At 35.6% G+C, this 144,179-nt stretch overlaps 1 protein-coding gene across 1 annotated transcript; it reads left to right on the top strand.

Annotated features, from left to right (window-relative positions):
- The first annotated feature begins 64,143 nt into the window (after positions 1 to 64,143).
- On the top strand, positions 64,144 to 118,356 carry LOC149573190 (uridylate kinase PUMPKIN, chloroplastic-like). Its single transcript, XM_089814367.1, has 7 exons — positions 64,144 to 64,721; positions 98,518 to 98,644; positions 99,071 to 99,124; positions 99,316 to 99,407; positions 117,213 to 117,439; positions 117,553 to 117,729; positions 117,816 to 118,356. The coding sequence occupies exons 1-7, from the start codon at positions 64,534 to 64,536 to the stop codon at positions 117,902 to 117,904; spliced, it is 954 nt and encodes a 317-aa protein (XP_089670493.1). The 5' UTR covers positions 64,144 to 64,533; the 3' UTR covers positions 117,905 to 118,356.
- Positions 118,357 to 144,179: the final 25,823 nt, after the last annotated feature.

Here is a 144,179-nt window from a genome sequence, read left to right as displayed (position 1 = left end):
TATTGTATATTGTTGTAATTGTGTAAAGTACCTAACTGACCTCTACCTAGCCAACCTCCCTAGCCATAGTACCAAACATTTCCTATCCCCCACATGATCAGGCCTTGGGAAACATCCACTTCCTTCGAAATGACTAACCTAGGTAAATGAGCTTGTTTGGGTGGGGGGAAGAACATATTCTAGGAAAAAAAAAAATTTTTAATATATTTAGAGACCCCTTTTTGCATGGGGTAAGGCATCTAAGGAGGGCCATTTGGGGAAGGCGTCTCTCCTCCCAAGATTCATGTGAGTTGAGGGTAGGGACCACATCCTTAACACAAGGAGAAGTAAGCCAACAAAAAGATTAGTTAAAAAGATAAAAGGTGGGGGTGGGGGGGGATTAGGTTGTATATGTTAGTACTTAAGAATGTTGATAGGATTAGTAAGTAGGGTGGAGGTTAGGAACTAAAGACATATTAGTAAAGTGAAAGTTAGGAGTAAGATGTTTAGTTAGTGATGTAAGAATTTGCCTAAGGGAAAAATTCACCCAAGAACTAAGAACTCAAACACAAGCACAACTGTAGACCAAAAATGGAGAGAGTATGATCAGAATAACAATGTATTCAATAATTGATACCATAAGAGTACACTAGGAGTGCCTGATTATAAAGGCTACAAGAGAGCTTCTAGAATACATAGAAGTTAGCACCATGAAGTGTCATACAACCAAGCACATGTCCACCAGATATGGATTATCTTCCATTAAGCACGAAAGTAAGTGCGGTGATGAGAGGATAAGCTTAGAAGGGTGGGACATGCAAAACAGTGTTGTAGACACCATGTGCTCAAATAGAGGTGCGTACTCTTGTGTTGTCAACATGACAACTCACAAGGTTGCACAAACTCTTAAGTGTCTCATAAATAAAAATAATAAAATAATGCAATATAATTAAATAATGCATTAACCGAAGTAAACTTACGTAAGTGTAAATAGTAAAGTACTTATTTACACCAACACCCCCCCTTAAGTGTAACTTAGGGGAATGCCCTTAAGCTTACGAAACTAGGATGAAGATGCATAATGGGTCTCGACTACTAGGCCATGTTAGGTACCCATGTACATAATGAAAATGCAAATCTCCCATAGAGTGGGGAGAGAGGGAAAACCTCATGGGAAAAACCCTCCCCCAAAAAGAGAGATAGAAGAGGATGCATCGATGGGTGGAGTAATCAAGACCCCCCCATTACGACATACATCTAGTATATACAAAAGAGAATAAGAGAAGGAAGAGAGATAGGATAGGCTCCCCCCCCAAAAGAAGAATGCCAACAAGTGAAAGCTGCTCCAAGGAAGAAGCTGGTCCAAGAATGCAGAATGGTGTTCCTCCCCTTAGGAAGAAACAATGCCCAAGGTACTATCCTGAAGATGTGTGGTGGCCCTAAAACTTGCTCAAGTATCCCTGTAATGATGCTGAAGTTCACCCCTTCCAACTGTGCTGAAAAGAATGAATGCAGATTTGTCAAAGATGTCTGTTGAACCTGTTCCATTGAACCATCTGTCTCCTCTACTGACAAAGAGACCTCCACTAATTGATGTTCATAAGGATCCACAATCATGCCAACCTATGTAGATTGATCATGTAGAGAATGAACATGAGGGTCAGAGTGATCCCTCACAACAACTGTAGAAGAATCATCATCAATGGGAAGATATATGTCCTTAAGTCTGTCTCCCAAGTCAAATGAAGCTGGAGCTAGAAGATGAGATGTACCATGCTGAGATGGACCTTTCACTATGGCAATATAAGCACGTGGACTAAACTGATGTGACCTCTCACTGCAACTGTCGATAGAACTCCACGTGTTTGTAGCTATTGAAGCTCTATTGCTGGTGTCACTATCAGTTTCCACTATGTATGATGTGTAGAGAGGAGTAGAGGACAAGCTCGGTGAACTTTCCTCAAAGTGAACATCCATCTCCACAAAAATCTCATGAGTCTCTGGATCAAGAAGTCTGTATGCCTTCACACCATCTTCATAACCAATGAAGGTACAAGGTTGAGATGACTATGCCTTGCGACCCCTGGAAGATCTATTTGCCCAAGCAGGACAATCAAAGACTCTGAAGTGTGTCACAATAGGTTTTCTACCACACCATGCCTCAAAAGGAGTTTTTCCATCTAAGGTTGGATGAGGAGAACGATTAAGAATGTGAGTGGCACTGGAGATTGCTTCGACTTCTAATGATGGATCGAGAGACTTGGCATGAATCATGCAACTTTCCATAGACTTAAGAGTTCTATTCCTCAATGCTGCAACATCTGTCTTGTGCGGACTGAATGCTGAAGTAGTCTGAAGATCAATTCCCTCATGTTTGCAAAAGTCCTTAAGTCTTCTGTTCACATCCATGTTTCCATTGTCCATTTGGAGTACTTTGATGGCCTTTCTGGATTTTTGTTCTACATGAGCCTTGAAGTCTAGAAATGCATCCAAAACTTCATTCTTACTATGTAGAAAGTAGACCCAAGTGAACCTTGAAAAGTCATCAACAAAAGTGAGTATGTAGCGACCCTGGCTAAATGCAAAAGGACCTGCTAATACCATGTGAACCATTTGAAGAACACTGGTTGCTCTAGAAGACTTCCCTCTTTGTAACTTCCCTTTTGGATGCATATCCACTGAATCTGATGAACATTTTCCCTTAGAAAAGTTGATTTGAGGTAGACCTTTGACCATTTGGTATGTGCAAAGTTGCTGAAGATAGCGGTAGTCAAGGTGACCAAACCGCTCATGCCATAAGTTGATGTTTGAATGAGAGTGAGTTAACAAGGCTTGAGAAGAACTCTTAGGTACAAAATGGGAGAAGGAATAAAACCTCCTATCATCATTGACTTTCCCCACAACTACCAATGAATCATCTTTGAGACTTCGCACCATCACTAAATCGAGAAGGAACTCGATGTTATGACCATCTCCAAGGTGAGTGATTTGGTAAACTAATATTAGATTGGAACTTAGATTTGGAACATAGAGTACATCTTTGAATTCCCCATCTTCCATTTCTATATGTCCTTTCCCTTCAACTTCCATCTTAGTATCATCTCCCATGAAGATGTGTGGTACCTTTGACTGCTTCAATGAAGAAAAGTCTTCCTTTGAAGAACCCATGTGGTAGGAGGCACCTGAGTCAAGTATCCATTCTGAAGAAGAATTTGTGTTGGCCATAAGTGCTTGAGCTTTACCCTTCGAAGAGGTAGGAGTAGAATCCTTGGAAGTACCTGGCACTTGAATCTTGTTCTTCTTGAGTAGATTTTCTAACTCATCGATTCTTTTTGTCTTGCAATGATGCTCGTCATGATTTGGCTTTTTACAGTATGCACAAAAGAGTTTGTCCTTCTTGTCATTACTTCCTTTCTTGTTTGAAGAAGAACCGCCTTGTTGAGTGGAGTCATGTTGTATCTCAGATTGTGTTTTCTGCTTCCACTACTTCTTTTTGTTGTTTCTTTTTCCCCCTTGACTAGATTTGGAATCATCACTAGCCACCAAGGCTTTGGTCTTAGATAACTTGAGAAGTCAAAAATCCACCAAGTGAGATTGTTCAAAAATCAACATGTCTGCAAATCCATCAAAGGAAGTTTTTTGGTAAGAAGATCCCATGGTCAACTTGTGAGTATTAAAACTCGAAACAAAGTTGGCATACTCAATAGGTAGCTTCTTGAGGATGTGATGTATCAACCTATCATCCTTCATGGGATTTCCACAATCATTTAGAAGTGCCCTATACTCATTGACTTTGATGATATAATCCTGCATTGTGTCATAATTCTCAGGATCTAAGAGAAGTAGATCATCCTCAATCTGAAATCCCTTTTCTTCATCCACTTTACCATATAACTGTTCAAGTTTTTCCCAAGCTTCTTTAGAGTTAGAATAATTTTTAATGTGGAAGAGAAGATCGCTATGTACACAACTTTTGATTACACCTAAAGCTTGTTGGTCTTGTCTTTTCCAATCAATGAGTTCTTTAGCATCATTAGGTTTGGTGATAGTACCATCAACATACAAACTATATCCTTTTTCCATTAATCTACTCCATGCAATATCTTTCCAAGTAGAATAGTTGCTTGAAGTTAGAGGAGGACATTTAAAACCCATGATGCAGAAATGAAAGAGCACAAAATAGAGACACAAGAAACACAGTACACCCCCCCCCCTTTCACTCAATCAAAAGACCCCCCCAAAAAAAAAGCTGTTGGCACTTTATAAATAGTGCATTTACAATGGGCCACTTGTCAAAATGATCAAAGTGGTCTTTCTGATTTTGCTTTTATAACTACCTTATGAGGCTGAAATCTATCACTTAAGCATTGTAGCTTAGTTTTATAACAATTCTAAAAAAAGAATCAAAGCTTGACAATGCCAAAGAAGGCTTAATTCTGAAAGTGAAAAATTTGTCCATAGAACCCTAGAATCTGACTTCAGATCTGAAAAGTAAACAAAAAAACATGCACTTTCAAAAAAAATGAAACTTGAAAAAGTGAACAGACGTGCCTGTACGGAGCTTCTGAAGTTGCAAAATGCAAGATTATGCAGGTACAATCACCAAAAAATGCAAATTCTACAAAATTTGTACACCAAAACTAGAAAACAACTCCACCATTAAAAAATTCAAGAAATTTTACCCAATTTCAAAAAAATTGCACCTGATTTGGAGTCCGGATGTGCGAGCTATGGCCTCTTGAAGTTGGACTATCAAAACCAAAATCAATTTGGAGAGGGGTCTAAAGGAGAAACTGTGAAGCTAAATTTGACGGTCATATGGCTTTCGCAGTAGTTCAAAAATAGCCTAGAATGACATCCAGATGGGCGTCAAATTTAGGCTGGTGAATTGATGACATCAGCAAAAAAATCGGCCACTTGGATAATGTGGCAAGGCCATACCATACAGAAATGTACATATCTGTACGAATCATACAAAAAACTTTGACGTGGCTGGGGTACGGATGCTGATTGTGCTACTGATGTGGATGTTGCATCACTAGTGACGAGGCACTCGAGGTGGCCGATGATGCAGTGACTGCCTGGCAGACGTTTCAGTGCTGCGAGTTAAATCTCGTCACATTGAAGAGTCACGAGCACCAAATTTGGAGCAGCGGCACCGAAAATTGCCACAGAGGAGCTGGCGTGGTAATGCGTGTCACTAAAATGTCGTGGGTTTAATCCCACATTCGGCAAGAGCACAGTTTGCGGACTGTTTAAAATGAACAATCCGCGATTTGTAAACAAACGGCGAACTCGACGGAAGTCAGGTCGGTGCCGGTGTGATTCTGTCGTCGGTTGGAAATTGAATCGCCGGTAGGTACTTAAATCTGCATGCTAGAAATTTGTGTTGACTACATCGTTTGGTAAAGGTAGGAATGTATGTGGCCAGCCAATGGAGAAATGTTGGGCGATTTTCACAGGGCTTAGACGGGTACGGTCACAGGGTGTATGCCCAAAAAATTAAATGAAAAAACTTGTGAAAAATAATAATCCGCCAAATGTGCAGTATGGGATCTGACAACCCATACTGCAAAAAAAATTTCTCTGACAAATAGAGCGATTTTGAAAAAATAATTTCAAAAATAGCAGAGAGAAAATAAATTCAGATATGAGAAATAATCAAATAGATCCGAAAAAAGATCATACCCAATTGCAAATCGGTGCCTTCGAGTGCCGGTTTGCAAATTTTTTTTTCCTCTCGATCAACTTTCACCCAATATAGGTGAATTTATAGTCAATCTTCACCGATTCAGCGCTCTGGACACAACGGAGAGGTCAGATGTGGCTTTAGACACTCCCAATATCAGCAACACTCCAAATTCAGGCTGAGGTGATGAAGCAAACAAGAGGTCTCAAACGACTTGTGAAGAGAAAGTCTCCAAGCTCTGATACCATGTAAAAAATTTTCTAAGGGAAAAATTCACCCGAGAACTAAGAACTCAAACACAAGCACAATTGTAGACTAAAAATGGAGAGAGTATGATCAGAATAACAATGTATTCAATAATTGATACCATAAGAGTACACTAGGAGTGCCTGATTATAAAGGCTACAAGAGAGCTTCTAGAATGCATAGAAGTTAGCATCATGAAGTGTCAGACAACTAAGCACATGTCCACTAGATATGGATTATCCTCCATTAAGCACAAAAGTAAGTGCGGTGATGAGAGGATAAGCCTAGAAGGGTGGGGCACACAAAACAATGTTGTAGACACCATGTGCTCAAATAGAGGTGCGTACTCTTGTGTTGTCAACATGACAACTCACAAGGTTGCACAAACTCCTAAGTGTCTCATAAATAAAATAAATAAAATAATGCAATATAATTAAATAATGCGTTAACCTAAGTAAACTTAAGTAAGTGTAAATAGTAAAGTACTTATTTACACCAACAAGTGATTAGGTTATGATTAAAGTATAAGAGTCCCTTTTAGTGGGAAGATAGTTGGGAGTAGATAAGATAGTTGATAGGAAGGTATAGGGTAAACCTTATGATATTTAAAGATTAAATATTAGTAAGTTAGAGAATGAAAAGCTATGTAGATAGAAATTATGTGGATTTTTTTTTACATTTGATATATGTTAGCCAATTAGTATTCAATAATAGTATGAATTTAAGATATAATAAAATAAAATAACGATAATAATAATAATAAATATACTTTTTGATGATATTTAAATTTATAGACTTAAATAACCTTTTAGATAGCCCAAGGGTACCCCTAAATTAGTAAGTAGGAAGTTGCTGATAAAATTAAATATATCTAATGTGAACTAAACAAAGCTAGTGGAAATCTCTTGTTATTAAAGGCTAGTGGTCATATGTATGGTCATTAAATCTTAATAATGATCGATGATAGAAGGTTAATGAATGATAATATATTGTAGTGGTTTTGGGAAAAATAAACAATAAACAAATGATTTAAAAATCTAATTAATAGTACCTAGTTCATAAGACATCATTTTAGTTGAAGTTCATTAAGGATAAAATGTAAGAAGTTCATTAAAATAGTAATACCTATATAATAATACACCTGAATAGAAGTGGACATAGGATGTAGCAAGTTGAGATTATGTATATATATGGTTAGACAACCCAAAATTGGAACTTTTAGGACAATTATTAAACATCTTCACTTTCGCAAACTATTGAATCATTTTAACAATATTGGTGTAGAATTTGAAAGTCACCTTTACATACATAATGTCTTATTTCAAGAATAGGATGTGGATTCAAAATGATAACATCATCTGACTCCTACAATATAATTTAGGTTCCAAAAAATGTTAGAAAACTAATTTGTCTCCTTGGAAACTTGAAGTCCAAAGTTTCGAATGAAACATAATCCTCCCACATCAGCTAGAATTAATTAGATCCAACTCAATAATCGAATAAAGTAACAATCCTACATCCTCGAGTAACAGGAGTTGTTATATTCCAAACAACCCCTAGTTTGGTAGAATACCCATAACAAAGTATAGGTCTGTTTATGTGCTATCCTCTAGTTCACCTTTCAAAAAAAAAAGTTGGTTGTGTTTTTCCTTGTAAAATTCTGGGCATGACACCTCAGATCCAATAAAAGACACTTCTAAAAAATGAAGCCATATGAAAGAGAAAACTTAGATCTAAAAAATGATGCCAAATTTCTCACGAATAGAATAGGGGTATGAAGATCTGGAGCTCTGAGACCATGTTGAAGTTGATGAAAGATCAACCCCATAGCTCCTAAGAATCACCTGCATGCAAACACCTATCATAGAAAGAGAGAAGTAAAGGGTATGGAGGCTAGAATTGCCATATCCATAGATGAGACATTCTTGATGAGCAAAAAGATAAATTTCTATTATAAAAAATGAATTGGTTGATAATTACAAAGAGAGATCGTCCTTATAAAGGAGATCAAAACCCTAAAAAGGGTCTAACCTAGGTTGCATAATAATAATTAATAAAAGAATTAATTATTATATGCCTAAAGGTTAGCTTAAGCAACTAGAGTTAATTAGGAAATTTCTAATTACTCTAACATTTAATTTATTTTCATGTATTTAATATTTGTAGCCAAGCCAACTTGTGGCTTGAGGGTGTATTTAATGTGAGTGTTTATTTAATGTAATGGTTGCTATGTTGATTTGTGGCTTGGTTTAGTATACGTAGAGGGTCTTGTGGAGTCTTGGATTATTATTTAGTTCAATATGGAGAAGGAGTAGTTGAGAGGACCAAAGTTGAGTAGAGCTAGTAGTTGTGACTTGGGAAACAAGGAGGTTTCTTGGTCGTTTGCAAGAACAAGTTTAGATTCTTCTTGGAGTTTTCTACTAGAGTGTGGATCTGGGATAGCTAAGGTTTAGATCTTGCGAGGTCTTGCAAAATTACTATTATAATTGCTTTGTATTTGGTTGTAACTAGGAAGGCCTTTAAACTAGGCATGTTGGATGAAAATCTTATGATTATATTATCAGAATTGGTGTTATTCTAGATCTAAATCCCTGTGTTATTGTGTATATTCCACTGTGTGGTTAATTGCTAGAGGTTAGGACATCTCCTTTGGGGAATCTCCTACCTTTCACTGCATTAAAAAGCTTATTTTTAGGAATATAAAAATACAATCTATTAAAGTGATTCTTGAAAATAACAAGAGCTCTTAAGGAGCTAGAGTCCCTACCTCTATATAAAGTAGAATATAGATTTGTTCATGGGCGAAAGTCTCCATCGATATAGTTGTGAATAAATTAGTTTTTCAAAATTTAAGAAACAATAAATTTTGAGAATGTACTATTTTAAATTTTTAAAAGAAAAGAAGAAGAATATAAAACAAAACAAAATTAATGAATGATTTTTCTTTTCACTATTCAATATTCTAGAAGAATTTTAATTTTTGACAAATAATATGATTATATTTTAATATAATTAGATTTTAATTATTAAGTAATTTTTAAATTGTACTATAATAAATACATAAACTTTAAATTTCAAAAAGAAAAGAAAAACTAAAATTTACTATTTTTAAACAAGATAGAATGAACTAATTTTTAAATCAATAAAACTATTTCTTGACAATGTAATTTTTTATTTAAAGAATAAGTTTTTTTATTGGAGTGTTTTACAGAATCTACAGAATCATTTAACTACCGATCCAAAATCCAACAATCACCTTCAATACAAAAAATACATCCTCGAAAAAAGTACTTATGTTATCATCAATATCACAAATAGGGTACCAAAGATTGAACTCACAATAGAGGTAGAGAGATTCGATCTAGGAAATGTTGTGGAAAAGCCCCAACAATCGACAAGGAAGCCCCAGTGTTGGAAAGACACCACTGCTTTCCTCATCCTTTCCATATGGCCACTAGGTGGGTCAACCTCTCCTGTGTGCTACTCATGGGAGAAGCACCAATTGGGGAGGTAGAACATAGCCTACTCAAGTTCTAGCTGGGATTTGATCCTTACATATATGGAAATCTCCTCGCTCTCCAGCACAAACACTAGTGACAAAGCCTGTAGCTTAGGGTACCAATGGAGGAAGGTGTTATAATGCATGTTGTGATAAAATTAATTCAGTTCTATCTTTCACTATTGATGTATAAAAAATGCAAGCATAACTAAAATCAACTTCATTTCTACATTGCCATGTCAAAACTTCCCAGGAAAATTGAGCAAGGTTTTCAAATATGAAAAATAGAGAGAACGTAATAAAGTTATATTTTCTAAAATATTCATGACTTTACAGAGAGAGATTCATATTTTAGATCTCTTAAACATCATCTAAAACAACCCCTAACCCACACATACTAATTATTCTTAACATGAATGCTATGTTTCATTAACAACCATTATTTAGGAAAAGTGGAAATAATTGATAGGAACTTACATTTGGAGAGGGTTGAATTTAGATCAAATTTTTTTGATACTTAGTCATCACTATATTCTTCAGCTCGGTAATTTTTGGGTAGCTCAATCATCACCAATCTATCTTGCTCAACTTTTATTGGCTCGCTCGACCTACTCAGTCATTACTTCAATTTTCCTTCATATCACTTGGTCATTACCACCACTTGGGTGATATTGGTTTTCTTGACTAATACCTAAGTTCCTGAATCTTCTGCTTCAACTTCTTCATTGAGCCAGTAACCTATCATTTAGCCAAGCTAGTGTTTTCACAAATTCTTGTCTTCCATCAATCAACTCTTCTACACTTCAAGTCATCTTTTCTTCTTCACTTAATGCAATGATCAGACAACATATTATCTTATCAAATACTAACTGATCAAGTGCCCTTTGTAGTTTCATAATACTTACTCCTCTTTGTTCAACCACTTAACTAGTTCATCTTGTTATCTTTCTTTTCAAATCCTTTTCATTAATCAAATAATATGACACTCCACACTCTTAGTAAATGTCTTACCAATATGGTTTGACATCAAGACAACATAAAAATTGTTCCAATCATAGTTCCAACAATCTCCCTCTTTGGCATTGATGAAAACACCTTAGTTACCATGCAATGGTAAAAGTGTTCTCTGGATTTTCACCATCATCCCCCTCTATGAGCTATATTAAATATTCATTCATATCCTTAGCTTCATTGTGGTTCTCATCCATGCAACTTCTAATATGATCCCTCTTTATACTTTTTTACACTTCTCCCTCAATGATACCAATTGAGATTGTTCATTTTGAAACCAACTATATTGGCTCCCTCTTTGACATATCTCTTATATTGGATGGTAACTGACACACATATATCTCCCTCTCTAAAAACAATGCCAAAGACATCATTTACAGATCTCCTTCTTTATATCTTATGTATTGACTGATCTTGAATTATCTCTCCCTCTATTATCTTTGTCCATGAATGTATCACCATGTGCCTGCTTGCAACTTTACCAACTTATACTTCTATCCTTCTTTTCACAACTTTAGGAAACTCCTAAAGTTTGATCTCCTGCATCAATCTGTAAGATATTCTAATTATAACAATTGATGCAATGTTGCATCTCTACTTAGTTTGATTCAAATAGGGGAATGAACACTAACTTACCACTTAGATATACATATGAATCCTTAGGTAATGTCTTAGTGAATATATTAGCTATTTGTTCCTTTATATTCACATATTCTAGTTGTACATGGTGGATTCACGTATTCATGAGACCTTAGAGCAGAGTGCAATCAAAGTAACAATGTGCTAACCTAGACCCAAGAAATCACTTTTAAACAAAGATTCCATGAACATCTCATGTTTCCCTAACTACAACCACCAAAATTCCTCTTAGACCAGCATCTTAATGATAGTTCTAGAATGGGAGTATGCTATGAATGCAGATCTATCAAAGTATATGCTAGATCTATATGAAAATGTAGATTATTTGAAGATAATAACAATAGAGTGCTAGAATCATGTGCATATGTAAGCCTAAATGATATTAAATGACATGAAATGAATGCTAAAATGGTATCAAAATGACATGAATTCTCTATAATAAAAATGATAAAAGAGATGATAACTCTAAATGTGCTTATAATGCAAATGCCTAAAAATTGGGTCCCTTTTCTCTTGAATTTACCTCCTATTTATAGGATTTCAGAAGGGGTTGGGGTAAGGATCGGGATTTAACTTTTGACTGGAGGGTAATGGTGAAAGTATAAATATCTCATAAGGCACCAAGAGGAAGATTCCAACAGACTTAGTTTGTGAGGATAAATGAGGATTTTTCAATTCTTTGAATTGTGAAAAGGAGGATTTTCACTTTTGTGAGGATAAATGACTTTTATTGATTTATTAATTGTTCCATTTATTTTCAACTTCTGTCTTTTCCTTTTTCCTTTTTTATTTCATTTTATGAATTGGTTTTCCTATTTTTAAAGTGATTTAGGTCCTTTTCTATTTGATAGGTGATTTGATTGATTAATGACTTGATGTTACTATTGATTTGAAAGTCCGTTGTTTTCCTCTGTTATCTAATTGTGCCCTTAATTTGCATCATTTGATTGAAATTTGCATTGTTTTAGGTATTTGCCAATTTTTGGGTGTCTACAAATGCCCTCTTTGAGCTAATATGTGAAGCATATTAGTTCAAAGATTGTCTCAATTTTCTGATGGTTAGCCTATTTTTCTATTTGAGTGTCTGATCAAAGATGTTTGCTCAATTTGAGGTTGCTGTAATGCTTGATTGTTGATGATTTGATGTCTGATTATTGATGGTTTGATGTTTGATCACTGATAATTTGATGTTTAAAAGCCTTTGAAATAGCTCACTTCGATGCCCTGGTTTGATTTGATGTTGAAATTTTGGCTGGGGTAGAACATTTTTTTATATTTATTAATTTTTTTGATGCCCCGGTATACTGCCCCCTCATAATGAAATAGGAAAAATTGACGTGAAAAAATAGGGACAATTATATTTATGAAAATATTGATGAGAATAATGATAGTAAAGTGGGGTAGATGTAGGGGATCAACTTGCTTTGGAGTGATACTAATTTCAAGAAAATGGGTTCAAAATAATAATGTGGGTGGATATGGTTAAAAATTTCATATAAATGCCCCAAAGAAGGGTAAAATAGGTCAAAAGACATTTTACCCTTGTCATGTTTACACTCTCCTTTTACTTTTTTTCATTTGGAGCTCTGAGCTAGTGAGGGTGGTTATCCCATTACGAGAGCATAGATTCGAGAGGGGTTGCAAATACAAATGTCCGACCAACTACGGTACCCTAGTGAGTTGTCAAGATCCTGTTGTTTAAGATTTTTGAATTTATGCATGGATTTTTCAATTTTTGGGCAAATTTGTTTTATGAATGAGTAAATTAGGCATTTTAACACATTTAATGCCTATTTCAGTGCATTTAAATTCTTTTAACACATTTGACCAAAACAATAGTGCATCTGCATAGCAAAATAGTGCATATGAAACCCTAGTTTGGTAGTGAATAGAGCATAACTATAAAGTGTAGTACATCCATAGGTTTTTATAGTGCTTTTAAAGATTGTAGCACATACGAGAAATATTATAGCACATATATCGCGTCAAGCAACACATTTGCAAAATAGGGTTCAATGAGTCAAAATAATGAGGGATGACCAGTTTGATGTATGTGTTATAACACATGCCAATTTTTGTAGCATTTTTACTTCTTGGAGCACATTTTTAGGGTTTGATAGCATAAATCATGAACTAAGAGGCATTTTTACATTTTGTAGCACATCAAATTAATTAGATAGTGCATATGTGGTGTCAAATAGTGCTAATGGCTTTGGTAGCACATCCAAGCTATGGAGGAGCACACGTGATGATTTCAATAGTACAATGTAATCACGTAGCACTTATGTCAATTTCAATAACACATACAATATTTTGAATAGTGCAAAGAACTTTTATAGCACATTTGGTGTCTTAGATAGTGTATATGGCTAGTTCAAGGTGGGTTGGATAGCAAGATGGTTGCATAACTAGGTGCAAATGCATACATCATTTTTCAAAGTATAGGATAGAATCCTAATTTGAAAGTAACAATTTTGAATTCATGTGACAAGTCAAAAAATAGGGATCTTTTGGTCACAGAGTGATGTGTAGGATCGATCAGGTGATGTTTGATAGATAGAAGACGGTACCCCCCTCAGGATACAGAGCAGGGAAAACTAACATGTCCATCTCAGGATATAGAGTAGGAAAAATAACTGGTCCAAGATAGAACCATTAGCTAAGTAGCTAAATGTTGATATTTGATTGATGTAGGATGATCACTTGTGATAAAAATTGACGTCGTTGTTTGGTTGTTTGATGGAACAGGTACATGGGTGCAAGCTCATGGTGTGGGGATTGTATCCCCGGCCCTTTGAGATGATAGGGAGATTATTGATAGCAGAGTGGTAGGTGATCAATAAATGCAACTTTACTTATTTATTATAGGTGCCTTAGTTCTGGGTGAACAAAGTTTTATTGACAGTTGTGGCCGAGCGGTGGCACTCAGACCCCAACACCTTCCATATGCCATTAGGGAGATAATATCTCCAAAGCATGTTTATAGGATTCTCAAGATCCCTACTATGGGGGATTTGGTTTATTATGATCAGGCTACCGATGGGACAACACTCAAAGATGTGTTTGGGGATGACAACATCGAGGATGATAGTGTGTCTTAGTTTTAGATGCTACAGTACGAGTGTTGAGAGATTGTTGGAAGCATGAATGTTGATGATATTCCTATGGGGGAGTATTGTAGATATGTCACTATGATGATATGTTACATTCATGTGTAATTTTTTCATTGATGTCAATATAGCAATTTTCTATGGTATCTGACATAAGAACAACAAAAAGATCAAGTTGGTACAGATGACTAGTTGAGTATGATCAATATCCAAGGTTATGGAACATACTTATGAGTATCTAGTATATGTAGTTAATGTCAGAAGAAGAAATGATAAGTTTGGAAGAATTCATGTAAGTTTTTCTGATGTCTGTTCTGAGATAGAGTTTACAGAGACACATTCTAGTAAACTTGTTATATCTCTTAGCAGAATTGTTATTCTGAGAATCAAGGTTGAGGATATGAAGAAGACATTTTGATGATGATGTGGATAAGTTTTCTCGTCATAATATTGTGTATATGGAAAGTTATTCAAGTTGCAAGGTGGAAGATTAATGTTATCACTAAGTGTAATGTGTTCTTAATGTGGTCCTATAATGATTAATTGAGAAGGTCTAATAGCTGACTCAAGGAATTGTTTTATGGACTTGGTATAAAGGAAGGGAATTTTCCTTTATTATGATCTATGTGTGGATGAGATGAAGAAGTGTTTGGAAGCAGCAGAGAGTGGAATGCAAAGTTGAGAAAAGTAGAGTGGAAGTGAAGGAAACTTCATTACTGAGGTTTTGCTGAGTGATTTGAGGTTTGATATTTGGATCCGAGGTTTGTGACTTGGTGTACAAAGTTGGACAATGATTGGTTCAATCAAAGGAAAGGACATAAAAATAAATTACATGTTTGAGTAGTGAGCTCTTCTTGTAGTTGAAATTGCATGTTTGGGCAGTGGGCTCTTCTTGCATACATTGTACTACAATTCCTATTAGGGTTGGCATGACCTAACAGTGACTCTATGTACTAAATGTTGTAATAGACTCCTAACAGGGTCCATCCTCTTACAAGGAATATTTATATTAGTACATCATCTTGTGGGCATCATTCTCACTAGGGTTTTCCCTCTGATCAAGGGTTTCCCTAATTAACATATCTGGTGTAATTGTCTGTGTGCATCTTATTATGGTTGTTGTTTACTTTGGTTGAATGGTTAAGTTTTTTTAAATAAAATAAATGTTTTAATTGTTGGATAACTAATTCAACCCCTCCCCCCGCCCCCATGCACCCCTCTTAGTTATCTTGGTGGACTATTGTTTCTAATACTTGGTATCAAAGCATTAGGTCCTTGAAGATAAATTTTAACAACTTTGGCAGATCCATGGCAAGCATGTTCAGGAAAGATAGTCCTACTTCTAGAAAAGGAAATTTTGACACCCGAATGGTGGAAATTCTTGGTGAGTTATCAAATTTATGCAAAGAACAAAGTATTGAGTTTTCAGATCCAAAATCCTTATATTGTATATAGAAGAATAGGAGCCCAAACAAAGATAGATCCAGATCTAAAGAAGACATAAAAATAGAGGAAGGTATTGATCTACTTACAAAGAGAGAACCATAAGGTATGCATTTTTTTTTCTTGTTGGATATGTAATGATTTTGGTCATTATGCATTTACATGTCCTAAGTGTGAGGCCTCACCCAATCTGTCATATTATAGATAACATATTTTCATTATAACACTTCTAATTTGATGTTTTGGTATACTTTGGAGACTATAGGGTTATGATATTTTAATATCTACATTTTGATGATCTACATTTATGTATGCACCTTAAGACCTAAATGATATAATTAACGATTTCATTCATGTTCTAACCCTTTTCAATTGCTGAATTTCAGAAATGCTTCTAATATGAAATTTTAATGTTTAAGTGGGGGTATGTCACTTGCATTTTGATATTCAAGATTTGGATTTTTGACATTATTCAAGACTTAGAAGGACAATGGCTTATTTTACCTATTGATTTTGACATTTACAATAGTGTTCTGCATCTACAATATGTACTATGAACCTGATATGGTGAATGGAATGATCAAACACATATGGATGCAACTTTATGACATGATAGAATTAGATTATGATATGATGATTATGATGATCTATGATTTAATGTGATAGGTAGATAGATGATTATGATGGTTTATGAATTAAGGTGACTTGTAAATAAATGTTAATATGATAATGATGATTTATGATTTAATGTGATATGTGGATAAATGTTAATTCGATTATGATGGTTATGATTTAATGTGATATGTAGATAAATGCTAATTTGATTATGATGATTTATGATTTAATGTGATATGTAGACTAATGTTGATTTGATTATGATGGTTTATGATATACAAACCTTGACATTTTAACATTTTGAATGATTATTTGAAATGATTAGGAAAGAAAATTTGATTGAATTAGGTTAATAAGATTACGTAACATTTGGAATTATATACATTTACAATATATCTATTTATATAACCTCCTTGGACTACTGATGCTCGAATTGAATGTGCAGGAAGTGGAACCATGGAAATTCTTGGGGGAACAAGTTCCAAACCTATGTGAACATAGTTTAACCAAGGCAAATCTTTGGAAGATTCAAAAGCCTTGTTGGGATGTATTTGATTTAGTAAATGTAAGGTCTCTTGTATGTGGAAATGTTTAATCATAAGGATGTATTAATGGCTTGTCATGGAGATGTGGAATGTACTTGTATGTGTCACTTGACACTTGTGGATTTTTTGTGCATTGGCATGTCATTTAGGGTTTTGATCATGTTGGCAATTTACCCTACAATTAAGTACCTTGTTAATAAGTGAGTAAACCCACTTGACAAGGGGTAGGATGAGTCATAATCAAAGGAAATTCGAATTTGAACTTGGCTACAATTTTGAGGGGTCATTATGTGGTCCCAAAGTATCTTTTAGGTGAAAATAAGTTACCCATATGGTAGTACATCATGTTAGGGATATAATTTTGACCATGTGAGTGCCTAGACAGCCTAGAGGTCCCCTTTACCCATGCATTCTTCCAACAATTCGAAATTGGAGTTTTCACATGTGTCCTCTTCCATGTTTCTACTAAGTCAAATATAGCAAATTTAGAGGGAGACAAGTTTGTAAGAGGGAGTGGTTTAGTGTCTTGGCTAAAAATAGATAGTGGGAAGGCCTTATTAAGGAGTCTTGGAAAAACTAATGGGGTGTTCACCCACTCTCTAAGTTTAAAGACAGTTAGGTTTTGGAGGGAGATTAAAGGAGCTCTACTACAACTATCATTGCCTCTAGCTTAGACCAAGGTTAGTGTTTTCAAAACATGATCATTTCCTTCTTTGGTGTTGCACAAAGAATCTGCAAGTATGGAGAAATTTGTTATGGGTTCATGCAATGTATTGTGAATATTTTATTGTGGATTTGGACATTGTGAAGTGGTGTTTGTGAATCTTGTATTTTAGATTTGGACATTGTGTTGTGATGTTTGTGAATCTTTTATGGTGGATGTGGGCATTGTGTTGTGTGGTTTTGTAAATGAGTATTGTGTTCATGTAGTTTCTTGATTTTCTTTCTTGATCTTGTTGTTTGATTTGAATGTCAAGTGTTGATATGGGTGTGAGGGCTTCACTCACCCTTTGGGAAGGGAAGAGAAGTCTAGAGTGAAGGGCTTAGTTGGGCTCGAAATATAGTTGAGAACCTTGGAGTATGGGCTTCATTGCATGCCATATACATTCATATCTTTCTTTGGGGGTGATAAGGGAAATTATGGTGTAGAAAGGAAGAATATGGAGTATGGGGGATTCAAGGATTCTATGTTTATTAGTAGTATGTTGGAGGATTTTTTTGAAAGCCCTGAAAGGGCATGCAAATTATTTATTGTAGATATGTGATGATATGGAAAACCTCCTTTTTGAAGCACACCTTCACCCTATGTTCAAGGTTCCACTAGTGAACCATTGTGAAATACCTTGCGATGGGATTGTTCAAGCTTGTAACCATGTATTTGTAAGATTGGAATGAAACCTAGTTTGGATCTTGATTCCCCTACTCAACAGGTGGCTTCATAGAAGCCTAGGATGGGAGGTGAGCCTCCATGGTTCTAGTTTTGTGTTGTGTTGCAAGTTTTTGTGAAGATGGAATCCTTGGAGATGCTAGGGTTTATTCTTGGGAATATTGGAAACTAGGTGTGTGTGGAGATACAAATCCTCCATGTCATTGTAAATGTGTTAGGATGTTAAGTCTCCATGTTCATTTCATTGCGATGTAAAGAGGAATATCCTCATTGTTTTATCTTGTTGAAAATGTGTAAGGAGAGATTGAAAAATATTAGATAGTTACCTGTAAGGAAACATTTATTGTGAGTTCTCACATTATGAAATTAGATGCAAAATAGAGAATTCATGTAAATGAAACATTTCTTCCTACAATTCAGTTAGTGAAAATACTTTATAGTGGTTACATCCTTTGATATAGTTGATTTAATTTCAATGCATAAATGGTTGTATCATAAATGTATATGTTTTGCATACAATTGAAGGAATAAAGTTAACATATTTTGATAGTTCATAGGTATGAAGAATTAGGTCACTTGGACTTCAAATTCTAATAAAAAATTCTAGATGAGACCATCTAATCACCAACTATATTCACTTCAATTCTATGGTAAGGTTAAATATTTTTCTTTTGGAAAGATACATAGCCCAAAAGCATAAGAACAATCCTATAGGTGCTCATTATGCCTCTAGAAAATGAATGGGGAAAGAAAATAATTCCCTCCCCAAGAATACAGACAATAAAATATTCATAATATTAACTCAAGCACTATGTCCTATCAACTAAATGGACACATCAAATAGGGATTTGAATATAAGATTTGATGGAATGTCATGACAATGTCAGTCGTGTGACTGCATGTCACAATCCTAACAAAAAATAATAATAATAATAATAAAATTAATGCTTAGGAATAGATGTATGTAATAACTATACTAATACATGGTATTTCCTAATTTAAAAATCTAAAATATATATAAATAATAATAATAAAATATAACCTAACCTAGCTGGGGAAGTACCCACATATCCCATCCTTTTAAACAAGCATGTATTTCGTTGGAAACCCATCGCAAGGTTGATTCCCCCTTGGAAACAGCCACATAACATCTCCATCTCCCACATGGGAGGGAGTCCCCACTAAAATTAACCCAGGCACATCCACCTAGCGCATGGATTTGGGTAGAAAACAAGATTAAGAAAAAAACCAAAAGAAAGACATAAAACTTAATTTTTAATACCACATCAAAAACTAGGCGCCAGTTTAAAAGGAAAAACAAAGTAATTGTTTAAGAAAATATACATGGGACAGTGGTCCCCACAAGATACCTTTCCCTTGGAATCCATCTTTGAAGGTAGAATATGTGCCTTTCTAGGTAGTTAGGAGATGTAGGAAGTGTAGTTTGTAAGGATTAGTGTTATAGATTGAGATTGGGAAATCTAACTTGTGCTTTATATGTTAAGGGAAGGGTTTAGTTAAAAAGATCAAAAAAAAAGAAAAAGCACCATAGTGAACAAAATGGGGTTAAGTATTTATTTATTGGAATGGGTAGTCTTAGGTGGTCAAGGTATGTGTTGTGGTAGTGGATCCCTTGGGATATTATAAATAAACATGCATAGAGTTAGAGTGCCCATCTAATGTAAGTTTATCCTATGAAAATTTATTAAGTAGATGGTGGTTGACATGTGTAGTGTCAAGGAAGTGGGGTAGTCATGTATTGAACCTAAACCAAAAAGGGGGGTGTGGTCATATGTACTAGTAGATTTGTGATGTTGAGGAGGATTATTACATGAGTCAAGGATTAGTGAAGGTATAAGCACTTTATGTATTATAGAACTAGGAGTAAAGTGCTAGTTAGCAAGTAGGTTAAGAGAATATGATTGGTTGTTAGATAGGATAGGTTAATAAGGTATATTATGGGGTGTTTAGAGTAATTTAGCTAAATCTAATTATTTCATGGTGTAACCATTATATTAATATTTAGTAAGTATTGTGAGATAACAGATTAGATAGAGGGTAGCATGAATGTATAGGAGATGTTAGTGCTTGGAAGATATAATATCATTTTGAAACCATGTGTTAGTAAGCCATAGATTAGCTTTGAAGTTATGATTGTTTCTTTCAATAAGTAACTATACGTAATCACTAAGTAAAATAATAAAGAAACAATAATGATAATAATAAAAAATTAATTATGTATTGAGTTAAATGGAGGTGTTAGGGAGTGCTTTTAAATCATGAACAAATGGGGTTAGGGGTGTGCTAGGAAGTTAGGATTTGAGTTGTATTTTAGAATAGTCTAATACACCAACATATTTAATTTTGTGGGAGTTAAGTAGTTAGTAGGTGATAAATATAGATTTGATTAAATATAAGAATTATGTAAGTTGTGGTAACTATTTTCATCACTCTACCTTGGAAAGTAGAAAGGTGATTAATTAAAGGGTTAATATTAAGATGATTATTAGTAGCCCTGTTGTATTAGGTAGGTTTATTTTGAAAGCACCTTAGTATTTGTGATCATATCAAAGTCAGCAAAACTAATAGTTTGTAGGAGGGAAATTAAAACTAGAATTATGAAATGTGATGCACGCACCCATATTTTATTTAATTACTTTATTGTCTTAGATATGTAAATATGCTTAATTCTAAGAGGTAATGTGAAATATTTATATATGTGTGTGTGTGTGTGTGTGTGTGTGTGTGTGTGTGTGTGTGTGTGTGTGTGTGTGTGTGTGTGTGTGTGTGTGTGTGTGTGTGTGTGTGTAAATATTAAATAATGTATATATTTATGTAAAATCATTCTGCTTAATCTTCCCATAAAGCTTAAACCATGAACGTATCACTATAGAGAAATATGGAGAGTAAATTGAAAATAAAAATAAAATTGTTGGTTATGTTTTGACCTATTAAAATTAGGGCATGACACTAAGAGAGTAAGAAAAACTAGAAAGAGTCTGATTTCTAATGAAGATAAAGAATTTAAAGCAAGTATGGAAATATTCTTGAAAGATTGTGATAATGAGCTCAAAATGGTTAAGGAAAAGGAAGTAGTAGAAGAGATAGCTTTGGTAACTTTTGTTGATCCAGAGCCTAACCATGAAAATGTAGAAGTTTTCATTAGAAATTATTTGTAGAATGGGAATCAGATTGAAGAATAGAGATATGATCTTAGAGCATAAGAAAGAGTTGAGTTGACAACCCCTGAACATAATGGTATAGTAGAGAGAAGAAACAAATCAACAACAAAAGTTGCAAGAGCTATGTTAGCTGAGAATGATGTATCCAAGATGTTTTCAAGAGAAGCTGTGAATACAATAGTATACACTCTAAACAGAGTGCAAGTTAGGAAAGATACAAACAAGACCCCTTATGAACTATGGTTTGGTCACTCGCCTATAGTTAAGTATTTTAGAATTTTTGGTAGTAGCTGTTATATCAAAAAAGATGATGATATTGGTAAGTTTTATGGTAGAAGTGATGAAGGCATGTTTCTTGGTTATTCATTGAAAAACAAGGCTTATAGATGTTATAATTAGAGAACTAAGACTATTATAGAAAGTGCAAATATGAGAATTGATGAGAAATTCAAAATACAAAAGAGAATAGTTGATTACAATTTAGATGATGATGTTGTTACTAAGCAAAGAATGATGAAGTATTTCTTGAGACTAACAATGATTTTCATAATGAAGGAGATTCGAGGCAATAACAAAGCTCGAAACCTTCAGTAGAGCCAAAAGTTGAGATAGCAACTCCTACTTTGAGAAATAATATGATAAGAAATCGCCCATCTGAGTAGATCATCAGAACCTAAGATAAAGGTGTGATGACAAGAAGCAAGGTCAATGAAGAACTATGTTTGATATCTCAAGTTGAACTTAAGAATGAAGATGAAGCATGTAAAGATGAATATTGGAAACAAGGTATGAAAGAGGAATTGAATCAGATACTAAAGAATGAGACATGGGAATTGGTCCCCAGAGCAATAGACAAGAATGTAATAAAAACTAAATGGGTATTTAGGAACAAGATGAATGAACAAGGCAAGATTCGTATAGAAAGGTTACTTACAACAAGAAGGAATAGACTATGATGAGACCTATGATCTAGTTGCTAGTATAGAAGCAGTGAGATTATTCTTAGCCTATGCAGTACAAAAGAAATTTAAAGTATATCAAATGGATGTCAAGTTAGCATTTCTGAATGGATAACTTGAAGAAGGGTATACATTAACCAACATGAAGGTTGTCCTTTAGCAGATGAAAAGGACATAGTATGTAGACTGAAGAAAGCATTGTATGGCTTGAAGTAAGCACCGAGAACTTGATATACAAGGTTGGACAAGCATTTGATAAAGCTTGGATGTAGCAAAGGTATGGTAGATAGTAATCTCTATTGGAAACAAATTGATGATGGTTTGATGATTTTGATAATATTTATTGATGATATCATATTTGGAGGAAATGCTGAGGAAAGTGAAAAAGAGATGAAGAAAGAATTTGAGATGAGTATGATAGGAGAAATGAAATATTTTCTAGGATTGTAGATTGTACAGAATAAAGAAGGAATCTTTATTTCTCAGACTAAGTTCTTGAAGGATTTACTTAAAAGGTTTGGTTTGGAAACATGTAAACCCGTTGGAACACCTATGGTAACTGGACACAAGTTATCTAAAAAGGATGCTACACCTACTATTGAGTATAAGAATTACAGATCTATGATTGGAGGGTTGCAATATCTAAATCACACAAGGCCGGATATAGAAAATGCAGTTGGAATTATTACAAGATTCCAAGTCGATCCTAGAGAAGCACATTATGCAATAGTCAAAAGGATATTTAGATATCTGAAAGGAAAATTGGAGTTTGGATTGTGGTATGACAGATCTAATGATTTTACTGTAAGTGCTTATATTGATGCTGATTGGGAAGGGAATATGGATGACAGAAAGAGCACCAGTGGTGGAGCCTTCTTTCTTGGAGGAAGATTAATTTCTTGGCTGAGCAAGAAGCAGGATTGTACATCACAAAGTACAACCAAAGTAGAATAGCAATTGCAATCAAGTTGTTTGGATGAAGTAGATGCTAAAGGATATAAGGATATAAATCAATGAACCTATTGTCATACATTGTGACAACACAAGCACAATAAATATGTCTAAGAATCCAGTGTTGCTTGTGAAGATTAAGCACATTTCTATTAAGTATCACATGTTGAGAGAGAAAGTTGCAGATAAGGAAATTAGATTGGAGTATGTGAGCACTAAAGAGTAGATTTCAAATATATTCACTAAGCCTCTTCCCAAAGAGAATTTTGAGTATTTGCGAGGTATGCTAGGGGTTATGCCCCTTTCTACATTGGAGTAGAAGATGCAAGAGTGCATCAATCCAGTGTAACATAGCACCATTGTCTGTCTGGACCAAATGTTGATGCTTCTTGTATGGGGGAGTATATGTGATGGACAGAGTCATCTAGGACTCTTGTTGGATGTTGTTTTTGACCAATGTCTTTGGGCACTTGAGCTAGTAACAATCAGTTGTTGCAGAGTTTGATGCAGTGAAGATGGTTGTTGAAACCTTTGACATTGATGTCAATTGGGGAGAAGTTTACCATGAAAAAAATGTTGAGGAGAAGTAATACATTATGAGAAGATCATGAGGAAGAACATCATGAGGGAGAAGCAAGCAAGAACAAGTACATCTTGTTTGGGAGAAGAAAATAGTTGGGGAGAATGATTGATGAAGAGGGTTTGAAAAGAAAGATGAACAATGTTTTGTTGGTATTCCTGGAACTAGGTGTTTTTCATCTATGTTGCCATCAATGCCAAAGGGGGATATTGTTGAGAGATTGTTCAAAGAATGAATGCTGATGATATTCCTATAGGGGAGTTTTATAGATATGTTACTATGATGATATGTTACATTCATGACTAAGTTTGTCATTGATGTCAACATAGAAGTTTGTTGTGGTATCTGATAGAAGAACAACGTAATGATCAAGTTAGTATAGATAGCTAGTTGAGTATTACCACTATAGGAGGTTATGGAAGATACTTTTGAGAATCTAGTATATGCAGATAATTTCAAAAGAAGAAATGATAAGTCTGGAAGAAGTTATGTAAGTTTTGGTGATGTCTATTCTGAGATAGAGTTTACAGAGGCATGTTCTAGTAAACTTGTTATATCTCTTAGAAAAAATTTTATTCTGAGAATCAAGGTTGAGGATATGAAGAAGACATGTTGGTGATGATGTGGCTAAGTTTTATTGTCATAATATTTTGTGTATGAAAATTTAATCAAGTTGCAAGGTAGAAGATTAATGTTATTGCTAAGTGTAATATGTTCTTAATGTGGTCCTATAATGATTAATTGAGAAGATCTAACAGTTGACTCACAGAATTGTTTTATGGACTCAGTAAAAAGGAAGGAAAATTTCCTTTATTATGATATATGTGTGGATGAGATAAAAAAATGTTTGGAAGCAACAAAGAGAGTGGAATGCAAAGTTGAGCAAAGCAGAGCAGAAGTGAAGGAAACTTCATTACCGAGGTTTTGCTGAGTGATCCGAGGTTTGATATTTAGATCCAAGGTTCATGACCTAGTCTACAAGGTTTGAGAGTGAATGGTTTGATCAAAGGAAAGAAGGACGTAATAGTAAATTGCATGTTTGAGTAGTGAGCTCTTCTTGTAGTTGAAATTGCATGTTTGGGTAGTGGGCTCTTCTTGCATACATTGTACTACAACTCCTAATAGGGTTGGCACAACTCCTAATAGGGTTGGCACAACTCCTTATAGGTTTGGAATCTCCTAATAGGGATTCAAAGTCTCCTAACATAAACTCTATGTACTAAATATTGTAATAGACTCCTAACAGGGTCTATCCTCTAACAAGGAATATTTATATTAGTAAATCATCTTGTGGACATCATTCACATTGGGGTTTTCCCTCAGATCAAGGGTTTCCCTAGTTAACATATCTAGTGCAATTGTCTATGTGCATCTTATTATGGTTGTTGTTTACTTTGGTTGAATGGTTAAGTTTTTTTAAAGAAGATAAATGTTTTAATTGTTGAATAACTGATTCACACCCCCCCCCCCCCCCCTCCTCAGTTATCTTGGTGGACTATTGTTTATAACAATGAGCCATTGCCTACTATGTTGGTTGGATTGATAATAGGATTCTACTACCCAATAGGTGAGGAAATAGATGACTTGTGGGATGGGGTTGTATTATCTAGGATATGATTGACAAGCTATAGATATTTTCATGGGGGAGCTGCATATTAGCTCACCTCTATCATGATTTGCATCAGGTGGTGTATTCAAATATGGTTTCATTGTCACTAGGGGTGATTTTATTGTAGATAAGGACATGGGAGCATCTTCCCGTTACTTGACTGATATGTGTTGAAAAATGGCCTCAAGAGATGTTGTGTATATATACCTATTCATTTGTGATCGTGCAACCCCATCTGAGTGAGACAAAGTATTGGTGATAGATGTTAGATGACCTCAATGAGGTTGTATGGAAGCCATACAAGTTTACTAAGACATGGGCTAAGGATGATGGTGAGTTGGTATACTTTTTTTATCAATGATTTTTTCTTGGTTGGATTCCCTCAATAGTAAAGAGATTTTTCTTCAGGAGGGTAGTGAGACAGTTTGGTCACCAACAAGGCATGGCACAGGGATCAACACACTATGCTTGAGTGCAGTCAGAGGCCAATATGGGAGCTGATATTGGAGCATGAGGCATGTCATGAGGCATTCCTATAGATGATAGAGACACCACATGTATGGGATTTGAGGGATGGAGAGGAAAATGTGGGGATGGAGGGACATTATTCACAATGGTTCAAAGAGCACCCATTCCCTATATACACAGATTCGATAGAGCTAGTACCTAGCATTGATGAGGATTAAAGTAGAGGTGATGATGATGATGATGGGGGCTAAGAGAGAGGCAGGGGTAGGCATTGAGTTGAAGGTAGAGCCAGAGGCAGAGCTAGGGTACATGGGAGATATGGAAGTTGAGTCAGGGTAGTAGTGTTGCTACATCAAAGGATTGTTGTACGGGGCCCAATACATAGACAAAGAGATGTTGTAGCAAAGATACCTAGAGAGATCTATGGCCAAGGTGGGGTGATGATGAGAGGAGGTACCGATAGTGGTGTAGGACCAAACCAACTTTTAGGTGAGATGGGTCATGGTAGGACCAAGCAACTTAGAGTTAGATTGATAGATGATGTTCAGTTTATCGAGTGATATAGGCCTCAGATACAGGTCCTAATCTAAGGTGCATGGGTTTTATAGCCATAGGTGTAGTAGCAGGGACCGCCACATGGGCAACAAGCACCAGAGATACCAGTTGGGTCATCAGATATAGAGGCACAAATGAGTTCCATGGAGGCACAAATTAGCGAGTTGATGAGTATGGTACATGCCTTTATAGCTTTGATGGCACAGAGGCCTCCACTACCACCACTACTAAGGATAGATGGGGCTATTATGATTCAAATGGCCATAGCCATTCCTATGACACTGGTGATAGATGCGACAGAGCAGGCACCTCAAGATGGGAGGAGTGCCCCCAGTGAGCAGGGACCTCAAGATAAAGCACATATAGATGATGCAGGTGGCGAGACACAGGGTTTATTTGTGTATCATTTGGTATTGTATTTTATGTCTTACAATGTATGTCATTTATGATGATGACCATTTGATGTCGATGTTGACAACCTTTTGACCTTTGGATGTTGATGATTCGATCTTTTGATATATGACTATTCAAGCTTTTTGATGTCTAGACTTGTGCACTTGTTATATCGTGGACTTTATCTATCTGATGTTATGGATGGGTGTATGTGATGTTATGATTTAATTTATATGATAGTTGTAGATGTTGATGTAATGTGGATGATTAATGTAGTGTACAGATGTTTAATGTAATAACATGATATGTGGATAATGAATGTAGAAATGTGGTAGATAAATGACATGTATGAATGAATGTGCTAATGATATGTGTGAATGAAATGTTATGTATTGAGATGCATAAAGGAAATATGATGTAATAACATGCATGAGTAAAATATGATGAAATGAAATGAACATATAAATGAAATGTACAAATGAAATATGATGAAACAAAATGTAATGTATAAATGGAATGTGATGAAAGGAAATGTAATATATGAATGAAATGTATAAATGAAATATGATGAGATGTGATGCATAAATGAAATATGATGTAATGACATGAGATGTATAAATGAAATGTGATGAAAGGAAATGAAAGAAAAATAGAATAATAGAATAGATGGTAATGAAAGTGGTTTAATAAAAAGATGAGATGTCAAATAAGGTAAATTGAAAATGATGACCAAAATGAATGAAATCGGTGATACAATAATAAGTGATGAAAGATGATTTAGGATATGAGAATGAATATGAAAATGAAAATGGCAATGATTAAGATGTGAAAATGTGATGGAAAAATGGATTAAATAGAGAACAATGATATGATGATAATAATGAAGCAGAATAAAAATGAAAGATAAAATAAATAGAAGATTGAAAATGGTTGTAGTGAAATGAAAGTGAAAAATGAAAGGAAATGATAAAAAGAAAGAGCAGACATTTAATGTATGATATGTGATAAATATGGAAACTGATGAAAATGAAAAATGAGAAATGAACTAATGAAGTGGATATGAAATAATATATAAAAAAAGAAATAAAGATTAAAATGAATAAGAATAAATATGAAATGCAAATGAGGAATTGGAATGGATGAAATGATGATGTAATGATAAATATCATAAAAATTATGCTAGGGGTGAAATGATATGAAGATAAGTAATTCAACTTTTGAGATTCGACAGCCACAAAAGAACCTTGAAGCCCTAGTGAGAAGGATGAAATAGTGGATACATATAATGTGATGAATAATGGGAGAAAAATAAGCATGGGAAGAGGGAATAGTGACCGAAATTGTTTGAGATTCTAAGGTCACATGATGCAATGGATGATATGAAGGACATGGTATAATGAGGGAATGAAATGTGATAAGATGAAATAGGGACCGAGATTATTTGACATTCAAAGGTCACATTGGTATGGATATTATGGGATAATGAAGTGTGATGCAATGGTGGTGGTGTTGTGATGAGACAAAGTCCACAATAGTTGAGTGTTAAAAGCTCACTTTGATGTTGATGATGTTGTCTTCCTTTTGATAGCTGGTCCTGAGTTGTGTTTTTGATGCATTGAATAACATTATGTAGGCTTGCTAGCGTAACCCTAAGTTCTTCAAAGAGTTCTAGCTGCTCTAAATGGGCCACTCTATGGTATTCATCTAATAGGATATCACAGAGGGGGATTCTCAAAGATGGGATCTCAACCTCTAAAGGAAGAATGGCCTCACTACCATAGACCAAGGAGAAAGGAGTAGCACCTGTAGGTGTTTGAACACTTCTCTTATAGGCCCATAAGGTAGGGTTTAGGTTTAATTACCAATCTCTACTAGTATCATTAATGGTTCTCTTGAGAATGTTGATGATGTTCTTGTTGGTGGCCTCTACTTGGCCATTACCTTGGGGATAATAGATTGATGATGAATGGTGTATAATATGAAACTTTTCGCATAACTCATCAACTATTTGATTTTTAAAATACAATAAATTATCTGTTAGGATGGCATGAGATATGCCAAACCAAAAAATGATATGGTTTAGTATGAATGAAGATATATGTTTTCTGGTGGAGTCTGTGAGCGGAGCTACTTTGACCCACTTGGTGAAATATTCAGTTGTGGTGATGATCCATTTATGTCTGCTAGAGGAAGGTGGGTGGATTGCACCAATCAAAACAAAACCCCATTGATAGAAATACCATGGTGTGGCCAATGGGTTGAGTTCTTGTATTTGTGTATGAATAAGATTTCCATGGATTTGACACTTTTTACAAGTTTTTACATAGTCAATAGAATTCTTTTCCATATTTGGCCAGAAATAGCCTATTCTTAATATTTTCTTTGCTAATGTGAACCCACTAGAATGTGACCCACAAACACCCACACGAACTTCTTGCAGGGAAACAATAGACTCATCCTTTTCAAGACATCTAAATAAAGTACCATTGAGAGCTTTCCTATATAATGTATCAACTACCAAAGTGTAATGTGAGGTCTTTTAGATGAAGTTACATTTTTGGTTTCATGAGAGTTTAGAAGGGATAATGTTATCACAGAGATAGATGGTAATAAAGTCATGCCAAGGGGAGTATAGGGCATCTAAATGAAAAATAATGTGGGATTCAGGTTGAGTAAAGGTGGGTTGAACTGTCTCTTCAACTAAGAACTCATATCGCTCATGTTGATCTAGTAGCTGAAGCAAGAAGGCCAGGGTGGCCATGGAATCTATTGCTCTATTCTTTTCTCTAAGAATTTGTTCAAAAGTGATATGAATGAAGAATGCCTTATGTTTATCAACCATATACTTGTAAGGTAACAATTTTTCATCTTTGGTTTGATACGTGTCTGTAACTTGATTGATGACCAATTGTGAATCCCAATAAACTTCAAGTGTTGTTAACTTCTATTCTAATGCTAGCTTGAGACCCAAAACTAATGCTTCATATTCTTCCATATTTTTTGTACACAAGAAGAGAAATTTGTAAGACTTAGGGATGGTGATGCCAAGATGTGTGATGATATGTCGACACCTAAACCATGATGTGTGTAGGAACCATCAAAGTAGAACTTCCATGCGACCAGTCCTATCCAGATAATGTGCATGTCTGGAAAGTTTGCTAAGATAGGGTTTGATCTCTCTATGGGTGCATCTGCCAATTGATCTGTAATGGCTTCTTCTTTTATAGTTTTCCTATCAATGTACTCAATGTCAAACTCACTCAGGATCATCACCCATCTGGCCAATCTGCCTATTAATGCTATCTTTCCTAGAGTATATTTGAGAGGGTCAATTTTGGATACAAGCTCAATGTTTTGTGTCAGAAGATAGTGATGTATCTTTTGTAAAGCAAAAACTATGACCAAGCAAGTTTTTTCAATAAAAGTGTAATTTAGCTCATAATTGACCAAGGTGCGATTGATCTAGTAGATAGCTCTTTCTTTGCCTTGATCTTTTTCTTATGCCAAGAGGGCTCCTATTGATTTGTCTGATAGGGAGATATAAAGCAATAGGGGTTTGTGGAGCATGGGAGACACCAAAATAGGTGGATTCATTAGATAGTTTTAAAGAAGATCAAACACCATCTAATATTGACCGTCCCATTTGAAAATTATATCCTTGTGAATGAGATGAGTGAAAGGCACACACTTTTCTGCTAGTTGGGATATGAAGTGATGAACTAACTGAAGTCTCCCCAAAAAGGAGCATAGTTGGCTAAGGTTCTTAGGAGGTTGCATGTTGATAATGGCTTGTACCTTTTTAGGATCAACCTTGATTCCTTTGGTAGAGACAATGCAACCTAGGAGTTTTCCAAATCGTACACCAAAAGCACATTTCTTATGGTCTAGCCTAAATTTGAAGGCTTCTAAACGAGTGAATATCTTATCTAAGGTAGGAAGATGGTCCTCTCAGGTATGGGATTTGGCAAGAAGGTCATCTATATAATATTCCATTAAAGTGTGCATCATGTCATGGAAAATGGTGGTCATGGCCCGTTGATAGGTAGCCCCTACATTCTTGAGTCCAAAGGGCATGTCATTCCAACAAAACGTGCCCCATGCACAACTAAAGACTATTCTTTTCTTGGTCCTCTAGTGCTATTCTAATTTGGTTATATCCTAAAAAACCATCCATAAGGAAGAACATGGAATGTCCTACCATTAAGTCCACAATTGTGTCAATGTTTGGAAGGGGGAAATCATCTTTAGGACATGCTTTATTGACATCAAAAAAGTCAATATCACATTTCTTTGAGATAGGTACAATATTCGATATCCATGATGCATAAGCCAATGGCCTGATGAAGTTGGTACTAAGCAATTTCTCCAATTCTATTTTGACCAATAATGCTACGTGAGGATACATTTTCTTGAGTTTCTATTTAACAAACTTGGCATCTAGAGAAATGTTGAGATGATGAAGGATTTTATTTGGATCCAACCTTGGCACGTCAATGTAGGACCATGCAAAATTTTTCTTTCTTTGCAGAAGCGAATGAATTTACTTCTATCCTCTATAGTTAAGGACTATGCCAAATGAATTATCCTAAGGTCTTGCTCTATTCCAATGTTAACTTTTTCTGTGGGTTCAATCAGAATAGATGACCTTTCCTTTGAATGTTTGGGTAAGGTATCAATCATCTCATACATGGGTGACACACTTGGGTTTTCACTGTTGGATGTGTTATTTTATTTGTTTCAATTTTTTTCTCAAGTTTGACCACAATGTGTTTTGGGTCATTAGTTCTTTGATGTGATTCAATCCTTTCTCATATGACTAAGATGATTGATATCAAACCCATCCATATGTATTTCTCTTGTTCTTTTCAAATGAGATGGTTCAATCGCAATAAGGTATACAAAAATATATTGGTCAGTATCAAAAGTTGGGATCTTGTGAGGCTCAATTATGTACCAGCTGATAATTTTGGGATGGACTAAGGATAGTGAATCATAGTACGGATTGGAGTCAGTGAGGTTCAAAGACATGACCTCATTTGGTGACTCATATGTTGTATCAGTTAGATCCATTACATGTGCTTCTTCTAAAGTGTTTGGGAAAGTAGAGCTTGTGAGTTGCTCATAATACTCATCTTCGACCTCTACTGGAAAGAAGTATGGAAATAAGGTCTGAAATTGGAACCCATCATCAGGTTTGTCATCCTTAGGTGATGTGATGTCAGGTGTCTATGTTGTGTCATCTTCTAAGCCATTATGATGTGTATTGACTCTTGGTGGTGAAGTAAGGTCTAAATGAGAAGTGGATCCTTATGTTGTGGAACTGTTGGGTGCCGAAATGTGAACAAAATTGCATTCTTTGTCATGAATAGATTATTTAGATAATGAGTCAAATTCCCACTTTGTGGAATCATCATCATATTCGTTATTAGGGGCATTAGTGGGTGGTTCTCTTACATGGGGTGAATCAAGGAAGGATAGATTCACATTCTTTGTATCAGCTATTTTCTGGTTGTTGACATCCTTGTCTTTTGGTACCCACACCAAGGTGGAGGAAGAGGAATCACTATGTTTAGAATGGGATCTATAAATGGACTTTTCATTTTCTTGTTCTAAATATCCTACCCCTATTTTTTATTTGTCAAATCTCAACTGCATTGTTAGGGGTTCAACAATACCTTTTCCTTTTCCTAAAGGACTGTTACCTGTGTAACCCATCTTCTTCATTAGATCAATTTTTTTTCCAAAGAGGTGAGGGGAAATGTCAATATTTTGTACTTCCTCTATAGAACTCAAAGATACACCACTTTGTTTGATGAAGTGTTCAATGATAAGGTGTAGCAGTTGGATATGGTTTGCCATGAGATCTTGGAGATAGCAGGGAATCAAACAATGAAACTGAATACTTGCCTACACGACTATGTTGTAACTTACACTTTTGATCAAATTCTCTCATCAAGTAATCATTTTATCATATTATGATTATTTAGTCTTTTGATGATGATGGTGAAGGAGTGGAAGAATTGGAACACCCCACTTTCTCTTTGCCCTTAGTCGATGTGGATAAGCCATGTTGTCTTGACATGTGGATGTTGAGGTGTTTGCTCATGTGGATTGGCTAATGACACTTATTAGAATGTTGATCTCTCCCTTGTTGTGAGGGAGTAGGGAATTATAGTACTACATGCATAGTTTTGATCCCCAACTATGGTCACCTCTTGGCTCATGTAAGGAAATTTTAGACATTGGTAGTAGGTAGAAGGGATGGCTTGCATGTCATGGATCCATGGTCTACTTAACAAGATGTTGTATGTCAACTTCAAGTCCAAGACTTGACGGATAATTTCTTTTAGTACATGGCCAACCCTTATCAGCATAATGACCATACCTTTAGAGGATCTCTCCTCATCATCATAGGCTTTAATCATGATATTCTTTTTGGGATCAACAACATTCTCTATGTACCCTAGGGCTTTTACCAAACTCAAAGTGTAAATGTTTAGGCCTTCTTTGCCTCAACCAAAGATCTTTTGAGTCTATTTTTGTAAATGAAGACCTCAATGTGTAATGGAGAGTTTTGTGGATGTACGATAGACATGTCCTCTTGGGCTAAGAAGGATACATAATGGGGGGTGAAAAGGTTACTTACCATATTTTGAAATCTGTTAACATCAAGGTCATTCGACACTAAAGCTATGGTAAGGATCTCTTTGTGCTCTGGTGATATTTGTAGCAATTCAAAGATGGAAATGTGAGCAGGATTTTTTAGTAACTAGTTGACTAAACTATAATTGGGTGCAGTGGAACTTGTAGTTGCATGGTCTAAACTAAAGGTTTCCCCTAATAGAACCACCTTAGAGGCTTGGCCTCACATAATAATATTTAATGGTTGCTTCTTGTTTTTATCTTTACCACTACCACATTTATGACATTTTTGAACCCCAAGATCATATTGATTGTGTTATTGTAATTATGGGCATAATTAAATTTATCATTGGAAGATGTGTTTTGGTTGGCTCTAGAGGATTCACCCTTCTCATGGCATGAAAGGGGTTTTTGAAGGCCATATAGGCTTTATTATTATGAAGACTGTTTACTTTGATAGTTTCATTATCAATCAATTTTTAAATAGCCACTTTAAGGGTGTGACAGTTGTTGGTCAGATTCCCACTATTTCGGTGGTAAGCGCATAAGTGTTTTTCATTCCACCACTTATGTTTGACCTATGGTTCATAGGGTTTGGCTTCTGGTTTGATGATGTGTTCATCCTCCAAAAGTGTTTTCAATGCTCTTTCATAGGTTTCCCCAAAGGGTATTTATTCTTTAGGTATGTTGGAAGACCAATATCCTCTTGGGGGAGGAGCTTGATTATAGGCTACTTGATGATTGGAAGTAGAAGGAGTAGTTGTGTTTAATCAGTAGAATGGATGAACATTGTCTTGTTTGGGTGGGTTTTGACAAGTATTTACATCGGTATTATTGATTATTGGATATTGTTGGTTTAGATAGGGGTGAGGTTGTGATTTGACATGATTTGCTTTGACCACCCCATCATTGACCATGTTTTTGTTGTTACTTCTCCACCACAATTTTTGTTTATCAACTAACTGATAAAATGAGTTATGTGTCTATGAGGAGTTATTCAAGAAACCTTTTCCATATTTTGATAGCTTAATGATGCCATTACTTATTAGGGTTTCTTCTACTTTAGTGACATTTTCTAAAGTAGTCTTGAAGTCTTTGGGCTCTTAAAGTTGTAGCCAATAGTTCATAGGTTTCAAGAGGCTATTAATGAATATGTCTATCTTTTCCTTGTTCAGGATGTCTCAATGGTATTTAGCAAAATTGTGTCTCCACCTTTGTAAGAAAATTTTAAAGGACTCTCCAAGGAGTTGCTTTGTGTTGCACAAATTGATCATAGTGACTTCTGTTTCAATATTGTATGAATATTATGCAATAAAAACTGAGGCTAGTTGGTCAAATGGCTTGATGTTGGAGGGTATCTTGGAGAACCATTCCATAGCTTTCCCTCCTAAGCTTTTAGGAAATAGTCACACTAGGTAGGTCGTGTCATGGAAAATTTCATACATAAAGTATAGAATTGTCTGAGATGATCTTGAGGATAGGATGTGCCAAAATACTTATCATATTTTGGTAGTTGTGTGTACTGTGGAAAGGATGTGAAGGTGACATGTTTGTCAAACAGTAGGGGACATACTTTCTCAAGGCTGAATACAACAGGTTGGATCTTCCCTCTTTTCATTCTTTCCATTTCTAGTTGTAAATCTTGAAGTTTTTGTTGACAACTTCCAATGGTGATTCTTCTTCATCCCACTTAAGGTTTGTTATGTCAAAGTTGGGTGGTAATTTTACACCTTTTTGTGCCAATGATAGCAGGTAGTGTTCTTTATGGTGTTCAAGTATTTTGTCCATTATGTCAACAAGCTCAGGATTTTGTTGGAAATCCTCGATTTTAGTTTCAAGACTCCTTTCGTCCCATATGTTGGATGAACCCATTTTTTTGAAGGGATCTAAGTTCTATTTGAGCAAGAATGATTCATTGGTAGTGATATTTGATGAGCAGTCAACAAGTGTAATAGGCTTAATGATGCTTGGAGATTTGATAGATCTTTTTGTTATCCTAGCACTTACTTGTATAGGTGATCTTTTAGGTTCATTTTGTTTCGCAACTACACTAGTTTTTCGCAGTGTCATGAGACATGGATGAGACTCCCTTAGTTGTTTTGCATTGTGATGATGTGAGAAATTTTCTTAGACCAAAGTTTGTTGGAGAAACAAGTGATGTTTCAAGAGGGGTTTGGTGATTTTGATGATGATAAATTCAATTTCACAAAGTCAGGTAGGGGATGGATGTGTGTGTCCATTCATTTCTGACTTGATATGTGAAGTTGAAGTAACAATAACTATTGGGTAAGAGATCTAATGTCAGATTAGAACATGGCTTGCTTTAAAGGTGACCGTCAATTATAACATTCCTCAATTTTGCATAATGTCAACAAAGAAAAAGGGTATCCTAATTTGTTAGTCTTTTATGAATATTGTGTGTGCAAAAAGCCTCTATTTTAAGGTTTTCCTCAAATGCACTGCGGAAAGCTTTAAATGTACTATTTTAGATCTTGTATGCACTAGTTTAGGGGTTGCAAAGAATTGTTCTACAAGATATATACATTATTTAATTCTTCAAATGCACTATTACAAAAGGAAAATGTGTCACAAAAAAGGTCAAATGTGTTATTCCAAGTACTGGATGCGATATTCCAAGGTATACAACAACGTTTATGTTGGGTTTTCTACCAATTTGCAGTTGCATTTTCTTGGAAGGATTATGATCTGAAGTCTTATTAATATGTATTAAAGAAGACACATCCAAAAACAACATTAATATAAATGATAATGAAATAAACCTGCACACACCTAAAAAATGAAATAAATTGCTTCCTGACAAGGCTGGATAAAGATGGTGAATACAGGATTTTAGGGTTCAACCAATAATGTTTGAATTTGCCTCTTTGGTGATAGAGAGCTTCAAACCAACACTAAGGAGGTTTGGCACAATCTCTTGCAAGACTACTAGAGGAAGGCTATATTTCAAACACAATTGGCTTGCATTCGATTGGGAATGCAAGATGGAAGGTAATCCCTCTCACCAGCTCTGCTAAGGAAAATATCAGGAGGTAGCCTTTCTATGGATGAATAATCTACCTAGTAAAAAGAAAGAAAAGTAGAAATCAAAATTAGGTTTGGGAGTTTGATCACTCTGAAAGAGTAAGAGCATATCCCTACTACTTTAATCTCCCAAACATGATAGACAAAGATTGTTCAATTATGAGCCTTTACCTATGGAAGATAGGAGGATCCTATTTAATTCTATGTGTTTTTTCATTCCCATCTTGATTGCTATTGACCCTTACAGAAGGTTTGGCATTCTGATCAATTGAGTGAGTTGAGAGCATAGGCCTATTTCTAAATAGATCAATAAAACCAAAATTTCTACTTAAACTAGGTTATAAATTTGGAAATGCTACAATCTATTTGAAAAGAGTTTAGGCCTACCAGATTTGATGCTAGCAAAGGCTAGGCACATTTTTGAGTGTCTTCATTCCCTTCTCACAAGTTTTTGTGACCTACAAGTTCCTGTTGGTCCAGAAGAGATCTATACAACCAACAATCAAATCTGCAAGTTAGATATGGTGATTTTCAACTCTAATTAGATGTGCTATAGAAAATGGCATATGCATTACAAAAATGTGTAATTGTGTTATAATAACTATCAAATGCACTATTTAAACATGCAAATGCGCTACAAATCTAGAAAATGCATTGTAAAAGAAAGCAAATGCATTACATAACACTTCAAATGCATTACAAAACACTTTAAATGCATTAAAAGATAGTGCAAAAGTGTTAAAACAATGTTCATAAGTGTTAAAGCATCAGAGAAGTCTTAGATCCGATGTTTGTGAGCTTGGGAATGTCTTCAAAAGTTCACTATTGTTGTTATGGGTCTTCTTGAACATTGTAAAACCTACAACAAGTAATATTTTCACAAGAAATCAAAGAAAACATAGATCTACAAGAAAATTAGAAGATTAGAAAGAAAATGTAAAGAATAAAGAGGCTTTAAGATGAAGCCCCATGGTGGACACCAATTTGTACATGATGGATTCATGTATTCATGAGACCTTAGGGTAGAGTGTAATCGAAGTAATAATGTGCTAATGTAGACCCAAGATATCACTGTTAAAAAAAGACTTCATGAACATCTCATGTTTCCCTAACTACAACCACTAAAATTGCTCTCAGACAAGCATCTTAGTGATAGTTCTTGAACGGGAGTATACTATGAATGCAGATCTATCAAACTATATTTTAGATCTATATGAAAATGCAGATTGTGTGAAGATAACAACACTAGAGTGATAGAATTATGTGCATATGTAAGCCTATATGATATTAAATGACATGAAATGAATGCTAAAATGATATCAAAATGACATGAATTTGCTATAATAACAATGCTAAAAGAGATGATAACTCTAAATGTGTCTATAGTGTAGATGCCTAAACTTAGGTCCCTTTGCTCTTGAATTTCCCTCCTATTTATAGGATTTCAGAAGGGGTTGGGGTAAGGATCGGGATTTAATTTTTGACTGGAGGGTAATGGTGAAACTGTAAATATCTCATAAGGCACCAAGAGAAAGAGTCCAACAGACTTAGTTTGTGAGGATAAATTAGAATTTTTCAATTCTTTTAATTGTAAAAAGGAGGATTTTCACTTTTGTGAGGATAAATGGCTTTTATTGATTTATTTTCAACTTTTGTGTTTTCCTTTTTCTTTTTTAATTTCATTTTATGATTTTATGAATTGCTTTTCCTCTTTTTAAATTGATTTAGGTCCTTTTTGATTTGATAGGTGATTTGATTTATTAATGACTTGATGTTACCATTGATTTGAAAGTCTTTTGCTTTCTTCTGTTATCTAATCGTGTCCTTAATTTGTGTTGTTTGGTCAAAATTTGCGTTGTTTTAGGTCTTTGCCAATTTTTTGGTGTCTACACCAGTCTTACTTCTTTGTCTTGTACTAATTTACTTGAGTAATGATACTTGATTTCAATGTGCTTTGTCTCTGTGTGCATCGTAGGATTCTTGGATAATTTTATAGTACTTGTGTTATCACAATATAATCTCTTCCTTCATACCTTTCAACAATTCCTTTATCCACAATATATGTTTGAACCATTAATTACTATCGCAACGTATTCAACTTCTGTTGTGGATTGTGAAATACAAATTTTCTTCTTACTTGTCCATGAAATCAATCTCCTACCTAGAAAGAAAGCACCTCTAGTTGTACTTGTTCTATCATCAATGTTTCTAGCCCAATCAATATCTATGTAAACTTTCAGCTCAAACCTGTCATTATTCTTATCCCATAAACCATAGTCTTCTGTCCCTTTCAAATATCTCAATTTCCTTTTCAAATCCATCATGTGATTCTTCTTTGGATTATTTGAAAATATTGCAACAATTCTAGCAACTAATGCAATTTCAAGTCTTCTATGAACAATATATTATAGTTTTCCTATCATTGACCTATACAATGCCTGATTTACTTCAGCAGAATCATCATTCTTTGAAAGTTCATGTCCAGGAGCCATAGATGTTCCAACTAGTCTTGAATCTTCCATTCCAAAGGTTTTCAATATCTCCTTGATATACTTTGATTGTGCAGTGTATATACTTCCTTTCATTTGATAGACGTGTAAACCAACATATACTTTTATCTCTCTAAACATTGACATCTCAAATTCTTTCTTGATTTCGTTAGAAAATTATTTGCACATTACATCTTGTCCTCCATATGATATCATCAACAAACATTTCAGCTAATAATATCCTCTCCTCAGATTCACTTTTCAAATATAGATTGTTATTATCATTAGTTCTTGCAGAAACAATTCTCACCAAATATGCATGTAACCTTTCATACAATGCCCTAGGAGCTTGTTTCAAAACATATATTGCTTTGTGCAACTTTCATACCATTTTCTTCTTTCCAGGTTCAACAAATCCTTTAGGTTGTTTAGTGTAGACTTCTTCCTCCAAGATTTCATTCAGGAATGCATATTTGACATCCATTTGATATACCCTGAATCCTTTGTAAGAAACCTATGGAGGTAATGTTCTTACTCCTTCCAAGCTTTCAACTGGGATAAATATCTCTCCATAGTCAATTCCTTCATCTTGTGCATATCCCTTGCAAACCAATCTTTCTTTGTTCATTATGACTTCACCTTTCTCATTTAACTTGTTTATGAATATCCACTTAGTTCTAAACATATTTTGATTATTTGGCCTTGGTACCAATGCCCATGTTTTTCTCATCTCTATTTGATCAATCCCCTCATTCATTTCTCTAATCCAGTCTTCATTCTTCATTTCTTAAAATTTTCGTGGCTCAAACTCACATAGTAGACATGTATGATTTTAAAACTTGCTTCTTGTTATGACTCTTGAATCTTTGTCTTTAATGATCTGATTAGGCGTGTGGTTTCTTCTCACATATTTTGCTAAAACAGGTTCAAATATTCTTCATCTTGTTGTTGTTGCTGTTGACTTCGTTCAACTTGCTCATCTTCTCCAGTTATTTCCTATTGTATTTCAACTTCCTCTATTTGATGTTTGGTCTCCTCCCTCTATAACTCAACCTCTGTAGCCTGATGTATGACATCCTATTGACACTTGATAAAGCTTCTCTGTTATAACTCGGTAGTGCCTATTTTCTAATGCTCGATAGTCTCTTTCTCTTTTTTAGGTAAAGTACTTAGTTCTTCTTAATAGATGTATACAAATTTTATGTAATTTTCAGGTCCCTTCTTGCATTCTTCTTCATTCTTTTCTTCAAATTCATCAAGTCTATCATTTGCACTTTCCACAATTTTGTTAGTGTTAAAATTCAAACACTTGTATTCCTTTTAGTGGAATATCCTAAGAATATACCTTCATCACTCTTTGCATCAAGTTTTATGTTCTTTGGATCTTTCAATATGTAGTATTTGCTTCCAAATAATTTAAAATAATTGACATTAGGTGCATAGCCATACCATAGTCCAAAAGGGGTTCTATTTGTACCTTTCTTGACTTGAACTCGGTTAAGTCTATAAACAATAGTACTTACAACTTGTCTCTGATACTTTTGTCAAATATTCTTTTCTATCATTAGTGTTCTAGCATTGTCCATGATTGATTTGTTTCTTCTTTCAACTATTCCATTTTGTGGTGGAGTTCTTGGTGGAGACATTTTCCTTTTAATTCCTTTTTCATTGCAGAATGTAGTGAAGTCCTCTAATTTGATTTCACATCCTTTATTTGATCTCAAGCATTTCAAACTCTTACCTTTTTCTTTTTCAACTCTAGCCAATTAGCACTTAAATATTTAAAAAACATAAGATTTTTTTTGAGAAGCATCATAGTCATCATTCTAGAGAAATCATCAACAAATAGGATAAAGTATTTGTCACCATAATAACTTTGCACTCCAATATGACCACATAAATCAGTATGAACAAACTCCAAAACATCATTAGAAGAATAGGTCTTGCTCTTGAAACTAGACTTTGTCATTTTTCCCATTTGACATTGTTTGCACATCACTTTATAAGGTTTTCTCAATCTTGATAAGCCTCTTACTCTTTTCATCATACTAATACTTACCAAATTATCAAAGTTCACATGACACAACCTCTTATGCCAAACATCTTCAAATTGTGCAAATAAACATGCATTCTTAGATAGGTATAGATAGAACAAGTTACCTCTTGTTTTCTCTCCACTTTTAATAAGTTCACCGGTAGCATCATAGACTTTTGCCTTGTCATCTTGGAATTCAACTTGGTAGCCTAAACTATTTAGCTGTGGTACACTCAACAAATTATAATTTAGTGCATCAACTCAATATGCATTGTCACATCTTATCTTATTATTCAATATGATAGATCCTTTACCACTCACATAACATGGTGCATCATTTCCAAACTTAACCCAACTTCCATTATAGTGACCTATATTTTTAAACTTACTTGTATCATGAATCATATGAGTGAGCAACGACTATCAGTTATCCATTTATCATTATTACATGTGAAATAAGAGCAATTTCCTCAAACTTTTCATCTTAAGAAAATTCATCTTTCATATCAACATAAACAACTTCTTCATCATGTTCACCAGAATCACTTTCAGAACCATCTTCTTCAGCAATGTAACAAGATTTCTTACCTTTTCCCTTGTAGTCTTTTTCACCTCAACTATCTCTCCTTCCTCATATTTATTGTCTTTCCTTCCCTCCTTTACATCTCTGTCAGGACACTTTACAACAATATGACCAACTTTATTACATGTAAAACGGATTATAGGAAGTTTACCTTTGTATTTGCCTTTTCCTCTTAGTAGCCTTCTTGTCATTAATGCTTATAAATCATTAAGATCATCATCCAATTCACTATCACTATCCACAAAATTTCTTTTTGAACATTTTATCCTCTTAGACCCATCAAGGGTTAGTTGAAACTTAAAAGAATATTCAACACTAGAAGGTGTATAATTATCAAAGTTTGACAATTCAAATGCAATAAGTCTACCAACTAGACTATTCAAGGTTAAATCATTAATGGGTGTGTAGTTTAGTTCTTGTATTGCATATACTCTAATGGCATAAAAAGGAAGTAAAGTCCTCAACACCTTACTAATCATACTATCTTAAGTTATGTCTAATCTGGTACCTCTAATTGCATTCACTTCTTCTTTGATTGCGCCACAATACTATACAATATTTTTTCCTTCATTCTCATGTCATCAAATTTGCCTCTCAAAATTTTTGCTTTATTCCTACACATTTTTGTCACCTCCATGAATTTGTGCCAACTTATCCCACATTTTTTTTGCAGTAGTACAATTCTTCACATCATCAAACTCAATATAACTCAGACAAGATGCCAAAACTATCATCATTTGATTATGCTCATGCTTCTCTTTTATTTTCTCAACTGTCATGTGTATAGGCACTTCTATGTATTCATTATCTAAGTAGTATAGTGACAAATCTCCAACCCTAGATAGATGCAATCTCATCAAGTGTTTCCATGTTGGGAAGTTCTCTTTGTTCGGCTTGGGTATCTCTCTCTTCTACATCTTGATCTTAGTTTAAGTCCCTTCAAACTTTCCTTGTAAGCACCAAGGCTCTAATACCAATTTTTAGAATGATTACAATAACTGAGAGGGGGGTGGGATTGGAGGGCCAAGGGGGTTGAATAAGTTATCCTTAGGTCTAGATGTACCAATTCAACTTTTAATGACTTTAAACAACTTCATCAAACTCATAAATCCACACAACCAATATAACAACTCATCAATAATCCAACTCATTCATATCAACTCTTAGCTCTCTATTTTACTATTAGCCAGATTGTAGAAACATGTAACAATAAATAGTATGAGCATGAAAACAATATTCACAAAAGTATGAGACTAGGATTTAAAGTGGAAACCCAATTTTGGAAAAACCACCAAGTAACATGGTACCACTTTTTCACTCTTTTGAAGTGAGCTTGGTTAAGAGCCAACCTTGTTAAAGGTTTCAAAAAATATTGTTAGGCGTGACCTTGTTAAAGGATTTAGTCACCCTATTAGGAGTGTCCTTGTTAGAGGTCTTTAAAACATCCCATCAAAATGTCACCTTGATTAAAGGATTTACAATATCATTGTTAGGTCAACCTTGATTAAAGCATTTTACTACCACAATGGTTAGAAAGTAACAACTAGGTTGTTTTGGTAAAATACAACTCACTTTGCATGTTCAGATCTCCATTCAACTCAATCTTGGTTCATTGACTAGTCTTGATCACATTCTCCATCTCGAATATGCTTGGCAACACTTCAAGAAATCTCTCTTTCACCAACTTCTCACTTTTCTTGTCTAAGTATTGTTCTTTACTTGTTCTCCACAAATTTTCCAGCTAACCTCTAAATCACCTCTTGTGCCTCCTTAAATATGTAGGTTTCATCTTTTTCTACTTAAACATAATTATAGATCTTTGGGTTTGATTAGATTTATTGAATTTGTTCATCGTTTTGTCTTTCTTCTTCTTTCCTTTAAACTTTTATAAACTTCTCATTAAATACTCACCTAAAATCGCTTAACAAACTCAATTCATGCATTAAATATGCTAGCTCATCAATCCTAATCTTTTATGTGTTTTGACTATTCATAAATTCAACTGTGTTAGCCTCAAATATTAATTCTTTCAAAAATTTAAGGCAAAAGCCTACAACACAATGGTAAATTGTGAGCCTCTTAATTGGGAAGTCTTGGGTTCAAATCTACTCTAGAGCAACTAATAATTGAAATAATTAATCACAACAAATAATAATAAACCTTAGCTTCGACCTCTTACCGTAAAAAAATAAAATTCTTTCACAAACTATTAATTTGTTGACACTCGGTCATCACTACATTCTTTAGCTCGGTCATCACTAGGTAGCTTGGTCACTACCAATCTATCTTGCTCAACTTACATTGGTTCAGTTGGCCATCACTATGCTTGGTCATTACTTCAGTTTTCTTTCATCTTGCTCAGTTATTACCAACACTTGACTAATACTATTTTCGCTTGACTAATACTTAAGTTCCTTAATCCTTTGCTTCAACTTCTTCATTGACCTAGTAACCTATCACCCGGTCAAGCTAGTGTTTTACACAACTTCTTGTCATCTATCAATTAGCTCTTCTACACTTCAACTCATCTTTTCTTCTTTAGTTAATACAATTATGAAACAAAACATTATCTTGTCAAATACTAATTGATCAAGTGCCCTTTTTAGTTCTATCATACTTACTCCTCATTACTCAATTACTTTACTAGTTCATCTTTATATCTTCTTTTTTAACTCCTCTTCATTAATCAAATAATATGATTGCTACACCCTTAATATTATTGTATATAGGGTTATGAATAGTCAACTTGTGGCTATCTTAATCCTTAATTAAGTCATGTTATCATTATTATATTATAATTTAGGTAGGTAGGTCGGCCTAGGTGTTATGAAGGGTTGTGTCTATTCAACCTAAGCATAATTAGGTATATATAGGAGGTTGTGAGTCTTATTTCATCATCATATTGTGAAGTGTGTTCTCATTGGAGATATTTGGAGGTTGTCCCCTAAAAGTGGCCTATTACTCTCAACTATTATCAATTATTTATAGAATATTTCATATTATTTCTTCTATTATGCAAGTTATTTCATAACAAGTGGTATCAGAGCATGATCTTGGCACCATAGAGGCAAGATTTTTTCTCAACATTAAGGCGATTTTGGGAAGAGAATAACTTTCAGATTTTAGTGAATTTTTCAAAGATTTTTAAATGATTTTTGAAGACCATACTAAAGAAGCTATAGTCCAAAATTTAGAGGAATTAGAGAAAATTTGAGGAAATTATTGCAAAATTACTATTTCTACACAATTTTTTGAAATCTTCATATTGGAGTATAACTTGTATTGGGTTTTTCAATACATAGTAGAGGAGCCTAAATTCAAAGCTTAGAGAAATTGAAAAACAAAAATAAGCAAGATATTCTAAAATTAGGAAAATTCTCTCTCAAGGTAGCAAATTTGCTAATTTTTTGGGGATTTTTTTCGAGTAAGGAATTCTTGGCCCAAGTAAGTTACAGTAAAACAAAGAATTTACATTTCATTTGTGTGATTTATTTCAAAAACATTGGTTTCCATTATGACGGGGCCTCCAACAAGAGGCAAAAAGAATTCTACCACACCGAGGAAATCATCTGATCAAGATTGGGAAACAACAGACAATAGTAATCCCAATGAGGAACTTAGTAAGTTCAAGGAAGAGGTTAAGAAGGATATGTGTGACCTACAAGGAGATAGATTAGAACTACAAAGCATGTTAAGCACCTATATGAATGAAACAAGGAAGGAGCTCTCAAGTAGTCAAGGTGAAACCTTCAAGTCGACTAATAATGACACAAATTTTATGAATCCTACAGGATCTAGGAATTTTTTTCCAAAGGTGGATATGCACAAATTTGATGGCAAGGATCCTCTAACATGGATAAATTAAATGGAGAATTTTTTTGAAGTACATCAAATCCCATATGTGAAAAAGGTTAGGATGGCTTCCTTATATCTAGAACCAGATCAATTCATTTGGTATCATTGGCTTTGTACTCATATGAGGAAAAAGGGTCTAACTCTATCATACTCAATTTTTATAGAAGAACTCCAAGCATAATGTAGCAATAGTTTTTGACAAAAAAAATCTTTAGCGAACTTGCTAAGCTTCAACAAATAGGATTAGATAAGGATTATATTTAAAAATTCTAAAATATATCCTTTAGAGTGGATACAATTACAGAGGAGAACTTGAATGATTTATTCCTGGGTGGTCTCAAGGATCACATTCAACATGAGGTACACCTATTTTTTCCTAGTTCAGCAATGAGTCTTTTATATTGGCACGCAGGGTAGAGGAGAAGTTCTTGATTCCTAGAAAGCAAGGGGATAATGTGACAAGAGACAAAGGATATTCAACACCTTATCTTCCTCAACCTACTAGGTTGACTCCACAACAAAGTGAGGAGAAAAGAACAAAAGGGTTGTGTTTCAATTGTGATAGAAAATATAGTTGAGGACATAAATGTAGTGAAAAGAAATTGTTCTATATTGAAGGTCCAAGTGATGAAGAAGAGGATGAGCCCATATTAGAGGAGGATAGGGAGTTAGGTGAGGGATCACATGATTTTCAACCAATCATTTCTTCACATGCACTTTCAGGTTTCGGCACGCCACAAGTGGGTTTCTTAAAGAAGTAGAAAGTAATAGTGTTGATTGACTCAAGTAGTACTCATAATTTCATCAACAAAAAGTTGGCAACTCTTCTAAATTGTTTTATATATCTAACCCAAAGTTTCAGGTTTTGATTGTAGATGGGGGCATAGTTAGTTGTTTAGGGAAGTGTCATAGCATCAAATTATCCATGAGAGATTATCAACTTGATACCCCAATGTATGTGATATCCATGGGTGCAATAGGCATTATTTTGGGAGTACAATGGCTTAGTACATTGGGAACAATTGAGATGAACTTCCAAGAACTGTTCATGCGATTTCAATCACAAGGAAAGGTAGTGGAGCTAAGGGGATTGAAGGCAAAATCCCCACAGATGGTAAGCTCTCATCAAATGCAAAAACTTCTTAAGAAAGGTGTGAATGGATTTGTGGACCAACTATGTTCATTAGAAGTCTCTCATTCTAATGCTCTTACTCATCTAGATTTACAAGCAATAATTGATCATCACTTAGTCATTCTTGGAGATATGCCTAAAGGACTTCCTCCTAAAAGAGATCATGACCATGCCATACAACTAGTTCCAAGGAGTCAACCGCAAAACATTAGGCCTTATAGGTACCCACACATACAAAAAAGTGAGATAGAAAAAAATGTTGAGGAAATGCTAGAGGCAGGAATTATCAGGCATATGAAACTTGGCGCATGTGTCTAGATTATAGAGTGCTCAACAAGTACATCATTAAAGATAAGTTTCCTATTCCAATAATCATGGTAGTAGTTGTTTGCCTCACTAAATATGCACATTTTATTGCATTATCACATCCTTTTATAGCAAGTATAGTGGCAAAAGTTTTCTTGGAGAATATCCAAAAGCTACATGGTACACCTAAGGTTATTGTTAGTGATCATGATCCTATCTTTACTAGTCAATTTTATAATGATTTATTCTCATGTTTGGGTACTCAATTGGCTCATAGTTCTTCATATCATCCATAATCAAAAGGGAAAAATGAGGTGGTTAATAAATGTTTGGAAGGATATCTACGTTGTTTCACTTCAGAAAAAACAATCTCAATGGGTAGATTGGTTACCTCTTGTAGAATGGTGGTACTATAATTATTTTCATAGCTCATCAAAAATGTCTCCATTTTTGGCACTTTATGGATATCATCCTCCTTCCATCACTTCAACATTGAAGGTGTCACCAAGAGTTCAAGTAGTAGAGGATCACTTGCTTCATTGACAACAAGTACTTTCCAGACTCAAGGAGAATTTAGCTATGGCACAAAATTGAATGAAATAACAAGCGAACCAACATCGTAGTTAAAGAAAATTTGAAGTTGGGGACTGGGTCATCTTGAGATTGCAGCCTTATAAACAAATCTTAATGAAGCAACAAAAAAGGAATAATAAGTTATCTCCAAGATATTATAGACCATACCAAATCATGCAACAGATTGGTAGTGTTGCCTACAAGCTTGAGTTGGCACCAACAACCAAGATAGATCTAGTTTTTCATGTTTCTTGTTTGAAGAAGGCAATTGGGTAGAATATTCCTACTCAAACAGTTTTACTAGAACTGATGAAGAAGGAAGAATAATTTTGGAACCAGAGTGCATTCTTCAAACACACATGAAGAAGCTGAGGAACAAAACCCTGACTCAATTTCTCATCCAATGGAAGAGTTTACTAGTTGAAGAGGCCACATGGGAGGATGAGGAGATCATTCAAAATAATCCGCACTTGGTTAGCATTGAGAACAATGCTTCTTTCAAGAGAGGGGGCATGCTATGTCCTTAATATTATTGTATATAGGGTTATGAATAGTCAACTTGTAGCTATCTTAATCCTTAATTAAGTCATCATATCATTATTATATTATAATTTAGGTAGGTAGGTCAGCCTAGGTGTTATGAAGGGTTGTGTCTATTCAACCTAAGCATAATTAGGTATATATAGGAGGTTGTGAGTCTTATTTCACCATCATATTGTGAAGTGTGTTCTCATTGGAGATATTTGGAGGTTGCCCCCTCAAAGTGGCCTATTACTCTTAGCTATTAACAAGTATTTATATAATATTTCATTTTATTTCTTCTATTGTGCAAGTTATTTCATTGCAATGACACTCTACACTATTAGCAAATATCTTACAAGTGAGGTTTAAAATCAATGACAACATAACAATTGTTCCAATTGTAGTTCCAACAACTACATCTTGTTAAGCTATATGATTAAATATTGAAGCTCGTAATTTACATTTCTTTTTCTAATTATTTTTGTTTTGTTTTTTTATATTAAGAGCAACATAACTAGGTTGTTGCCCCAAAACACAATAGCTCAAAGGGTGTATAATCAATCTTAGTAGCACAATAACAACACATTTATAGTATACTACAAATATCAAAAACATTAAAACATAACTATTAATGATATCATCAAGAAAGGAGCTAAAACCTATGGAACTCAAATCCAATGAGCTATCTATACCACCATAAGTCTCATGAAAGATTAGCTAGGGCCATCCCAAATAATAACCATAAATTATCTACCTATTATAGTTTCAACACTATAAAAATTTTTTTTAAAGGTTTTAACATACTACCAAATGTGACTAGCAACAATAAATTATGAAAAATAAAAGGGATCTTGTTTCTATTGCGCTCCTCTAAATTAATAACTCAATTGTTGTAGTACATTAAACCAATCCTCTAATACGAACTTAAAGAGTCCCTTGTAGTTTTTGTTGCCACTCTCATTCATACCTAGGATCTTTTTCTATAAGAGGATTAATTAAGGGGATGGAAAAACTATTCATAACTCACATGTTGACCTTGGAGATGCTTGCATTTTTCCTTTCTCTATCAACCACCATGGCATTGGTGTTTTCTAGCTAGTCCACTATTGTGTTGCACTTGACACAAGTCCCTTTCAATTTGTCATTATAGGTCTTGACAGTCCTCGATGTTCTTGCATCCTCTTCTTTTGACATCATGTCATTATCGAAGTCAATGGGCCCAATTTTAATACTTTCAAACACATAGGTATAACTATTGGGAGAGTTTCCTTCCAAATCCATGTTGTTGACAATAGATTGAGGAAGATTGTTGAAAAAGGAGACTGTGGAGAATAGATTGATATGATCAATCTATTTCAATCATTATTTTGTCACTAATGTCAAACCTGTTATTTGTTGGTAAGATAAATGCTTATATGATTTAAGTACTATCACTTATTTGATTAATGAAGAGGATTTGATCAAAAGATGTAACAATAGCACCTAGAGGAAAGGTTGAGTTATGATATACAAAGGAGTACAAGAATCATTTTAGACAATGATAACATGATGTATTGATAATCTACTTAAGGTTACAAAGGCTGGCTACACTAAGAAAGTATAGAAGAACAAGTTAAACAAAGTTTGTCTACCAAGCTTGACTCAGTGGATAGTAGGTGCCAAGCAAAGTTAGTACAAGCCAAGCAAAAAATCAGTTGGAGCCAAGTAAAAGTAAATTCTAGTGGATGTTGAGCAAAATAGTGGATGCCTAGTAAAGTTTAGTTGATGCCGAGCACCAGTAAACTTCAGTTCATGTCGAGTGATTTTACAGAGGATGTCAAGCATCAGAAGCAAGTTAATGCCGAGCCGCTACATTATTTGAAAGATCATGAATTCTATATATCTAGGATGACAAGTTTATTTTCTTAGATTGTGTGAACCAAGTGGAAGATAAGGTTGATGAGTTGGTGGCACAAAATTCAAGGTAAACCATTTTGAGGCAAATTCAAAGAGGATTGAAGAGAAGTTTCTAGAAGTGATATGGAATGAGGGGCAAATTCATTGTATCCTACTTAATCTATCCTAACCCTAAATTGGACGATGAATAATGAACGACAAAAGATCTTAATTTCCTATTTATAGGGATGACTAGTCATGAAGCAAAGGTTGTCATGTACAAGAACCTAAGGAAGAGAAGGAGTCAAGGGGTTCTCTTCATCAAGTGACCTAGAGAAGAGTTTGCATTAGCATACTAAGCAAGAAGGATTAAGGGTATGAATGCTTGAAGGGTGAACAAGCTATTAGAGCTGAAATGTGTGGAGGCCAATAAGAATGGAGGACTGAAAAAGAGATTTGTAATCTGCAAATGGAGTTGTAAGTTGTTATCAGATCAAGCCTTACCGATTACTCTTTAATAATTGTAATAGTCTAGGGTAAAATCCTTTGGATTAAGGTTGACCTAATAGTCATTTGTAAATCCTTTAATTGAATGACATTCCAAGTGAATGGTCTAAAATCATCTATCAAGGCTAACTCCTAACATGTTGATTGGAATCCTTTAATAGGGTCACATTTAATAGTGTGTATTGTAACCTTTAACAGGGTTGGCCTTTCACAGGGCATCACTTCAGAAGGGTGAAAAAGGGTAGCATGTCATTGGTGATTTTTCCCAAATTGGGTTTCCACATAAATCATTGTGTCAAATGTGTTGATGAATCTGTTATGTTTCATGTTTACATTTCTGCAAATTGATTTGACAGTAACCCACAAAGTTTTAAGTGATTGCATAATCTTATGGATGCATGCATGATGATAAGTGTTTTATGGGTTCACTAAGTTGTGAAAAGTTTTATTTATACATCTACACCTTGGATAACTCATTCACCCCCCGCTTTTAGTTATTCTAAAGAATTTCAACACATGTCTCCCTCCTTTTCATTTTCTTCTTGGAACCGTTGAACTTCACCAAAGACCATAAATTGATTAACGCTAAAAATAATTTGAAATTTAATCTTTCTCAAATATCTATTATATTCATTTTATAAAAATAAATATATTAATGTACATTCTTAAGCAAGCTGGGAAAGTGACCCTTCTTGAAAGTTGTCTTCAAAATCTCTCGACATATGCTTTGAGCCTTCTTAAAATTCTTAGTAAATATGCATATTAGTTAGAAAGTATTCAAAAGAAATTCTTATGATCGAGTGTGGAAGAAAGGAAAATGATGCCTCTTATTGCTTGGGACCAAATTTGTAGGCTAAAAGATGCAAAGGGCTTGGGAATCAGACCCCATCAGAAGGACTAATAATACTTTTCTCACCAAACAAATTTGGAGGATGCATTATGAGGATAGGGAATGGAATTTAATATGGAAAAGAAAATATTTATATGATCTTTCCACTATTGGGGAGTTCTTAGATGTGCCTATGGTGGATGGAAGGTCTCACATTTGGAGATTTGTTCAAGACTACAAATAGGTAGCTTAGAAGGGTGCAAGATGGAAACTTGGAAATGGCAAAATGATTCATTTATGGGATGCTATTTGGATTATGGATTGACCCTTGAGTATGATTGAGGATAAAGAGACTATTGATCAATTTAAAAATATATATGGAAACGTGCTTTCAAACTATTGGATTAATGAAAAATGGGTGAATTTTGTGGTTTTAAACCTTAACTTTATTGACATTCAAAAAAATCTCAATTCTTGGAGATCAAATGCAAATATCTCTAACTCAATTATCTGGGGCTATAATTTAAATGGCTTTCACCCTGTCTCTTCAAGTCTTTCGATACTTACAATTAAGGAGGATCCTCCTTTTTTGGGCATCCTATTGGATCAAAGGTATTACTCTTAAAGTGGGCATATTTTATTGGAGAATGGTCCAAAATAAAATCATTTCTCTAGACAACTTATGTAAAAGAGGTTTCAATGTGTTTAATAGGTATTTTCTATGCAAAAAAGATCTACCATTTGTTCTTTTCTTGTCCCTATGCTCAAGAAGTTTGGAATCACCTTCTTACTATTTGGAACCTAAACTAGATTTTCTCAAGAAATGTGGATGATTTTGTTAATTAGTAAGCTTTCTCAACTTGGAATGACAATGCTAAGATTTTTTGGAATATATCTCTTCCTCATATATGTTCGAATATCTGGAAGGAAGGGAACCCTCACATCTTTAGAGATATTGAGGCTCCAATGTGGTGTTGTGATGTGGAGCCTAATCAAAATTAGAGGTTAATTTTTCCCACTTTATTTGATGTAGTTTCCCCCTAGATTTTACTACATGGGTTTGGGGGTAGTGCCCCCAAGATGGAGTCAAGGGGCAATGCCCCATGTAGGGTCTTGGAATAGCACCCCCGAAAGCTCAACTAACTTTATTATTGTAAAAGGTGTCAGTTGTTATTTTTATATTTGGATTACTTATTCTAGCCCTAACTTTGTATGAGACAAAAAGCTTATATAAAATGGCTTAGGGTTAGGTATTTCATAATGTATGATAAGATTGTAGCTTCTTGCAGTGGTGTTGAGTTGTAAGCGATTGCATATTGTAATCGCTGGATCATAATAATATTGGACTTGTTGTTGGTGGACATAGCCCAGGGATTGGGTGAACTATGTTAAATATTTGTGTCTTTTATTCTCTTATGTGTGATTTATTATTTTTTGATATTGGTTATATTTGCATGCAATTGTTATTTCTATCTATGGTTAATCTTAACATGTGGGTGATAGCCAAAAATACTATAAGAGCCATCAAGGAAAGTTTCCTAAGTATCAGAAAGAAAGATAATATTAGTGATGATGGCTTTGTCCAGGAGGCTCCTCTTCTATGTGAATTTAATATTAAAAGTATTAAACCAAAGATTAGAGAAGAGGCTATCTGCAGTTGTCCACCTAATGGTTTGGTTAAGGCTAACTTTGATGGGGCTTCCAAAGGCAACCTGGGTCAAGTTGGGTGTGGTGGAAATGTAAAAGATTCAAATGAAAATTGTATTGATGTTGGGGCATGTCCTATTGGCATCCAAACTAGCCATGTGGCCAAAGCTAAGGGTGCCCTTCTTGTCATCAAGATGCCTAAAGCTACTAAGTGCAAAAGCATATGGGTGGAGCATGATTCTATTAAAATCATTAATTATTTCAATGGCAAGTCTTTGTTGACATGAACTATCGAGAGTATCATAAAAGAAGCTATTAGTATTTTAAATTCCTTTGAGCGAGTCATTATCTCTCATAATTACCGCGAGGCTAATATGGTGGCTGACTATATTGCCAACCTAGGTGTACGAGTATAGTGAGAGATTTTGTGACATGACAATCTTTCCCAAGATCTCATTCTTAAGGAAATAATTAAGAAATATAGGACATGTTGTGTCATTGGTAACATAAATAAATATCATACATATAATAGGAAAAGATTGTGATCATTACAAGTTGAGGCGAATGAGTCACGCCTTACAAAGTATTGATGGGTGACACATTTTGTGGGTTTTTTTGGCCTTTGTTTCTATTATTTTTCATATCAATTAGAGAAACACTTCGAGGTTGAAGACTTCTATGAATATTGTTCTTAGTAGTTGCATAGATATGGTGGGAGAACCAAAGTGGCAGGAGTTGAATAATTGTGATGAATGGAGAGATATCTCACAGGTTTGGGAGCAACCTGACAAAGGAGGGGTCACCATCTATCTTGAGAGGCTCCATGGATTTTACCTTGAGGCTATGCTAGATATTTTCAAGGGTTGGAAGGGGAACTCTATGACAATTACCCCCCCCCCCAATACAAATTTTATTACCGAGATCTTTGGGTTTTCGAGTGATGGATTAAATTTCTTCAAGGAGAGGAAGATCACTGAGGAAGTGTTAGTGAAACTCTTCGAGGATGATGAAGAAAGGGAGGTGTTCATTAAGGTGGGTGATTATTTATCGAATACACAAATTAAGCCCATTTGGAGGCATGTTCTTAATTGTGTTAGTGCTTATTTTACCTTGGATGGTAGGAAGCAGAGAGTCCATTATTTTCCTTAATCACTTCCGTTATGAGGACAAAATTGCTTTTCCTTTCTGCATTTTGAACTCTTTAAATATGAGTGTGACTAAACACAAAAAGAAACCCTCCTTGCCCATTCTCCATGAAAGGATCATCCTTTTGTTTTTAGATTACTGTAAGGCTTGAAACCCTAAATATACTCTGAAGAACATTAAGAAGGAAGAGGGAAGCGAGAAAAAATGGAAAGCATTAAGGATAATTGAAGGAACTAAGGTTAATAAGAAAGACCCTAATGATAGTGGGATGGATATAGGCAATGAAGATGAGACACCCTTTGTTGATTCACACAAAGATAGGGTTTTGGAGGACCATTGGGAGAATAAGTTGGATGACACAAAAATAGAGGGTGATTATGTTGGAAGATTGGGAAGATTGTTGTAAGCATGAATGCTGATGATATTCCTATGGGGGAGTATTGTAGTTATGTTACTATGATGATATGCTACATTTGTGACTAAGTTTGTCATTAATGTCAACATAGCAATTTTCTGTGGTATCTGATAGAAGAACAATGGTAAGTTCAAGTTGGTACAAACAACTAGTTGAGCATTGTGATCATCCAAGGTTATGGGAGATACTTTTGAGTATCTGGCATATGCATTTAATGTCGAAAGAAGAAAGGATAAGTCTAGAAGAAGTTATGTAAGTTTTGGTGATGTTTGTTCTAAGATAGAGTTTACAGAGGCATGTTCTGTTAAACTTATTATATCTTGGGGATCGAGGTTGAGGACACAATAAAGACATGTTGAGGATGATGTGGCTAAGCTCGCTCATCATAATATTGCATGTATAGAAAGTTATTCAAGTTGCAAGGTAGATGATTAAGGTTATCGCTAAGTGCAACATGCTCTTAATGTGGTCCTATAATAATTAATTGAGAAGGTCTAACAACTAACTCAAGGAATTGTTTTATGGACTTGGTATAAAGGAAGGAAATTTTCCTTTATCATGATATGGGATGATATGATTTTATGATCGATGATAAGTAGCAGAAAGAGCAGAATGTGAAGTTGAGTAGAGCAGTGTGAAAGTGAAGCATAATTCATTGCTGATGTTTTTCTGAGTGATCTGAGGTTTGGTATTTGGATCCAAGGTTCGTGATTTGGTCTACAAGGTTTGACAGTAATTTTTCTGGTTGATAGGATAGAGGAAAGAAGAAAGGAAAGAGGAATATAATAGTAAATTACTTTTTTGAGCAGTGAGCTCTTCTTATAATTGAAATTGCATGTTTGGGTAGTGGGCTCTTCTTGCATACTTTATATCACAACTCCTAACAATGTTAGAATCTCCTAACAGGGATTCAAAGTCTCCTAACATGGACTCATTGTACTAAATGTTGTAATAGACTCCTAATAGGGTTCATCCTCTAACAACGAATATTTATATTAGTACATCATCTTGTGGGCATCACTCCACTGAGGTTTTCCCTCTGATAAAGGGTTTCCCTAGTCAACATATCTGGTGTAATTGTCTATGTGCATTTTACTATGGTTTCTATTTACTTTGGTTGAATGGTTAAGTCTATTTAAAGAAGATAACTGATTCACCCAACCCCCTCCCCCCCGCCTCCCAGTTATCTTGGTGAACTATTGGTTCTAACAATTGGTATCAAAGCATCAGGTGCTTGAAGAAAAAGTTTAAAAACTTTGGGAGATCCATGGCAAACATGTTTAGGAAAGATAGTCCAAAGTTTGATGGAACAAATTATGACAATTGGAAGGAAAAGATGAAGACATATTTGTTGTGTATGGGTTCGAGATATTGGATCTTGACAAAAGTAGCAAAGACAATCATTGAGGAAAAGGATTTGGAAATTCTTTTCATGTGTGACATGAGAGCTAGGGAAGCACTATTGATTGCACTTCCTGAAATTGAGTACAATTAGGTAAAATTGGTTGCTACTTCACATTTGATTTGGAAAGCTTTGAAAAATAGTTTTGAAGGTGATGTACATTCTAAGAAGTTAAGGCTACAAAGTTGGATTTGTTCATTTCAAGATGCTAAAATGATGGAAGATGAATCTGTAAGAACATATATAGGAAGGATATAAGAAATTACTATAGGTATTAAAGCTCACGGAGGAACCAAAGAAGATGATGAGGTTATATGGAAGATACTGAAGACTCTAACTCCACCATTCAAGTCAACAGTTCAGATGATACAATTGTTAGTATCATGTATCAAAGATTTCACAAAGAAGACATTGCTTGGAAGACTTGAAGTAGTTGGGAATGAACTTAGACAGTCCAGAGAATTGACCTTAACATAGACAACTTTTAGTGCCTTGAATATTCGACCTAACTTATCAAGGAGCACAAGTGCTAGAGGAGATTTCGCTAGCAGCAACAAATCTGAGGAAGACAGAAAGATTGAAGGAGTAGCCCTTTTAGTAAGAAGAGAAAAAGGAGGTAAGAAAATTTTCAAATGTTGCACTTGTGATGAATATGGTCATTATGCATCCAAGTATCCTAAGAGAGAGAACAAGTATAAGGGAAATCATAGGCCTAGAAAAAATAGAGAATGTTTGTATGCAAATGAAGATAATGATTTTGATGAACAAGCATTAAGTGTTAGTGATGATGAAATTGGATTTGTGGCAATTAAAGAAGAAAGTCCAGAGAAGGTAGTTTTGGTATCATAAGTTGAATAAAAATCTAATTGGATAATTGATAGTGGTTGTTCACATCATATGATTGGTGATATGAACAAGTTTGTTGACTTCAAAAGTAAGGATGGAGGAATTGTTAGAGTTGGAAACAATGCAACATGCCAAGTAAAAGGTATTGGATCTATAACTCTTGATGGTAAAACTAATACTGATGATGTATACTTTATTTATGGTTTAAAGCACAATCCTTTGAGTGTTGGACAACTAGCAGACAAAGGTTATCAATTGTAGTTCACATAAAAGACATGCATGATCAAAGATAAAGATGGAAAGGTAATTGGAATAGGAACCAGATCTAGAGGTAATGTATTTCAATTAAATCCTACTGAAATGACATGTTTGGTTGCAAAGGTAGATAATAGTTGGTTATGGCAGAAGAGATTTTTTTATATAAACTTTGATAGTATTGTGAAGACAAGTAGAATGTTTGTAGTTAGAGAATTGCCGAAGATTGTAAAGCCTACTAACACAATTTGCAAGGAGTTTATTTTGGCAAAGCATACTAAAACTTCTTTTCCTAGCAAGAAGTTTACCACTACAAAAAAGTTGGAGATTGTACACACATATCTCAATGGTCCTACAAAGGCTGAAGGATTCTATGGTGAAAGGTATTTCATGATTCTAGTTGATGATTTTCTAGAATGATGTGGGTTGCATTTCTTAAAGAGAAATCTGAGGCATTTGACAAGTTCAAGATATTCAAAAATAGAGTTGAGAATGAATATGGTGTGAAGATTAAATGTTTAAGATCAAATAAAGGAGGAGAATTTACTTCAAATGAGTTTAACATGTTTTGTGAAGAAAATGAAATTAAGAGACAACTATCAGCTTTGAGAACCCCTAAACATAATGACGTTGCAGAGAGAAGGAACAAGTCAGTTATAGAAGCTGCAAGAGCTATGTTAGTAGATAATGATCTATCCAAGACATTTTGGAGAGAAGCTATGAATACAACAATCTACACTATGAACAGAGTCAAGTTAGTAAAGACACAAACAATACTCCTTATGAACTATGGTTTGGTCACTCACCTATAGTTAAATATTTTAGAATATTTGGAAGTAAGTGTTACATAAAGATAGATGATGATATTGGTAAGTTTGATGCTAGAAGTGATGAAGGTATGTTTCTTGGTTATTCATTGAAAAGCAAGGCTTATAGATGTTATAATTAGAGAAATAAGACTATTATGGAAAGTGCAAATGTGAGAATTGATGACAAATTCAAAATACAAGAAAGAATAATTGATTACAATTTAGACGATGATGTTGTTACTAAGCCAAGGAATGATGAGATATTTCTTGTGACAATTGAGCCAAGAGTTGAGATAACAACTCCTTCTTTAGGAAACAACATGATAAAGAATTACCCATTTGAACAGATCATCAGAAGCAAAGACAAAGGTGTGATGACAAGAAGTAGAGTAAATGAAGAGCTATGCTTGATATCTCAAGTTGAGCCTAAGAATGCAGATGAAGCGCACAAAGATGACTACTAGAAACAAGCTATGAAAGAAGAATTAGATTAGATAGAAAAGAATGAGACATGGGAATTGGTCCCTAGACCAACTGAAAAGAATGTGATGGGAACTAAATGGGTATTTAGGAACAAGATGAATGAGCGAGGAGAAGTTGTAAGGAACAAAGCAAGATTGGTATGTAAAGGTTACTCAAAACAAGAAGGAACAAATTATGAGGAGACTTATGCTCTAGTGGCTAGAATAGAAGTGGTAAGATTATTCTTAGCCTATGCAACACATAAAAAATTCAAAGCATATCAGATGGATGTCAAGTCAACATTTCTGAATGGAGAACTTGAAGAAGAAGTGTACATTGAGTAGCCTGAAAGATGTCCTTTGACAGATGATAAGGACATATCATGCAGACTAAGGAAAGTATTAAATGGCTTGAAGCAAGCACCAAGAATCTGGTATACGAGGTTGGACAAGCATTTGAAAAAGCTTGGATATAGCAAAGGTATGACATATAGTAATCTATATTGGAAAGAAATTGATGATGGTTTGATGGTTTTGGTTATATTTTTTGATGATATTGTATTTGGAGGAAATGATGAAGAAAGTGAGAAGTTGCAGAAGAGATGAAGAAATAATTTGAAATGAGTATGATAGGAGAGATAAAATATTTCCTAGGATTGCAGATTGTACAAAAAAAAAATGGAATCTTTATTTCTCAGACTAAGTACTTGAAGGATTTACTAAAAAGGTTTGGTTTGGAAGCATGTAAACCTGTTGGAACACCTATGATAATTGGACATAAGTTATCTACAAAGGATAAGACACCTACTATTGAATAGAAGAAGTACAGATCTATGATCAGAGGATTGCAATATCTGACTCACACAAGGCAGGATATAACAAATGCAGTTGGAATTATTGCAAGATTCCAACTGATCTCAGAGAAGCACATTATGCAACAATATAAAGGATATTTAGATATATGAAGGGAACATCAGAGTACGGATTGTGGTATGACAAATCTAATGATTTCACTCTAAGTGCTTATACTGATGCAGGTTGGGCAGGCGGTATGGATGACAAAAAGAGCACTAGTGGAGGAGCCTTCTTTCTTGGAGGAAGATTGGTTTCTTGGTTAAGCAAGAAGCAAGATTGTACATCTCAAAGTACAAAATAGGTAGAGTATGTTGCAGTAGCAAATAATTGCAATCAAGTCATTTGGATGAAGCATATGCTAAAGGATATAAGGATAGAAATCAGTGAACTTGTTGTTATACATTGTGACAACATAAGCACGGTAAATATGTCTAAGAATCTAGTATTGCATTTGAGGACTAAGCACATTTCTATTAAGTATCATATGTTGAGAGAAATTTTTTTTGAAAAGGAAATTAGATTGGAGTATGTGAGCACAAAAGAGAAGATTGCAGATATATTCACTAAGCCTCTTCCCAAAGAGACTTTTGAGTATTTGTGAGGTATGCTTGGGGTTATGCCCCTTCATGCTTCAGAGTAAAAGATGCAAGAGTTCATCAGTTTAGTGTAACTGAGCACCATTATTTGTCTAGACTGAATGCTGATGCTTCTTGAATGGGGAGTATCTATGATGGATAGTTATCTAGGACTCTTGTTGATATTGTTTTGAATAGTGTCTTTGGACACTCGAGCTAGCAAGTTGTTGCAAAGTTTAATGCTAAAGAGTTGGTTACCTTTGACATTGATATCAATGGGGGAGAAGTTTGGCATGAAAAAAAATATGCTAAGGAAGATGTCTGGCATAAGAACAATATGTGAAATAACAATTTTGTATAGATCACATTGAGGCATATCAATGGGGGAGAATGGTTGATGAAGAGGATTTAAAAATGGATAGTCTTTCATTGGTATAGTCTTTCATTGGTATAGATGTTTTTCATCTATATTGCCATTAATGTCAAAGGGGGAGATTGTTGGAAGATTGGGAAGATTATTGTAAGCACGAATGCTAATGATATTCCTATGGGAGAGTATTATAGTTATGCTACTATGATGATATGTTACATTCGGGACTGAGTTTGTCATTGATGTCAACATAACAACTTTCTGTGGTATCTGATAGAAGAACAATTGTAAGATCAAGTTGGTATGGATGACTAGTTGAGCATTGTAACTATCCAAGGTTATGGGAGATACTTCTGAGTATCTAGCATATGCAGTTAACATCGGAAGAAGAAAGGATAAGTTTAGAAGAAGTTATGTAAGTTTTGGTGATGTCTATTAAGAGATAGAGTTTATAGAGGCATGTTCTAGTAAACTTGTTATATCTCTTAGTAGAGTTGATATCTTGAGGATCAAGGTTGAGGACATAGTAAAGACATGTTGAGGATGATGTGGCTAAACTCGCTCATCATAATATTGCATATACAAAAAGTTATTCAAGTTGCAAGGTAGACGATTAAGGTTATTACTAAGTGTAACGTGTTCTTAATGTGGTCCTATAATAATTAATTGAGAAGGTCTAACAACTAACTCAGGGAATTTTTTTATGGATTTGGTATAAAGGAAGGACATTTTCCTTTATCATGATATGGGATGATATGATTTTAGGATCGATGATAAGCAACAGAAAGTGTGGAATGTGAAGTTGAGCAGAGCAGTGCAGAAGTGAAGGAAATTTCAATGCCGAGGTTTTTCTGAGTGATTCAAGGTTTGGTATTTGGATCAGAGGTTCATGACTTGGTCTAAAAGGTTTGATAGTAATTGGTCTGGTTGATAGGACATAGGAAAGAACAAAGGAAATAGGAGGATGATAGTAAATTACTTGTTTGAGTAGTGAGCTCTTATTGTAGTTGAAATTGCATGTCTGGGTAGTGGGCTCTTCTTGCATACTTTATACCACAACTCCTAATAGGGTTGGAATCTCCTAACATGGATTCAAAGTCTCATAATAGGGACTCATTGTACTAAATATTGTAATAGACTCCTAACAAGGTCCATCCTCTAACAAGGAATATTTATATTAGTATGTCATCTTGTGGGCATCATTCCCTCCAGGGTTTTCTCTCTGATCAAGGGTTTCCCTAGTTAACATATCTGGTGCAATTGTTTATGTGCATTTTACTATAGTTGTTGTTTACATTGGTTGAATGGTTAAGTTTGTTTAAAGAAGATAAATGTTTTAATTATTGGATAAATGATTCAGTCCAGATTTGGTGGACTATTGTTTCTAACAGATTCTAGGGAGAATTCTCCCCTTAAAAATTAGGATAATAAGATTGCCCATTCCCTTGTCAAGTCTCATAATTAAGGGCATCACTTCCCCTTCCATTAAAAAGAAATGAAATAAAGGTGAAGATACCCAAGGGAATAAGGTGAAGCAGTTTGATATCAACAAGGATACTTCTCCTATTATGATCATGGATTATCCTGTCTCTGATTCTGAGGATTTACACCCAGGTCAAGATTAGAAGGATTTTGTGACTCACGAGACCAATACACCCCCCTCTTCCTTGGAGTTTCTAAGCAAGGCCAAGGACAAAATTGATTTATCATTGAGTATCGACAACTTGACTTACAATGAAATTCACCCTCTCAGAAATAAAGTGAATAGCTTGGATACAAAGCTGGAGGAGGAAAGTGAGTTAAAGAGGAAGATGGAAGGAAATTACAATGACATTCAAAATCAACTTAAGGATTTTGAGGATAGGATTAACAAGATCCTTAAGGACAATGATGAAAAAATCCATTCTTCCATCCTAAAACTGATGAATGACAAAGGGAAAGTGAATAAAGAAGGTATTGAGCTCAACATTGATCTGAACACCAAAGGGAAAGATTCAAAGCCTACAGAGGGAATCAACAAAAGGACAAGGAGTAGGCTCAATAGGAAGAAATGTTAGCATCTTTGGAGCCTCGAAGAATGCAAAAGGTGAACCCAATGTGATGGTGATTTAGGTTGCTAAAGCTCTTAAGGAGCTTGTAAAGGTTCAGGTTGTATTTGCTTTGTCGTGTCAGTTTTATTTTTGTTGGTTGGTGGATAACAAAATTTATATTACTCCAACATAGTATTACTTTTTAGTCCCTGCCTATAAGGTAGGAGATTATAGTTTTTGCCTTGTTTATATTATTACTATTTTTTTCAAAAATTTGAAAACATTACAAAAAGTTAAATGTCTGTCACTATTATTATTAAAATACATATTTTTCACACTTAAATGCTATTTTTTTATTGGTCATTACTGTTTTTGCTAGTGGTTTAAACATTTTTAAAAATCTATTGAAATTCTTTTATTGCTATGTGAAAGGAAAGTGGCTTAAATAAAGGACCGCCATTTAATTAGGCCTTAGTGGTTGCATTATATTCATTAAACTTCTGTCATATAGCATTTTATTGAGTAGCCATATTCATATATGCATTTTATTTTGCATTGCATCTCATGTCTAACTATTAAAACTTTTTTAGTTTTTTAACTATATAATTTCTATTAAATATTTTTTGATGATTTGATTGGGTGAATCGTTTTGAGTCTTATATGCCCATGATTGAAATTCAATATTTTTATTTGTGAATAAGTTAGTTTAGATGTCTATAATTTCAATATTCTATTTTTAAGAATTAAATTTTTTATTCAACTAAAATATTAAATTTTTTTTAATCTATACTTATATTATATAATATTTTAAGAAACACTATTATATATTATTATTAAAATATTTTTATTTTCATATTATAATTTATTTATAATTGTATATATGATATATATGAATAAAATTTAATTGTATAAGATTTGTGTTGATTAAAATATTTTATATACTATGATAAATTTATTATGTTAACATTAGATTTATACTAAAAACTATTAAAACTAAGGCAAGTACTAAGCCATTATATGACACTTGTTTTATATTTCATACTTGTTTTAGTGGTTTAAACATTTTTAAAAAATCCATTGAAATTCTTTTATTGCTATGTGAAAGGAAGTGACTTAAATAAATGACCGACATTTAATTTGGCCTTAGTGGTTGCATTATATTTATTAAACTTCAGCCATATATGCATTTTATTGTGCATTGCATCATGCCTAACTTGTGATTAAAAATTATTATTTTTACCAGTTTAAATTTATCATTTTCAAATTTAATTATAAAATGCATAGTTATATGCAAGTTTTTTAACTACATAATTTTTATTATATATTTTTTGATGATTTGATTGGATGAATCGTTTTGAGACTTATATGCGCATGATTGAAATTAAATATTTTTATTTGTGAATAAGTTAGTTTAGATGTTTATACTTTCAATATTCTATTTTTAAGAATTAATTTATTTCATTCAACTAAAATATTTAAAAAAAAATATCTATGCTTATATTATATTTTAAGAAACACTATTATATATTATTATTATTAAAATATTTTTATATTCATATTATAATTTATTTATAATAGTATATATGATATATATGAATATAATTTAACTATATAAGATTTGTGTTGATTAAAATATTTTATATACTATGATAAATTTATTATTTTAACATTAGATTTATACTAAAAGCAAGTACTAAGTCATCACTTGTTTTATATTTCATATTTGCTTTCTGGAATACTCACAAAGCTTTGGTATTTTTTTGGGTTGGGTTGGAAATAAGTAAAACCAATGTAGTTGTCTTTCTCCTTTTTCTCCATTTTCCCATTATATTCTATGGTTCATTCTGCCCTATGGCTTTCTTGTCTTTAATATTAGTTAAAGTTTTTTTGTTCATAGCACATCAATATTAGATTTGTTGCCATAAAATTGCTTGTAAGAAATGCATTGGATCTTATTCACACTATATATTTGTAAATTATGTTCTAATTAATATTTATGAATTACTATTATATATATATATATAAATACAAAATTTGACACATCAATCACTAAAATAATCATCTATTTTTACACCAAAAGACAGGGACTCTAGCTCTTGCAAAGCCCTTATTTTTCATAAAATTTATCTTATGTTATCTTTTGAACTGAAATTTTGAGATTTTGGGTCCCTCAAACCTTGTTTTTGCTTTAATCCAAACTATATTAGTATACATTTGAAAATAAGAAATTTCTAACGGAAAAAATCATGTAAAGGAATCAATCAATTTCAGCATATTGAATATAATGGAAATACATGTTTGCAGATGACCGAGGAAACGAATCTCTCGAGGTAGCTGGTCGGGTTTTGTAGGGAAAACCTGGGGAACCACATTCAATTTATCAGCGAATGTTAAATGCCCAAGAGAGTAAGGGAAACCACGAAATCTGCGGTTGAAGTGGTGGTGATAAGATAGAGTTATTAATACTTTATAATGGCAAAGCTGGCTTCTTCAACTATATCGTTAGGTTGTTGCAAGATTCCAGCAGTTCCTCTTCGCTCGTCTTCGGAACTGAGTATCTTGCAGGCGGGCATTGCTCCTGCCAGGATTTTAAGCAGAAAAAGGGCTCCCAAACTAACACAGATTTGTGCTGCTGCTCCCATTCTTAATATGTCCTCCACGTATGTACTAATTTCTAGCTCTTGTTATCTTTAATTCGAATTACTGTTCAGCAATGCAAATTACATAGCAATAACAAAATATTATGAGAGTTGCGTTTTTTCTTCTTTCTATAATTATCTCACTTACTTCACCGACATTGTCAAATGGGACACCCATAATTCTTCATATATTTTTTATGTAATGAGTGTTCTCTCAGGGAGTAATATTGTGCTGCAAAATTAGATTGGTTTTAGAGTGTTCGACTCCAAACGTTTGCCTGACGACCTTCTTACAATCTTCAGTATCTTGGCCTTTGCCCTGAATATCTACTGCACTTTTTGGTTCTCTTGCTGCAACCCACGCAGTTGGTAGAGGTTTTCATGGCTGATTCCCTTAGCTTCTGTTGCAATATAAACTGTGTTCATTCGTTGGAGAATTCTGTTTCATCATTTTTCTTGCTCTTCATATGCTAAAAAGAAGTAACCATAATGTCTTCCGTTGGGGGATTGACTGAAACCACAACCTTCATCACTACAGCCGTCCCTATCTTAGGTTTTATGACTCACTCTTTGCATTGACTATAATGCAAATATACATGAATTTGTTTTCAGTAAAGTTTGCATTTATGTGGAACTCTAAAACCATAAAATCCTCAGGATTAATGGGAATGGTTACTCACGATGATTATAATTATTGCCTTGCTATCATGATCAAATGCCATGCCACTTCTTCCATCATTGTCTTTTATGCGTGTGTCAGCATATTGGTAGATGCCTACAACTGTGCTTATAACAGCTGAAAAGGCATGCTTGCCATATCTATTACACCACCTTGAATAGATACCAAAGTCATCAATTTCTATACCTGGGCTACTTACATAATGAAAATAATGCTGGAACTTTTAGTTACTTTTTGAGATTCTAGTGATATCTTGAGATTTTAGTTATATCTTTAGATGTTCTCAAGTTGCATGTAAATAAATTAGATGATACTCAAGAATTTCAAAATCAACAAAGATGAAGATGGTTTCAGAGAGGCAGAGGATATGGTGCTGATAGAGAACAGGAAAACCTATGAAGAACTTTTATTTTCTTTAGTTGTGGTGAAGAGGTTCATAGAGCATTTTAATGTCCAAGTTCTCACTTGCCAGAACTGAGACAAGGAGAACAACTTAGAATGAACTTGCTTCAAGAGGAGGATGAGGAAGAAAGGTAAGATCAGGTTCCACTACATTTGGGAGAGAGTCTCATGTTGAGAAGGATAATTGTGATTTGAAAGAAGACCGAGTGCAGAACAAGGGATGTGATGATTCTTAGCTTCGATCAAATATCTTTCAAACTAGATGCACCTTAGAAGGAAGGGTATGTCTTATTATTATTGATTGTGGTAAATGTGGTTTCCAGAGAAATTGTAGATAAATTGAATTTGCCTCGTGTAAAACATCCCCAACCTTACAATATTGCATGGTTGAAAAAAGAAAATGAAGTCACTATTGATAAGAGATGCTTAATCAATTTCTCCATAGGAAATATTTATAATGATGAAGTATGGTATGATGCCATTCCCAAGGATGCATGCCATATTTTGTTGGGAAGTCCATGGTAGTATGACAAGAAGGTAATGCATGATGGAGAGAACTAGAAGAATGCATACACTTTTTGGAGGATGGTACTAAAGTGATTTTATTACCTATGAAGGCTGAAAGAAAAATGAAAATTGTTGGAAGCATGAATGCTGATGATATTCCTATGGGGAAGTATTGTAGAAACATGATTAGATCATTATTTTGATGATATGTTACATTCATGATTGTGTTTGTCATTGATGTCAACATAGCAGTTTTCTATGGTATTTGACAAAAGAACAATGGTAAAGATCAAGTTGGTATGGATAGATTGTTGAATATTTTCACTAGCGAGGTTAATGGGAGATACTACTAAGTGTCTAGTATATGCAGCTAACTTCGGGAGCAAAAGATATTAAGTCTGGAAGAAGTTATGCAAGTTTTGGTGAAGACTGTTCTGAGATAGAGTTTACAGAAGCATGTTCTGGTAAACTTGTTATTTCTCTTAGTAGAGTTGTTATTTTGAGAAGCAAGGTTAAAGGCGTATAGAAGACATGTTGGAGATGACGTGGCTGAGCTCGCTTGTCATAATATTACACGTACGGAAAGTTATTCAAGTTACAAGACGATAGATTGATGTTATCACGAAGTTAAACGTGTTCTTAATGAGCTCTTATAATAATTAATTGAGAAGGTGTAATAGCCGACTTGGGGAATTGTTTGATGGATTTTATATAAAGGAAGGACATTTTCCTTTGTTATGTATGAATGATTGCATGAAGCATGAAGAGTGGAATAGAAGAGAAACAAGTTGGTATGCGAGGATAAGCAGAGCGAAGAAAAGTTGGAGAAAACTTCGTTGCCAAGATTTTATTTCGAAATCCGAGGTTTGCGACATGGTCTACAAGGTCTGACAGTGATTGGTCCGATTGACAGGATAGAGGAAAGAGGATAAAACACAGTATGAACAATTATTCTGCAAAGAATAGTTGAGAGATTAGTTGGACAATGAAGTTTAGTGGTCTTGCCTTAGAAGCTGTTTGGATAGTGGGTCTTTCTGCCTTCCACAACTCCTAATAGGGTTGGCACAACTCCTAACAGGGTTGGGATCTCCTAACAAGGGAACCTATTAAAGAGATGAAAGCATTAAGTTTTGCTTATGCATTGATGATGTAGAGAGAAGAAGTGTAGAAATACAAGTTCTACCACAAGTAGTTGAATACCCTTTGGAGGATGCTGAAACTTTAGAAAATTAAAGTACAAATGAGAATAAGGATGCGGATCTTGTAGGAATTGAGGAGAAAGAGTAGGATTCTTTTCAAATTTTCTTCAAGATAAGATGTAGATAGGAGAAGAGACAAAAGGAAATTCAGTGGCAAAAGATGTGAAGTTTGATAAAGAAGTGGATTGGAAACAGTGGGTTTCAAGCAGAGCAAAGGAAATGATTGAACAAAATTTGGACAAGAACACAGTTTACACTTTGCAAGGTTAGTACAAAAGATATATTGTACAATGGAAAGGATCAGTACGAATTGATAACCCATGGATTTATAGGATGGGAATCGCAAAAGCTAGATCTAGACAAGTGGCTTGAGTTCAAAGACAAAAAGTTGTGTTCTTTTCAACCAGAGGAGAACGATACAGGAATTTTTAGTGACTATTCGAGATTTTAGTGGCATCTTGAGATTTTAGCAATTCTGTAGTTCAAGTTGCATTTAAGTAAATTAGAAAGTTTTGAGATTTTAGTAGTTTCTTGACATGTTCTCAAGTTGCATGTAAGTGATTAGAATGTTTTGAGATTTTAATATCCTTGAGATGTTCTCTAGTTACATGCAATGTTATTCGCTTATTCTGTATTACCTTTAGTTGTTGTCATTGATGATAAAAGACACACATTGGCTCTAGTCATTGGTAGGATTCATTTTAGTGGATAGATTTACTCCTTTGGGTAGTGGTTGGCACGAGTCACTTCATTTGGCAGTGTTGATACTAGTATATAGGACAATATGCTTTGTTTACAAGATGCTCTGATCTAAATATGCTTGGAAGTAATTTTGGCATCACATAGTTAAGATTTATCATATTTCATTTGTCATGGTCTTGGTATCATTCAATGGACAATGATCATTCTTTTTTTGGATAAGTCTTGGCATCCTTGTTATTAAGTTAATTAATTTATTATCAAAGACTTGTGCATAAATTTTGATTTAATGCAAGGTAATGTTTGACCTTGGCAATAATTAGTGACTTGTGGTCATGATAAAGTGATGATTTTGTGTCTTCACCTTGGGAATAATAAGTGGTCAGCATTATACTCATTATGAGTGTTAGCTGCAAACCCTATCCATGACATTTTGAATGGAGATACATAGTTTGATTACGATTAGGGCACAAAAGTTTTGTAAATGCTCTGGCTGCATTAGAGTGTGAAGCCACTCATGGTAACTTTGGAATGGTAGTTGAAAGTCATGGTATTCAGGCATTGGTTGTTAAGTTTTGATTACTCTAGGTGATATCAACTATATCTATAGCAAACGAATTTATTCTGGTAACAATTTTTCTTAACCCTAGTTTTGTTGTTCCTAAATATATTCTTGAATGGTGATTTTCTAGTTATGATGATAGGTTTGGCAAACAGTTGTATATACTATTTTTTTGAGGAAAGTTTTTTATTAAGGTTAAAATATGTTTTGAAAGGACCCAAATTCCTAAACTAGCAGTTCTTTATAGGGATTTGGAACCCCAAGAAAGCCATTAGCTTCAAAAGGTAATGCGATACACTTCACTAGCTAACATCTGACAAACAAACAATAGCCTGAAAAACATGGATTATACAATGGTCCAGCTACCCTAGAGAGCATAGCATGAAAGGCTAAAACCTCATATCATAGGGCTTTGAAGACTCCCTAAGCCTTTAAAATGAAAAAATCCTTCTAGCCAACAAGGGGTTTTGATAGGCTCCCTTAACCTTGACAAACAAAGAGTTAGCGAAGGACGAACCGAGGGCCACCTGCCCGACGAGGGGTTTTGAAAGGCTCCCCCAATTTGCAATAAATTACACTTGCTCAAATTAGATCCTTTTGACACGACTATATTCCACCTCTACAAGAATCACCAAACCAAGTAGGGCCAAACCCAGGAGTGGCCTCAAGCACTTGGCTTAACATAACTCCACCTCTTCAAGAGTTCCATTCACCTTAGGATTAATAACCAAGGAAAAAAAACCAGCAATAATTTGTTTCCAAACTCCAACGCAACCTCTACTACCAGGAGTATAACAACCAAGATCTCACCAATCCAAGCACCAAGACAACTTCATAGGGTGAAAGACAACAAGCATTGGAAAAAGGGGCAGAAGTGTGTAAGCACAACAAATCTCATTCCTCTTAAATGCTTACAACCTTTTAACCCCCACCTCCACAAAAGCTAGTAACTGCCAAAAACCTACAACAGGAAATGCCACTTCCACTTTCCACGATGAGAAGCTAATTAATATGCTTTGATACTACTATAATGTCCCTTTTGATTATGTTAGAGCAAATGTTTAACATATTTAATGTAATTGGCTTATATTTATAAACCTTAAGTTTCCTATCACTTTTCTTATTTAGCATTGATAATTTAATTGATTTAAATGTATTAAGGTTGTAGCTTTTGTTGGATTGATTTTATCATGAGATACCTTGTTGATGTAAAATCATCTTTAAGATAAATATCTTATATATATAATATATATTATATAAGTAATATAATATATATTTAATATATTATACATTATATATATTATTATATAATAATATAATAATGTTATTACATATATGGTTAACATATTAATATTACATATATGCTTAAGATGAGTTATATATATGGTTATTTATATTACTATCATATTAATATATTAATTAGTGATGATTAACCGTAGAGACATGTCTCTTCATGAGACATGTTTCCTCCTCTCATATTTATATGCCTTCATTTGCATTTAGAACACAATCAATGCAATGGCAATTGTCGGTACATTGCAGCGATCCTAGAAATTAACATGGTATTACAGCCTACTGCAAATGTACAATAGATATGAAAAGGAGAGTCGATGAATGGTATTTGGATGAATAACATCTATATGCAGAAATTTGAAAACATATATAAACTTATATCTTCAAATATGACTTGCCATATCAAGGACTTCAGAATTGATGTCAAATTCAGTGAAATATTCACACATAAAACTAAACTGTTGGTGTCATTGGAGAAATTGAATAAATTGAGGAACCATTAGTGCGGATGATCAAGGGAAGCCACTCATGGAAACAAAACCCTGCAAATTTTAAATTTTCTATGGACTGTAAATTAGCAACACTGCTGACATTAGTTGCAGGTTTTATTCATATTATTTACAATGTGATTCTCACAATTTATTAGTCCTTATATCCACAATCCAATTTCCGGTTGGTATTAAAACAATGTGAACAATGATTTTGAGTTTAGGGTGTAAATTGAATGTACAATGACAGGCCTTGTCAGTCAACCGTATTTTTTTAGACTGTATGCTATCATGTTAGGTTTCTTAGCAGTAGGGTGTATTGTAATATATTTCGGCCACTAGTCAAGTGGTAGTTTGTGGAGCATACAAGAGGAAAATCAGACTAGGTGGTAGTAGAGGGTACAATCTCCTTTGCTAGCTTGTACGACTCAATTTTTGCAAATACGGGTGGTTTAAGTTTACATGGCTATGATCCTAGAATGTTTGTTACTTATTCTGCTCAGCCAGATTGCAGCCTATAAACAACAATGGTAATAACAATCAACACCACCAAAGTACTAATCACAGGCCATTTGGAGGAAGTGATTACTTGTTCCATCGAAAACAAACATGTTGAGCAAACAAAGACATTGATAAGATATCTATGGGTCCAATGAGAAAATGAACTCCATCAAAAGAAGGTATTAAAGAAAGACACATCTGCTCCATTGATACTTCTTAGCAATGAAATATGTAGATCAATGAAACAACAAAATGATAACACAAAGATGCAGGTTATATCGAAATAAAGATTTTTGAGGAAATCATTGATGGTTTGATCGAAGGATATCAAAGGAGTGAGTAAGATCTTCATCAAAATTAGGAAGAGAAACATAGTTGCCGTGGAACACAAAATATCGATAAAAGTCACGTCGACACACTATCTGAAAAGAAGGCTATTAATGACTGTTGTAGTACCACATTCGAAACTTCTTTATACAAGGTTGTGGGAAAATAAATTTACTTGTGAGCATTTAGAGTTGATGGTGAAGGGCGTTACAAAAGATTCACAAACCAACACATCTATTACAAACATATAACCTGTGCAAACTTTTTTGCTAGGCATCATCGACACTAAGATTAGGAAGCTCTGAATACTTATATTGGAACATCTCATCAAGTAAGCATTCCTAAAGTCGTAGTCAGTCCACTGAGATCATATGTATAATCCATCACTAATATTCATGGGCCATGATTATCACTGAACAAGAAAATAATATAAGAGGGTCTACGTTGATTGAAATCGAAAAGGATGCAAAGCTCATACCACCGTGACTACTCATCCATATATATATATTTATGTATGCAGTCCCAGCATAAGTTCTCACAGAAATAGATATATGGGGATTAAACATAGTCCAGCCTAACATCGTGGAAGGAAAGAGAGGATCAAACAGAAAGCTATCGAACAAGGGAGATAAGCAAATAGGAGTATCACACATGTTGAGAAATAATAAGGACATAGAAGCCGAAAGTAATATAGGAGATTAATGGAGACTGAAAATCTGTGTTGCTTAATGTGGAAACCCCAAACACACCCACAGTTGTAGCTTATGCAGAGAGTTCAAGTGTTGTCCAATTCAATGTTGCACATCATGGCAATATAATTGCTTAGTCAACGAAGTCGAAGCGTAAGTAAAAGGGAACTCAAGTTTTGGTGAAATATTTGTCCAAAATATATCGGGCACCAAGTATCATTATTCCATGTTGCCCATCATGGCAATATAATTGCCTAGTCAATGAAGTGGAAGCCTAAGTAAAAGGGAACTCAAGTTTTGGAAATTGATCACTACTCCTATTCTTGATCGACATATTCCTAAAACATACAAATAAGGTTTGTAGATTACATAAGGTATTGATTTTTTATTTATTTCATATTTAGAGTGAATGACTTGTTATTTAACATTTGATTTGTTATTAGATTATATAAGTATTATGAAAAATGTATGCCAATAAAGTTAGTCATTATGAATAATGACATCAATCATGAAAGTTATAAGAGTATATAGACAACACATACATCCTAAGTTATAGCTAGGAAAATATTATATTTATCTTATAGGAAAATAATAATATGTTGAAAGTATTGATTAAAGTATATCTATAGAAAATGGAATATATGTATATATTTAAATTAGATATTATATTGAAATAATGGGGATCATTCTTAGATTAATGTCTAATGGAATGAAAGATCAAATAAAAGGATTATTGATGTACAAATGAGAATTTACTATCCTTGAGTATTTTATTTATCTAATCATTGTAATATCTCCTTTGTATTTCTATACGAGCATTTGTCTTGATCTTTTTTTCCTCTGAGAATGTTATTACAGGAAAAAAAAGAGGGAGATTGAGAATCAGAGGGAGGTTGATATTTCAGGTAATCTTGAAAGAGAGGGAGAAGACTGAGGATTTTATTTAGTTAATCTTCAGTGATCTCCTATGTTCCCCCAAGTTTCTGGTACGGGGATGGCGGGATGGGTTTCCGGGATGGCAAATTTTTTTGATGATTTTGGGGATGGGGGGAGACGGCAAACGGAGACGGCTATATATATAGGGAAATTTTAAAATATACATTGAAATTTGTAAACATACATGTCATTCATATGAAACTAAGCACAAAGCATGTCATTTAAACATAATAGAACCATAACATACAAAATTTGAATGCCATCTATGAAATAATATCCGATTTTACTATTTAAGTACCCAATTGTCAAAATGCATATTAATACAATATCAGAGAACATTGAACAATGAACATTAAGTTATTAACAATTGTGCAAAGCTATAGGCCCAAAGGGTAGAGGGCTGCCATAAAGTAATAAGTATAATATTATCAATGTATCATAATCATGTTCATGTTCAACACAAAAAGAAAAACATAAAAAATGAAGCAGACTGCTGCTCCTATTCTGCCTCTACTGCCATGGCATCAAAATCAGAGCCCTCCTCACTGCCATCCTCCATAGGAAGCGTAGTCTCATCTAATGGAACCTCAACCAGTCCTGGTGCTGTGTCATCTTCATCTATCTGGGCCACATCCTCAGGCTCAACATCCCATCGCAAAGCTGGTGTCTGCCTATACTCTGGAGTTTGACGATTAGCAAGTCGAAGAGCATAATGCACTGTCACTAGCTTCTCCGCTCTTTTAGAGGTAAGTCTATTCCTCTTGATAGAGTGGATAAATGAATATGTGGACCAATTCCTCTTTGCAGTTGAGGAACTGGCAACTTGTGAAAGGAGGCGACTGGCAAGTATCTTTAACTTAGGTGTATCTCTCCCATGCCAGGTCCACCATCCAATAGGATCCCTCTGTGCCAAAACAACTCTATCCAACCTTGCTTGTGGCTTACCCAAGTTTGGGCCACGAAGGTTGGTGAAGTCAAGGAACTGTGCACGAAGAGTAGAGGCATCTTGAGCTGAATACATCTTATCAATTGCTCTTGTGAAGCCATCCAAAACCTCAGGATCATCACATGGGAGGCCCCTTCCACCCAACTGTGCATACCATTTGGGATTTGGAGCAAAGGCTGCCATATGAAGTGGGGTATTCATCATATTCCACCTCTGCGTCACAATAGGCCTAATATGCTTTGTTTACCGTACTGGTAAGGAAATCAACACATATAGACAATGGAACAGAATAGCAAAATTATATTCGCATATGCCAGACTTACATTATAATATCAGTAATAGTAGATGATTCATGATTTACAATGATCACAGAAGAGATATAAATACTATCCGCTGAACCTTCCCGAAGGAGTCCGTTGGCCACAACCATTATGTCCGCTACAAACTATTTACTCGTCGGCTACAAAATACAAAACATCGACAACAATGATTTCGTCGGCTACAGAATACAAAACATCGACGACAATCATTCCGTCGGCTACAGAAACACCGCCGGGACCATCCAGTCGGCTGACACCATCCCCCCAAAAAGAAAAGTCGTCTCCGAACGATAATTACAAAATATCTGAGGCAAATTAACAAACAAAATACATTATCAGAGTGACTACAACAAGAAAAATCTGCTTCTGTCCCATCACTTCCACATTCATCCCGTCCCTGTAGCCTTTGCTAACACAACACTGCCTCCTTAATGAAGCTAACCTTGATAGCCACCTGTGCTGCTTTCTCTGTTTTCAATTCCTCGGTACCTTGAGTCAAGTGTCACTGCACTGCCTCCAACTGGATGATTAGCTCCTCCCGAGCTCTCTATGCATCCACCAAGACAGCCTCCTGGCCAAAACCTACTCCCAGTGCCTCTAGTACACAGAAAGTCCATCCTTGCAGCAACTTCAACTCTTCTCAACTGATTAGACTCCCACGACTGATATCCGCAACGACTGGGGGTCCAGGGGGCAACGCCCCCGGCGGGGTCGAGGGGCAGCGCCCCTCGCCGCCAAGACCAAATTAGCACTTCGCAACCCACACAGAAATGCACGGAACACACCATTTCTATCATTTTCTGCCGATTCTACACTCTTTCTGGCAACCACTGATGCGTCCCCTTCCCTTTGGAATCCTCCGTTATTCATTCTGAGCAAGCTTGATTTGTTGACGTTTTTTTAAAATTTTTATTAGAGTTTCCTCTGCCCGTTACCCCGCGGAAGAGGCCAACAAAATTATGCGGGAACCAAGCACACCTTTCCCACGGACCTACAACCTCCGACAAGCAAATAACCATAGGAGGAATCTTGAATCCGACCTCTGCAAATGAGAAACTCAGGGTAGTGAAAACAATCAAACCATCTCTTCCTTCGAATTTCCTCCCTGCAACTTATCATGGGCTTGGCCGAGTGAATGTATCCAGTGAAAATCCAGCGTAGTGAGAGCTCATGAACTTCTCAGCAAACCAAGCCCTTTAAGCTTCCGACGGCGTTTCAATCCTCAAATATTACAACTGAAAATTCTACTGCGAATGGAAAAATCCTGTCATGTATGTGTAGCAAGATTTCGAAGATCGATTCGAGTGGTGTATATATTTCCCGTCAGCAGTGTGAACATCTATAAGACTTCCTCCAATACCTTCAAGACAGAGATTAGACTGTGTTGAAGCTTGCTTTCTTATGGCGACCAATGCCTTATGCGGCCGCTGCCCCACACCCGCTTCACTCCATAGCCAAACCAGATGCACTCAGAAGAAGAAAGCTGTCCCGTGCTGTAACGCCAGAATGTCAGTCGGAGTCTTTCCCTTGCGCCATGCAAAGTTAGCTGGTAGCGAATACATAGAAAACCGTCGTGATATGTTTAATTGCCCCGCGGGAATTAAAAAAAACTTCTGCGGACCTCCTGTTTTAACTGCCCCACGGGAATAAAAAACTTCCGCGGATTTCCCTTTTGCCCGCGGGGCTTTTTCCACCCGCGGACAGACTCTGCCCATGGGACTTTTTTCACCCGTGGATAGACTTTGCCTGCGGGGTCCTCTTTTTTTTTTTTTCCAATTTTTTTTTCTTTTTATTATTATTTATTTATTTTTGACAAAAATAAAATAAAATTAAAAGACAACACCTCAATTTTGCCTCCAGGCGTCACCATTCTACAACGACGATGGAGTCAGCTAGCCATTCTGTGATAGTGACGGAGTCTTCCTAGCACCATATATTTGCAATTTAAATCCGTTGACTACTGGAGGCACCTCTTGCTCGTCCAATGTCTCCAATTTTATCATCCGATTGTTGCCGACCTCCCGGGTCTGATATGGTCCAACCCATCTTGCCTTAAACTTTTCTTGTTTGATTTCATCCTGACCGTCGTACTTGAGTACCAACTGCCCCGGCTGAAACCTACTGAGTTTGTCATGCCACTCCTCATGTCTGTTCTGTGTTACCTCCATCGCCCACTGTACCTACAGTCGTCGCACATCTAACTTATTTCCTTGCTGTCGGTACCCTTCAAGTAATTTTATGGTGCGATGCATTCTTTTCCTCCTGTGCGGTCCATTCACTGTGTACCGAATGGTGGGATCTTTCTTTTTTCTGGGTCTGTATTGTATGTCCTTCCCTTCTTCTGCCGTAACCTCCTTTGCGTCATCTGCTTCTCTGTATTCCTCCGAACACTCATTTTCCTCCTTTTTTTCACCTTTGTCGACCCTTAGCATATTAAAACTCGAAAAGAGTTCGTAGTCTTCTATCTGCCAGTGGTGAAGGCCATTCACTGAGTCCAGGTCGTCGTCATTCGATCCTCCGTCAAGTCTCAATACTCCTCTTTTGTCCGGTTCCATTCTCCTCTTTCCTTCGTCATCGACTATTTGCGTGTGGAGGTCAATTATGAATCCTTTGCCTCCGCGCTCCATTGATAGGGTATTTCGTTTCCAATCATGTTTTACTTTTGCTTGCACCAACCAATCCCGTCCTAGAATAACATCATATCCTTTTCATTTCAATGGAATGACTACGAAATCCAATAAAAATGGTTGCGTACCAATGGTTACCGGTTGCGCCCTCAAGGTTCCTAATGGTTTGATCTTGTGCTGGTTTGCCGGGAGCAACTGGAATGTAGGTGGCCACAGCGTCGACTTTCCCAACTTTCAAGTATCCTCCGACAACACATTCACGCCGGACCCTCCATCGACAATTGTGTCCGTCAAAACATTTTCCAAAATCCCCATCTCGACGACTGCCGGATGCCGTCCGGAGGTGAGTGCCAGCAGCATTGGGTCTGTTGTCATCACTTCCCTATTGTCCCTTCCTGTGTCCTTCGTTGCTTTCAAAAACAGTGTATGATTTAGAATGGCCGTCCGTAACTGGGGCATTGTGAGAAGGAGGTCACTTATCTTGACCGGTATCTCCATTTGTAAGATCTGTCGTACAATGTTTTGTTCTGCGAAGTTCCTTGCCAAGGTGCCGGTGATGTCCTTCAACTGAGATGTCTCCGCTGACGATGCCTTTGTAATTTCCGCTTGCGCTTCCCCCAGTTTTCTCTTTTCCTCCACTTGCCTCCGTGTGATTGCCAAAACCTCCTCTACATCCGTGCCGACAGTGATTAAGTTAACTCCAGACTTTGGACACTTGGAATCTTCGTGATTGCCGAGTCTGCACCATCTACATAATAATTTTGGTGTGTTTGCCGTTGTACAATCTTGCGCAAAATGACCCCACAAATTACATGTTCGGCATTAAACGATCGACCGTCCATTTGCATCATACTGGGTTCGGCTTCGGCTCCCATTATTATTGTTATTGTTCGCATTGTTGTTATTTTGCCCTCTGTTATTATTCCTGTACCCTCCGGATGTGGCACCTGCGCTATTCGTATTTTCGCTACTGCCCGACGGGGAAGCCTCCTATGTGAGAAACACTTGCGGAGTCCTCTTGTCTTCATGTTAAAGGGGCACTCTTTTGTCGAATGGCCCATGATCTGACAAATGTCATAGAATTGGTTCTTTGGACATGATCCTTTAGTATGACCGTCGGTCTTACACTCCGTGCACCATAGCTCACTGCCTTTTGGCTCCTTCTGCATGTTTTTAAACTCCATCATGCGAACCATATCCTTCTGTAGGGCATGAACCTTCTTGCTGCTGCCTTCGTCGTCGCTGCTATCATCTTCGGCAGGCTCGTTGTCATCAGAATCAGAGGAGCTAGTTTTCTTCTTTTTTGTCTTCTACTCACTTTCAAGGTCCAGTGCTTTGTTATACGCGTCCACATATGATGACGGTGGCACAATTTTCATTTTCCTCCGCAACTTCGAGCGTAGACCGTCCATGAACCATCTTTTCTGCTATCCATCCGCCGGCTTGCTTTCCATTTTGTTGATTAAGTCTTTTAATCTCCTGGTGTAGACACAGACAGTTTCGTGCTTCCCCTGTTTGGTATTGAAAATCTCTGCTACGATTTCATTATCATCCCGCAAAAGTTTAAATTTCGCCAGGAACTCGTTTTTAATGTTATCCTAGCTATTTAGCTTTTGTGGATCCGTATCCAAAAACCAATCAATCGCCACACCCCGTAAGGTTGCCGGAAATTGCCTGACCCATTCGTTGGCATCTGTGATTCCATTTGCCCGCCAGATCGTCTCACATGTCTTACAATGTCGGATGGGGTCGACTGTACATCGCCCTCAAACTTCGGCAGCTTTTCTTTGGGTCCCGCCATCACAATTGAATTTGGTAGAGAGGCGTTACTGGGTCCTGCAACACTGGCACTGTTTACTCCAACACCGGAGGTCTACACTCCTGCACCGGCGGTCTGCACTCCCATGCCGGAGGTCTGCACTCCCACACCGGTGGACTGCTCTCCCACACAGGCGGACTGCTCTCCCTCACCGGAGGTCTGCACTCCCACACCGGAGGTGTCGACAGTTGCAAACCTTGGTGAAGAAGAAGGATCTTCTGAAGTTGTTTCCCGTGGAAGTCTATCCTGGACGAAGAGGTCACTCCACGCTCGTGCTCCCTCGGCACTGCGAGATGTGCGAGTTGATGCTCTTCCGTCTGAATTTTCTTCCCTCGGCGAACACAAATTCAAGAACTCCTCCCGTGCTTCTTACACCAATTCCACCCGCTGCCGAGTCTCCTCCAACAATTCCTCTGCACTCCTGTTTCCGTCGGCAATCTTCTGGAATCTCCTTCGACGGTTTGCCTGCTGTGCCAGAATTAAATGTTCTTGTGCAGTATGGATTCCATCTTTTCCCTTCGCCTTATTTCGATCCTTATTAAGCTGATTTGACATTAATCTTCATTCCTCCCAGCTTCCAGATTCATAAGGCAACGACGCCAAATGTTTACCGTACTGGTAAGGAAATCAACACATACAGACAATGGAACAGAATAGCAGAATTATATTCGCATATTCTAGACTTACATTATAATATCAGTAATAGTAGATGATTCATGATTTACAATGATCCCAGACGAGATATAAATACTATCCGCCGAACCTTCCCGAAGGAGTCCGTCGGCCACAACCATTATGTCCGCTATAAACTATTTACCCGTCGGCTACAAAATACAAAACACCGACGACAATCATTCCGTCGGCTACAGAATACAAAACATCGACGACAATCATTCCGTCGGCTACAGAAACACCGCCGGGACCATCCAGTCGGCTGACATGCTCCTCATAAAAGCCCAATGTAGGATCCTTTGCCGCAACAATTCTCTTCATCTTACCCAACATGCTATCAATAGTCTCATAGATCTCTCCCAAACTAGGAGCATCAGTATTAACATATCTAACGACATCAACAATGGGTGCTATGACAGAGCAAATATATCTGCAAGATCAAGATGCCAACAAAAATAAAAATCAGAATTAGAATTTTAAAAATTTTAAGATTATTGGTAGGAAAATCAGCCAGCAAAAGACTAATAGTAAATTTAAAAATCAACAACTTACTTCATTGTGGATCACCAACTCTCATCAAGGATCCTTTGCCTCACCGCTTTTCCTTCAGAGGACTTAGAATGAGACCATCGTTCCCACTCTGGATTCACCACCATCAATTGAAGGGCCTCATACACCTCAATCATCCTCTCCATCAAGATGAAATATGTGCAATACCTATAGCAATAATTAAAAATAAAAAATTTAAAATTAAACATTAATGATTAAAATTTAAAACAAAAAGCATCACATGTAGGTAAACTTATAAATAATTTTTTTAAATAACTTAAAGTTAAAACAAACTAAAAGTAAACTATAATTATAATTGACATACCTTGTCTCGGTTGGTTTGAGGAACTCCTTCTTAGAGAAGGACCTGAATAGAGCAAGTGAAGTGTGGTGGTTGCAAATAAACATTTGCAATTCTCTAGCTTCTAGCACTGCTTTTTTCACCCATTCAATCTTCCCTATGTCCTTCAATGCATTGTTCAAGGAATGAACACAACAAGGGGTCCAAAATATGTGCCTATAAGCACCCTCTATCATCAAACTAGCTGATTTGCACACAGGTGCAGAATCTGTGATAACCTGTACAACATTAGAGGGCCCAATCTCCTCTATGGCATCTCGCAAAATGGTGAACTGGAAATCTGCATCCTTCTTCTTTCCTGAGCAATTTATGGCTCTCAAAAAATAAGAACCAGCAGGCGATGTGACAATGATATTGATGAGTGGCCGATGTCTAACATCGGTCCACCCATCCATCACAATAGAGCAGCCTGTCCTAACCCAAGTGCGTCTCATATCCTCAAATAAAAAAGCAACCTTTGAGTACTCTTCATCTAGGATAGTGGTTCGTAGCTTATGCTCACTGGGGGGTACAAATGAGGAATTCATGCTCAAAATATCTTTCACCATTTGTTTATAATAAGTGGAACGGGCTGCATTATATGGGATACCATTAACAACAAAGAATTTACCAATGGATGCCTCACACTTCTCCTTTGCCTGTGCACTAAACATACTTTCCACTAAGCCCTTCTCACCACTACTTATCTTTCTCTTCCCTCTAGACCCACTAGGGCTGCCACTAATACCAATGGTAGATGAAATATGCCTAGATGATTGTGAGGGAATGGATGGTGATGTCACTGTCAAATTTTGTCCCTCCATTTCAGCCTCTAATTGCAATCTTTGGCATTCTAATTTTTGTTCATCGGTTAGGTTAGGACAAGCTTTGACTCCTTGGCATGAAACACCTAAAAAATGTGACTTCACTCTTGTATAGCTGCTCCTAAAATCATCAAGACAAACATGGCAATCCCACACCCTAGTCCCTCCTGAATTCCTTTTATCTTTTGGCTGAGGTGTGACATATTGTAGAAGAGGTTTTTTCCTATTGAAAGGACCCTTTGCAAAATTCTTCATAATGGCGAAAGGGCATTTAAACAAATCAGCTTTAGGATTGGGTTTTTGCCTAGTGTCACTACTAGCAACATCAACCCCTACATTTTCTTCTTCACTACTACTATTTGTACTCCCACTGCTGCTCATTGTGTTTAAATATGCAATTGAATAGATATATGAGCTGAAACAATGAAAAAAAAAAAAAAAACAGACTTTGCAAGTTGCAAATTTATTAAACAATTGATAGATGAAAGCACAAAGAGTTTTATACTTACTTGGTGGACAAAATAGAAGATCAAACCTTTGGTCAAGCTCTTGGAAGCAAAAAAATTACCTCCTCTACTTGCAAAATGAAAACTTCAGCTGGCTGCAACATAAAATGAAAACCAAACAATTGTTAAAACAACTTAAATGTGTGGTGTTATATACATTTTAGGGTTTTTGGAGTGGGGCCCACTAGCCGACCAAGAAGGAGGCATTAAATGTGTTTTTAATGTTTTTTAAAAAAAGTTTGGAGCATACAAAAAAGGGGGACGGTTGGCCGTACCCGGTACGGTCGGGGGACGGCTAGACGTCCCCTTTCCGTACTGGGTATGGCGAGACATCCCCCTTTTGTTCCCCCCCACGTCCCCAAGTTTTCGAAACGTCCCCTGAAAAAAGGGGACATTTGGGGACGGCTAGGAGACGTCCTATACCCGTCCCCCCGTCCCCGAAACGTCGGGTTTTAGATCGGGTATGCGTCCCCAGGGAACATAGGTGATCTCGGTCTTACGGATTAAGAGGGAGTAAACAATGTTGAGATGAATTTCTCTAGCAATTGTGAAATTGCCACTGTTCAAACAATATGAGTGAAAATTTTACTTTGTGGGGGGAATAATAGTCAATGTTCCATTCCCACTTGAACTTTAGAAGGGAGATGTTCCATTCTCAAATAATCTAAAAGGACAATTTCTGAATCTTCATGTGTAGATAAATATTTTTATCTTTTACATTTATCTACTCCTTGTAGTCTCTCTCTTACTTGTAATTCTATACATAGTATAAGGGTTATTTTCTTTGATCTTTTCCTTTATGATTGGGGATATTCTTATAGAAAAAGAAGGTTGGTACTTTACATATGCTACCAAATATTGTGTAGAATCAATCTAATGATAGTAGTTCCAAAGACCCTGATGATCAAGATGGTTAAAGTGAGGCTCTTGATGCAAACATCTTTGATGATTGAGATTATGAGATTCTTCTACATTAAGAGGGAGTATGGCACTTCTTTTAAAGCAACGCAGGATCTTAGAAGATTGATACTCAGAGGGAATCTAGAAATACATGTGTGTGACTGCATGATTTTGATGGGCCTACTCTTGAGTGTATCATGAGGAAGTACTGACTTATCATTAGAAAATTGGAAGATTGATATCAGACTCAGAGTGAGTGTGACAAGAATCCTTTGGGGAAGAGAGCCTCTAAGGGTGGAACTACTAGACCTGACTTCCCAGGATCATTGTTAAGAGGGAGAATTTCTTGAGGTGCAATCTTCATGAGTGATATCTTCTCTATGAGGAGAAGTTCTAAGTGAAACTCCTTGTAATGCATTCCTCTCTGTGAGAGAAAATTAATGTGGAAACCTTTGTACCACCTTTTGATTGGGTTTATGGTGGTTACTATTTCACATTTGATATGTAATGAAAGGTGACAATCTTTCATTGACATATATAAACATAAGGTAACCATTATAAGATGACGATCTTATAAATGGTAAACCTGTTATCATGAGAAACTTCATTAAATTGTTGTCCCAGAGTGTTGGAAATCATGATAATGAATAGACAGAAGGTAACCATTGTAAGGTGGTGATCTTATAAATGGTAGACCTGTTATTGTGGTTCTTTGCTTTGGATTTTGTTGAACACCATGATAACCAACTTGTTATGGTTCTTTGGGCCGGATCTTGCCGGACACCATGACATAGTTACTTCTATAGACCACACTTAAGATGGTGATTTGAAGTTATGGAAATTGCTTCAATTGTGTGTTATGAAAGGTAAGAAATTTAGCCTCATAGTGAATTGAATATCATACTGAGATGATATCTTTTCATATTCTTGAAAGCATAATGTGTTCTATAAATCCTCCCTAGCTAAGAGGGAGTGTTAAGGTTGTAGCTTCTGTCAGATTGATTTTATCATGAGATACCTTGTTGATGGTAAATCATTGTTAAGATAAATATCTTTTATATATATTATTTATTATATATATAATATAATCTATATTATACATTATATATATTATTATATTATTATATAATAATATATTACATATATGGTTAACATATTAATATTACATATATGCTTAAGATGAGTTTTATATATGGTTATTTATATTACTATTATATTAATATATTAATTAGTGATGATTAATGGTAGAGACATGTCTCTTCATGAGACATGTCTGCTCCTTTCATATTTATAAGCCTTCATTTGCATTTGGAACACAATCAATACAATGGCAATTGTTAGTACATTGCAGCGATCCTAGAAATTAACAAAATGATCTACCTAAAACCCATAAATTAATCTCTACATTTGCATACCAACATGGACACCCTAGTATTATATATTAGGCTCACAAATAAGATAAACAATAGATATAGCACTTCACCCTTCTCTAATAAAATCAAATTGTAAATAATAAATTGCACTCATTGTTACTCAAAGTTGGGGTTTTGATTTGATAACTTTTGGGTTTAACGGGATTTAGAAAGATTTTGAATCATTTTTCACATGCATACTAATATCAAAGATCAAGATTGCAAATCAGGTTCCCAAGGATGTAAAATCAAAAGCAATGCCTTTCCATATATGAACAAATTTGATATTCATTATAGTATGTTGCTACAATAGCAATAGCTTGAAGAGCACACAGGAAATATTGAGAGGTGGAGGGGGGGTGTGTGAATCTGTTTTTTAAAACTTTAAAATGCAAAAAACACAAAACATAAAAATAGCAACTATAAATTCATTAACACTACATTTCTCGTGGAAAGCATGACATATAAAACTTTCATTAACAAAGAATTGGCACCAACCCAAATTACAAATGTGGGCACCAACCTACAGAGAGCATCAACTCTTAGAGAGCACCAACCTTCTTTGAAACATTAATTCCATACACAGAAGCGCCAATTCCAGTCAGGTGAGGCACCGAAGATGCAAATCTTAGTACAAATAATTGAACAAACACACCATTTTGAAACATACACAAATAATATTTATCTACAGAAAATGACTCATCACATTCACTGCTGAGCATATGCACACTCATCTGAGCATCAAGCATCAACACATAATCCCATCGATTATACACTAGGATAACATGACCCAGTTATCTTAGTGATAGATATGGCTTCACTCAGTTTTATTACATGATAACACCTGATCCCTAATAAAAAACACAGCTTCACTTTAAAAATAAATAAATAGAACATGTCTCCAATTTGTATATATCAATTTTAAATGAATGCATGGCCTATATTTATTTCACACCTGGCTAATTTAGACGCACACCACCAATTGACACAGCATAACCAGTTATTCAGTCAACACAGGGATATTCTGAAAAAATGTCTTTCAAACAAAAACGCCCAACTTAGTCTTCAATGAGCATGATTCTTCCTAAAACAGCCGTGTAGATGTTTTATTAAATTTGATTCCATGACTTACTACAAATCCTTTAACTAGAGGCATTACAAATATTAAACTTAGCCACCCCATAACCACACACCAATTACTAAATTCTGAAGCCGTCTATAGATAAGGAGAATATACAATCAACATATCAAACTTAGCGGCCACATTCAAAGTGCAAAGAAATTGACTCTTTGGAATATTCAATGGTGACATGGCAATTGGACTAAGCAGCTCCCAAGAAGACAAGTAAGCAATTGACAACCTGCTGAAGTAGACACACAACCAGCTCAAGTAGCTTAGGCACATCAAGCAGTTGAAGCTCGTCAAGCAACTCAAGCATGTCAAGCAACTCAAGCATGTCAAGCAGCTCAATCCAATTCTCTGAAATCTATACCACCTTGATTATCAACCTTTAGCATCAATGAGAACGTACTGAACACTCCCCCCATTGTCATTGATGGCAACACATTTGAAACCGACTTGAAATAAAGAAGCTCTGAAGTCAACTGAAACAAATTGATTTATTCTAAAACAAAGCTGGTCCACCTGACTTATTTCTTCCCGTTTGACATCAATGACAAAACCAACCTGCATAGCTGAAACCATCTGCTTTATAGAAACCAAACTACATAACTGAAATCAACCTGCATAACTTAAACTAAAGTACATAACTAAAATCAACCTGCAAACCAACTTGCATAACTGAACTTTTTGGGCAAATAAAATGTGACAATGAAAACTCCCCCTAAGTTAAACTATAATTCAATGATGAAGTGAAATCACCTCCAACTTCCCCTTATGATATCATCAAGAATGTTTAAATTTTTAGCAGCCCTGCTTGCATTAGCAATATGTTCATCATCTTTTCTAATCTCAAGAATCTGAAGTAAACACCAAAGTGTGTCCTTGATCACACAAATGACTTACAATCTGAATTCCACTTTCGTCTTACCATCACTCAACAGAAGTGTACCTTTACCTATTTTTTTTGTAGATTTATTACCAGAAAGTCTTACCAGAAAATCTTACTTTACCTTCATTCATGCCTTTGAAGGTGATAAACTTGCTCTCTGTCTCCAGCCATATGCCTAGAACAACCACTGTCAACATCCACACTCTTTTTCATTTTGTGCAAGAGAGGCTGTTTGCATGATCAATAATTCCACCAACACTTCTTTCTCTCGTTCTCCAAACCTTAGCGACCTCCTTTGCCTTGTCCTCTTTCTGAAACTTCTTATTCCTTCGAGACTCTTCATATATAGCTCTTCTAAGGACATGAATCAAATTTCTTCACATGAAAACTCTTCATCACCAACATCAGATGAATTGCTTCCTTCATTTGAATATAGACTCCTGGACTTTTGTCCCTTCTCTTTTTCCTTATGCTTCTTCTTGTTGAACTTTGCCCCCTCTTAGGAACCCTCAAATGAAAGATCAACCATGTAATAATTTTTTCTTGTCAACAACTATGACATAAGTGCATAGTCATAATGACATTGCATAAGCAATAAGGAAGCATACAATGATCCTCAAGCGATTGATGACAAGCAGAAATCTTACTAGCACTTCCAAGGGTTCCCAAACCCCAATAAAGACTCAATTGGAACATGTACACACTTTACTGTCACATCTTGATAGTCTAGATATCATGCCACAAGCTTCAAGGAACCAAGCTGGTCATTAACTCGTGGCTTCCCATGAACGAGACTAAATTAGTCCTCAAAAACCAATAGCATTGGGTTCATTTTAAGCCCAAACAAAAAGTGAACAAACCTTTGCTAACCCAAGACTGAAAGTGGAAAGTAAATACATGAAAATACTCTCAGAATGTAGGTAGACCAAATATAACTTCCATTTCTTCATTGACCTCGAGGAATTGCATTTTGTTACAAATGCATAGGAATGGAGTAGTCTACCAGTATGAATGCGCATGAGATTTGAACATGTGCAAAAGATTTGAATCAAAACCCTAGAAGGTCAAAATTACACAATTCTAAGTGTCGACACCAACGTACGACCTAATAAATTGTAACTCCACTCCAAGGAGTATATACTGAATCAAGGTCAATTACACTTGATTGCACCTATAAACGTCATATAAACAAAATGCAGTAACTGAAAGTACTACATGAGCAAATAAAGCAATAAAAGAGAGAGAACAAGGGAAGAAAAATGATCCATAACATACTGAGCCTCTCAATCAAGTCCATCACTTGTACGCCAGTCTCCAACAATGATTGGTCACTCCACTTGACCATGTGAAACCCTTAGGCCCACCCCACCATGCTCGCAAAGGTAGTCACATGACCCAAACAAGGAATCAAGCATACTAGAGAATGTAGGTATACACTCATGCCAATCAACACAATCCAATGTAGATAATCATGAACACATGGAGAATGCTCGACATGCAAGTAAACATCCATAGTGCAATAACCACACGATGCAATCAGAATTACAGTTTACTAGGGTACTACTTACAACTATTGGATTGAGATGTGAGAGTACTAAGCATAGTGAGTATCCATACCCACACAATTCATACTGACATCTAGGGACTCCATACCTGCACAAATCATGCTTGACATCCATGGAATCAAGTACCATCTACCACCTGCATGGGTCACTCATGACAATGAGGGACTAAATGGTTTCCACTACTTGCACGGGTCAATCACTAACATTTGGGGTTTTCAATTTATCTTATTTAATGTTATAACCAATTCATTTTATTATATTATCACTTTTGAAGAACTCCTTAATGTGTCCTATATTGCCACTTAAGGGCCGGGGTCCACATATGGAGCTACTTCCCATACCTACTCAATGCATCTAGTCCTACAACTCAACATCACAAAGAGGGAGACATTGACAATAAGTTTGTCCACTCGGTCTATGTAGAGGACATGAATAAAAGGCTTTGCCCACTTGGTCTACACCAAGGACGTGATTAATCACAACCCGTCTACTTGGTCTACACCAAGGACGTAGATAACATGAGTACCAATAAGCAATCAAGCAAGAATGGGACTATCGCCAATTCCCAAAACACTCAAAGCATAAAACTGAGCAATCGCTATGCAAAGTACAAATATCAAGTTGCTTGATTGGAGACTTTGCCAAAAGCACAAATTTCCATCAAACATCTCGATAGAACACACAAAGGAAAGTGCCCATGAAGGCAAGGTACACAAGTGAAGCATGAAATAAGAGAAAGGGCATAAAGCTGTACAATAGGACACAAAGTAAAGTGAGCTCGATTGGTCTCAAACTAAGAGCATGAGTGACTCAGATTCTATTATAGGCATAGCTCAACCATTCTAGGAGATGTGGTTGCAACTCATCATAAAGAGAATCTAAAAATAATGCAAAAGCAAGGGCCACAAACACAACCCAAGAAACAAGAGTAATATTATAGAGAACAAGTACGGTCTATTGGCCTATTTGCCAAGAGAATGGCTCCCTATATGGTTCAAGTTGTGCCTCACAATCTACACTTAAGCGTAAAGTTCAAAAATAGCAAAGTAATTACAAAGTCCAACTGTTTCCGACAATAACCATGTGTACCAACTAAAAATTCAATTTACAACACAAGGTTTGGATTGCAGTAATACAGAACTAGAAAGTTTTCTATTTGTTCCGACTGCATATTCCAATTACAATTATGAGATACAATTAAGGTTAATTTAGAAAACATGTCCACATGGCAACGATTCCAAACGGGAGATTATGCAAAGCAAGGTGCACACAATATCACCCAGAAATGAAACTCAAAATATTATGATGAAATTAAAACCCATTGGTTCTTATAATCCAAGCTAAAAATGCAATAAAATTCCAATTATGACATTGAGGGAGAAAATGGACGGTCTAATGGTGAGAATTTTCATTTTACAAAATTACAAACTTGCTTAAGCCCAATTGGGCACGAAAAGCACTCAAACAGGGGAGGGAAAAAATCTAACAATTCATTTGCAACAAACTAGAGACGAGACGTCAAATCCAAGAATTGAGAGAGAGAGAGAGCCAATATGCACACCTCACAAATTGGCTGAAAATGCAAAGATGAGAGAAATAAATCAATTAGTCGATGTTTGCAAACAAAACTCTCGATAAAGCCGAGCAATCCTGCCATTATTCCAATGAGTTGCCACCCCACAAAAATCTGATGCCTAGTTAAATTCCAAAAATCAAAAGACGGAATTTCTTCATAGAGGATGAAGAAAATATATAAAATCCCCAAAATAGAGAAGTGAGTAAAAGAATTCAACTTCTAAATTATGAAGTCTTTTTGGAAAAGGTAATTTTCCCCATTTAAATAAATCAATAAAACAATTCACTTAACCGAAAACAAAACCCCCTAAAGCTCAATGAATGAATTAATTAAATTCCCATAGTTGGATTACTCCTTGCCAACGACTAATTAATCAAAAAACCTATTAATCAATTCATATATATTTTAAAATTTAATATAACTAAGACCATGAAAGATTGCCTAAATGCACAAGCAAATACTAATCGAAACATAATGCATGAAATCTAGGCTCTTGCCTACACAACAACTAGAAGGTAATAACACGAATCAGATACATTGCTCTATTTGGGAATGATGTTGGCTAAGTATGTAAAATGGCCAATTTCACTATGTCTTGTAACCACCATTAGGATAGAGATGCTCAAATCTGTAGCTCAGATGAAGACGATGTCTAGTGCATGTTCACTAAAACATGCACATAGTATATATAACCGAAGCACATGCTGATAAAAATCAAAGTGCATCTAATGGAAGAGGATGCTCTAGTGGCATAATCATTCATATGTATTAGAATGTTACAACACAAGGCATTCCATATTTAATCCTCAATGTACAACATAATTAAACATTGCATTTAAAACAATTCTTTTACACCAATACAAGCATATAATAATGAAAATCCGAATACTTATTCATCAGCATGATAAAGCATAATACCATTAAAAATCAAAGATAACATCATGATAATATATGTAATGATCCTCATTCTAGATAACAACTAAACATGATAAATAGTCATAATCCAGTAGCCGCTAACACATGCATAAGTGAAACTATCAAATCACTTCACAAGCCATATAATCCGCAATGTCTCATAAATCATATATACCAGATGCCATCATAACCTCAATAATAATCTCGGAATGAACACAAGAATGAATCAAACTGAGTGCATCTCACAATGCTAGCATACAATCATATCATGCAAACAATCATTGAATTACATAAAAGAATCAAGCACATGACCAAATCACCAGGACAATGAGTCAACATAACTCGCACAATTATCTTATAAGGTCTAGCGTCCCAAATTAGGCATGTAACAAGCCAAACACAATGGCTCTCACAACCAGGCATAAGGGCATAAGAAACTTGCCAATGCAATAGCATAAACTAGAACATCAAGAGGGCATCAATACATAATGGATCCAATTTGATCATAAAATGTAAGCTTATATCCATCCGAGTGCAAGGTAAGCACCATTAGTCACATAACCAACAATAAAACATCCAAAGCCAAAACAAGGCATCAACAAAGATCTCATCCAATTTGCACTAAGGCACTAACATGACGTAATTCCAAAGCCACATCCATCAAGATGTGATGCAAGAAGCAAACGAGAGAGGCGCTACAAACTTGGGCTTCTTTTCATTGTCGTTTTCCTCACTTTTTGTATAAGGACATTTAATTGCATAATGACTAGATGATGTGAGTCTTGTTCCACTACAACATACAAAGTCACATACTTAGTATCTTAGGATGAAGCTCCGAATCTCCGACTTCTCTTGAATAAGGATGCTCATATGCTAAACAATGTAGACAAATTGTATTATCAAAAGAGACAACCTCAAGGTTCCTTCACAAAGAGATTGACACTGTTAATTCAATGGATATCAACAACCTTAACAACTTCAATCACTTCCAAACAAATAAACTGCAAAGAGATAAGGGTTTACAATTCTAACTTAAGAATATAGGATATTATTGATGGTGGGGTGAGTCTCTTATCATTCCTTGTTTTTTCGTTTCAATCAGGCATAGGAGGGTGCTATCTTGTACAGATGCAGGAATGATTTTCACATTGTCAATATTCATCCAAATATCCTATGAAGGCGCAACCCAAATGAACATGCCAAATAGAAGTTATCACCTACAATTTAAGCCTAGACAAACCTTTCACTGTTACTTACAACCAACAAGTACCAAAATGTATGGACACTAGCTTCACCATTATTCACCATTCAACAATATCTTGCATTTATCTACTTCTACTTCTACCTAACATGAATTGAATTCCAAGTGAGGAATTGAAGAAACCATGTAATACCTCAAAGAAACATTAACCCACCATGAAGGCCAACAATGAATCATTAATTACTTTGATAGTACTATGGCAACAATTTCATCGAGTCGTCTTTCCTACTTCACTTCTACCACTAGCTAACTAAATTGTTACAAATAAGAAGGCATTGGCCATTTATAGTTGTTCAATTACAACAAAGGAAGATCGATTCAAGATCAAGGGCCAAGATTTATCCCTACAAACCCTAATTAGGGTTATCATGCATTATCCAATTACATGAAGGTGCCACCTTGTGTGCCAATAAGAAAATTACAATACTTTTGAGAACCAATGAAAATTGTACACTTGGCATAATATGAATGAATGTGCTCGAACATGTTCGATTTAAATTTTATGATTGGTTCGTAGACAAGTGGGTGCCACCTCAATATCCTTATTTTGTAGACTTGATCAATTCCTTCTTGATGAGAAAATATCTCTTGATACTCAACATTATCAAGCCTTCAATTTTGATGGCATATTTCTAAATTGCTTCATTTTCTCAAATTTTCTCCTTCTATATTCTTAGAAATTTTCATATTGCCATGTTTTGAACTTGCTAACTTGAAACTTGAACTTCTTGAAGTGCTGAACTTTTTCACGTAGTTGGATTCTACAAAATGGACTTGGATTTCTGGAGGAAATTCAAGTTGGTGATTAACAATAATTTCACTTGTAGATTTGCTTCACCATCTTGATCTTGACTTGGATTTGTACTTTGTTGATCTGATTTTGAGCTTCTTCCTCATTTGAAGTCCTCAAGCATTCTCTTGCTTGAAGTTTTGAGCTTGTCCTTGAATGACTTACCTTGCACAACAAAGGAAAGATTTCATTAAGCTCACACAACTGATACGAAATAAACAACATGAAGGAAATATAAAATGAAATTGTGTCAACATTAAATGAAGGAGGCAAAATGCATTGTAGTTGTGGATTTTGCCTAAGTTCAAGACCAAATCTCTCTTTTCAACTCTGATTTTTTCTGTATCTGGTCAGATTTGATCTTCTCCCCAGCACTTCATCTCTGATTTTGGAAGAAATCTGCCTTAGGAGTTCAAAATTGTTGCCTACTTAAGATAATTTATCTTCTCCTCATTGTAACTTGCTGTCTTAGGGAAATGACTTGCTGCCTAGAAAGGAAGGAGTTCAGTGCCTTAATGAGAGAATTACGCTGTCTTATAGTAGAGGTAGAATTGTTTAGTTTTGATGTTAAAATGAACTCATATTCTCCCCTTTATGCAGGCGATCCACCTCTTGAAAGTACATGTTTCAAGTAAGGGCCTACTTGGCCTTTATTTAGCCAATAAAATCATTTTATTTGGTCGTTTTCTATCTGCTTGAGGCCGACCTGTTTTGGGGAATTAAATGAATGTTCTCTTTCACTAAACATTAGTCAAATTATCCCTTTCCTATCTCCATCGAATAGCCTTTTCTCATGGGGCAGAAATAGGATAATTTGGTCCTTGGGGGATGGCAGAATTGGTCATCCCTCAAGGAATTACCTTGGTGCATTTCCAAACTTTAATTCCATTCCAAACTTTAATTCCATTCCTCAAATGTCATTTGTCTTGCTTCATCCTCTTCCTTTATATTGTGCAACTTGGAGATGAATACTGTTTTTCTTGCCTTCATGATGCAAAAGCAGATTTTAAGCATGTTAGACGAATTTGGATTCCTTTGTGGGTGGCAGAATCTGCCACTCCTAGAGGAATTTTCGTCGTCATTTCATTTTCCTCAAACTCATCATTTCTCATTAAACGCGGCCAATCATTTTGTTGATCATCACACAAATTTAGAGGATTTGATTCAGGTTTTCATATCATAGATGCAAGGCGGCATGGTGTCAAGAGGAATTTTGGAATTCCTTACCACAACTCAATCTTCACCTCTTTGAATTCAGCACAATTGCTTTTGATTCTCGCCCTTGGAATCATATTGCCTTAAATCTTCAAGTTGAACAAGTCTGGGGGGCTTCATCTTTGCATTTTCTGCACTTCATATAGGGGGCGGAATTCGGGGAATAAAGATAAATTTGGAATCCTCTAAGGCTGGCGGGTTCCACCATGCCTAGAGGAATCTTCCTCTTTCACTTTGTTTCCTTTTGCCACTTTAAATTTCTCCTTTAAAACTCTCCATCCATTCATTGTTTCCTCTTTACAATGCAGATTGGGGAAGATTGATTAAGTTTCACCATGTTTCATATTGGGTGGAAACAAAAGCATGGAGAGGAATTTGGATTCCTCAAGGGCAGGCAGATTCTTCCCTGCCTTGAGGAATTACCTCCTCTTTTCCTCTTTTCAGCTATCCTCTTTTCTCATTTTGGAGACCATCTTGCATTTTACAATCTCTCCAAACTCCTTCAAACTCATGGCCTTGTCCTTTACCTCAATCGTCCCTCTTCATGTCAACATCCTTTCCCTCAATTGGCTTCAATTTCCTTCATTATGGTGGCAAAAATCAGAGGTAGACGAGTAATTTCTCCTTTCAGTTAGTCAATTTTGCCCATCCACCTTGATTTTAATCTAAAACCTTTCTTTTAACCTCGAACTTGCAACATTTATGTCAATTTGTAGAGGAATGAGTTTGTCTCACCTTAATGGTGCCTTTTCCAAGATAAACTTGGGGGCAGAAATTTGGGGGTGGAGAGGAATATGAACTCCTTTAGGGCAGTTGGACTTTGTCTTGCTCAGAGAAATTTCCTCTAGGTGATATATTGTCCATACTTAGTCATTTTCTTTAGCTCTGAGGGCAGCAAAATTTATATAAAATATTACATTTAAGTATAAGTTGAAGTTATACATTATGTTTTATATAAATAATGTTAGAATGTTTGAGATAGGTTTTAACTTCAGAAGAGTTATAATAAAAATTCTAGATTTTGGGGGTTTTCAAATAAATTCTAGAAATAGCAAAATTTCAGGTTCAACTTGCCTTCAGCAGTCCTACCTTCCATTGCCTTTCCTGATTTTCTAAGTCCAAAGTAAAGTGAGAACAAGGATCTTCAAAAGGTTCCAACTCATTTCATCACAAATCACTTGGATTCAACTCCATATCCTTGACTAGCTCAGCCCAACTTTCACCCACATCCCAAACAGACTAGACTTCCTAGCAAGCCAAAATTACTCATATTCATCTTTCCGACTTGGAGACTTGAAAATTTATACCAACTAAAAGCACCTAGGATCACTACTTCTACAAATCACACTATTTTCAAGAGTTCTTTTTGGTTTTGCATTACCTCTTTTTTCGCATTTTGGCTTGACTATGGAATTGGTTTTTGCATGCTACTGACATTTTAATCTATTTTTTTGTTCTATGTTTCTAGGCGACACAATGATGCGGCTATCTCTTTGTAAACGCAACCTTCATAGCTTGTGGTACCTACGTGATGTTTTTACCATATTTCCAACTCATTACATGAAGAGTCTCATTTTGTCGCGCGATTGATTTTTCTAAGCATTAAGCTAGGGTTTTGCATGATTATTTAAGAAAATCATGATTTTCTTCATCTAGGGTTTCTCATGATTCTTTCCATAAAAATGTGGTTTTACATAATTTACAAAAAAATTGTGGAGGATGTTTGCATGATTTTTTCCTATGTTCCCCCTGAGTTTCCTTTGGGGACCGGGGGGGGGACGGCAAATGGGGATGACTATATATATAGGGAAATACGGCAAACGGGGATGACTATATATATATATATATATATATATATATATATATATATATATATATATATATATATATAGGGAAATTTTAAAATGTACACTGAAATGTGCAAATATACATGTCATTCATATGAAACTAAGCACAAAGCATGTGATTTAAACATTATAGAACCTTAACATACAACATTTGAATGTTTATTCATTGTTGAAACACCAGGGAAGCATAGGTTTTCCAAAAGCTAGTAATGAAATATAAGATGAGCAAGGTTTGTTGAGAGCTCTTCCACCAAAGTTTGAATGCTCAAAATCTTAGTTAGCAGTCTACAATGTGAAGATTGGAATAAGATGCATGGGGAAATTATCATGGCAGATGCACAAGTAGAGCCGCTAAAGTTGATTGATAATAAACGTTTATAATCATGATCAATTACCACTTTGCCAATAGTTACAACAAGTATAAAGTGAAATGGATAATGCAGATTTTTTGGAGGACTTCAGCGAAAAATCTATTGTGAACAATACATGATATTCCCAACTAAGATTTTTGGACAGAGTAGCAACAAGCATACACTAGACAATTTTTTATTTTTGCATGGAACAAATAGCCGTCCCCGATACGGTCGGGGGATGTCTGGATGTCCCCTTTTGTATTGGGGATAGCAAGCTGTCCCCCTTATTTTGCCCAGGCATCCCCAAGTACCCGAAACGTCCCCTGTGATTTTTGGCATTTTGGGGATGGCAGGGGGACGTCCCATACCCGTCTCCCCATCTCGGAAGCTTGGGTTTTTTTGTTGGGGACGTGTCCTTGGGGTACGTAGATTTTTTCCCTAAAAACTATGATTTTCTGTTGCTATTTTTTGGCAATTTTTTAAAACAATAATCATGACCTAGGGTTTTGACTTCTATTTCCTCCAAATCATGAGTACTTGCTGTTTTTTGATTTTTTTTTTGAAATCATGAGTTTTTTACCATTTTTTCCTCAAAATGAAGGTTTTTAACGGATTTTTCCCAAAAATAAAGCTAGGGTTTGATGATTCTTCCACAAAATCATGGTACTATTTTCGGAAAAAATCATACTTCAATTTTTTTGCCAAAATCAACAAAAATTGAAGTTTTTTGAGAAGCTGATTCTAGTCTTTGGATAGTAGGAGGGATGGCTTCATTACCCAACATCAAATTAGAAGGCACTTAAAGGTTCAATGGCAAAAACTATTGTACTTGGAATTAGAGGATTTTCATGATAGTGTCTTAATTAACATGTTCTTGGTGGAACTACTCATTCCACAGCTGTGTTAGAACACGTTTGCCATTGCACCAAAAGATTGACCTGCTAACTTCCAATTCAAAAGCGAGAAACAAACTTATTCAAGTGAGGTCTTAGAGCTGAAGGGTACGCTGGCGATTAGTCCGACAATCCATCACTTGAGGGGATTAGAACCATGACCCAACTTTGATACCAATTATTTGGAACATATTTTCCTTTGCAGCAAAAGGTTGAATTGTAAACGCTTGAAACTAATGCCAGAGATAAATAGACCCATAAAGAGGCAGTTAGTCCATGTCGTGAATTGGAAGGGGCATTGGCAATTAGTCCAACAAGTTGTGGATAAAGGCTAGGATAAGTTTGAAAAGCATAATTGAGAAGTGGTTATGCTACTTAAGTTATCTGTTATCACTCAGATGCTTCAAAAGTGCCATCAGACAAGATTGCTACCAAGATTTGGAGTCACTTGAAAGGATGTGCACGAGACATTAGATAAAGGTAGAGTTTTCTTCCTTGAAAAATGTTGTTCTTGATTTTGATGAATGATGTCTTTGTAGGAACATCTCGTGAAGATCAAAGACATTCACAGCCAACTAGAGGCTATTGGTTGCAAGATGGAAGGAGAAGATATATGATGGTTATCATGCTGAAATGCTGACCACGGTCCTATGAGCACTTCATCAAAACTCTCAACATTACATCCTCTATGTTGACTTGAAGTTTGATGACCAGTGCAAAACGCCCTTGTAGCAAGCCAAGTGGAAACAATAGTTTGGTAGCAACAGCAAGATTTCTAGTATGGAACATGTGTTTACTGAAAATGACCAAGGTGAAGGCAAGTTCAGTCAGTAGGAAGGACAAATTTAATAATGATTCTTCAAAGAATATGAAATCTATCACATGTCATCATTGTGGTAAACTTGGTCATGTACATTATTTTTGCAAGAAGTGGTTGGCTGATCAGAAGTCCAAGGGGGATTCTAGCAGCAGATTCATGTCACAGAGCATTCTAAAAGGAGTCATCCTTGTATGCATTTGTGGCTGAAGACCAGCAAATTCTGCGTGGTAGTTAGTAGAATGACAATTAAGGGAGGGTCTTAAATTAATATTGTAATTATTAGCTTATAATGGTCATTTAAGTCATTGAAGTGGTTTTATAATAACTTTATATTCAGTAAGTCGGTTTTACTAACTTCTTATTGTCTTTAATTCTCGATCATTTCTGTTATGGAAAGATCCTCCGTGATCTTCTAAATAAGGAGTATTCCTCTCTTTTGTTAATGACAACAATTGCTTATCATTTCAATATGAACTTGAGGTTCTTTCTTTGCCCTCATAAAATGTTGAAGTTTAAACTCAATTTTAGGGAATATGTCTTGGCAAGCAAACTCATTTTTAGGTTGATTCGTAATTATTGTTAATATTAAGGCTGAAAATTAATTTTTAAGTTTGTGGTCATCTAATATATTATTGTAGTTGCTTAAGTTTTTGGTGGTGATGTTTGTGTTATTTTTCAAGTCCATGCAAATAGGGAACAATGTGGTCTGGTGACTTGCCATTGGAGAATTAAATTGGAGTGTCATACAAATAAATTCATAATTCTTTTCTGGTACCAAGGTCATCCACACAAATGGGTACTATTATTTTTATATAAGTCTGTATTACCCTATCAGTAGACTGAAATCTGACAAAAATACTCCATAGTTTTAATATGTCAAAAGTATACCATAAACTTCTGAAACTTGAGAGCAAGCATTTGAAGAGCTTAACTGAATAAAGAAAATATTAGAACATACAGAATTTCTAGAAACAGACTTGAATGTCCCAGAATAATGAAAGTTGGCCCGAGTAAAATTGTTTTCTCAGCCAGTCGGGGAACACATACCTTGAAGAGTTTCCTTCTAAATTGCTTGCCGTGTCAATGTAATATGGTGTGATATTCTTTTCTCCTCTATGAAGTGTTCAAGTTAGTTTTTCCTTTGTTTCTTTATCCATGTTCATTCCCTCTCTTGTAAGTCTCACTCTAAAAATTTGAATTTTGAATCATTCATTTTATTTTATCATTTTTTGTCTCTTTTGTTGTAGATTTGATTGAAATTGACCTCTTGAACAAATTTCTTATTTTAAAGTGAGTTCTTTGGAAATTTTCTTTGGTTTATTTTATTTTTAGAATGTGCACATGAATTGGTGTTATCCATTCATATTTGACAGTTTGCAGATACCTAGTACAACTCCCCTTAAAAATATAACAAATGATTCTCCAAGATGGCGTCGAGTTCTTCTAAAAGTAAGTGGTGAAGCACTTGCTGGAGATGGTGAACAAAATGTTGATCCAAAGGTAACATATACCCTTTTTCCATGGAACAGATGCTTTTCTCTGCAGATCTAGATGGGATTTATTATGAATTTAACTATCAATTAATTTTGAAATATTGCTTAATGGTGGAAAAATGGAGATGTAAATATTAAGAGGATTTTTTGGGAAAAATGTTCAACAGGGAGCTGAGATGTGACAGAAAAAATGTTAAGCCTCTAACTCTTAAACGTGTTATTATTATTGGCTTATGTAGTAACAGTAACTTATATGTGACGCATCTGACCTTTCGAGCAATCTGTTAGTAGATTCTTAGGTTTTCTGTTTTATGTTGGTGTATTTAAGGGCTTAGTGGCTTTTTAGGTTTTCTGTTTTATTGTGAAATCTAGTCATGCAGACCTGTGTATTTATGAGCAATGTTTTACCAAAGAATTGGATTTTATTCTTCAGATAGCGATGGCAATTGCTAGAGAGGTTGCTTCTGTTGCTCATCTTGGCGTTGAGGTATTAAAAATTAAAATACTGGAGACACTATATTTTCTATAAATTGATTTAATTCTTTTTCCTCTCTCAGCTTTTGGTATTACCAAAAGTTCTTTGGAATTTTGCAAGTGATGTGATGGATCATCCTTTAGATTGCATAATATATTTATAATTTTAATTTATTGGGTATTTTTTGGCTAATTTTACTTCAGGTTGCGATAGTGGTTGGAGGTGGAAATTTCTTCCGTGGATCAACTTGGGCTGGATGTAGTGGATTGGATCGTTCTTCTGCAGATCATATAGGGTATGCCAGATTTCTTTATCTGTGTCCTATAGGATGCAATTTCTATTTTATATTAGAGTTCATTTAACATTAACTTTTTAGCTTTCCATGTTTTATGTAACTAAAAAAATCAAAAGATCAATATTTTTTGATTAATGCAAAAACAAGTTTTGAGGGGACCTGAAACCCCATACAACAATTAACCAAGAAAAAGCATAAAGTTCAAAGTATCAGCAAAATAAACAGGTTTTACAAGGACTGGAAACCTCAGATAAAAATCATTACAATACAAGACAAAATCCCCAAAGGGGAACACCTTACTGCTGTAAAAGGGACAAAGACCAGCAGTACCGACCAGATACTATGACAAGAACCAGTAATCAGTACCAGATGACAGACCAAAAAGAACCACAGAACCAAAAAGGAAACCAAAACCCCCTCAGACGAGCTCTTTCTCTGCTTTAGCCAGGTTCTTACCAATTTTAGCCACTTTCTCAATAGATTCTTTAGCAGTCCCAGACTAGCTTCAATAGCCTTCTTAGTGCTTTGCTTGCGCTTGCTAGGACCTCCATCGAGAGAAATAGCCATCGGAGAAACAATCTCATCCGCACTTCTCCTTCCCAAGCTAGCAGCTGCAGCACACAAGCTGGAAGTTACCGCATTCATGTTCTGCTCACTGTTCTTAACAAGCTGCCTAAGTTTGGCCTCATAGTCTAGGAGCTTACCAGGAATGTCCCCAACCTTTGCTTCCAGCTCCATTCCATTTTTCTTTTCTTCTTCCAATTGCCTTACAGATCCCTGAACATGTTTCTCAGAGAATTTATTCCATTATAGGTCCACGTGTCAACAATGAGGGATAAGTCAGCATGCATCTTAGCCTTATGGAGAAACTCAAGATTACCACTCAGCTCCTTCCCAGCCATCTCATTGGGGTCGTCAATCACATAATTAACATTCTCACCACATTGTCCCATATTTAGATCCTCTGGCCTAGTGTCCATAGTATCCTCTAACAGAGTCTTCTCATTGTCAGCAATAATATTATCATCCGACTCCACATAATGGCCCATCTCAGTCACATCCTCCATAGGTTTGTTAAGTGGGCTGCCTGGTATTTCCTGCAAATCCCCCTTCTTATTCTCAGTCAGCTCCATATCTTTCCTACTCTCATTACCCAAGGAAAAATCCTTCATGGGAATATCCCTAGACTATGACAAGAGGACCTTCTGAGATCCATCATGGTTTCTCTTTTCCAAATCTGGGGTTTTGCTGGTATCAGCCCTACTATCAAACATTTTATTTGACCCACTCCCAGCTCTCATGGTTTTAATCGACGCCTCCTCTTGGCTACTAGAGTGTCCATCATTGTTTGAACTACACCCACCACTATCTATAACAAGCTCTTCACCCCGATCTCTCAGTTCTCATGGTTTTAATCTAAGTCACAAGGTTCGAGTTCGAGTTCAAGTTCGGCAACTATAAAATTTGGATGAAGTTTGGCAAGGATAAAAAATCGAAAAAAATTCGATATTAAATTCGCTTTATAGATATAAAAGATTAAATATGTATAATAGTATATCCAATAATTTGTTTTCATTTTATTCTTTTGACTTCTAAAATCAAAATAATGCTAGTAACTATTTTATAAAACATTAAACAAAGTAAAATCACCAATTATATTAATTAAAACCAAAAATATAAATTCATTAATTTTTTATTTTAACTTTACAAAATAAAATGAAAAATAATAAAATAAGCAAATGTCCAATTTGTTGACACATTGATGTAATAATAAATAAATTATATATAAAATATTAATATTGTATTCACAATTAATAAAGATAAATTTAATAATTATAAATAAGCTTAAATCTTCTAATATCAATAAGAATAAAAACATAAAGCAAAATGTATCTTAAACATCCAAAAAAAACCTAATATATTATTCTTCCCGTGAAAAGTTCGAGTGAGTTTGCCGGATCGTTGTTTGCAACCAAAGTGCAAAAAAAGCACATTATTGTAACGATTGAGCTCACCGTCAAAAGGTATTTTTGGCTGGCTTGCAAAGAGACAACGATAGTGGCGATGGCGGCCCAAGCAAAGAAGGCAATATTGGTGACGACAGCCAGGCGGAGAAGAGACGAAAATAGTAGTGACGATGGCTCAGGCAGAGAGCAAACAACAACAATGGCGACGAAGCTTAGGCTGTGAACCAAATGATTTGTATTCCGATGAGCTAGATTTTTTTTTCCTTGCTGTACGAACTTAACACAAATTTATACAAATTTTTAAATTATTTTTTAAGTTCGCCAAATTTTGAATTCAAAGCCGAAAATTCGGCGAACCTTGTGACTTAGGTTTTAATTGACGCCTCCTCTTGGCTACCAGAGTATCCATCATTATTTGAACTACACCCACCACTATCTTTAACAACCTCTTCACCCTGACATCCCACATTCTTCGTTTTTCCTTCCACCTTAGCTTCCATGTCATCATCTGAGTCTGTATCCTTTTCCGGAATTTCAAATTTCTTCTTGCCAACTCCTGTTTTCCTCTTTTTCTCTAATTTCTACACCTCCTCTTCCATATCATTAGACCTAGTCTCCAACTTAGTCTCCATGCCAGTAGCTCGAGCAGTTCTTTTACCTTCAAATTCCACTTTCGCTTTTTTGACATCAGCTTTCTCCAGAGCACCCTTAATCAATTTCCCTTTTTTCTTCATAACCAACATTAATGCCCCAGGAGCCCTATCTCTGCAATATTTTGCAATCAACAATATGAAACCCTCATGAAGAACATGCCTACTCGCTTTTTTATAGTGAGCCCTTAACCCTTGAAGGAGAGAGTATTTCAAATAAAACGGAAACGAAATCCTGTCCTTGTACCTAAAATGGTTTAAGAAAACAAATTGGTAATTGTGAACTCTTTTAGACCTTCCATCAAGAATGAAATACTCGCTAACACAAGAAAGAATGTCCAGCCAAATCTCCTTAAAATGGTCTAAGTCCAGAAAATCCCCCACCTTAATCAGTTTAATCAGTTTCTTCTCCTCTTCTGGGGTTTTTGGAAATTTCTTCAAAGCTGCATTGGAAATTTTTGTTTCCTTTTTAAACTTAATCCCCATGTTCAGAATGTTGAAGATCGTAGCTGCGATAGAGATCTTTATCTCTGGAAATATGGATGCTATTACAGTTATTGTTACCTTATGCTGAAAATGACACTTATGTTTAAATTGTAATGACACGTATCATTCGACATGCGTTGAGGCATGGAAATTTGAAGAGTTATAATTGTAATTTAAAATAAAGAGTCATATTTTGGAAATTTGGAGAGACCTTCGGTTGGAATGTGAAGAGTCTCTCCTTAAGTTTTATATATCGTATCAAGCGATAGGTATTGTACACTTGAATTCATATTATCAATATAATGATCTTTTGTTATGTGGCTGGGTTTTTCCCTTCATTTTCAAAGGGTTTTCCTAGGATATCTTGTGGTGTTGGTTATATCTCTTTTATGGTTTCTTTATTGCTGTTTTTCATCAGATTTCTGGGCTCAAGTTTTAATAAGGAAGACCAGTTATCTCAGCAAGAAATTCCTCAGTTAAAGTAATAGTAACCTCATACATAGTAATATTCTCACTAGACCAATTTTTAAAGAACTCCTCTATAACATGCAGCTTATAACCATGGAGTTTTTCCAGATAGTAGGTAACCTTACCTTTTTTCAGCTGCTTCTAAACAGGCTGATTCTCCTTCCATGCCTTGCAATCTGATGGCTCTTGCTTTCTTGGCTCACCTTCCATTTTCTAGGCTAGAAAAACATAGATCTTTTGCAGAGAAGAAAATGACACTCACAAAAAGGATGAAAAAATAACAACTTTTAAGACCTAAACACTCCTTCACTAGCACCAGAATACGTGCCTCATTAATATGATAATAATGAAAAGGTACTCGCCCAAATTTTGATGAATCGTTTCATTATTACCAATGCTCCCACAGTTTGTAGAAAAAATATTAATTCCTCCCCACATTAGAGTTAGTCACATAAAACCTTAATAATTCCGTAAGCTCCGTATGGGCACTTAAGTCCTCCCTCCATGTCATCTGTCTCCCAGTGTTGACGGCAATAGTAGCGATCCAGTCAGCCACATTATTAGTTTCTTGGTAGCTATGAGAAATATGGACTTTATTAAAATTATTTAAGAGCCCCTTTATTTCCATGATACTAGCTTCAATAGTCCATGAAATACAATTTTTATTATTTAAGAATTAATTATGTTAAGAGAGTCACCTTCTAGCCAGATTTTTCATTATTTAGTTTCCACTGCCATTCTAACCATATAAAGTGCAGCCATTGCCTGTGCAATATGACGAGAGGAAATGCCAATGGGGACTGCAATAGCATTAACAACTCTCCCATAGTAATCCCTCAAAACTCCTCCACAACCAGCCCTTCTCGGGCTTCCTTTCGCATACCCATCAAAATTTTCTTTTAGCCATCTATTCGGAGGGGAAAGCCAACCAACATCCTCTCTTTTAGAATTAGTTTTAACAAAGATATTCATGGTTGGGTCCACGATATTGAAATCCATTTTTCCTCCATTGCAGGAGATGAAATTCTCCTTAATTGCCGTAATGATTTTTTGACCCACCACCCAAGTTGGGGAATCTTTGTCCTTGAAGAAACGATTGTTCCTATCTTTCCAGATGCCCTAGCGCAAATGAGGGAGAGAGAAGTTCCATAGAACATTGACTTTAGTACCTTTCATAGGACATTTCCAGCTCCTAAAACTATTAGTCAAATTATTATCATGAATATAGGTCACTTTCCAATAATCTAGAACAATCTTCCATACCTCTTGACTAAAGCTAAATGGATGAACAAATGGTCAATGTTTTCCACATCTTTCTTGTAATGATACATCTATTAACCAACTGGAAACCTCTTTTATTCAAATTATCAATAGTCAATATTTTATTTTGAAGAGCAATCCATAGAAAATTTTGATCTTAGGAACAAGACCTCTCATCCACGCCTTACCATGGAGTGGAACTATCTAAAGCCACTTTGTAATTCCCATTTGGATGGATTCTGCAAATAAGAGAATCTTGAGAATTTTGATTAATACTTACAGAATTGAGAGAATTTTGAATAAGTCCAAGGTCTGGATTAATTTCCACAATATTCACTCAATTCCCATTGTTCAAATAATTAGAAACATAGTCTCCAAATCTCTATTTGCACCTCTCTATTGTGTCTCGATCATTAAAAGCACTATCCAGAGGATAGTCTAGAAGTCAACAATCCTCCCAAAACTTCACTCTTCTTCACTCTCCTTCCATCACCCACCTTCCATCTACTCCCTAAAGCCATAATCTCCTTAACCCCTCAAACCACATTCCAAATGGAAGAAGCATTGGAAACCGAGGGGGAATTAAGGAACTCTTGGATAGATGTATTAAACAAATACTTATGTTTGCAAATCTTATTCCATTCCTTGGTTTCCTCAAAGACTTTCCAACCTTGCTTAGCAAGAAGAGCTCTATTCATTATTCTCAAAGGCCTAATACCAAGAGCACCTAAACTCTTCGGCTTACACAATAAGTCTCAAGCCACCAAAGACATTCTTTTCTTTTCCTTTGTCCCCATCCAAAGAAAGTTTTTCTAAATTCTTTCAATAGCATGAACATACTTTGTTGGAATTCTAAAGAGACTTAGGGCATAGGTCGGTAAACTTTGGAGGCAGTATTTCAGCAATGTAATTTTTATTTTACCAGCTTGGTAAGACAATTTCCTTTCCAGCATGCTAGCTTCCTATTAAAATTATCCACAAGAGAATTTTAAAATGACTTAGGTGGCTTTAAACCTAAAGGAAGACCCAAATAAGTTCTTGGCAGTGAAGCAATAACACATCCCATAGTACTAGCAATCTTCACCTGTCTTGGAAGAGGAGTATTAATGAAAAAGATAGAACTTTTCTCCCAATTAATCTTCTGACCAGAGGCATTATGATTAGAGTAAAGATTGAGGGCCCTCTTAAAGCTCCTGGCTTCCCACTATACCCATAAAAATCGAGTCATCAACAAATTGTTCGTGAGAACAAGACATAGGGTTAGATGAAGGCATAATACCATGAATGGTTCCCTTGTTCAAAAGACCCCCAATATGTCTTCCCAAACATTCAGCCATTATAGTGCACAGAATAGGGGAAATAGGATCCCCCTGCCTCAACCCCCTAGTGGGTTTGAAAAAGAGAGAAGAGGCCCCATTAACAAGAACTGCCATAGAGGAAGTAGTTACCAATTGAGAAATAAGTATGATGCACCTTTCACCAAAACCGAAGGCCTTAAGAACTTTAAAAAGGAAGCTCTATTCCTCTCGATCATAGGCTTTAGACACATCCACTTTCATAACAAATCCTTGAGTATTAGAAGTCACCATGGAGTGGATATTCTCATGAACCACAATAATGGACTCTAGAATCTGTCTTCCAGGTACAAATCCATTTTGCTGCTAAGAAATACAATTTGGGAGAACTTTAAGGATCCTCATAGTCAAAACTTTAGAAATGATCTTATAGATCGAGTTACAAAGATTGATAGGCTTGAAAGAATTGAAGGACTCCTCACCAACCTTCTTAGGAATTAGGCAAAAGAAAGCGGAATTAATCTCTTATAACATTTTGCTAGCCCCAAAAAATCTTCTTAACCGCATGACAAATATCCTTACCAATCACATCCTAAAGAATATGGAAGAAAAACATAGAAAACCCATTTGGCCCCGGGGATTTGTCCCCCTCAAAAGAAAAAAATGCCTTATTTCCTCAACTGAGGGGATAGCCACCAGCATTTTATTCTACTCTTCAGAAATTAAGGAGGGAATAAATTCCAAAATTTCATCCTGTCTTACCTATGAAAGACTTTGGTTTGAAGTTAATAAGGAAGAAAGGAAAGCCACAATTTCTTTAGTAATTTCCTCCTCATTCGAAATATCTCTAGAATCAATCTTTAGCCTGGAAGTTCTGCTTGCTGCCCGATGTTTCATAGTTGTTAGGTGGAAGTACTTCAAATTTGTATCTCCTTCCTTTAGCCATATAGACCTTTATCTTTGTCTCCAAAAAACCTCTTCCTTTGCCACTAAATCATGGTACTTGACCAACTTTGCATTTTCTTCTTCTACAAGATCATTAGTGTACCCTTCCACTTGAATTCTATCTTGAATCTCCTTTACATCTTCTTTCAAGGAAGTCTTTTGCTGAAAAATATCCCCAAAAGACCATTTATTCCATATTTTCACCAAATCTTTGACAAATCTCAGCTTCTTGGCCACTCTGAAGAGAGTAGACCCCTCCACCTTAATGTTCCACCAGCTTTCAAAGTCATGCAAAAAATTCGGGTGTTGGATCCACGTTTTTTCAAATCTAAAGGGGAACTTCTCCCAGAAAACGTATCAGCAACAAAAACCAGAGGAAAGTGATATGAAGCCACCTTAGGAATGAAAGATAAAGAATAGACAAAATTCTACATCCAATCAGGAGAAATGATGACCCTATCAAGATGAGCTTGAATGTGGCTCTCCCCCCCCCCCCCTTTTATTACTCTAGGTAAAATTGATTCTTTGGAGGTCCATGTCCGCTAAGGCTTCTTGAATAATAAGATCCATGAGATCAAGTCTACCTTGTAATTGACTAAGATTACCTCACATTTTTTCATGATAATAGAGGGGCACATTAAAATCCCCCATTAAGATCCAACTTCCAACATCAATCTTCCTCTTTAAAGAAGATAAATAGTCCCAATACTTTTTTCTAGCATTCTTATTATTTGGTGCATAGATATTAACCAGAATCTAGTTTACATCTAAGTTGGAGTGATGGAGCTTAAGAACCAACAAATGCTTACTAGAATCAATGATTTGACCATTCAACACAGCTTGATTTGAAATCACCATTGTGCCTCCAGATGCCCCTTCCGAACTGCTAGCCGTAACACCACAATTTTTAAAAGGCCTAATCTTTCCGCTTTTTCCTTGTCCATCTTAGTCTTCTGAAGTAGAAGAATATCCGGTTTATGATCTCGGACCAAACTTTTAACCACATCAACTTTATGGTGGCTATTTAGCCCCCTTATATTCCATGATATGATTTTCATTTCTTTCGTGGGGTATATTCCAGAATAGTAGCCTGTTTTCCATCAACTATATTCTGTATACTCTCTTGTTCTCTTTTGTTCTTCAAGCTTTTACTTCCAACTTTTCCTGGAGAACCAACACCTTTTACAATCGGGGAAGCCAACTCAGAAAGCTTTCTTCTAGTTGACATCCCAAAGCTTTCTTCTAGTTGACATCCCAATCAAAGATGAGGAGGAAGATTCCCCTTCCTTATCAGTCTTCCTATTTCCATTTTTCTGTCTCTTGTCTTCGACTCCTACTAGGCCGCCTTTCTTGACCTTTAAATTATTCTGAGATTCGCCAACACTATCTTTGTCTTTTGGATAGGTTGACATAACAATCTTAATTGAGGGGGAATCAGCACCTGAAATTCCACATTTTTGAGCCTCGCAGATGGAATTAGTTTGGGCTTCCCCTTGTAACGAATCTTCAACTCTGCTCCCTAGAGTTCCATCTTGATCTTCATTTTCATTCTCAGTGATTTCCCCTTCCTCAATACCCCACTTCGGAGTCGACAACTCTAAGATAGGTTCCTGAACTTCAGCAAGTAGAGCAATTTCAATTTGACAATTTTCACCATGCATATACCCTTCAATTTCGGCTTACCCAGCTAAACTTCCTTACCATCATTCCCATCCATGGAGGTTAGAACAATAGCTCCATCCTTCACTCCAACATTCGCCTCATCTTGGGCTATCACCTCTCCATCATTATTAACTTTCTTTTCTTCAGCTTCCTTAGAGGCTTTCTCTTGAGGGTTTGCTAGAGAATCTTCTTTAAGACCTTTATCCTGCCTAGTCTTAGGTTTCCATACCATTTTCTTATCCACTTGGGCTTTCTTCTTTTTTACTTGCCTTTAGTTTGTTTGGACATTTTTTGGCCCAATGATCCACCTTTTTACAATAAAAGCAAGCATTTGGCAGGTCTTCAAATTCCACTTCCTAAGACCATATACCCAGTTTGGAAATTATATCAATCTTCTAAGGAAGATCCTTAAGTTGATGAACCTTCACACATATTCTTGCATACAACAGCCTTGTCTTAGCAGCAGTCATATTATCTATAGCCAATAATTCTCCAAAAGACCTTGCCAGACCTTTGAAAACATCCTTTTGCCAAAACTCCAATGGGAGACCTGAAAGTGATACCCACACAAGGGTTGTGAGGAAAAAGGCATTAGAAAGATCCATATTAAATTCCCACTTCTTAACAGTCAAGGTGCTTTTCCCAAACGACTACAGACCCCTACATAACACCATGTTCATGTCTTCCTTACAAGTAAAAAGAAAGGAAAAGAAGCCCCTTGACATAGCCACAATGTCCTCTTAACCACGAAGGGCCCATTTCCTTTTGACCATAGACCTTAGATTTTAAATATTTGGTCTCAACTCCAAAAATTTACCAAGGTAAATTCCATTGATGATATCGAATAATCCACAATGGGATCTAGGATAAAAACTTGAAACTCCCCTTTTTCCTAACAAGAATTAGAAGTGACAGGTGGAAACAATGACTTACCCGCAGGCTTTTTACCAAATAAAGAAGACCAAAGAGGTCCTTTCTCCATAGTACCTTGATCCACCTCATTAGATGTTAGGATAAACCATAGACATAAATAACAATTACATGCAAATTTAACCAATATCAGAAAATAATAAATTGCACAGAAGAAAACACAAGACACAAGGATTTAATGTGGTTCACCCAATCCCTGGGTACGTCCACCAACAACAAGTCTAATATTATTATTATCCATTGATTACAATCCGCAATCCCTTACAGCTCAATACTGCCGCAAGAAGCTACAATATCATCGTACATTATGAGATCCCTAACCCTAAGCCATTTTATACAAGCTTTTTGCGGCTTACAAAAATAGGGCTAGAATAAGTCGTCCAATAGAAAAAATAACAGCCGAAACCTTTTACAATAGTAGAGTCATTTTTGGCTTACCCCTGCAGAGGCATTTCCCCTCGACCCCACCCTGTACTACAACAAGGAGTGCACTTGGGGCGTTGCCCCTTGACCCCTATAGAAATAATTTGGGGGGAAACTGCGTTGAATAAACCTCCGAGTCTGATTGGGCTCCACATCACAACATTAGATTCACATGGGGGGGCAGCACCTCGAGCACTATTCTCTGCATGTGACGCCCCATCTCCCCCCAGTTTCCTTTGTGGGTCTTGTGAACCATAGGAGCTTCACCATAAATGACAGGACCCACATGATCATCCGTGTTTCCATCTTCATCCTCTTGCTTCAAATCATTGTAGTAGTCCATAGCCCATGACCGTTGTCCGCATCCAGCTTCTCACTCGAACTCTCCATTCAAATTTATCAAAAGATCAATGTTTTGAAAAAAGGGGTAAAAATTTATTCAATCAAAGTCAAAAATTACAGAAAGCCTCAGGCCGAAAAGAACCAGACTCAAACACAAGAACAATTAAATTCTATCATTTTCCACTAACTGCTCAAAAGTCCCAATATACTTAGCAGGAAGTCCATCCCTTCCTGAAATATCCCAACCATCTCCTTTCTCCGACGCCCATTTTGCGAAGACATCAGCCACTCCATTCCATTCCCTAGGAATATGATAGAAAGAGATTCAATCCAAAAAGCTACTCAAATAAAGAATCTCTCGAATAATAGAGGCTAATTGCTAGTTAACATCATCCACACTCTGGTTATTAATCATATCCACAACAATATAAGAATTTGACTCACACAACATCTTCCTCCAACCTAAAGAGCATCCCCGCTCAATAGCTATCTTAATGGCCAAAGCCTCCAAGTTATTGGAATGAACTCCTTTAAAAACAGAGAACAGAAAAATAACATTACCATCTTTACCTCTTCCAATCCCCCCCACACCTGCCTGCCTAGGGTTCTTGCGGGAAGATCCATTAGTATTAATTTTAAGCATATCCATCGGTGGCGGTCTCCAGCTTCCCACCCTACAAACCTTTCTCTTGAGTGGCTGAGATCTCTTACCGCTTGTACATCTCGATCCTTTGTCCGCCAGTCCCAAATTCCTGACAATACTATAGTATCAGGGTCCACAGGTTCAATCATATCACACTTGGCATAGATAGTTTCCTGGAGTCTGCTCAGAATCATCTGCCACAGATTAGTGACTCCCAAACTAGAATTACAAAAAATCCTGCTATTACGTTCTAGCCAAATATTCCAAAGAATAAAAGTAGGTCCAACAGCCCAAGCCACCTGAAGGAACATTGTTTTTGCCAGAGGTTTGCCAAGGCTATCTCAAAATTCAATAAAAGACTCAGTATGAATGCACCCATGACACCATACCCCCCACCACTTATGCTAGATTTCTCTAGAGAGAGGACATAAGAAGAATAAGTGAGAAACACTCTCTCCATTCAAGATACAGAGGGAACAGAGAGAAGGGCCCTGGAACCCTCTTCTCTGAAGGTTATCCCAAGTAAGACATTTCTTCTGAGCAACGAGCCATAAGAAAAATTACACTTTGGCCAAGAGAATTTATTCTAGACCTTCTTCCACCAGGGAACTTCAATTATTCCATGACATTGATTGTCCAGCTAAGCATAACCTTGGGCCACACTGAACTTGCCTTTAGGACTTGGACCCCAAGCAAGGATATCCTTGTCCTTAGAGGAGCTGCACAACCTATTAGAGAGGAGACTAGCTAGATCAGCCTGAATCTCTAAGGAACCCCCCAAAGGCCACTCACTAGGATCCTTCCAACAAGCCACATCCACGGATCCACACTGTTTGACAGTCTTGAAATGAGCCACCTCAATCCATCCTGCAGCAGTAAAAATCTGACAAAGAGCTTGGAAGTGAGGGTAACTGGAAAGAATGGGAGGATGGCCATCCCAAGAGTCGTGCCAAAATAATGCACTGGATCCCTCATTACATATCCAGGAAAGGCCTTCCTTGATAAGAGGAGCTCCCTTTTTAAGAGTATCCCAAATAAAGGAACCCTTTCCATCTAGAGCCAATCTAGGAATATCCTGATACTCCACTCCCGAAAAGTACTTTTAGGCCAGAAGCTTAGCCCAATCCAGATCTTGATTATTGCACCACCTCCACTATAACTGAGCAACTAAAGCCTTGACACCAAGAGCCATACATTTAAGGCCCAGACCCCCAATAAACTTCAGCAAGCAAACTGTGTCCCAATTGACTAAGCTCCACTGAGAAGAGAGAAGATTGCCTGACCAAAAGAATTGTTGAGACAGAGCATCAATTTCTTTCATAACCCCAATGGGAGGAGCTTGCACAAGACACCTGTAAATGGGAAGAGCTTGAATCATTGTCTTGAGAAGGATAACTCTCCTAGTGGAAGAGAGCCACCCACGAGTCAAATGGCTCACCCTGCTACGAAATTTGTCCAAAAGATCTTGCCAATATTCCTCCAACCGAGTCCCCAAAGCTAAGGGGACTCCAAGATAAATCAAAGGAAGAGAGCCAATTTGAAACCTGAGAATCCTGGCAATCTTGAGCTAGATCGGCTGTGGAGTATTAAAGAAATAAATAGATGACTTACCTTCATTAATTTTCTGCCCATAAGCTTTCAAATAAGTGTCTAATATCATTCTGAAATTTCTTGCCTCATTTATAGTAGCCAAGCCCATCAGTCCAGTATCATCCACAAATTGGAGGTGCATGTACATTGGAATATTATTGTTCCACTTCCACCCATGGACAAGCCCTACTCGGCTTGAAATTTTATAAACCTACCTAAGCCCTCTACCATAATAATAAAGAGATATGGAGAGAGAGGATCCCCTTGTCGAAGTCCCCAAGAAGCAGAGTAAAGCTCAGTAGGTTCTCCATTAATAAGAACAAAAAAGGATGGGCAAGTCACACAACTGAGAATCCAATCAACCCATTCCATATCAAATCTGAAAGCCAGAAGCACACGAGCCAAGAATTCCCAGCTAACCCAGTCGTATGCTTTTGCTAAATCCAACTTAATAAACATAACCTTTTCCTTAGACATAGCCATAGAGTGGATAGCCTCTGAAGCAATAACCACCCCATCAAGAATCTGTCTACCACCAACAAAGCCTCCCTGTTCCTTGGATGTCAAAGTAGCCAAATAAGGCTTGAGCCTTTCAGCAATCAATTTGGTGATAATTTTGTAAGTGACATTGCATAAAGCAATAGGTCTGAACTGATCCAAACTGTTTGCCCCGTCAATCTTGGGAATGAGAGCTAGGAAGGTAGCATTCAAAGAGTTGAGCATTTGTTTGTTTTGATGTGATTCCTGGACTACTTCCAGAAGATCAAATTTAATAATCTTCCAAAAATCTTGGAAAAATTCAATGGTAAAACCATCCGGGCCCGGGGCTTTACCTTTCTTCATACCAAAAACCACCTTTTCCAGTTCTTCAAGGAAAATAGGCCTTAATAAAATCCTGTTCATATTGCTAGAAACAAATTGGGGAATGCAATCTAAAATAGTCCTTGTCTCCACCATTGAACAAGGTTCCTCCTTAGAGAAGAGTTGGGAAAAGTATCTAATGGCCTCTAGAGAAATCACCTCTTTGGAAGAGAGTTGATCTCCAAAAGCAGAAATGAGAGAAGAGATAGAATTACCAGACTTGCGAGCCTTAATTGTGTTATGAAAGAAAGCAGTTTTTTTGTCTCCCTCTTGCAACCAATTCACACGAGACTTCTGCTTCCAAGAGATTTCCTCCTGAAGCTCCCATTCCTCTAATGCCCTTAGAGCTGAGGATTTTGCAGAAATTAAATCTAGAGTCCTTCCTTGGTCCCTAATTTGACGAGTGACAATGTCCAGCCTAGCCTGGGCTGCTTGCAATTGGTCTTGAAGATTCCTAAAGCACTGTTTGTTCCACTTTTTAAGTCTGAATTTCACATGTTGAAGCCTCTTCTCAAAGGAGAACATGGAGGTGCCATGAAGAGGCTTGCCTTCATGCCACCAGGCTATCATAAGATCTTGTAGAGAGGGATCCCTCAACCACATCAGCTGAAGCTTGAAAGAGGGATTTTTAGAAGCCTTAAAAGGAGTGACAAAAAGCTTAATAGGCCAGTGGTCAGATTCACTCCAATCAAGAACTTCTGATCTAGTAGACTATCTGATATCGATCCAAAAACAAGAAACAAGGAACCTATCCAGCCTTTCCGAAATGGCCTCTGTCCCACTCCTGTTATTCTAGGTGAATGTACTAGAGCCAGGTTTAACATCAACGAGGTTCAAAGAACCAATATTAGCTATAAGCATACTTGAAGAAGGGCCGAATCGAGCAATCCCACCTCTCTTTTCCTCTAAACTAGTAACAACATTAAGGTCTCCAACCACAATCCAAGGGAGGACAGGATCTAAGGAGTGAACAAAGGTGATATGTGACCACATAAGAGATTTACGCACCAAATCATTAGGAGCGTAAATATTGGAGAACATGCACCTTTCTCCCGTCTCAAAGTGAGAAGCCATCAAAGAGATAGAGGACCTACTCGAAATCCACCACAAAGGAGTCACCTTCCTAGGATTCCAGAAACAAGCGAGTCCACCCGAGCTACCTTGAGCACCCACTCCTACCAGCTACCATGGGGCCACAACTTTGGCCCGCAGCTATCCAAATCATCAACTGTAAGCTTAGTTTCCTGAATGAACACAATATTTAGAGAATGAGAATCTATCAATTTATGAACAACTTTTTGTCTAGGGATGCTGTTCAACCCTCGCACATTCTAGGAGAGAATAATCATTTGGAAGATTGCGAGAAGTGGGAATCAATGGGCTTCACAAACCTTGCTTCAACTAAAGTCTCTCCCATCATCTTAACCTTCTCCCGATCAGTCTTCCTTCCACTCTTAGCAGACTTCTCTGAGGGCCCTTTTTTAAAGGGTTTTTGCTGTAAGCCTAAAGAAGGTGCAACTTTAGTACCTTTTGTGATGTCTAGCATCCCTTTCTGGCCAGGGAACGTAGAAGCTATGATATTAGGGGTGCCCCTAGGTTGTGACCCTCTAGGGACGTCACAATTTTTCTCCTGATCCAATCCATCCAAAGGAACTGGTTGACCTTGTTCCTCTTCTGGTACCTGGGCTAGACTCCTTACCTCCCTCGCCTAGGTCCTCTGAAGAGATCCATCTCCCAAGGGCAACTCAGTTGCTATGCCTTCCTTTTGTACCAAATTATCCAGAACATTAAACCTGTTAAAAGTGCCATCATTTTGTCTGTCCATACAGGTCCTCTTCTTCCCTTTTCCTTTATTGCGTGGGTTAACTAGGATAAAACCCTCCTTGTCTACAGATCCCTCTGGCATAGGGGCCTTACGCTTATCATCCTTAGGGGTCGTCTCAATAGAATCCAATGGTTGAGAAAATTTATTTCGGGGTACTCATGGCATATCCTACATCTAAAAGGTAAAGTCTCATAGTCCAACTGTTGAATCCATGAGGTAGGGCCCAAGCAAATTTCCACAGAATCAAGCAGCGGATTATTAAGATCAACCTCTACACAAATTCGAGCATATGAAATTACCTTTTGATCTTAAGTTTGTGTGGCCGACCCTATCGGTTTCCCAAGCAAAAGTGAGATTGAATGAAGAATATCCTCTCTCCAAAATTCCAGAGGAAGCCGTGGAAGACGAACCCACACTAGAACCCGAGAGGGAATCTCCTCAGCAGAGTTAAACCCGATGTGCCAGGGTTTGATAAAAAGCCCAACTTGGTTAAAGAAATATGGACCATCTTCAAACACCTTATTCCCGTCTGTCATATTTGAAAAAATAACCATAAAATAGTTGTTGGCCACCAGAAGAATCTCCATATCCCCTTCAGGATTCCAAATCCGATGCGCCCACGATTCCAACATAGGAAGAGAAAGACAGAGGCCCAAAAATTTACAGATGAGCGCATGCTTGCCCTAGTATTCTACATCTTCTGAAATCTGCTCTGGTTGAATAACCAAAATTGGTCGATCACCAGATCGCTCTAAACACCCATTCATCTTCTTAAAACAGACAAAACCCTTCGATGATGAAGTGTTCACCCCAGATGGGAGGCTGTCAGTCTGGCCCTTAGCCCCCACCCGCATCAGTATGGAGGAATCAACCATCTCCATATTGGTGGACAAAGTCTAAGACACAAGAATCTCCGATTGCCCCATGTTAAAACCCCAAAAAACTCTATCCCCAATCTGAAAACTTCTTACCTTCAGGCACCAGCACATAACCATGCACAAAGCCCAATAGAAGAAAGGAGGCTACACACTCCAGGCAGCCCTAGCCGACCCAAACCCACTCTTCAACAAAACCCCCACACCCACCTGCAAACACTCCCCGAGCCCCCACGCAGCAGCACCAAACCTCAGTGGCAGGAACGATCCCGTCCAAAGGAGATCAGCAGTGGCGCAAAGGAGCAGGCCTCAAGCACGCAGGCCCTAGCCGCACCAGTCACAAGCCGGCGGAAGAATTCTCAAAGCCGTCCACTAAATCCATTTTGCCACCCAAAAGATCAATGTTGCCCACAGTAATCTTTTGAATAAATCCGGGGTATCCGATTAGTAGCTTTTATGTCATACAAGCTTGGTTGTTAGAAAGAAATATCTAAGGGCGGGGGCCCTAGCTCAGTTGGCTAAATCTTCCCTGTTGCAGGGGGTTGGTCACGGGTTCTAGTCTCCCCCGTCCTCATGGTACCGGTGGGCGTGTCGCGCCAGCGCTACCGGTCATGTTAAAAAGTTTACCAGGCGCACTTTTTGAAAAAAAAAAAAGAAGAAGAAAGAAATATCTAAATTCTGTCACATTCTTATAGATGAATGAGTTGCCATTGCAGATTCTCTCATCAATTTGATTAGCTTCGGGCAGTTTTTTTTTGATGAATTGAACTTGGGAGCATATCATTCCTGAATTTTCATACCGAATTGTTCACAACTTACTTTGTTTTACTACTTGGTACTTTGCATCCAATTATCAGCATATAAATTAACTTACAGATCTTGCAAAATCTGAACCCCTGTGAGAGCTGGGAACAAATTTGTATGGACATCTTTAAAAGTTTTAGCAGAACATGAAGAGATGAAAAATATTGAAGTGAGTTGTATTTGTGGTCTAACCTTATCTGAGCAGGCTTGATTTGTCACAATTTACCCTCATTCTGCAGTTACATTTGTTTCATATTAACAAGTCTCAGCAAGTTTGCTTGTTAGGATTTGTAAGTCGCAGTTAGTGAGCCAGGAAACACAGGAAACTAATAAAAAATCTAAAGTCGAAAATAAAAACATTAGAAACTATTTTTTGTTTACGCTATTTAAAAAGAATTATGGATAGTCTGAGTCCAGCTTTGGCTTGCCAATTTTCCGTCAAGTCTGACTACTACTATGGTTTGTATTTTGTAATGAGGTGCAGTACCAGATATTCCAACTGCACTATAGTAGAAATTAAAATACTTTACAAATTAGAAATGATTCATTGATTAATGATGAATGAGTTATAACTTCATATCAATGTTTTTTTCAATATTGTTCTATGATGACATTCTTTCATTACTCCGAAGTGAAAGAAAGTTGTTTTTTTGTTGTATCTTTTAATTGGTACTCATCAAGTTTCATTGTAATATATATGGACATATTTCTTTATGCATGTTTATATGGAAAATATAATTTTGGAAAAGGGGAAGATAAACCTTAGGGATTGTATGTAGGATGCTGGCAACTGTTATGAATGCTATTTTCTTACAAGCAACAATGGAGAGCATTGGCATTCCAACTCGTGTCCAAACTGCATTTCGGATGTCAGAAGTTGCCGAACCTTATATACGAAGAAGAGCCATCAGGCATTTGGAGAAGGGAAGAGTTGTCATCTTTGCTGCTGGAACTGGTAATCCTTTTTTCACAACAGACACTGCAGCAGCTTTGCGTTGTGCAGAAAGTAAGTCTACATTTGCTCTCTTAAGGATCAAGAATATTGTGTCTTAGCAGTGTCATGGAAGTAGCTTTGAATCATGTTTTGTGCCTCTGATCATTGAAATTTGGTTTATCCAGTAAATGCCGAGGTTGTGTTGAAAGCAACAAATGTTGATGGAGTCTATGACAGTGATCCAAGGGCTTGTCCGGATGCCTCTCTTCTTGATTTTGTTACTTATCGTGATGTCACATGTAAAGATTTATCAGTGATGGATCTAACAGCAATAACACTCTGTCAGGAAAATAACATACCCAGTAAGTATTGTATCATATGAGTTATCTATTTATCTGAAGTGATGATTTCTTAAAACTGATCTGCAACATTATTGTTTTTTCTGCAGTTGTGGTTTTCAATTTGAATAAGCCAGGAAATATATGTAGGGCTCTTTGTGGTGAGCGTGTGGGCACCTTGATTGCTGAAAGTTGTTGAGTGAGCAGACATAGTAAATCGGGATGTGAGTTTTACCAAAAATTATATACTCCATGACCATGGTCTGATCCAAATATTTAATAGTGGCTGAACTTGCTTCTCCATATTTCTGCATTGCTCTTCTCAAAGCTTTTCTGTACCTGCAGCAGACAGATCTGGTAACAAGTCTGCACACCCAACAATGACAAGAAGATTATGTAAATACTGATCATTTTGTTTACTTGTATGTATGCCAAAACCACAGATTGTAAAAAGACTTTTGTAATTCATCCATCAAAATTAGACTGATTTTATTTTTGAGGGAGCTTGTTACAAAGTTCTAGTAATTTAATGGCCCTTATCTAGGGTTTTTTGTTTCCTTTCCTCGACCAAAATAATAGGCATGATCAATATGACAGGAATGTGCAATTTTTTATATACCCAATATTCAATTTCAAGATTCCTTATCAAAATTTACTTTTTGAAAAATGGATGACGGCATTGTTCCTTACCACGATTTTCCTTCTCTATAATGATATTATGCATTCCCAGAGTATTGGAAGAAGTACATCTAATCTATGGATATAATAATAATCTGATACACCTTAATATCACATTAACATTGACATAGGTATGTACATTAGGGGTCCATTTAAAAGGGATAAATTTTCTTCTGTAATTCAATAGCATCAATATTCTTGGGGAGAACAGTAGAATTTTTTTGGGGTAAATTCATGTAGAACATTTGGAATCGGATTGTTAATTTATCCACTTAACGGGAACAGTGTGCAGGCAAGACAATTTCCAAGAATCTTTCTAATAGTGCAGGCAGTGCCGTTGGGGATCTCTATCTCGCCTATAAAACCCTTTTGGGTGCTGCAATGCCTAAGAAAGAAAACTGCTTGTTTCATAACCTTCTCTGTTGTAGACATTCTATGGAAAATCATTAACCCAAAAGGAGCCCATCATTGATTTTATTAAAGATATATCTCGTGTAGAGCAGTAGCCCTGTCAAGTAGAGCTGCTGCACAATCTTCCAAAGTTCCCTCAGGCAGATATTGTGGCAGTGAACTATGGTTGGCATGGATTATATTTTCTCGATTACGCTTTATCCTATTTTGGCTTTTTTGGTCCTTCTGATCCAAAAGTTTATTTTCTTGGTGTTTTATAAATGTAAGTTTATCATGTTAGTACTAAATGTTGACATAAGTGGATATTGTTTGTCATATAAAATGTAAATAGATTTGTAGTTGGTTGTTGGGAGATTAAGGTAGTTCAAGTACATGGTTGAAACAATGGCTTGTATGAATCAAATGTAAAAGTTTTGAAGACATCCGGGCCTATGTGAATGGTAGTACATGTCCCTGTATTTTAAAATGTAATTATTTAGTTATTTGTGCAACCAAAACCTACAAGTGGTATCAATGCCCTTGGTAGACCCAAAAAGAAGGAGAAAAGGTTAGGAGGGAAATCTTATGACATGTGATTGTGTTTCAGAATATATATGTCTATCATCTCGGTATAAGAAGAGATTGTTCATGGCATTTTAATGGATTACAAGTTCTTATCCCATCTTGTCCAAATGATTTTGCTTTTTTGGTTCCTACAATCCAAAAGATTTTTTTGTTTGTGTTTTATGGCTATAGATCATTTACTTATAAATGTTAATGTAAGTTGTAATTCTTGTGATGTAAATGTAGTTATGTGAATATTTATTTAGAGGTTAAGGTGTTTCATTTGTTTTAAAGAAGACTTATATAAGCCAAATGTTGAGGAGTATCTTTTTGAATATAACTCGCATCAAGTTCTTGCTAATAGTATGATTGTTTGTGTTAGTTTGAAGATCTAATCAGTGCCACTAAAGAGCAAACTAATTTGCATTGTTTTGTTTAAGGGACCAAGATATTAAAGACTCAAAGACTTCTAAAGAAATCCTTTAAAGAAATTGGGCTAAGACTATAAAGAAGGGTTTTCTTACTTTTGCAATTTTTTTATAAGTATAAAAGTAGTTTTTTATTTTAGTATTTAACCTATGAATGTGAAAATCTAAAAAGTTGATGCCTTAGCAATAATATATAAATAAAATAAAATAAAAAACACGAAACTAAAACACAAATATAACCAAAAGATTTTTTATATATTAAAGAATCAAGGGGAAAAATTCTTATGTATATGGATGAATTGAAATTAAGAAAATATTTGCAAATTGTTAAGTTGTAGGTAAACAACTTTTAAATTTAATTAATTGTGTCTTCATAAAACATTGCTTTGCAACTTCTTACTCCATTCAGGTGTAAATGGATGCTCTCTCTGGGGAAGTCCCTACACCCCCTGATCTTGTTACCCCTCGTGCTCTGGTGGCATTTTCCCAGATTTGGCTCTAGTCCTCAAATCTCACGATGGAGAGACAATGTAGGTGTTATGCAAATCTTAATTAGACTAAAGATTATTTTTTCTCTACTTCCATTGATGTGGTTCCCCCAGATTTTTTTTGTACAGGGGTTTGAGCATAACACCCCCATTATGGGGTAAAGGGACATCGCCTCTTCCATTGTCCTAGGGGAGGGCCCCAAACAATGACTTTATTATTGTAAAAGTTGTTGCGAGTTACTTTTCTATTAGATAACATATTTTAATCCCAATTTTATAACTAACATAAGTCTTGGATATAATGGGTTAGGGATTTCATATGATGATTTAGTAGTTTTTTGTAGATTACTTGGTAAAGACTAGTAGTAAACCAGTGTGCAAGAAATAGTGACAGAGATAGTTGCAAGCATTTTGATAATATCTTATTAGCGAATATGAATTAATTATTGCAAGCTTAGAGGGTGATAGAAGACTTGTTCATGCACATATATTTAAGAGTGAAGTATTTAGATGATTCTAGAAAGATCTCTATTGTGAAATGTGCAATATATTTTACTGATAGCCGATTGTGCTAGGTAAATGCAATATCTTTGTTATAAGTTGTGGGAAACTCAATTTAATGGTTATAATGATGCTTATGAAGGCGTGTACACCTTGGCATGGTCTAATTAATTGTATATTGGGGAAGCTCTAACAAGCCAACATAGTTTATTATTTGTAAAGGGTATTAAAGGAAAGGTGTTTTCCTTGGTTGGGTATGCATGGTGGTATGTTTGGATACATATGATGCAAAATTTTATGTTAGATGATTAGAGAAGAGCACAAATTATGTTGGTTGGTTGAAGTGGGCTTCAAGGAATTGTTTTGGAAGTAGCAAATCAGTCAGTTCATGTTATTGGATATGTTATCCTGAAAGTATTGTCTTTCACGTTTGTTGGAGCATTTAGGCAGTGGGTCTATTTGTTCTTATCAACCTCTAACATGTTTAGAACTTTCTAACAAGGGTTCAAGGTCTTCTTATAGGGATTGCTATACTAAATACATTGTTTTTGACTCCTAACAAGGTCACATCCTTTCACAAGGAACTTTTAGAACATTATCTAGTGAGTACCATCTCCACCGCAGTTTTCCCTATGATCAAGGGTTTCCTTAGTCAACAAATCATTGTGTTATGATCTATTATTTCTTATTGTTTTGCATCATTGTTTTTAATTGTTGGAAATCACATTTATAAGTTTGGATTTAATGTTCACAACTGATTCACCCTCTAGTTTCGTGTGGACTTTACTTCTTAACAATTTGTATTAGAGCATCATATCCTCTTTGAGAAGAAATCTTAACTGCTTGATGAGATTTACTATGGTTTACAAGGAGATCCCTAAATTTGATGGTGATAACTATGACAGAAGAACAAGATGCAAACACATCTAATCTATATGAGAGTTGATTATTGGTTGAAAACAAGGGATAAAGTTGATGTCAAAGTTGAAAAGGATTTGTATTTATGCACTGATGAGGAGAAGATATTCTAGTACAATATAATTGCAAGAGAGGCACTTATCAATGCCTAGTTTGGATCAAAATTCATTGAGGTAGATGAACTTGACCTAACACATGACATTTGGACTATGAAAAGTTAAATGAATGTGATGAATATATAAAGAAAGAAAAATTGTGGAATTATAAAATTAAATTAGAATTTACTAGAATGCAAGAAGATGAGATTATTAGAGCATATATGCAGATGATTACTGGAATTGCAACTAAGACAAAGAGCGGATGTGGAACTATAACAAAATATGGGGTCATTCAAAAGATTCTCAAAATCTTTAACACCAACCTACGAGAACAAGGTAAATGCAATTGAAGAAGTCATTCCTCTTATTAAAGGTTTCAATAGGGAAATGTTAATTGATAAGTTGCAATCTTTTGAAACTGGAATATTAAAAGACAATTCTCCTAGAATTGAGTCTTCTTTTAGAGTTAGTGCACATAAAGATAAGAGGGCACTAACCAAGAGTGCAAACACTAGTAGCAGAAATATTGGAGAATATGAAATTGAATGGGCATAAATTTAGAAAGAAGAAAGAAAGATGGATGAACTTGAAGCCTTGATTGTAGAAAGAGAGAAATGAGGTACAAGATTATTCAAAGGTAAGTTGTCTATATATTATTTTGATTAAGCAAAAAAAAGTTTTGAAAGGACTCGAAACCTTGTACAAAGGGACAAGAAAGATATAACAATGAGGATCATAAAACAATTGTGGAAAACAACTCGACAAACTAGAGGGACACAAGCAAGTTCCCCACAAGAAGGCAAACAACCCAAGAAACCACAGACCATCAAGATTTACATTTTGGTCCAGACTTTTGAGAATGTAAAGACATATCAAATGAAGGTTTGGAGGATTTTCTTTTTTTTCCTTTAACTAATGTCCAACCATCCTCCACCTTCCCAACAACCTTCTACCAATCCCCACTGACCCCCAAACCCCTCACTGCAGGAGAAGCACCAACAACACATTTATGGACAGAGTCAACAACAAAAAAAGGGACATCATCAATATTTTGACTCAAAGCCGCCAAAGGGACAACAATCAAATCAATAGAGTCGGCAGTAAGAGAAGTGTTAGCAACAACATTTTGAGTCAAAACCGTCGAAGGGACAACATTCAAATCACCAGAGATAACAATAGAATCCTCAACCAAAGAGAGATCAACATGAGAAGAGCTATCCAACCCATCCACCTCCGTGGATACTTTCTGAACCGTATAGTGATCATCAAAAACCCCCAACCACCAAGAAGATGATTTATTTGATTGAACCATGTCAGAGGAGCATTGCAGAATGAGATGGTTGGTCCTATGACATTTCCTACATTTGAAGGGAATACCCTCATAATCACGAAGCTAAACCCAAGAACCATTTGGCCCAGCCAACTTTATCTTTTCAAGAGGCCCCTTGGAGACATCTATCTCCACAAGGATGCAAACATATGTCATCCTATAGATATTGGAGGAAATCGAATTAACTAGCAAGAAATCCCCAAGGGCATCCCCCATAGCCTCCAAGATTGAATCCAGCCAAAAGTGAAGGGGAAGATTCGATAGTTGTACCCAAAGAGGAACCTTATTAAAGGATTCATTATTCAAATTAAAAGCCAGATACCAAGGCTTAGCCATTAGGGGGAATCTTTCCTCCCAAGAGAAGCCACGACCTAGGATGGAATTTCTATCATCAACATTAGCGAATTTCACAATAAAAAAATCCCCTTGCCACAGGGTAAATCTGAACTAAACCCAAAATGATTGGTTCCCAAAATTTGGAGATCCAAGCATGCAAATCTAAAAGAGAGGGCCAAAAACCCCTAAATCTAAAAATAATAACAATAGTAATCTTCCACATATGTAGAAATCTCATCCACAATATTTGAATCTAGATGAAGCACAATCAAGTTACTTATAGAAACAGGCACAAGTGAACAACTAACAACAGTCGAACGAAGCCCCTTCTTCAAAATAGGAGCACCAATACCTTCCTCAAAAGCAACCACATTTGCATAGGAAATAGCAGATCTCCCCACATCAACCTTAGGTCCAATAGGAGAACATAGAGAATCCACAACATGAGCAACTGGAGCAACAAGAGCAGAATCCTCAACAACAGCCAGAGGATGAAGGGCGAGAGACAACTTGATGAGCCCCAGCAAGAGCAGTGGGGACGGAAGTAGGTGCAGGATTTGGAGCCTTCGCGTGAGCAGGAGTGAGAGCCTTCATTTCAAATTTGCCTATATATTGTTATAACTACAATAAGGTTGATCTATTTGCATCAAGATGTCCTACAAATGAGCCCGAGGTTAAGTCTAGACCTTACAAGTCAGAATTTCCTAAAGAATGTCTCTATGTTAGTGATGATAAAATTGCGACCAAGGATATTAACTTTAAGGGCAGTACTAATGAGGATGAAATAGGATTTGTTGCTATTAAAGAAGAAAAAAATACTTGTTTCACATGTTAACAAGACAATAACAAATTAGATTATAGACAGTGGTTGTTCACATCACATGGCAAGTGACAAAAAAGGGTTTGTAGAATTGAAGAGATATAATGGAGGTGTTGTTAGAAAATGCACCCTATTTGATAAAAGGAAAAAGTTCTATATCAGTTGAATGTAAGACTAACATTGATGATATATTATTTGTTGATGGATTGAAACATAATTTGCTAAGTGTTCGATAACTTGTAGACAAGGGTTATCATTTGCAATTCATTGATAAGAAATATTCAATTAAGGATAAGAAAAGAAATGAGATTGCCACATGTACACCAACAAGAGGTAATGCATTTTAGTTGAATCCCTATGAGACAAGTTGTTTTATTGCAAACATTGATGACACTTGCTTATAACATGGACAATTCTATCACATAAACTTTGATAATATAGTGAAGGTTAGTAATTCCAATGCGGTCAAATATCTACCTAATATTGCAAAACCTTCTAACATGACGTGTGATGGAAAAACAAAAAAAATACATTTTAAAGATATTTTTTTACTATTTAAGAGAAGTTGGAGATTGTATGCTCACATTCACGTGGATCTACCAAGACACAAACATTCTATGGTGAGAGATTTTTAATTTCTTTCATTGATGATTTCACTAGGATGATGTGGGTTTCTTTCTTTAGTAAAAAATCTGAAGCATTTGATAAATTTAAGATCTTTAAGGAAAAAATTGAGAATGAATTAGGATTAAGGATAAAATGTTTAAGGTCTAATAGAGGTGGAGAATATACATCTAATTAGTTCAATGCATATTGTGAGGATAATAAAATTCATAGACAAAATTCAACACCTAAAACACAACAACATAATAGAGTAGTAGAGAGAAGAAATAAAACAAATTGTGAGGAAACAAGAGCGATGTTACTTGAAGGTAAAATATCACATGTATATTGTAGATAAGAAATAAATACAATAGTTTATACCATGAACAGAGTTCAAATTAGACAAGGAATAGGTAAAACACCTTATGAGCTTTGGTTTAGTCATACACCTACTGCTAAATATTTTAGATTTTTTAGGAGCAAATGTTATATTAAAAGAGATGATGAAATAGGAAAGTTTGATCCTAGAAGTGATGAAGGAATATTTCTTAGATATTCAACTAAAAGTAAGGATTACAAATGCTATAACTTAGACCTAAAGAAGATTGTTAAAAGAGAAAAAGTTAGAATTGATGAAAAATTTCATGTACAAGAGAGAACTTTTGAGTATGATTCGGATAATGATACAAATCAAGTAAGCATGAGTCAGAGACATATACAAAATCAAAATGGATAACAAGAACTATTATTTGAGATTGGTGATAGAATTCATGTCCAACTTGATGAAACTAGAGAAGAACAAAAATACCAAGGTATGTATCTTCAAATCATCTTGAAAATTAGATTATTGGTAATGTAAGTAGTGAAGTAATGTCAAGAGGAAGAATGAGAATTGAGAATTGTTTTATTTCATAAATTTAACCTAAGAATACTAATGAAGCATGCAAAGATGAAGTCTAGACTAGTGTTATGAAAAAAGAACTTGAGCATATTGAGAGAAACAATACTTGGGAATTAGTCTATAGGCCTAAAGATAAGAGTGTTATAGGAACAAGGTGATTATTAAAAAAAATTGAATGAGAAAGGGAAAAAGGTAAGGAACAAATCAAGGTTGGTATGCAAAGGTTATTCACAACAAGAAGGTATTGACTTTGAAGAAACCTTCACCCCTCTAGCAAGAGTAGAAGCAACTAGATTATTTTTGGCATATGCATCTAACAAGAATTTTAAAGTATATCAGATGGATGTCAAATTAACTTTCTTGAATGAAGACCTCAAGGAAGTCTACCTTGAGAAGCTTAATGGATTTTCATTTATATAACAAAAAGACTTGAAATGTAAGTTGAAGAAAGCACTTTATGAATTAAAGCAAACACCTAGAGTTTAGTATGCAAGGTTAGATAAACACTTGACAAAATTGGGATTCAAGAAAAGGTAATGATGATGGTAGTCTATACCTAGCCTTAATTTATATGGCTTATAGAGTTATCAAGGTATTTGTGGATGCCATAATTTTTGGAGGAAATGATGAAGTGAGTAATAAATTTTCTAATAAAATGAAAGGAGAATTTGAGATTTTTATGATAAGTGAAGTAAAGTACTTTTTGGGATTGAAAATAACTCAAAGAAAAGATGGTAATTTTATACCTCAAACTAAGTACCTTAAGGAGTAATTGGTGAGATTTGACATGGAAAATTGTAAACCACTTGGAACACCTATGGTAACATGATGTAAGTTGACAAATAATTATGATTCCCCTAGTACTATTCAGATAATATATAGATCAATGATTGGTGGATTACAATATTTGACTCACATTAAACCTGATATTGCTAGTGCAATTGGTATTGTAGCAAGGTATCAAGCAGATCCTGATGAATCACATCTTGCAATAGTAAAATGATGTTTGAAGGGAACCTTGGAATATGGTTTTTGGTATGATAGATCTAATGACTTTATATTGTATGCCTATACTAATGTTGATTGGGAAGGAAATGTAGATGACAGGAAAAGCAACAATGGAGGATAATTTTTATTGGAGGAAGATTTGTGTCATTGTTAAGCAAGAAACAAGATTGCATTTCAGAATCTACAATAGAAGAAGAATGCGTAGTAGCAACAAATGATTGTAATCATATAATGTGGATGCAATAGATAATAAAGGATATTGGTATACCATTCTTTGAACCTATTATGATGCATTGTGACAATACAAGTACAATTAACATGTGTAAGAATTAAGCACATTGCAACTAAGTATCATTTTTCGAGAGAGTTAAATCTTTGAGAAAGAAATTAGATTGGAAGATGTGAACACAAAAGAGAAGGTAGAAAATATATTCACTAGATCATTAGCTAAGGATATTTTTGAGTACCTTAGAAGTATGCTTGGGGTAATGACCCCACCTTGTGCATAGTAATTGATGCAAATTTGCACTAATTCATTGTATTTAGACCATACTTATTCATATGGATGTGATGCCCAATATTAATCCTTATGGGGATTGATCGCATGGTGCATAGCTAATCATAGAGCTTTTATATAGTGATTTAATTCAGATACTTTGATGAAGATATTCACCAAATCATGGGGAGAGAACTTGACTAAAGAGGATCAATGAGATACTTTGATATTTGGCATATTGATACCTTCGCCATTGATATCAAAGGGGGAGAAGATCAATGAAAAACCTTTCACTAGGGAAGGTATATGTAGGGAAGTATCATAAATAATTAGGAAGGTATATGCATAGGTGAAAACTATATATGTTGAGGGTATTCAAAATATTATATTTCTATTGTTTATTTTGGAATGATGGTTTTTTAGCATATGTTGCCATCAATGAAAAAAGGGGAGATTTTTAGGAATTGAAGACTTTGTTGATACTTGGATGAGTTTCTGAGATGTTGTATTGATGACTACTTTTTTTATTGCTAACAAAACATGTTCTTGTGTTCATGGCATACACAAGCTTTGTATATCGCAAGTGATTTATCAGTTCAACAAAGTTACTAGTTGACAAAATTATGTACATGATCTTACATGTGTGCAATAAAATGAGTATAGATATCATATCTATGTTTGCTATGCTTTATGTGATGATATGGTTATTTTATAGAGTGCTTGGTGAAGATTGGTAGTAGATCAATGTGGAGGAAATAATGACAAAGTAGTTGCAATCATTTAGTTATATCTTATTGCAAATATGCATTAGCCATGGAAATCTTAGAAGGTGATAGAAGACTTGTTTGTGCACATATATTCGGGAGTAAGAAGTACTTGGATTATTATGGAAAGGTTGCTAGTTTGAAACCCACATTATATTTTATTGACATCCGACTATGTTGGGAAAATGTGTGATTTATCATTGGCAAATGTACTATCTTTGTTGTAACATGCAGGAAAATTAATGTAATAGTTTTAGTGATGCTTATGAAGGCATGCATTACTTGGCATAGTCCTATGAAATTAATTATATATTGGGGAAAATCTAACATGCCAATCTAATTAATTATTTATAAATGCTATAAATGAAAGTTGTTTTCCTTGGATGGGTATCCATGAAAGCATGTTTGGATACATATGATGCAAACATTTATCCTAGATGATCATATCATAGGAGAAATGATATTTTGTTAATACATGCCTGATTACTGAGAGGGGAGGGGTGAATCAATAATCAAAAAATTTACCAATTTAAAATTCTTTAAGCTTTAAGTACCAAAACATTCATTATAAATAAAAATTTCAAAACATACATCTACAAGTAATCAATCACACAGTGTAAATAACAACATATTAATTTTATGGAAACCCAATTTGGGAAAAAACATGGTGGGAGTTAGTGCCCATTAAATTTGTACTCTTCTGGAATACAACTTGTAAGGAGCTTAACCCGTTAAAGGTTACAAAAGCATTGTTAGGTTCTACCTAGTTAATAGATTCTCCTTTAGATCTGTTAGGATCTTTTCCTTGTTACAAGTAGCCTTGTTAGAGGACTTTAAATATTCTACTTGAATGCCACCTTGTTACAAGATTTGTATTGAGAATCTATTAGGATTCACCTTGTTAAGGGATTTCATTGTTACAATTATTAGAAAGGAGTAGATAAAGTTATTTGTGAAATTTCACCACCTCTACATAATTAGATCCTATTAAGCTCTGAAATTCTTCTCCATAGCCTATACTCTTCCTTGTCCTGACCATACTTGATTCCTCTACTTACTCAATCATCAAATGCTTTTACAAATTGTAATCAACAAAAATCTTTTTTAAATTTCTAATATATATATTTTCTTTCACCAACTTAGAATAAACCCTAGATCTAATGTATGAATGATCCAGATCATATTAGGTGAGATACAATGTATCTAGCCACTCGTAAATTATTTTTCTTTAACCACACCAACTTACATATCAATCTCACTTTGGAAATCAAACCATCTTCTAAACACATTTTGACCAAAAGAAACTTCTTGAAGAATCCACCTCAAATGCATACCTTGAGAAATATGATGTCAAATTCTTTTTATAAATAAAAAAAATACCTTTCTACTTCACAAAAAATATCACCAATCCCATTGCCACTTCAAATCTCTTCATTGATCTACAAATCATCATTACCTATTCAAGAAGTTGATGTAGTTTATCTATTCATTCTATTAACACTGCTTCTAGTCCAAAAAATAACTTTACCTATCCATAATATAAGCTACAGTCGTGAACACAATATCTGGACATTGTTATTAATCATATCCTATGAATTCTCTAGTAAACATAGTATTGATCTAAAATAACATTCAAATTGCCTACTATTTATCACTTCCTATTTTAGCAGTTACCTAGTTTGATCTTATCAAACACAACTAACTCAATTATTCATTTCAAAATTTGTGATCCAAAACATACCATCTGACACATAACATAGTCTTCCTTTATAATATAAAATTTAGAAACATATTGAAACTCATACTTTAGTCACATAATATATGATAATATGATGAAAACACTAAGTCAATTAGTTGACATCAATGACAACCTATCAATTGATTTATCTGTCATCAAATATGTACCAATATTCATCAATACAACTCTTAGCATAACTAAATTAGTTGTGCTAGCATTCCCTCCCTTTGAAATCAATGGAAACACTTGCATCTTCTCTTAAATTTTGATTTCTGATTAGTGACTTAAAATCTTTGGACTTCTTCTTGATATCACCTTGACAATTTCCTGAGGGCACCACTATGTTTATCTGATGAAAACCTTGACAAACCTTTTATTGACTCTTGCAAAAATATTTCTACCTCCACATGTACATCTTTGATCATACTTCTACTCACTTTGTTATGTTGATTCATTTCCTATATATTCTTCTTTTTTTTTCATAAATGCTCTCCCCCTTTCATCAATTGCATAAACTCCCCCTTCGACAAAATTCTAAAGGCATCAAAACATTCTATCATCTCTAATTATACTTGATTGTTCATTGGTTTTTTTCTCATCATTGCATCCCACCATCATACTAAGACTTCTCCCTAATGGAGTATTCCATCTCTACATCAAATCATACACATATATTCTAATAAGCACATATGAATTTATGCAATTAACACCATCCTTTAATTGATCGCAATAGCAGAATAACCCCCAAACTACCTCTAAGATACTCAAAGGTATCTTTTGGTAATGATTTGATGAATATATTAGAAAAGTATTCTTTAGGAGACACATATTCAAGCCTTACCTCCTTCTCTTGTACCCATTCTCTTAGAAAATGATATTTTATTGAAATGTGATTTGTCTTTGAGTGCATCATTGGATTCTTGGAAATGTTTATTGCACTAGTGTTATCACAAAAGATAACAACCTATTTCGTGACCTTCTCTTAAATTCCCTCAAGAATCATTTTATTCATATCACTTGCTAATAGTTGATAGAAGCAACAACATATTCTATCTTTGCAATAGATTGATAAATACAATTCTGCATTTTACTTTGTCCAAGTGACTAATATTTCACCAAGAAAGAATGCTCCAATGCTTATGCTCTTCCTATCATCAACATTACTTGTCCAATCTGCATTAATAAATACATTCAAAGAGAGTTATCCATCCTTACCATACCATAGGCCATAGTCTTCAGTCCCCTTGAGATATTTGAAGATTTGCTTGACAGTAACCTTATGCGATTCCCTTGTATTTTAAGAAAATCTTACAACAATCCTAACAACATGTAAAAATATCTGGTCTATTGTAAATAAAATACTATGATTTATCGATCAATGATCCATATAGAGTCTCATTTACCTCTCTATATTCATCCTTTTTAGATAGCTTATTGTCTATAACCATAGGTGTTCCCACCAATTTTGAATTATCCATTCCAATTTTTAAAAAAATTTCCTTTACATACTTGGATTGACTGATGTATATCTCTTTCTTCATCTACTATACTTGAGGACCAATAAAGAATTTGATTTTGTTGATCTCATATTGGTTTTGACAATTGAGTGTCAACACACTTAAGTCATTTACTTAGTTCATGCCAAACTAGTAATGCATGCCGAGTATAATATGTAAATACAAGATGATGTTGAGTTGCAATGAGTTGAGTCACCCATGTGCTAAGTCACTAAAGTGCTGAGAAGATAGACCATGCCGAGTGATTCAAGTGTCGAGTGAATAGTAGATGCCGAGCAGTTCAGGTGCTGAGTTAGAAATAGAATTATAGTATGTGTCGAGCATCAATAACTTCAAGTGCCGAGTAACACAAATTGGACATATTTGTTTGTTATTGCACAAACAACTATGTAAACAATTTTCAAGTCGAATTAAGGTTAGATTTTGATTCTTTGAAGATAAGGATGAATCTATTTGTAGAATCTCTATGTATTTGCATGTAGCCAATCAGAAAATAGGAAGGATTGAGCGGCAAAAAGAATGAAGCTTAGCATAGATTCATACCTAACCCTAAGCCACCAAAGTCTTTATAAGGAAGACAAAGCCCCAATAATTATAATGAATGGAAAGAGCGAGAGAGATCAAGTTACAGGAGGTAACAAGGGGTGAATGATCGAATTTGTTCATAGGGCATTCAAGGTGACTTAGCAATGAGAGTGAATTGCAGAATCAGTTGAACAAAGAACATAAGGATACAACAATTTTTATATCAGATCAAAGAGGATCAAGAAGGATATTGTGTAGATTTAATCTTTAATTAGACAATCCAGAGCCAATCACAAGATCTATGTTGGAACATCCTAACAGGTGATTTTAGTTAAATCTCTTAGGTGGAGTAGTCCTAACAGGCCGCAGTAAATCCTTTAACAGGGTGATATTCCAAGTGGATGTTCTAAAGTCCTTTAACCAAGCACACTTCTAGCTAGGTGTTGAAATCCTCTAGCAAGGTGGGATATAACAGTCTTTGTAAGCCTTTAACAGGGTAGGCCTTTTATAGGGCAGATCATGTTTCATGGTCAAATCGTTGTAACCTTAATTGGCTACACTTTATTGCTACAGTAGTGAACATTTGTGGATGTCATCCCCACCCCAATTTTACGTTCTCATTTGGAGGGTTTCTAGGTAATCATATCTGGTACTAAGTGTGTCTATTTGATTATATGCTTAAATGATTTAGATGTATGTGCTTTACATGTTATTTTTAGTTCATATATTACATGCATCTAATAAATGGTGAAAGTTTTAATAGCTAAAGTTTGAATTTCTAATTCACACCCCTCTCAGAAGTACATTTTTCCCATTTGTAATTCCAACAATTGGTATCATAGGTAAGTTCTCAAAAGAAGAAACTTTGCAACTTGGAGGAAAGATCTTGAAATGGAAGTCTATAAATTGGGAAAGACCATTGAGAACTAGGAGATCAAGATACATCTTATACTACATCAACTAAATGAAGCTAGAGATGCCTTGAAGAGTTCTTTGAAGAGAAGGAAAGAGATTTCCATAGCAGAAAATGACACATAATACAAAGAGATTGACACCACAAAGCTATTTGCAGATGGTTAGCTCTAGTGAATTTGATGCAACAATTGTAGATCTAATGCAGAAGAACAGAGCACAAGCTGAAGAAATCAAAAATCTCAAGTTGGAGCAAGAATCAAAAGCTATACTACTATGTGAGGTGACTAAAAAAAAGAAGAAAGCTATGGAAGACAAGGCCATGATTGAAGAAGACAAAAGAATGCTGGCAAACAGATTGGAAGAGAAGTCAATAGAGCTATCAAGGATCTCAAACATCCAATTGGATACCTTAAGCCAAATGATGAATGCCCATCATGAGTTGAATGTCAAGGACATTGAGATAACTGCATTGAAGTTGTAGAATGAATATTTGCGTAATGACCTAAAAAGAGAAAATGAATTTGTTGAAAGTTTCAACAAGTCAAATGAAGTCATCAAGTACTTTGAGCACTTACTAAAATTCCCTAGATCCAACAGAGATACATCAGGATTGGGATACACAAGCATTGAAGAAGGAGAATTATCCAAAGTTGCTGAGGAAAGAAACAACAAAGGTAAGAATTCCAAACCTACTTGTCATAATTGTGGTAAGAAAGGGCATACTGCTAATGTGTGTAGGAGCAAGAATACAAATAAGAATGCCAAGCCTAAGAATATGATTCATTGTCATAAGTGCAACAAACAAGGTCATCAAGCACATGAATGCAGATCCAAAACCATGCATGCACCAAAATTTGAAGGATATTGCTACAATTGTCAGAAGTATGGACATAGAGCCTTTGAAAGATCCAAGTCCACATGGTCATCAAGAAAGCTAACAAAGGAAAGAAGCTATGGAAATTCTTATAACTAGGATTACAACACAAGATATAGCTATCACTATTGTCATGAATATGGACATGTACCTTAAAATTGCATTAAGAATCACTTTAGTGGTAATTACAAGAGGTGGTTGAGTCAAACTACATGTTTCAGCTATTTGAAGACATGTCACATCAGTAAACATTGTCCAACTAGGTCCAAGGCACCAAGTTGTGAATTTGATAAAGGCAAAGGCAATGAACACATCAAGAATGAGATGAATAAGACATGGAAGAAGAAAGAAGGATGCAGTACATCAAATGGAGAAGGGATCACTTCACCCAATGGGTCAAGTGGTAACACTTCATCAAACTAAGCAAACAAAAGGTATGTGGGACTGATATTCAAAGTATTATATCACACATTAGTTCCAAAAGAAAATAGCACTAAAAAGAATGGATTAGCATGAATAAAGATGCAAGGTGTTGTGAAATTTCAAGGTTAAATCTTCAAGTTTTCATGTTATGGCCGAGCATGAAAAGTTTTCAATAGATGCCGAGTAAAATGCTAGTTAGTGCTGAGCTGCCAAGCTAAATAAGTTATTGCCAAGCCTGCAGTAGCTGCCAAATGATGGTCATGTCAATAGATGCCGAGCGAAATAGAAATCATGTTGATGCCGAGTTTACAGCTGTATGAGCATTAAGCATTAAATGCAAGGTTATGAAGGGTATAAGGTCAATTTTCACTCATTTTTCGTCATAACAAATTGAAATGAGAGCAACCAGAGCAAGAGTGTGACTCAAAAACTAGTTCAAAGTGTTTGCACAGATCTTAGTGACGATTTCACTCTAGTCCTCCAAATTTTAAAGGTATTCTTCATAAGCCGAGTGACATAGTTAGAAATTTGTATGAACCCTAGTTTGTCAAATGGTGTCCAGTTCAAGGAACATAGAGGGACAAGAAGTTTTAAATGTTCAATTAGTTGGCAATGAAGTGAAGCAACTAGATGTTAGAGCAATTCTACATGTTGCTTATAAGCAAGACTTGTCAGGAACACCTTCCATGATTTCGTCAAAAATCATAATGGTCCAATACGTTAGAAAATGCTACAACTGCAAGATATGAGGAATAGGAGACATGGAAATAAAGAAAGCCTATGACATGTTGTGTGAAAATGGTGTTCTAAAAGAAGAATTTGAGATTGTTGAAAGGAAGGGTTTGACCCATGCCCTAGACTTTCCCACGGTGTTCAAAACAGAATGGATCAAGATAGTATTGAGAAAAATACATGATGGATGCTTATGGCTAGAAGATGGTCCTATCAAAATTTCAAAAAGAATACTTCATAGGGTAACTAGATCAGCCGAAGACTTTGCGAAGTGATTCAAAGGAGGTTATAGAGAGAAACACAAGAGCCAAATGGAACAAACGTGGAATGACAATTGATGCCATAATAGATCCTCTATTGGAATTTTTCATAAGGGTAATTTCTCATAAATTTTATCAATCAAGCAGGTTAAATAGTGTACCCTACATTTTAGTTGATGTGGGCTATAAAATTGCAAAGAAGGATCATAACTATGATCTTGCAGAACTCTAAGTACAACAGTTGATGGAAAATCTTGGAGCAATCAGAAAAACCAAGAGTGCGTAGTGTAAGTTTGGATCAACACTTGTTTGCATATTTTTCTATGTACAAAATACATTTCCATCTTTTGGCAAGGTGAGTTGGAAGACAAACAGATCAGTTGTAGTACAAATCAATGAATACATTGAGAAAATGGGAGATAACTTTGAAACTGTCATGACCAGCTATTTTGAAGACTTCAAGAAGTCTATGAAACAAAGGATGAGAATACCAGTTTCATTGGTTGAATAGTATTACAATGACATATGCTTTCTTGTAGATATTGATTATACATATGTACAGGCTGCTACACCAAGGGTAAGATGGCTAAGATCCTTAGGCTGTGTGATTAATGTTGATGAAGCCTCAACTGCCATCACTGCACTTCTTGTTGAAGAAGTTGATAAAACAACCAAAATATTTGGAAATTATGATGTCATGAAGTCTAAAGTAGAAATGGAGTTGAAGACAACCTCCACACTGAAGAAGAAAGACAAATTGGTGAAGAAATTAAAGGCCAAATTTGGTGAAGGCACAGGTGAAGAAGAAGAAGATGAAGAGGAAAAAGGATTGGGAGAAGATAAAGATGAGTAAGAGGTAGAAGGTGCCGAGGAAGAAGAAACCAAGGAAGCACTAGTACAAACAGAACCAAAGAAGAGAAAGGCCAAGGCACAACCTGTGGCAAAAAAAAAAGGCAAAGAAGGTTGCTAAGCCAACAACACCAACAACTAGGACGAGCATACAAGCCACCACACAAAAAGCCAAGGAGAAAGCCAAAGAGAAGACAAAGGCTATAGAACAAAAAGGCACAGTGCAAAAGAAACAAAGAAGGAAATACATTGCACAAACATAAACTGATGATGAAAGAATAGAATCAGAGGATACAAGCCAATTTAGAGTGGTAAGTCATCCACCAAAATTTGATCTTGAAAATATATGTGACAATGATAGAAATAATGCAGATTTGACTAGTTTGAAAAGTATTAATTTTGAAAAAACTTGGTAGAGAAGAGTAGAATATGATTGAAGAATCAATATATGAAATGATGTCTAAATTCAAGAACACCCCACTTGAATTAGATAATACCATGCCAAAGGAATTATATACTATTGTTGAAAATAAATGGCATTATTTTTTAAACCTGGAGAAATAAATTAGAGAATCCACATTAGCCCAGGTAATGCTAGAATTGACAAAAGGACAGATTATCAAGGCCAACAAGAAATATGGTGGAAGGTTTGCACCAAAATACAAGGCATTTAAAATTCTTTAGAAAAACATTGAAGATGTTGTGAAGAAATCCACCCAAATGTGGAATTTGATTTATGGGTTAACAATTGTCAAACAAGGAGAAGAAGATCCCTTTGAGGGAAGAAATAATGGAGATGAAGATGATGACAAAGAGGAAGATAAAGAAAACGATAATACTATGGAGGAGATACAAAAGAAAATTGATGACATGGCTACAACTGAAGAGTAGCAGGAAGAACAGAGTATGCAAGGCACACAAATGCAAAGTATGAGCCCTCCTCATGACACTAGTATACCTACAAAAACCATAACTATTAAGGATGTTCCTCATAGTTTAGCTCAAAACATTAATCCTTTAACTGTAGAAGATCTAAAGAAGATTTGTGACCAATCTACACTATAAGTAAGACTATGTGAAAATCCAATATTAGTCAGTGTGGATGAACTTCAAAAGGCAATAGCTGAAATCACAAGGCATAAGGTGAATACATAAGAACCACCTTCTACCATCCCTTCAACAACTAGCGCTCAACCTTTAATCAAAACATCAGTAGATACATCTATCAAGGTTGACACAAGTGTCAAAGAAGAAACAATTGAGCAGGGGTAGACTGCCAAAGAAGAGGAAAATGAGACAACACCAGAGAAAACAGGACAGATAGATACATCTGTGCCTGTAGCACAGACACAAGGTGCAAGTCCAACCATTCTGATTGACCAAAGCAGATCTGAAAAGAGCAAGGATAAACCAAAGGAAAAGAAGCAAAAAGCTATTTGCCACACCCAAAATTTACAAGGCAATAACACTACCTAATTTATTATTATTATTATTATTACTAATTAATTGAATTTTATAATTTCATCTTCAATCAATCTAAAATCTTCGATTTTCCCACTAACAACTTCCTTCTAGCACCACCATTGTAGCTGGATTAGATGTTCTAATAGACAACTCCTACAATCTAACCACTAATCTAAGATTTTTAATAAATGATTAAAACACTTCATAAAGAACTTTAGAAAAGGCATGATATACTCACTAACTACCTAACATTCTACCCCTTACTAGGTCTTGCAATTTTGATCTAATATCAAATTTTAAAAAGAATTACCCTTTTTTTTAAAAACTTATATATATAGGAACATAGTGTTTATAGCTTTACATATTCACTCTAGTACATATTTGTGTCTCTTGACAACATTAACGAACCACATATGTTATCTTTCTATATATCTAGACTAACATACATGCACACATAAACATATATCAAATATTTGGTGTTCCTAATTGTATTATTGTATAAGGTAAATTATATATATATATATATATCGTTTCAGCCATTATCAATTTCATGGTCTTTTTTTTCGTCAGTTGATTTCCTAAGAATGGTTGGTTACTTCTATACGTTTACAGGTTACTATTTAATCAAGTTCAAAGCACTATCATTTACTTAATTTATTCACTAATTCACCATACTTGTCAAATCAAAGGGTTGTCAAATGGATGGTCCCTACATCCTCACAATTTTTACATTAGCTCACATGTCATCTAACCCATAACTTATCAAATCAAAGGGTTGTCAAATGGATGGTCCCTACATCCTCACAATTTTTACATTAGCTCACATGTCATCTAACCCATAACTTATCCTTACATCTATTCACCACCCTCCAAATTTGATTATAAAATCTATCATGGTTAGTTCATAAGGTAACTAATCATTTATTATTACACCCTTATCTATTTATTCTATACTTATGAGGGTAGTTGATATACTCTATATATATTTAACATTAGATCCCATTCTTTTATACATTTTGATAATTAGAGGAAATAGTAAGATAAAATATGTTAATATTGTCTTTTAATTTTTGTTTGAGAAAATTAGAATTAAATTATGTATCAAGTTTAAACAAAACCTTATGACACAATAATAAAATAAATTGTGGGTCTTTGAGAGGTCTTGGATTTAAATTAACTTAAAATATGATTTAAAATATTTATTCAATATTTTATACTAATTTCTATCTTAGAACTATGTTGTATCATATATTATAAAATAAAGGTATACCAAATTGATATTGTAATTGTAAAATAAGTTATATACTAATAAGTTGTGCTCTTTGTTTCTATCTCTATTTTATTGATACATAACATTTGTCAAAGATATTTGATTCACTAGGAAAGTTGAGTGACTTTGAATGAGTTTTTTTATAATGATTAATTTTTTTTTAGTGCAAGAACCTTAATACCATTAAGGATGGGGTCATAAGTATACTTAGAACAAATTTGGCATAGTAAATGTCTTAATTATGATTCTTAGTTTGGAATTAGGTTATTGAAATCTACAATCTTCTTATCATCAACTAAAACATGCTTTAATTATATAAAGTTAATATATTTATATTTAACATTAATAGAAGATCCATCTTAAATTAATACCTACCCACAACCTACTTACTAAGTCCACTCACTCATTCACACTACTACCTACATTACAAACAAACTTTTTTTATTAACTAAAATTACTCACATAACCTAAACCTACCCATTCCTCTACCACGTGGCCCCCTTAATCATTACACTAATGCTACCTAATAATCTGACCTATGCCCATGTCTTACTAATTATATTACACTGATGCCAAACTCCACACCTACTTTCCTAGACCATGCAAAATTTCTTTCCCCATGGTGAAGGCGCCAAGGAAGGGAGGATGCATATCCACCCTTATTCCCATGCACCAAGAGCACGATTTCCAATGGGGTGATCGATTTGACCAAGGAGTTATGTCCTTGTCTCTCCCTAGGGGCCTTTTTTGTTGACAATGGTCAGTGTTACGTCTTCTCCCAAGCGCCATGGGATTTGCAAGGGGAGATGGGCACCTAGGGGAGTGAGGACCACTGTCCCCCTCAACAGTATGTTTGTTATTTTTATTTTTATTTTTATTTTTTAATTTCCTTTATCCTATGCAAGCGTCTAGTGCTAATTTTTTTTTTCATGTTTTATTTATTTTATTTTCATTTGGGTCATGCTTTATGTTATATGGGACACACATCCTGTATTGTCACCCTATTCTAAGGGAGTAGTATTTTATATTATTTAGGAGTAGGCATGCTCTTGCTCTTAGGTCAATTATTTATATTAGCTGGTGCCTTGTCTTGTAGTTAGGTATGATTATTTTATTAGTTCTCCATTATGAAGATTCTAGGCATATCCTTACTGAATATTATAATGATCTATAATTGGGATGGAACTTAATTGTCCATCCCATACAAATTCCAGAGAGTTAACATGTAACTATAGGTGATCTTGTCATTCTAAATTTAGCACATTTTCTCCCTCCTCGTCTTATGAGCTATTAGGACTTGAGATCCAAATGAACTTAATTCTAGTATATACAAAGGACTATCAAACTATAATAACTCTCTTCCATTGTATTAAATGCATGCATATAATTTTACTATGCAACCATCTATGTTTTCAAACTGAACCAACTATGCCAATAAGGATCTTCTATACAACAACTATGAAACATCTATGCCAAAGGATTTATAGGACAATATGAGAAGGAGTATTTGATTAGCATGATTTCTCCATATTACATCTAACCATACCTTGGTAAAATTTACAATGAACATTTCCATGGAAGGGGAACTATATTCATCTTACTCAAAAACTCCATTTTGTACAATTACAACAACATCAAATAAGAAGTAAATCTCTCTCTCTCTCTCTCTCTCTCTCTCTCTCTCTCTCTCTCTCTCTCTCTCTCTCTCTCTCTCTCTCTCTCTATTTTTTTGTGCAGTTACAAAAGGACAACTAAGTAAACTTAACACCACAACACATGGAGAGGTGACAATGAGAAGATTCATCTTTCCACACACTTGTTTTTTTCTTCCACATTTCCAATAGTGAAATCCTAATCTATTCAAGGAGTCCATCTCCACAAAACTTGCAATCACACACCAAACTAGGAACCATGGAGGCTCACCTCCCATCCTAGGCTTCTATGAAGCCACCCACCAAGTAGGGGAGACAAGACCCAAACAAGATACACCCATACAACATATGATCATGCATGAGAAACTTACAAGCTAACACATAATACTCCCTTCTAAGGTTTGCACTATGATTCACCATTGGAACCATTGAACATAGGGTGAATGTGTGCTTTCAAAAGGAAGACTTTCCATATCATCACATATTTGCAATAAGTAATTTTCATGCCCTTTCAAGGCTATCATAATTCAAAAATTTCATGCCCTTTTAGGGCTTTCACAAAAACAATCCTCCACATACTACCATAGCATCCTTGAATACCCATACTCCATAATCTTCCCTTCTACACCATCTTTTCCCTTATCACCCCCAAAGCAAGATATGAATGAATATGGCATACAATGGAGCCCATACTTCAAGGTTCTCAACTATATTTCAAGCCCAACAAAGCCCTTCACCCTGGACTTCTCTTCCCTTCCCAAAGGGTGAGTGAAGCCCTCACACCCATATCAACACTTGACATTCAAACCAAAATAACAAGATCAAGAAAGAAAATCAAGAAAACTAAATGAACACAATACTCAATCACAAACAACACAACACAATGTCCAAATCCACAATACAAGATTCACAACACCATGACTCATAATCCAAGATTCACAAATACCACTTCACAATGCCCAAATCCACAATGCAAGATTCACAATACTTTGCACGAACCCATAACAAATTTCTTCATACTTGCAAATTCATGATACAATACAAAGAAGGAAATGATCGCGTTTTGAAAACACTAACCTTGGTCCAAGCTAAGACAAGGAAGTTGTTGTAGAGCTCCCCTAATTGCCCTCCAAAACCTAACTATCTCTAAACTTAGAGAGTGGGTGAACATCCATAAATTTGTCACTACTCCTCTAAAAAGACTCTCTACCAACCTTTTTTAGTAGGAACATCAAGCCTCCTTTTTCTTACATTTATGCCCCTTCAAAATAAGAAAGTTGACCAAGTGAGATGGTGAGGGTACACTCATGGGGAAACCCCAAATTTCGAATTGATTCAAGAGTGCATTGTTTTAGGGGTCCCCTAAGTTAGCTAGTCACTAGAATGGTTGAATTTAGGCCCCTAACATGTTATACTATAATTAGGGTGGCTTATTTTCAATAAAATGATACTTTAGGATCCCATTTAGGCCCCTTAAAATCCCTAATGAGTTTGAATTCGAAAATCAACATGATGGTGACCCATCCTAGCACTCTCTCCCAAGTGGGTGTACTTAATTATTAATTGGAAGAAAAGGAAAGGATTAAGATTAAATGACCTTGTGACCAACACCCTAGGTGACATGTCATCAACACATGGACAATACAAGTGTCAAGTGATGCATTAAAATACATTACACTTCACCATGGCATGTCCTTAATGCATCTAAATTATGATTAGACATTTCCTCATACAAACAAATTTACGTTACGAAACAAAATAATTTCATGATGAGGATTTTGAATCTTCCAAATATTCACCTTGGTTAAATTGTGTTCACATGGGTTTGGATTTTGTTTCTCCCAAGAATTTCCATGGTTCCACTTCCTGCACATTCAACTCGAGCATCAGTAGTCCAAGGAGATCATGTAAAACATATATCATTAATGCATATAATTCCAAATGTATGTGATTAGATTAACATTCTGAACTACCTCATAAATTTAGTTCTATCATAGTGATGAAATATTTACTTCATGACTATTAAGTTATAAGGCATGTGAGTTGGGTTTGTTTGCATATCTAAATCTATCCTTTTGCACTAATTTTCAATTGAACATTACAATTTGACATTCAAGTATTTCTACAATTTAGTTTCCATTAAAGCAATTGAAATGATTTAGAATGGGAAATGAAATCATTAAATATATCAATTAGGTCCTAATATGTAGACATAAGTGCGAATCATCAAAATGCAGATATTAAAATAACATAACCCTATAGTTTTGAAAGTATATCAAAACATCAAATTAGAAGTACCATAATGTAATTATGTCACCAATAGTATGGAAGATCGGGTGAGGCCTCACACTATTCAAGCATTGGTAACATTACTAGCATCAAGCACTCCTACAAAAATCCTTTAAAAGTCTAGCACAGAGGCTATACCACTACAAATTTCAGCACTAGGCTCAAGCTCTACAAAAGTTGACAAGGTAACTTACTATGGTGATGTAACTTTAGATGAAGAAATAGTGATACCTCAGTTTGATTATGCAAAAATGACACTAGAAGAAATAGGAATATTACAACAAGCTTTGGAAAAGAAGAAGCACCAAGAAGTGCTTAGAAAGGAATTTAGGCAAAAGCAAGCATTACAAGACATCAAGGAAATCTTCTTAGATGCATCCAGCCTGTCTACACTTGAAGAAACAAAGCCACTAATGGAACAATTGTCAAAAATTGTTGAAAAGGTCAAGAATGAAGATATTGACATAAGTGCAAAACTTCTTGAGTGGTCAAAGAAGAAAATTCCAGAGTAAAGTGAATGAGAAAATATTTGGTGACATAGCACTTACTCAAGTTGTACTAACTACAAAGGTTGAGGATGTGAAGAAGGTACTTGAGAATATTTTCTCATTGTACACTAAATTGTGTGACTACACTCTTTTCACTCAAGACACAAGACATAGAATTATGAGTCTGGAGAGGAATCTCAATATATCAGGTATGCAACTACCTCAAAACCTAGCTTAGAGTGAGAAGCATTTTCATGCATTGCTTCAATCATAGAGTCAACTAGCTATGTTAACAACATAAGAGGCTAATATTAGAGCCAAGTTGACAAATAATCAAGCCTCCCTCACCCCACATATGGAAATACTCCATAAAGAGCTAGGATATGCATAAAATTTGTTAAAGGAAGATCCCCATCTTTCTACATTAGATGGCCTAGTACACCTAGTAACCGAGCTAGTTATCCAACTCAAGTAATTGGATGTTGCATGTGACAACTGGGATGCAGCTCTGAAAATAATAATGGAAGTCCATAAATTATTTTTGGACAAATACACCATAAGTGTATAGACCCTTTGACATAAGTTTCAAAAAGGGGGAGATAAATCAAGGGGAAATAAAGAAATAAACCAGCCAAGGGGAGATCAACAAAAAGGGGAGATAAAAGCAAAACCAAAGGGGGAGAGTAAGATAGCAAGAAAGGAGGAGACAATGAAAGGAGCTAATACAACAAGGAGAGAATAATGAAAGGGGGAGAAAACAGAATAAACAAAGGAGAAATAAAGCTTAGAACAGAAAAATAATAAGAATAGAGCAAATATTAGCTAGAGGAAGAGATGAAAGAATATAAGCACATTGAAGTCAAAGAGTATCAGTCAGTAGAAAAAAATCTACTCAGAATGGAGAACATATTTTTGATACAAAATAGGCATATTAACTCAGGGGGAGTTTTAAATTTTGAGGTATATAGGTCATTACAAAATTTTGAAGTTTTGTATATAAGCCAACTTGTGAATATGTTATACTTGAGAAGATTAGATTGATTATGTACAGTTAAGTGTTTTTGACACTCATCTCAAAGGGGGAGATTGTTGATCTTAGATTGGTTTTGACAATTGAGTGTTAGCACACTTAAGTCATTTACTTAGTTCATGCCG

This window comes from Cupressus sempervirens, chromosome 2 (genome assembly GCF_028749045.1).
Source record: "Cupressus sempervirens isolate cs-2001-9-10 chromosome 2, ASM2874904v1, whole genome shotgun sequence".
NCBI classification, from domain to species: domain Eukaryota; kingdom Viridiplantae; phylum Streptophyta; class Pinopsida; order Cupressales; family Cupressaceae; genus Cupressus; species Cupressus sempervirens.
The sequence above is the reverse complement of the archived record's forward strand: the minus strand, read 5'-3'. Positions and strand labels throughout refer to the sequence as shown.

Coding starts and splice junctions, on each gene's coding strand:
- LOC149573190 (XM_089814367.1), top strand. CDS start 64,534: ATGGCAAAGCTGGCTTCTTCAACTATATCGTTAGGTTGTTGCAAGATT. Junction 64,722..98,517: donor ATTCTTAATATGTCCTCCAC/GTATGTACTAAT, acceptor CATATTTGACAG/TTTGCAGATACCTAGTACAA. Junction 99,408..117,212: donor TCTTCTGCAGATCATATAGG/GTATGCCAGATT, acceptor GATTGTATGTAG/GATGCTGGCAACTGTTATGA.